This window comes from Larimichthys crocea, chromosome IV, assembly GCF_000972845.2.
Source record: "Larimichthys crocea isolate SSNF chromosome IV, L_crocea_2.0, whole genome shotgun sequence".
NCBI lineage: Eukaryota > Metazoa > Chordata > Actinopteri > Sciaenidae > Larimichthys > Larimichthys crocea.
Window position 1 is genome coordinate 329,103 of NC_040014.1, and position 101,284 is coordinate 430,386.

The window sequence follows — 101,284 nt, forward strand, 5'->3', positions numbered from 1 at the left end:
TCCTCCACTGTATCACGTGGGGTTGAAATATATGGCGTATTTCGTGACGTTGCTGTTTATATGTGACCTAAAGACTGAAAAATATTGATATATAAATAACTAATGTGAATTGTGTCAATGGTGTGTCCTAAACAAAGAATTCATTCTTAGTTGTGTTGGTACAAAAACAGCAAAGAGCATCACCTACATGTGGTAAATGTGTAAAAAACACATCTTTAACTTTTTATTTTTCATTTTTTTACAATGTATACAAAAGTTAGATAGGCAAGAAATTATTATTATAGGATATTAAGTCAATGTTGTTTTATTAAATAAGTCTTAAATGTAAAATGTAAATGTAATCCCAGAAAACCTGGGCGGAAGTTTGGCTCTCCTGGACAGGAAATTGTCGGCAGTGTTTTTGTTGCTAGTGGGGACTGTTGTGAAAATGGCGACGCCTCGTCGCAGCTCTCAGCAGCAGCAGCAGCCAAACTCCCTGCTGTCCTCTCTGCCCGGCACACCGCCTGCCTCTCCGCCGGCACCCACCGACGATGCCACCCCGCTCCCCCACAGAGGTGCGATGGAAAACGCGGCTGACGGTGAGGTAGCCCCTGCCTCTCCCACCATTACCACCAACAACACCACCACGACCACCACCTCCACCACCACCTCCCCGGCTCTGGCCCTCACCGCCAGCAGCAGCAGCAGCAGCACCACCAGCAGCACTAGCAGTAGCGCTAGCTCCCCGACCACCACCGAGGGTAGCGGTACCAGCCCCGGCTCTACCCCGGAGTCGGACAACGGTAACCCGGGCAGCAGCGGCAGCTGCAGTAGCAGCGGCAGCAGCGGCGGAGGCGGGGGCGGCGCAAACGGGGCTTTCAGGGAGCTGTTTGAAGCCTGTCGAAACGGGGATGTGTCGAGGGTGAAGAAACTCGTGGATGCGGTGAATGTGAACGCTAAAGACATGGCAGGACGAAAATCGACACCCCTGCATTTCGCTGCAGGTAAACACAACGAAGATCACCTTGTAAACACATTTACAGACTGCTGCATGTGGGGAGTGGGAGTGACTAAAATGATAATAAACACTGGCTGTATCAGAATGACATTGGCAGACAATATGCCAGTATCATGTTAACATAATGTTTATGTCAATAAGCAATTCTCCATTCTCCACTATAGAGAAGTCAAGATAACCACACAGAGTACCTTTGGAAAGTCCTGCTTCTTGTAGTTGTCTCATTTTCAGCAGTGCGGACAAACAATATTCTGTATTGTTGTCATAATACTTTCAGTACTTTTAATGAGTATGCACATCACACTGGTGGATGGAAAGATGATGGATAGAAACATACCTAAAAATAACCTTGAATCAGATCAGGGTAGAGCTGACGTTTCAGTTTGTTTGTTTGTTGAGTCAAACATTACAGCCGCACAGTTATTGGATGGCTTCTTTGTGTGTTAAGATGATGCAGCGCCAACAGACCTGACAAAACAAAGTAATGTAGTCGATGGTATTCTCTTTTTAATAAGGTACTTGGCTTAATCCCTCGGACATATTGCAAAATGCAATAGTAATGCTCAGGTTATGTGAAAAAACACAAACCAGGTGCATATAGATGTATATTCAGTGAGCTCTACATCTGTGTTGACGCAAGGCAGTATTGACAGTTCAGTCTGCGGCGGATGAAGCGTACCATTAAGAGTAATTAGGTTTGCAAACGCCTGCGGCAAAATAATCAAGGTGGTTTCATAACCGAATGTGTCATAACAAATGTCGTAATGAAACATCACAAACTAAACATAAAGACGACCTAGTCATCTCAACAATAGATATCATTTGTTTCGTTTTAACCTTCAGTACTACTACTTCACACTGTTTTTAATTAATTCATCAGTTCAGATTAAAAAGGAAAAACAACCTGCACAGCTGTTTCACATCTCAGGCCTTCCTAATCCTCAGTCACCTGAACGAGTCTCCTGAGTCTCACTGCAGATTGCGGTGAAGACATAGCAAGCTTCACTTTCCTATACAGCTGTGTCTTATGGAATAAACTGTATCAGTACAAAAAATACAATTTAGAATGAATTATTAACCTAAAGTAGGACTCAAACTGGAAATAAACTCTGAAATCTTCCGTCAAAGCTTCAGATTTGATCCAGTCCTGCACTAAAAAACATATGCAAGACCTTCCGCTGTTGTTTCAATTGTTCTAACACAGACCTCCTTGTTCCTACGTCCTTCTGTCCTCTCTCTGTTTGTCCACTTTGAACTGATCTTTTGTCAGGTTTTGGGCGGAAAGATGTGGTGGACCACCTGCTTCAGACGGGCGCTAATGTGCACGCACGGGATGACGGGGGTCTGATCCCACTTCACAACGCCTGCTCATTTGGTCACTCCGAGGTGAGACTTGAGACATATTGATGCACCACTCGTATGTTGATTTTGTCAAAACCGAAATCAGTTGGTGATTTAATTTTTTTTTCTTTCTGATAAACTGAAAGTGCTCCTTCATGTGTTGAGATCATTCTCCTACTTCTTAAACTAAAAAAAACTTTCTAAGATTAGCTGGAAAATACATTGTCATTGCCTTTTTTATAGTAGTTAAAATGAGCTCAACCTCCAACATCTACAGCGCTAAAATGCAACATGCACATTAATGCAGCAAAGATCAGATATAAAAGTAAAAGGATGACAGAAGCAGTTTACGAAATACTGAGCACTTGACTTGTAGTGGAATATTTTCACATTGTGATGAGACAATTTTCACTCAAGTAAAGGACCTGGCTGCTTCTTCCACCGTTGACTATACAGAGTAGAGCCTGGTAAAAAAATCGGATGTGTTAACTGAGCTTTTTTTTGTTTTCGAAAAATTCTGTCTGAACATCTCCAATCAGCTCTGTTTGCCTGTAAACCATAAAGCGCACAGTCAGCCTTAAAGATCACATAGAGGAAACATGAATATTCACCCTGATTGCTACTTGGATATTCATGCCTATGCATGATGATGTTGTGGATTATCGGTGACGGATGTGCTTTTTTTTTGTTTTCCAGTGGTGTGCTAATGCAACGGCATGATTGCAGTAATCATTAGCATTGTGATGAGAGTAAACACTGTCCAAACTGAAACCAATTACTCAGCCGATGAACTGCTGAACCTGTGAAAGTGGTCATTTGCGTTCCTTTCATGTTTTTTTTTTTTGTGTGTGATTTGCACACTTAAACTAAAAGTGTATCATGTGGCAGTATATTATTTGTGCTGGAAAATGGAGGATTATACCCTTCAAGATGAGGACGAATCGCTGCCTCAAGTACAGAAGTGACATCTTTCACATGTGAGTGTAATGTGGGAGTGTGAGATCGACAGGCACATTGGTGTGGAATCAGTGCAGGCATTGTGCCAGACTGATGTCATTAGGCCACCGCATTGAATCTAAATGCTTTTAGAGCATTTGATTAAGGTGCACAAGCTCTAATAAAGGATCTGACAGGGTTTGGGGTTTTTTTGCCAAATAAAGTGTAAATGCAGCATTCTGTGTGTTGTTTTCAGGTGGTGTCCTTGTTGCTGTGTCAGGGAGCTGACCCTAATGCTCGAGACAACTGGAACTACACACCGCTCCATGAAGCTGCCATCAAGGGCAAGATAGACGTCTGTATAGGTAAGCACGCAAACACAAGGTGCAGCTATTGTATCCTAAGTAAACAAGGATGTTTGATTACACAGTAATTTTTTTGATAACTTATCTGGAGTTTTTTTCTTTGTGTCAGCTGTCCCAGTGAGCCTGAATAAGTCATGTGAGCATAACCGCAAAGTAACATTGGTCGTCTTACCTTTAGGTACAATAAAGTCAGTGATCATCATGTGCAGTGGTGATGCTGTGGCAAAGTCTTAGATAATAAATCACATTTGAAAAGTTTTGTTAGTGCCCCTCGAAAGTCACAACCTGGAGTTCTGTCTAATCACACAGTGACTTTAAAACTATAATAAACCACCCACAGACACTATTTTCCATTAAGCACAAAGCAGCAAATAACCAGTAAATTGCAATTACTCCGTTACAGCGTCTTCTTCAGCCCACATAGAGGGACAAAAGAGCATTGATTTCTTTGTCTTAAAATATATGAGCTCCCTATAACGTAGTTTTCGTTTAAAAAGTGAAACGGCACCACAGGCTCGGTTCAGAAAGGACATCCGCAGCAGCAGTTGATCTTTTAAAGGTGAATTGAATAATACAGAGGCTGTGTTACTGATCCCCGGGGAAAATCTGGAGTAGACAAGATACGCCACAGCATGAAAAGCACCTGAGCAGTAAGTCTGTAGGATAATCTTCATGATCTTAATGGGAAAGCATCGCTCAGCGTGAGTTGTAATAAGAAATGACTGCGCTGATGGTCGGCGTCAGTCTGGAGTGCTGAGAGCAACAAGGGGGGGGTAAAGTTGCTCCAGTTGTTTTTATTTCTCCAAAAGCTGCAGCAGAGTGTCTGCACTCTGAATGACTGCATAGCAGCAGAGGGCTTTGTGTCGCTCTGATGATCACTGCTCACTAATCCAAAAACTTGTTGTCAGGGCTGAGACCAGGTGTTCAACGATTATGTGTGGCACAGGAATTGAGAATGTATCTTTGTCGTCAGACCTCATTCCAACATGCTTGCTGCAGATCTTCAATTGCAGCAGTGCTGAAAAAAGCAACTGAAAAGAAGATTTTAGAAAGTAGACCAGAACATCTAGACACACCAGAACACAAGAAGAAATCAAGAAAGCTTGTAATACGGTCTGTATATAATGTCACGCTGTGTTACTGTGCGACCAACTCCATTTCCAAGTTCATAAATTCATTCAGGATACCTGATTTAACTGCCTGACTGCTGTGTGCAAAAATGAATCTCTCAGTCACTTTGTTTTTGGCTTCGTACCAGCTAGTTGTAACCTCTCAATGGGCAAGAATGGCAAGAATTTATATTTTGCTCATAAGTAGAATTTTCTCTCTGGAAACCTGGTTGCTGTAACCTGTAACACCACCCATCTGTCAATCAAAGCCATGCTTTTTTATTATGTATAATTTTAAGCCTTAATATAATTTGAACGGGTGAGTTCACTTGAAATGTATCCCCAGTACAGTTGTTTTGAATGGGGAAATTAGCTATAGAAACCCAAACTGTTTTTTGTACCAGGATGTAAACATGTTTATTTCTGCTGTGACGTTGGACATTTTAATATAGGAGCTCATGGAGATTGATCCATATTGTAGCCAGCCTCATGTGGCTGTTCAAGGAACTGCAGTTTTTGGCACTTCCGCGTTGGCTTCACTTCACAGTCATGGAGGTTGCTGCTTAGTAATGCAAAAAGAACATGTTAATTTTTTTCCTTTCCGTTTTCTAAATTGTATTATTTATTGTCATATTGGCATGGCATCTAAAGTTCAGTGAGCAAATTCTCACAGCTGTCACAGTGTCAAATTCTACAGCTGACACTGTACCATCACCTACTGTATAATTTTGTCCACCACCGTGACTATCTTTGTCATGCTTTGCTTCAGCAAGATGTGTTTTAGCAGCACCTCTGTAATGACACACTGTTAGCAGCATGAATATGTTCTAATTGTTTCACATGTGTCACATTTTCATCTGATAGCAGAGCAGACCTCGTCAGCTACTTTTTTATTTCCATGAATAAAACCTGCACTTATGTGGAGATCTAGGAGTGTTGATTCTTATGATCAAGTGTCATTTGCACTTCATGCACAGATGGCTTTCATCAGATTGCAATCAGGTTTGTGCAGTTAGGAGACTTTAGCGAATCCCACTTGGAAAATATGGATGTTCGAACATTACAGGAAACAAAGTATGAAGGATAGAGAGGGAAAATCTTGGAGTTAAAATCACCAGGCTCTGGAGGGAGCAGTTTATGTAAAGGATGTTGTCGTGTCTTAGTCTGCACCTGAAATCAATGGATATGAGAAAAGTGCCAAAATTTACAGTGTGCTACAGAGAATAGTCTGAAATCACATTGAGCAAACATGACTGATTTTTGACTAGAAAAACCGCGGTGTCTCAGTGTGGTAATGCAGTTTTTTTTCTTGAAATATATATTTTGAATCAGGTCCTCACAAATCAAATCATAGCACAGGAAATATAGATTTAATTCCATCGAAGAATGCGGTTATCATTTTCCCTTTTCAGTGCTGAGAATCAGTTCTCAGGTGTAACTGAAGCTTTTAAACAAATGCCTGATAAGTTCAGCGCCTGAGCAATTTTGGTTCAAGGTTAAACCACTCAGGTGGACCGTCGCAATCGCAGTTAGCACGCCAAGGCATGTAAACAAAAAATCCCATGACCTCTAGCAGCTTGTGTGTTGGACAGAGTTTTGGTAGCCTGTCATTCTTTCACATCAGAGATTTGGCAGTAGAATTAGAAAAAAACCAAATCTGATTCGCCTGTAACTTCAGCTCAGCATGATGGATGCCCCTGGTGTTCAGACAACTTGAGCAAGAAATTAATCTTTCATTACCAGACCCCACATCTCTTCAAGCTCAAGGTCTTTCATTAATAAACTCATAATTATTTTTATTTATTGAAACACAAGGAATCACACATATATGTCTGTCTGCTTACATGGCACAGAGTGCAAAGGATGCCAAAACAAATTAAGCAACATACTAACATGTTGCTTAATGTATGAGGAAAGTAAAAAGGACAATAACTTTAGATCATTTAAAGGTTTAGTGGACGTTTGAGACACAGCGTCATTGCCCAGAGATTGTTCCTGACACAGCGTGTCCAGTGTTAACTGTTCATCAGAGTGATGGCCTGTGGGAAAAACTGTTCTTGTGTCTGTTTCTTTTGATGTACTCTCTCTGCCTGCTTCTGACAGCTGGAGGCTCGTACAGTGTGCTGGGTGAGTTTGGTGTTAAGGATATCTGGGATGATAGTGTTGATCGCAGTACTGAAATCCACAAACACCTCCTTTGTATGTGTCCTTGTGTCCTTGGGGAGTCGAGGTGTTGCAGAATGTAGTTTAGTCCTATGATGACTGCATTATCCGCTGACCTGCATGGGGTCTGTGACCAACACCAGTGACTACAGACATCAGGGCGACAAGGTTTTTTTTTTGGGAGATTAGGATGATTGTTTAGTGTTTGAAGCATGAGGAAACTTCACACAGCTCCAGTGATTTGTTGAAGATCTGTGTGATGATGGCGGCCATCTGGTCATCACAGGCTCAGGCACTGTGGCAAAAATGCAGGTTTTCCCAGTTCTTGGCTGTGGCAGTGCAGGCCGCAGGGTCTGCTGGGACATAAAACAAAAAAACGCTGCAGAGAAGTTGAGCTACATTCAACTTTTGGGGAAACTCAACAAAGTGGTCAATCCCATGATCAGAACCTGAAATGTCACTGAAGTTGAGTGCTGTTCAGATTGAGTTCATGGATTAAACTATGATACTCTCTCACAAAATGTGGAAGTTTCCTTTGGTTTGTGTCTGATGGTTTGGAGAGAGAAGTGGTGAAGCGACATAGAGAGTGAATGAGCAAGATGGAGTGCTAAATAATAGAATAAAAAGTTATTTTTTGATTGTTTTATTGTGGATACATTCATCACAAATAAACACCCAGCTCTCTGCTCCCCCCTGCGCACTGCCGCACAACACTACAGCGGTTTGCTGCAACGCCTGGTCTGAATATGGCCTAAAATACATACAGATTGTCAGCCAGTAGATGATTCTCCACAGTGTGGGGGTTGGTCTTCTGCAGCTGGTGATGTCTGCAAGTTTCTCCTCACTGACTTTTCAGAGTAGCTCCTCTTCGCTTCTTTGATCTCATTTGTCAGTGTATTTCTGGCCTGTTTGTACAGGATTCTATCCCCCACTTCTGTAGGCCTCCTCCTCGGCCGGACGAAGCTGCCTGAGATTTGCTGTAAACCGGGGGGTTTGTTGTTTGTTGTATGCGCAGAAGGTTTTAATCGGCGCACATGTCCTCACCAAAGATGATATAAGATGTCACAGTTTTGGTGAGTCTGTCCAGGTCTGTGGCTTTGGCCTCAAAAAAAAAAACTAAAATCAGTGCAATCAAAGCAGGCTTGTAATCCCAGCTTTGCCTCGTTGGTCCATCTCCTCACAGTCTTGACCACAGGCGTAGCAGATTTTAGTTTCTGCCTGTGGGCATGGATAAGATGAACCGTGATCAGAGAGTCCTACAGCTGCACGGGGAACAGCAATAGGAGTATAACAATGACAGTATAACAATAGTCCAGAATGTTTCTATCCCTGATGGGACATTTAATATGCTGTCTGTATTTTGAGAGAAGTATTTTGGGATATTTAAGAAGATCTTAGAAATCCTAAGGCCATACGAGGCTCTGTTGTCAAACACAACCTCTTCTGTATATGACAGTTCGGTACGCAGTTTAACTGTCATCCCTCCACCTCAATGTCAGTTTACTGGTTATTTTTGCATACATTTGTTTTTGAATTCCTCCACATGTCAAACAAGCACTTTATAGTCACTGATTTTGACATAATAATAACAATATTAATGGTAATAATATAGTGTTTTGTTTAGGGATTTGAAGGTGAGTAGGTATGGAGTAAGGCTCTGTCACCCCCGGTTTGGTGTTTGGGTCCAGTGTGTTGAATTCAGGAGGTGTGCATCAGAGGAGCAGAGACATCTGCAATTTAAATAGACTCCAGTCAATTGTTCATTATTCGGTTGATGCGAATTGCAAGATGCCTTGTCCACGGGTCTGAAGGGAGCTGCAAAGCAAAGCAGTTTAAGGCATCACCGTTTGTCAGTGCTTCAGCTGAGGTCTTTTAAATGTTTTGTTTTGTACAAGCAGCAGCCCAGAACCAAAAGATATCGAATTTACAATGATGTCAAACAGAGAAAAGCAGTGTAATCCTCAGAGGCTGAAAGCAGTAAATGTTTGATGTTTTTTTTTCCTGGATAAATGACTGTATAAATGAAGCTATTATCAAAGTCATTGATCATTTTCTTTTTTCTATTAAGCAAGCTTATTAATACCCTGTCCATTTTCAGAAGTTTCATGCATTTGGTTGTTGCTCTGCAGCTCTGCTTTCTTTCTTTTCTTTTTTTTTCTAACATAGCATAGCACAGGAGAGTTCCTTGTCTTTAGCATGTAGGGTGGAGGTTTTAGTTTTTCCAAAAAAAAAAAAGCCTGCAGTGACACTTTGCCCCAGACATTCACTTTTTAAAACTTTTTAAAAAAAGCCACAAATACAAATTTGGCCAATTATAAGCTTGCAGCCTTCTCAGAGAAATGCTTTTACAGTGAAGCAGCTGCAGGAAGACTGCAAAACAATTCACCCATTTGCTATTTGACTGTCAGCTGCGTTTATTCTTTAGCAGAGCTTTGTCTCCATGACGGGACCAGTTATTTCTCCAAATTCAGCTCTCTGATTTGAACACCAAACCTCAGTTATATCTCTGAGTTTATCACAATTTTTCACTTTACGGATTGGCGTTGAGACAGGCATAAGATAACCCTTCTAAATCTGACGTTGTCCTGAAAATTAATCCTGTCCAACAAAAAGGGGATTTAGGTTGTCCAGAGAGGGCTTTTGCAGGTATTATAGGCAAGCCATGCCCATTAGAGACAGAACTGACAGCACAAAATTGGATAATTGGAAATGGATCAGAAACTGCGGTCCAGACTGGGTGTGTGAGATGTGTGAGCCGTCCCAACCTGTACATGTGTTGCCGTGCGGCTCTGTAGCTCCCTCACTGTGGGCATATCTTTATTCTCTCACTGCTGGGTATCGGTATCAGCGTGTGTGTGTGTGCGTGTGTGTGTGTGTGTGTGTGTGTGTGTGTGTGTGTGTGTGTTCGCTCATGTGAATGTGTGTGGGAGTGGTGCAGAGCTAAATCATATTTTTGTTGAGGGGTGAGTGGGTGACTAAGGTCTGCGTCAGAGCTGAGACAAACACACACACACACACATAAACACACACACGTGCATATACGTGCACAAACAAACACACACACACACACACACACACACACACACACACACACACGACAGAGGCAGAGGTGATGTCCTCTCCTCTTCTACCCTCCTCTCTTTGCCGGGGGTTGAGCAGGCTAGTTTGAAGTGTACATGAGTCAAAGGGCATGTGCACCGGGGACTGCTCGGCGGTCACATGGGAAGCGAGATAGAGAGGAAGGCGGTGAGTGTATTGACATTAGCGCCCTCAAAAGAGCTTATTTCCAACAAAAACACAAACAACGAACTGAGTGCACGCAGTTTGTTATTCAGCTCATACCTGTTTGGTAGTCGCATGACTCTGCCCTCTCCTCTCCTCTCTTCTCCTCTCCTCTCCTCTCCTCTCCTCTCCTCGTTTTTACTACTTCCTGCTCTTTCTCCTTTTCTGTCAGGCAAACGCTCTTGTTTCGTTTTGCTCTCCCTCCCTTCTTTTTGTCCTCTACCCCCCTCATCCTCCCCTCTCTCCTCTCTCCTCTCATCTCGCTCTCCGCTGCATCGCTCAGTCAGTTGGAGAGGCGAGAGTCTCTCCACTCGCGCTGCCTGCCCGCCTCGTCTCTGCTGCTGCTGCTGCTGCTGCTGTTGCTGCCGCCTCGAATAGCTCTAGCCCCTCGTCTCTCTCTCTCTCCCCACTTCACTCATTTTCATTTATTTCCTCTGCTTAAGCGTAGCCTCCCCCACCTCCTCCATGGAAGTGTGATGTGTTTTGTAGCCGATCACGTCGCCGCTTTGTAAGATCCACTGTTCCTCTGGCGGCGCGCTGTAGCGAAGCTTTCGCCTCTCTTGTTGTGGCATGTCTGTTTACATCGGCAGCATGGCTCGCAGGGCAGGGGCAGCCAGGGGCAGCCGAGGGAGCAGCGCTAGCAACAGAGGAGGGGCAGCTGGAGTAAGAGGAGGCGGAGAAGCAGAGAAATGTGAAGCAGGACATGCAGAAGGGCTGCCAGGAGAGCCAGGAGACACAACCAGAGAAGGAGGGATAGCCGAGGAGCAAGGGGGAGAGAAAGGAGGAGGTCCAGGAAGAGCAGTTTATGGAGCAGGATGTGGTTCAGGAGCAGGGGGAAGAGGTGGAGGAGGAGGAGGAGGAGGAGGAGGACTAGGTGGAGGTGTGTGTCGGGGAGTTTGCATGTCAGTCCAGGAGCTCAGCTACTGTCTGTGTCTGCCCTGTTGTTGTACAGTGTTACTGCAGCATGGAGCCGACCCCAACATCCGCAACACTGATGGCAAGTCCGCTCTGGACCTGGCTGAACCCTCCGCCAAGGCCGTGCTCACAGGTCAGTTCCATATCTGTCTAAATATCTGTCAGCTAAATGTCACACACACACACACACACACACACACACACACACACACACAGGTCACTACATGTCTGTGTTTCTGTGTCTTACTCTCTGTGGCTTGCGTTCTCTGACAGATTCCTGTGTGTCTGTTCACATCTTTCCTGTTCTTAGTTTCTTGTTTGCTCTGTGTTTCTCTCTAAGCAGGCACATTTCCATTTCTATTTAATGTTAACATTTTTCCCACAACTTTCAAGCAACATTCATTTCATCATTTTGTCCAAGGCTGCAGGCAGTGATTTTTATAACCCTGTAAATCTATCGCCTTCTTATTTTGCAAGGCTTCAACAGCTCATAGCCTTACTACGCTTGTTATTCAGTTTTCGCGTCCAAGGCTGTACGCACATCGGTCATCACATTTTCTCCATTCAGCTCTCTGCCTCGTTCCAGGGGTCAGGAGCGTGTTCGTGCTTTTTTTTTTCTGTTTTCATTTTTCTTCTTTGATTCCCCTTCTGGTTGATGTTGCACTCATTGATCAGCTACTCAATAAACTCGCTCTCTATGTTGGATTTTGGTTTGTTTGCCATTCTTTCCCCTTCATTGCCCTTTAGTTTTTTTTCTGTAATGCCTTTCTAGAAAATAAAGGAATAACCAAAAATGGTGACAGCTGTCCTGTACTGAGAAGTGTCTCTTTAATACACCACAATGCTGCAAACAATGAGGAATTAAAAATATATTTAAATCCCCCCCCTCCGATCATCCATTACGCACCACTGTGGCCTTATCACCACCACCACCATTATCGTTGTTCCACTTGGGTTACGGTCAGTTTTCATGGCAAAATATTCAATGTAAGCTGCAGAAAGAGGCTTTTACGCCCCTTAATAGCAAAACAATCGATAAACTAATTGGAGAGTGGCCGATACGGGACTCTAAAACTTTGCAGTGAAACTCAGATTAATTACTGGCTCTTTCATCGTTACAAGCTTTTAAAGGCAGCAGGACTCATTACGCTTGCTCTGTGGTAGAGGAGCCACTGTGGCACAGTTACAGCCTTTAAAATGAGGAGCTATTTAAAAATATATGTCTTTGCATAAATAATTTTTTCCCCCAATTTCTCCTTAGTTTAGACAGCTAAAATACAGACAGAAAAACAGGTTCTCAGGTCTGATTTCGTCACACTATATTGCATGTGTGTGTGTTGGTGTTATATGTCAGTTGTCGAGCTGTGAGTCCTTTGACTCTTTGTTCAGATGGGGGAAGGTTGAAGATGGTTCTCATCAAACTAAATTAGTTTTTTGTTTGCAGTCGTGGATGAGTAAAGAGAATTAAAAATTGAGAATCTCTTCCTGTGCTCCCAGTGTGTCTCTGGTTATTGACGTAGGCTCTAAATCAGTTTCCACAGCACCACTTCTGTGTTTACATCATCAATTCCCCTCGTTAGGCTCTGTGGTAAATGAGATAAACCTCGAGATACCGCTGCGACGAGCTGTGCGGCGTCAAAATGTAAAGAGGTGGTGCGATTTCACCGCAGACGCCATGTGAAAAATTATTATTGGCAACTACACTTGAAATGAGGTAATTCTTTGTTGCCAGAATTATTGAACATTGCTGCATATGTTGCAGTTAGCCCCTTCACCTCCTCTCACTATCACCCATGATACAAGTTTTACAATGGAAATATGATTTATAAGCATTAAGATTAAAAGATTTAACAGAGGAGCAATTTAATTTATCATATTCTATATGTGATAGAAATTGTTTACCAAACATTCCTAACTCAATTAAGTGGGTGTAATATATAAGGACTCACAGCAGCTCATAATGTAAACAACAAACTGACTGATACAGACACACAGTGCAGCAGTTTATCGCACCTATGTTCTAGTGAACTGTCAGTGAGAAGCACAATCTTTTAATCAATAGAGAGAGAGAGATAATTATTTCACTGACATAACCGCCGTTGTCATGGAGTTAAACTGTGAGACATGGGGGAAGAGACATGAGGCAAAGGTGTTGTGTGAAGTCAACAGGTGTATGCTGGTGCTCGTTTCCAAAAAATCCACACTTGCAGCAGTACTGGCTTTGACACACAATTCAAGTTAAGGCGCTAAAGCTGCTTCTTGTCCCTCAATCGTCTCAGACAAATCAGATTGTACAGACATGATACACATATTTTAAGATTCAGCGTGACTTTCCAGGGTATTATTGTCTGTGATGTCCAAATGTCCATGTCTGGATTAACGTCTACAAAAAAGTCTCCAGAACCTGCCTGAGAATAATAGATTTCCGTCAGTATCAAAGTAATTGGCTTCAGTGTGAATTATTGAATTATGAAACCCCCAAAAAAGGCTCAAAGTAAAGGTAAGGGTCGAACCTCACCAGTGACCTACTGAACCATGATACATTTTCAAAATGTTAATTCATTTAAAGCAGATGTATGACGCCCCATCTGTCTATTCTACACCTCCAATAATGGAAAAAAAACAGCTTGATTTGGTACTGAAACATCCCCTTATTTACATACCAGATCAATAACATTAATGATGGCTTTGTTCCATTCAGATAATTAATTAAGCTATGCCAACGACCCTGCATGTACAATACACGCATGTACGCTGGTTCACCTTAATTAAGGTGCTTTCATAAGATACGTCAAAAGGCAGATTAGCAGGTCGTCAAAAGTTATCGTGTTTGGAACACATAAATGTGACTGATAACTCTGGTCGAAGCCTCCAAAAAAGAGCAGATGGGTGCATTTTGAAATTTTAATGAAAAAGGCAACAATGAGACATTTACAAGGACAGCTAAATGTTATCTTCTGTTTCCAACATCTGCTGTTTCCACAGGCATCTAGCGATGCATTCAGGTGAAAATCCACAGCCTAACAAAGAAACTAGTTCATCCATAACACCGGAGCTCTTCCCTCCATCATTGGCCCTTTCCTCCAGCAGTGGTTATTTCGTGTTCTGTCTGAACTGTTCAGATCGGACAAATTTACCGCATCTTGTTAGTAAGGTGAATTATGCTTTTAATGCCTGACACTAATTACCAAAACTACCGTCCTGTTACATTTTCTGTTCACCCATTGCCACCCTGGAGTCATTCGACTGCTGTAATCACTGTTGGCAGCTATAAACGCAATGCTCTCAAAGACAGTTTTATTATTGCCGGCTTTTGGTAAAAGGCTTTTAAATCCTTTTTCCTGGAGAAGCCTTCCAAAAGTGTAAATGTGAACATGTATGATTGTGTTTGTATATTCGTGGCCTCTGTATAATTGTCTACAGTGACACCCTGCAGGAGCATTTTTCCTCCCTGTCCTATATGTTCTGTGTCTACGATATGGAGGTTCCGCTCTATTCCTCATCCATGCCGCAGGCCAGCACGACTTTCAGCTCCGGACTGCGGTGATGGAAGTTTATATTGACCCATAAATTAGCCCTACTGCCCTGCCACATCCAACAAACTGCTCTCAGAAAATGATAGACTCTGCTCCCTGTTAGCTGGGAGATGTGAAACGGAAAGACAGAGAAAATTAGTTTTTTTTTAAGCAGCTTCACGCCACATTTTAATTAAATTTTCCTCAGTTTGTTTCCTGATCAGGGTGGACAGGGCAGGGCGGTGTTGACTGTCAGGTCTTTGTTCAGTCCCGGACACGTCACAGATATGCTTTTTTAGACGCTCAAACGGTGAATTCTGCAGTTAAGTATGAGACACCAGTATTCACACCACACCAGGGGGCAGACTGCCATCCTTAGCTCTGCTTCTCACAAAGAGAATTTGATGACAAAGGCCTGGCTGGTGTATTGATGCCGGTAAGAACAGGCTCCTCCAAACTATGTACTGTATAGTATTGTTGGACCTGGCTGTTGCAATGTCGGTAGCACAATAGATAACCAATTAACTCTGATAGAAATGTAATTAAAAAAAAACAAAAAACTTGTCACTCATTATTTGTGCTTTTGTAGTGTGAAAGCTTTGACAGTTTCAAGTGAATTATATTGTTCGTTATCAGGTTACAAAGGAGGGCACGCACAGATTTGTTATGAGATTAGCTTATCGCTAAATGGTCACTTGGCTCACGGAGCTAAATTCCAACGTTCCGCGGTGCACGGCATTTATCAGATGTTTGAGCGGCGCTCGTATGTGTTGACCTGATTTGCGTTAATGTGGAACGAGTTGAGGAATGCTCGACAGATTTGCATTTTATGATCAGATGAAGTCATTTTCAGTACAACCACTGCTCTTTATCACACAAAGAGTAAATGTGAGGATGCGGCTGTGTAATCGATTATGCGCAACACGTTCATTTACTGTTTTGGTGGTAAAGTATTCCATACAGTAGAATTCAGTGGCTTTTGCTTAACAGTGGTGTATAATGGCGAACAATAAGACCTAATCTAAGTGCCGGGTTATGCTAGAAAAGAAGTAGTTGGTGTGTCAGACTGCAGATAAGTAAGTGAGAGAAACACACAGCAGTTACATGAAAATCCCCCGTAGAGATCACCAGGAGGATTTTTCTTTACATCTATCTTTCCTGTCGCTGGTGATTGATCTTCTTCTGGCCGGTGAGCAGTGATTAGGACACTTTCATCACGTTGTTTCTGCCCTTGACGATTCTCTACTCATCTTTCCGTGGCTTTCTTTCTTCACCCATCAATTACGCCGTTGTTTAATGAGCTTGCAAGTACAGCATGTACTCCATCCACCCGTCATCCTTACATCAGCCCCGGCGTCGCTCTCTCTCTCTCACTCTGACACATCATCTATACTTTGTCCTCTTGCCCCCTGCTGTCTCTCACCCGTCTCGAGCTCCGTGCCGAACAGCCCCTTCCATCTTTCCCCCTGTGACATTTGTCATTTATTCTCTTTCTGCGCTTCACTTGGAATGTCTCACTCTGCCTTGTCCTCTCTAAATCCCTGACAGCAACATGATTTCAGTGTTATATGAAGTATACATAGATATGCTGTTGGTGCTTCGAAGATGTCAGCCAAACCCAAAAAAGGCTAAGGCTTTAGTTTGTCCACCACATTTTCAGCCAAATACTCCTTCAAACAAACCGACTGGTGAGACATAAGCTCTGTGTAACTTCAGTGGTAGAGGTAATTAATCCCCCTTTAATTTTTCTCTGCTGTGAAGCACTCATTGTTGATTTTATCGACATCGCTGGTATTAAGCTCTCGTAGCTTTGTTTGTTTTTGTCTCAAGTAGGGAAAAATTGGTGTTAAGACTTGGCTCCCTCTCCAGGGAGAGAGAGAGAGAGAAAGAGAGCTCTTCAAAGACTAACACCTGTAGAAGGAGAAGAAGAAACTTTATAGATGCCGTCATTTCAGCCTCAGGCTAGATGACAGAATGAGTGATAGGTGTGTGGGTTAAACTCTGAGCCACTGATGGAGAGGAGGGCATGACTAACAGTGCACTTACCGCCCAAAAATGAATGTTGAGACTGAAAGTGCTGTTCAAAGCATTCCCAACTTTATCGGAAGAAAGAAACAACATCACATGATCAATGGAAGCAGCCAATAGGAATGTGCTGGATTTTAAGACATTAAAGCTTAACTATAATATAATAACAGGTTTAAAATCTCTTTGATGGTACATTGATGTATATGGGGCGGCTGTGGCTCACAGGCAGAGCGGGTCGTCCACTAATCAGATGATCGGCGGTTCGATCCCCGGCTCCTGCGGTCTGCATGTCGAAGTGTCTTTGGGCTTGGGCAAGACACTGAACCCCAAATTGCTCCCGAAGGCTGTGCCATCGGTGTGTGAATGTGTATGAATGGTTAGAATGGTTAGATCCACAAACTGATGAGCAGTTGGCACCTTGCATGGTAGCCAATGCCATCAGTGTATGAATGTGTGTGAATGGGTGAATGTAGTGTAGAGCGCTTTGAGTGGTCGGAAGACTAGAAAGGCGCTATACAAGTACAGTCCATTTACCATGTATAATTTGGTGAATGGTGTTGAATGAAAGTTTAATAACGTCTTGCTGTTGAACTATTAATTGCCGGCTGCAATTCCCTGTGTTGTTGGACTTGCGTTTAGCAAAGTTGTTGACTCACTAGTTTTTGAAAATGAATAATATATGCATAACAAATACACATGTACAGCTGTCCAGGCTAGCCAAGACACCATGACTTTGGCTCTCCTTCATGGCTGAAATGGTTACAGATGCCTGTCATATTTTCCCAGAGTTGATGTCTTCAAATAGCTTTTTTTGTTTGGCCAGCAGTTGAAAATCCAAAGATAATTGACTTACAGTGACATAAAGCAAAGAAATTTAGTGGCAAAACTGCAGTGAGCAAGTTTTGGGTATGTAGGCATCAGTTTGTAGAATTGTTGGTTAATTTTCTGTTGACTATTGATGGACTAAATATAGTGTTATCCCAATACATGTTGTTTTTTTTTACCTAAATGCCCCAATAAAACATGAATAATAGACAACAAGCTACAGATACTGGGCTACAGCTCTCTGCTACTGGTGTCTGGGTCTTTGGAGTAAGACAATATTGTCTACCAGTTATGATGTATTTGGTCTTGAAATCTGTGAAAGAGACGGGGCCCCTGAGTTGGAACTTTGTGTTCTTTTTGGTGAAAGTGTAGGTGGTGTACGAGGCAGCAAGTATGATGATGAATACTTGTCAGCTGATAATCAAACAGCGTCAGGTGGTGGAGATGCTTTGGTAAATCTTTTATCTTTTCACAGCTTTCAAAAGTTGGCAGAGACACCACCAAACCTTTTTCCGTTTGGATTCAGCCACGACAGGCTATGTGAAATATGTCAGCAAGGATTTTCTTGCGATGCCGTCTTGCGGTGCACATAGTGTTTGCTCATCTACTGAGGTGTCAATTCAGTGATGAATTTAAATGGAGTAGGAAACCACTCAGGGTTTTGTGCAACACGTTATCGAAGACCAACCAATAAGAGAGGGTCAAATATTTACTTTGTTTTAGATAGAGAAGTTTGAAATATATAAGTACTATAAATACTATAAATAAATAAAAAAGTGACTACTCATCCGTGTATTTATTATTGCTGAATAATAAAATGGAGAGAGAGAAACACTAGAGAGGTTAAATAGAGATGGGAACAGAGAAAGAGTGAGAAAGAGTCCATTAGCTGCCATTAATTATGTCTGATTGGTATTCACAGACTTGCTGCTTCTGAGCCTCAGAAAGATCAATTCTCCACTCTGGACCTCAGTCAACACACACACACACACGCACGCACACACGCACGCACACACACACACACACACACACACACACACACACACACACACACACACACACACTTACTTATTCCTTTGGCCTCTCTTGTTTTAACTCCTACTCACATTTTTCCACACAGATTCCTTACTCGATTCCAGACTCTTTGATTTTATTTAATCTATAAGCATACAAAAACGGAGGTTTTCTATATGAACCTTTGTTCCAGCACATCGGCTGTGTTATACTTGATAGAAACATGACGTATGAAAGCAGACCAACATCACGAAAACGTGTTATCTTTTTGAAATTAGCTGAATTATCATATGAAGGAAATTACTGCAGGTAATCTGACAAAGTGTTGACTAATCTGAGCCTTAGTTTCTGACGTTGTGTCTCGTCTTTCATCCTAATACTGCTCATTAAAGACATGAGAGCTGTCTTGACACGTCAGTGCAGGCAGGTAAATCCCAATGAGTACCTTGTACAGCAGGTGGGAATCTCAGGATGTGCTCCAAATTGTGCCTTCAACTTTTTTCTGTTTCAAATTTGATCTGTTCTGAGAAGTTCTTTTTGTTTTGTTTGTCCAATCATCTAGTTAATCGTCGAGTCAATCTGTTGTGGATGGCGCCGTTCTGATTGTAGATCTGTTCTGTTTTTTAATAGCTTTGTTACTTTGAATACTATCGAATGAGTAATTTAAAGGAAACTGATACCAAACTGATATCAAAGTATCTACGCTTTTGACAACTTTACCCTCGATATCCTCAATTGTTTGGGTCTCGTTGGAGAGAATGTCATGGCAGTTTCAGGTGGTGTCATTATGGCGTCCGCTAAGGATTCCCCCCTGTATTCTATCTACTCTCAATACTTGGTACCAAAAATGAGTCGAATTGAGCCGTACCATGCAGTGGGTACAAGAGTTTTCATCCTTCTTTCTATTTTTAATTCTTTTTTATTTAATCGTGTAGTAGCTCACACACACAGTTGCTCAGTTTGGGACAGAGTGCAAGACAATATCCGTGTGACCTTTTACCAGACTGCTGCTGATAAAATGACTCATGAGTGGCAGGTGAGTAAAGGTCCATGGATCACAGGATAAACAGGATGTATGATACAGTCTTTGGATCAGTGGATTAAAGTTGAATCCATAATAGAAAGCAGCTGAGAACAGAAGAAGAAACATTTGTGTCCACTATGACTTCATGATAAATGTGGATTTTTTTTCCTCATTATCTTTCTTTGATGAATGCTATTATTTTTACTAAAGCAATGACCTAGTTGCCAAATGAAAATCAATTGAGTCTTTGCGTTTCATCTTATTATTTCTGTAAAGCACGTTTAAACATTTTCAGCTTTAGAGGATAAACTGAATAAACAAAGCGTTAGTCTCACTTAGACAACGTGAGTAGTCAAAGTTGGCCTCACACTTAGATTCAGAACTAAACACTTGGAACAGAACTTCAGTCTGTTCAAGAGTCTCTGAGGACTGGATATTATCATCACACTCTTTTCACTATTTTCTATATCAGTCAAAAGCACAGTCACTCAGGCTTGGTTCAGATATGACAGATACAGTATGTCTTCCCCATATGGTACAAGTTTTCAGCTCCGTGTCCAGCTGTAAAGTGGATCTTGTTTCGTCTCCAGTCTGTCACGAAAGAGAACTGAGATGCCATGTGAACGAATGCAGAATTAAACAAACTTTGAACAAGCTTTTTCTCAAGAGTCCCTCATCATCTTGTCATAGTTAGCTTTTCATCCACAGGAATGGGTTATAGACAACAGTAATAGGCTGTCAGCGACAAAGAAAGTGCTGCTGCAAGGACATGCTGATATGAGAGGGACGTGAGGGGAAAAAGGAATCTCTAGATAATGAAATTACTTTCAATCGTCCAGCCGTGCTACAGCACAGATACTCCTTTCTCTTGCTTTCTGCTTTGTTTTCATTTGGTTCTTATTTTGCTGGTTTTTAACTACAGGACTTGGAAGGTGATTCCCCATTACAACTAAATCATTGAGAGTTTTCTTTAGTCTGAATGTTAACTGGCAGGGTAATTTATCACAGAAACTCTGGTTCAAGATCATCGACTTGCAACTGCCTTTACATCAAGAAACAGGAACTTACCGGACTATTGACAGCAGTGCCTCGAACACCATTCCTCTAATTTACTACAGGAGAGAGACATCCTTGAAGCAGGAAAATGTCCTGGAGAAGACTTTTGAACTCTCTAACTCTCTCCCCGCCGGCGTGTTAGTCCAGCTGAACTTGGCTCGACACGATTTTAAAAGGGCAGCTAACTCTAAATGACACCATAACTTTCTCACTGAAACTAAAACAGTCAAGTCATGCGCCGTGGCTGTGATTTCTTCCGGGTGCAGAATCAAAAGATAAGTGCAAGACTGTACTCCCACTGAGGCCAGCATTTATGGCTTCTGGCTGGCAGCCAAAGGTGTACATAAACACCACAAAGACCACAGTCACCCACGGCATTAAAACTAGACAACAGGTATGAACCATAAATAAATGTCCATGAGACAGAAGTGAAGATGGGTGCTGATAAGAAGGGACAAGGAAGAATTATGCCGAGTTTAAGCCATCAGTAGAAGGTATAAATGGGAATAAAGTGAAGAGGGGAAAAACCTCTAAGGAAACTGTTCAGCTTTGGTTGTGGGAGATGCTATCAGAGGTATAAGTGGTACAACAATTAAAAACTTACTCCCCCCAGGTACAACGATCTGCGAATTAAAGAAAAAAGGCCAAACTAATATATCAGAGAGCTATCGCTAAACTGTTTAATCCCCAGTTGTTCATTAGAGGACCACTGCCAGAGGTCAACAGAGGGATCAACAGGTTGAGCAGACTTTTAGCATTAAATACACGGCTAAGAAAAGCCTGTGGTCTGAAAAGGATCAGCTACTTTGTTAGCTTTAATCTGTAGTCATCTTTTTTAGTGCAGATGGCCTCCACCCAAACACATCTGAAATCTAAATACTGATACAATGCTGTTTTTTGACTGTGACACCCATCGGTCAGGCTCAAGATTGACGCACCCTGGCGCCAAAAAGACAAAACACCACAGCCTTTGTGTCGGTGTACTGATAACCAGCTCAGTGATCGGTCTTCAGGTTCTTCCGCTTTCCCCATGCCTCACCCCTTTAGGAACACGTTATATGAATATGAAATGTGCTGTACAAATGCACTTGCCTTTTTGTAGAGTATCCTTGTCATAAGTGGAACTGGTACTAATCACATTTGTTTCACTGCCAGACTAGTTTTCATGTCTTGGAATCAATTAGGGGTTCGTGTCCACCCCGTTCTGCTTTACAAGCTAGAAGTGCTGAACAGAAGTGCTGGGAAACATTAGTCCTTTCTCCTTTTGCTGTTTGACGTACAGAAAAAGTGGAAGCTGGTTGTTGAAGGCGTGCTGTCAGCAAGTGCTTGCACTCTATTGTAAATAACGAGAAAAAGAAAATTGTTGCTTTGAAGAGAGGTCTGTTGTGGGCAGGCAGCTTTAACATAGCAGAAAATTAGTCAGTGTGCACTCTCACAAGGGCTGGCGGAAAATGATGAGGGATTTAAGGGGGAGAGAGAGAAAGGGAGAAAAGTTAAGTGGATACACGTAGAAGAAGAGATTAAATTCAGGGTGTGAAAGAGTGAAGGAAGAAAGATGACCATGCGGAGTGGCTTTGATGACAGGCGAACAGAGATGAACTGATGCAACGTCGAGTGAATGCAAAGAAGTCGGAAAAGAAGGCAGGTCTGCCCGGTGTGGGAATCGGTGTTTACGTTAGCAGCCTAATCAGAAAGACGAAGAACCGCTGCAGCTTCTCTGAAGACTTCCAACCTCCTAATGCAGCCGGAGCGAAAGCAATCTTGCACCTGTGTGCACCTTGAAGTTTGTGTGTGTGTACGGCTGAGAGGGGGAAAGTGTAAATTTCCGTGGTTGCAAGGCCAAGTGTGTAGCTTTCTTCCTCTTATCAGTGACATGCTCATTGATTACCAAGATGATTGCTGTTCCCCAGTGATGAATGAGCCCCAGCCCCATTTCCAGACTGATCTAGCAAGAGAAGCAAAAGAAAGTGACTGTTTTTTTTGTTGTTGTTTTTTTTTATTTGTTCGTTTGGTTTGTCGTGTGAATGTGTGTGTGCGTGCAATGGACTTCCAAGGTTCCCTCACCCCATTTGGACCATTTTCCTGCAGCTGAAATTGCCTAGTTTCCCAACACTGAGTGATTTAGGGAGGGTAGTCTGCCATTCTGCAAGGGTACACTAACAGAATTTACTTAATGAACCCAGTAAAAGTCAAGAAAAGAGAAGTACATACTAATCTCTATCTCCCAGATGAGGAAGCTTTCTGGAAAAGTAGAAGGTTTGGATGAATTAAATACACCCTTAAAGACAAGGCTAACTCTTGTTTCAAATGTGTGCATATGAATGTGTGTGCTGGTAGACAGTTTGCTCAATGTTCTTTGAAATCAAACAGATTGTAGTCTGGTTTGCCTTGCAGGAATTGTAAAATACTTTACAGTAAGATTCTTTATTAATTATTGAGTTATTATTATTATTGACTTAAATTAAGCAGGAAACAACCAGGTTCACACTTTGAGGAGTGTTGAGATTATGAGATTACATATCTATTTACCAGGGAGAAAAAACAGTGAAATGTCAAATAACAAACATAAACAAATAATAACAACAATAACAAATATAAAGTATATAAAACGTGAGTCATGAGTAATTTTTTTGGAGCAGCCTGCGAGCTTGGGTGGACTTCCGAGCATCCCATGTAGAGGGATGAGCTGTCGTGTTTCTCCTCAGTTGTTGTGCGACTCCTGTTTGCACGCCACACTCGGGACAGCTGCAATATGATCTCATCGTATTCATATTCATTTGTCCGCTGCGAACTTTGTTGTTTATAGTTTGCTCGTGAGTGGAAGAGTGGGTGTTTCGACCTCCTCCCTGTCCTTTTGTATCTGTTTAATGAACACTGCTGTTGCTGTTGTGTTGTGTTTTTTTTTTCAGCTGCGCTAACTAGTTTCCTGATACCAACACAAATTATTATTTGTAGTTTTCTGTGTGTGTGTGTGTGTGTGTGTGTGTGTGTGTGTGTTAATTTCCTATAATGTGTGTTTGTGTGTGTGCTATATATATTTTTTTAAACTTGTCTTTAAACCTAACCTAAAGATTATAATGTGCTAAATATCAGTCATGACAATGACAACAGTGCTTTTATTTTCTGCACAAACTCAGATAGTGATATAGTTAATGAAAGCAGGACACACACACACACACACACACACACACACACATTTTTGTGGGTTGACATAGTTGCCGAACAGAAACAAACATGAAAAAGAAAACAAGCAAAAAAAACGATTTTAAAAACCCAGTTACATGAAACACACCCTAGCTCACCTCTGGCTTCACCCACAGTAAACTATAATTGTAACAGTTTATAGTGTCATTTGGCTGCACCCACTCAAGGTCACAGACAGACACTGATATTGTATCATGATAAATTGCTAAACAGTCCATTCTCTGGTTTAGACACTGACAGAAACATTCTTACGCTGACATCACTCTGCACAGTGAAAAGTGAGTGGAGTGGGTGGCCAAATAAACATAAAAAATAAACCCACAGTTAATCCAGAGCGGTTCTCTTTGGTGCACTGTGTGAAGCAATTAATCACACAGTGTAAGTGTTTAGTGTATGTGAAGGAAGCTGAGCCAGCCAGCAAACGGCCCAAAACACCATCTTTTATTATTTCTGTTATTTATTTATTTATTTCACCCCACTTTCTGATTGGTCTCAGCACACACAGATCCACTTACAACCTCAGCAGTTGCGACCTTGCAGAGGTTGTAAGTGGATGGCTCAACTCCTGACTCAAAGCCAGTTGTTGTATAACAGAAGATAAACTGCTTCTACAATAAATGATATTTGATCTAAACACACAGACAGACAGACAGCTGGGCACTAAGGCGACTCATGGTCCAGTCAGCATCAGTCAGCATCATCTGTGCTTGTACAACCACTTGATACACACACACACACACACACACACATATACATATACATGAGACAGAACAGAGTATACAGACGGGTACGCCTTTGGGTGCGGGCAGGGGCAGGGAGAGGTAGAGATAGCGAGAGAGAGGAGAGAGGGGGGGGGGACGGTGTTGACAGGACGGCAACGCACCGGGGCAGATAATCGCTGAACGACCAGGGTGGCGGCACACACGGGGAGGAGAGAGAGGAGAGAGAGAGACGAGAGAGAGAAGAGCAGCGCTAATGAGCTAGAAGAAGCGAGAGAGAGAGTAGAGAGAGAGAGAGAGAGCGCAATTGGAATTCAAGCATCGTGAACACTGGTGTCTACTGCACCCTGTGCCAAGGGAGACACACACACACACACACACTCACAAACTCACATAATATCATCATTCAGGAGGCAGCTAGCCTGTCCCGAGCTTTAACCTGTCCTTGTCTCTTCTGTTTGGAGTCAGCAGCATTGTCGACACCACACACACACACGCACACACACACACGCACACGCACACACACACAGACACACACACACACAGACACAGACAGTCAGACTCAGATGTGTTCATACATACTTAAATACATACATCCTTCTCTGTCTTCCACCAGTTAGCTGCATGAAATTTAAATGTGCAGCTGCAGACAAGCACAGGTATCTGTTGCCAGTATAGAAATGAATATTTTATCTATTCTATTAATATATGACATTTGAAGTGATTTGCTGACTTTGTGACTCAGTATCGCTCACCATGAGCAAGCAGTCATGTTCTGACTCCGTCTCACTTAAATAGAAGCTTTTAGGGATAGAGCCAGTTCATCCCTTTTACATCCTCTGTGCTGTTCTCTTCATCCTCGTGTGTGTTATCATCAACAACACTTTAACAAGATAGTCACAGACAGGGTATAGCTTGTGTAAACACACAACTTTATTCTGGTGCCAGCAGGTCCATTGATGTTATACGGACCTACAGTACAGTCACAAGTAAACAATAAAAGGCTTTTCCACCTTGTTTGTTGTTTACCTTCCATTACAGAGCTGTACTCTGGGGTTGCATATATATCAGTGACTTTGGTGACTCCTGGTGGTAGTAAAAAAGTCACACTTAAGCCAGATTTAAATGTCAGTTTAGTGTCAGTTTCAAGTATTGTGATGTGTTTTAGAAGATGGTTTAGCCTCTCTTGTTCCCTTTATTTCTATTTCTCTATATCCTCTACTCCCATTCCTGAAATGTGTGTGTTTATATATCTATGCATATGTTTCTTGATTGCAAGTGTAAGTGGAGAGAGAAGAGAGGGAGAGAGAGAGAGACTAATTAAAACTGCTGAGTCACCAAAGCATGAATACTGCAAACTCTGGCCGAGCAATATATATATATATATATATATATATCTTGCGTTGCCTACAACTCATTTTGCTCGCCTTCATTTGCACCCTGTGCATGAGGTCAGACTCAGCTGAACATAATGATATAGAAAGTGAACTTTTTGTTCAGGTTGAGGTCACACTCTAATTGAATCGGGAGGCTGAGTCACTCCCTTCCCGTCATGAGTGGAAGGAGGCAGAGGCGAACATTTTGATGTAAAATGCACGTTTGAACGGTTTTTGTTGTCGTCTGTTGTTGTTGATTTGAACCACTCTAGCCATACCAGACATCAAGAAGCTTGATTCTGAACCGTAATGTGCCGTAAAGTGCCGTTTCAGAGTTTGCACTGACTTCAAATAGGAGTGTGTTTGAGCGTTCCTTCAACTCTTTCCAATTTGCAATTTTCTAAAATTCACACCGATATTTCCAACCAAAACTTGACGTCCGATGAAAACTATAAAATAATAATAAATATGAAAGATTGTTGTGTGTGATGCACTTCAAAAGTGATGGTAATAATGATTATGATAATAATAATAATGTCAATATAATCCAGACAGCTGTCAAGTGTGTAATTGAAAATGGTTCTGTCTCTGCACATAAATTAGTTTAAAACTACATCGTCTAATTAAGTGTCCTGATCTCCCTCTGTACGTTTCTCTCTCCTCTCTTTGTATTCATATTTTTCTCCCCCCTTTCTACTTTCCCCGACTGTTCCGCCTTAGCCTTCCTAACACCAATTATACTGTGTCAAATCCATGCATGTCAGTTTCCAGATCCCTAATCATCCCTTCTCTCTTTCATCTACAAATCCTTTGTTCCTCCCTCCTCCCCCCTTTTCCCTTCCCTGTAACCTTTCTTCTCCGTTCCTCACCCTACCCCACCCCTCCGACTGCACCGTACCCATCCTCCTCATCCTCTTCCTATTTATCTGTATCACATTTACCTCTCTTCAAATTTCAATTTTATACCTCTCTCTTTCTCTCCAGCCCCTTTCAGAAAAAAAAAATATATATGCAAGCTGGCAGTTTTGCACATTGTTTTTTTTTTTTTTTTTTTAAACCCTCAAGTCACTTTTTTAGTAAAAGTTGCAAAGATATAGTCGGACATGTGGACCACTTTTTTATTAAAGAGTAGCACTGCTAACAAAGTTCAGCTATATAGCTGCGATAGCTATTTCACAATAAAACTCTCCCACTGTTCCGGCATTGGAAAGCTCTTAACGTGAAGTGGCAATAGCCTAAATTTGGCCCGTGGGGAAAAGTGGCGTTTTTGAGAAACATGGAACCTTGAGCCTCAATGTCTGATGATGAACTAGCCTAACAATTAAACATAATTACTCACAAATCATTTATGTAGAGTTGCCATCTAATATTATAGTTGGAACATTCCTTAACATTACAGCACAGAGCAAAACACTGTTCCCAGAGAAAATGCCCCCTAAAACCAGAACTTGTTTTTGCATTTCTGTTTGATTAAACGAATAAGAGGTAACGTGTCAATTATTGATACTTAACAGGGAAACTCCAGCGATTCTCACATAAAGCTCAGTTATTTTGTCACAAGGACTTCTGTGTCTTCTGTGGTTCTGAGGGGAGCTTTTCAAAAAAAACAACTCTGATGTAATTACATCAAACTGAGCTTGAGACTGAGGAGACTGTCTGCATTACAAACCGACGATGCAGAGCATTTAGGAGGCTTAAGCAAGGATTGAAGTTGCATTATGATGAGTGTAGGAGCCTGTTTTTTTTTTGGAGCTTGCATCAATTTTGACTATAATATTTGAAAATCTTCCTTGTGAGTCTCACAACTTTGTGGCAATGAAGGAAGCAAACAAGCGCCATTTCCCAAAATGCTGGACGTTTCCTTTAAGGTCCTGTCACATGGAAATACACTGGACAGAGCAGGTCTCTCAAATCTCAGCTGTTAATCATATTTCAGTGTTAAATGTAGAACACGTTTAAGAAATCACTGGTGGATAATCACAGGATAAGACATTATTGGGTTTTTTTTGTACAGCTCATAATGCATTTTATTTTGAAATGAAAAATTGGTGATCTGGTCTTTCTAATAATCATGATGGTCCCTCAAAGGAAGACCGATGTTTGAATGGCAAAAAGCCATTAATTAAACAGACTGATGAATCCGACAATGTTACAGATTCCATGTCTGAGAAGAGCCTCCATCACCCCCACCCTTCTCTGTTTTCCAGGCAGAAAAGACACATATACATATGGGAAGGTGTGTGTGTTGTGACTGTAGTAGCAGGGGTGGGTGAGTGTGGGGGGTGCAGGACTAAAAGAGGGAGGTAGGGGGAGGGGTTTGTTTATTTCTGTTGTGGGTTTTTTTTTTTTTTTTTTTTGATGGTAACTGCGCCTCCTGAGTCCACTGGGGGAAGGAAAAGCAGGGAGACAGAGAGAGAGGGACAGAGATGATGGAGAACCAGGGAAGATGGTTAGCAATATGAGCAGCAGCCGAGAGACGGGAGACAAACACGGCAAAGGAGGGAGGGATGGACGGGCACACGGACGGATAGAGGCAGAGCGCGTGTCAGTCTGCCGCTCGTCGCCCAAACAATGAACGTGCTGTGGTCGCTGCCGGCAACGCATCGTCACGGCAACCGGAGCCAGAGGGGTGCGCACTGAGCCAGAATGGCAGAGAAAGAGAGAAAGAGAGGAGGAGGGGAGGAAGTAGGAGAGATAGAAAGAGAGATGGTGTCTTCCCCCCAATAGATAGATCCTTCCTCTGTGTATGTCTTCACGCGTGTGTGTGTGTATCGTTGTTCACGATCATGTGCGTCTGTGTGTGGTCTGTGTGTGTTAGCGGCCAGTTGTCTGACACCATGATCTTCTGTAATCATCTAGGTGAATACAAGAAGGATGAGCTGCTGGAGGCGGCGAGGTGAGTACCAGTCTCTGCATGCTCTTTGTTTTTATTTCCTTTTTTCCTCCCCTTATTATGTTGCTGTGTTTTTTCCTCTTCCTCAGTCACCTCTTCATATCTGTGGCTGCCTCTCTTCTTGTTTCCAGGCTTACTTTCTTCTCTGCTCCTCTTCTCTTTATGTTTCCCTTCCCCTCCCCTCTTGTTTCCTCTCTTGACTCTGTTTCTTCTCATTTCCTCTTTTTATGTTTATCATTTTCTCCCGCTCTTCTTTTCTCTTTTATTCCTGTTTCCATCTCCTCTCTTCTTCTTTACCATTGCTGTCTTTCCTTTCTGATCCACTTCAGGTTTTTTTTTTTTCATTTCCGGTCCTTGTTTATTATCCTCCTGTCTCTCATTTCTTGTTTTCTTGCTTCCCTCCCTCAGCTCCTCTCTTGTACCTCTTCTCATCCTTTTCAACAGTTTCTTGATTCTTCCTCTATTCTGTCACTTCCTGTTATTTCTCTCCTCTCCTCTCCTCTCCTCTCCTCTCCTCTCCTCTCCTCCCCTCTCCTCTCCTCCTATCCTACATCGTTTCTGTTTCTTCATCTCTCTGGCTTTCCTCTCACCTTTGTTAGTGTTCTCTCTACTTTGATTTGAATGCCATCATTCCTCCTGCCTTCGATATTCCTTCCAGCTTGCAGTACATGTGGGCAAGGGACACTTGTCACCTGTGCATGTTATGGTTGCAGGCCTTGCATGTGGGCAACGTGTTTGTGTGTGTGTGTGTGTGTGTGTGTGTTTTCGTCTCTTGCATGTTGAAATGGCATAGCTTTCGTTTGGGATTGTGTGTGGGTGGTTGAGCGCTCAATGCCTGAACCGCCTTCCTCCCGCTCTCTCTCCCCCTCTCCCTTTCCCTCTCTCTCTCCCAGGCATACACACACACACACACACACACACACTAGGAAGCAGCTGGCCTAGCATAGCAGTACCCCAGTGTATTATGGGGTCAGCAGGCTGTTTAAGTGTGAACTGTGAACTCAGTGTGTCTTTATCACAGCTGAGCCACTGACTGGCTCAATGTCATTTTTCCGAAGAATTTATTTTTCTTTTATTCAGTGTTTGGTCAAATAACTCCCACACATGGCTTATGGGATATTGTTGTTATTCTGCTTTATTATTTATTTATTTTTTGCTTTGTGGCCCAGATAACATATTTGCAGAGCAGTAAAGAATAATAATATGTATAGCTGGTAAAAATGCTTCTACATAGTCTGAGAATAATGCAGTGACTCAAAAAAACTGAAAACTGAAAAAAAACAAAAAAACAGGAGCTGTCCAGTGAACCAAAATCTGTTCCTTTGCTGATCTGGATCCTCTCTTACGATTTATTAGCTGGTAAATATCAGTTGAAGCTTTGTGATCATTAAAATAGACTTTAGATGTTCAGTCAAAGAGAGTTTTTGCAGATCTCATACAGGTGATGTGACTACAGTAAAATGTTCGCAAACACTTGCTTACTCGCACATCCAGCAGACACAGAGCAACATTCGGAGTTGTGTGTTCTGTCTACCCGATGAATGTAAGTTTAATATTAAATCTCCATGTGGCTCTGTTAGCTGTCAGACCAGCTTGTCTCTAACTTTGTCTCTCTGCTGTTTGGTGCTGGACAGGCAGTGCCAGTGGTGGAAGGAACGCCAACACCACAGTGTAGAAATATAATGCTACAAAAGCATTAGCATAAAGTACTCAAAGTATTATGCTCCATGCAGAATAGCAGATTTCAGAAATATTTATTATATTATATTATATATTATATCATTGGATTATTGATGCATTCTTGTGTATGTCACTTTAATATTGCAGCTGAAAAAGGTGAAGCTGATTTGAATTACTTTACATCCTGCTGGGTAGCTTGTAATTTCACCCTGGCATCAATCAAAGTCTTCTTAGTTTATATGAATTATGATTAATTTATCAAAGTCTTCTCTTAGTTTATCAGCAATCAGCAAAGTAACTAAAGTTGTAGTGGAGTAAAAATACAGAGTACAGAACATGAATAAATGTATTTACTCTCCACCAGTGGGTAGTGCACAGAGGGTTCATTAGAGCTTTTTCACTGAAAAAAGCTCCCCACAACATCTGGAAATGACACGAGTTAACCAAAACAGTAAAACCATTAAAGCAAAAAATGAGCTGAAATATGTTCAAATGCTCCCGAGGTGATTATTTTTGTTTTGCATTTCTATATGAGCAACAACAGCTTTCATATTATGAGTCGTTAATTAATCTACTGATAATATTAAAGTACAGATTAGAGCAGATAAAACCAAACCATATGTAAATAAAGGCTGTGGTTTATGTTTGGTAACTTCCTACCATTAACACGAGATACGATTCAAGTCTAGACATAAGGAGTAGAGTTGCATGATACCCACGGTATACACGGTACCCCGCGGTGCCAAATCATAACCGTCGCTACTATACTAGAAATTTTACACGACGGTACTACCGTGGATTACTATACTACCGGTGCCAGTCTCCGCTACATAGCGGCCGCCTCTGCTCTCCTCCCGGCTTCTCACTGCATGCTACTCCTTTGTAAACAAACCAACATGGAACCGCAACCGAACTACACAGCTGCTGAATGATTGGCTGTTTGCCTGTTACTGGTGACGTCCAGGGATATGATAGGCTGTTTCCACACGCTGGGTCCGCCCGTCTGTTAGCTGATTGGCTGTTCGTGTGTTTCTGCCGGCAAGAACGAACTCCGCGAAGACAGCTCCGCTTCGATAGAAACTCGCTTCAAAACAAACAACAAGCTAAAGTTCTGTCTCGCCCAGACACGAGACAACACACTCACCATGGCAGAAGCACCGGGCCCGAGCAGCGAGTCTGCCGTGGCGTCTTCGTCAGTGGCAACACTAATTTTGCTTAAAAAACAAACGTCGTTGTTTCAAACTAACTTGTACAAATACATTGCAGTTTATAAAAATAATAATAATAAAAAAAGGCCGCAGTATCGCGATAATACCCGGAACCGCGATACTTTGTCTGGTATAGTATCGTGGTTACTCATTTTGGTATCGTGACAACTCTAATAAGGAGCAGCGTAGATCCAGTCACACTTGCAAGTAGAGATCCTCAGAAATGCATTTTTGTTTCTCTCCCTTTGTATAAAAAAAAAAAGGAAGATAAATATTCAGGCCTGGATGTGAGCGCTGTCCCTCGTGGGCCTCTGTAGATTATTTGTTTGAGATCAGATAAAACAATTGTATCAAAAAGATGACAAACTGGTACTGATTGGGACTTTTGAAGTGCTTCAGAGAGACTGATGAGTTAGAATGATTTATGACTGTTCTCTCTGGATTTGTAAACATGGAGCTGGAGCTGCATTATTACAGTCAGAAAGAAATACTTTGAGATTTTGGGAAATATACTTATTTGCTTTCTTTCTTAGAGACAAAGACACAAATACAACACCACATCCTTCGTCCCTGCATCGAAATGAAGGCTATCTTGTGTCTGGGTACCAGCATGAGGAAGGGTGCTGTTGAGCAAAAGACAAAAAAAAAAGAATAAGAGAACTACATGGAAGATGCAGAGCAGTGCAGGTAAAGGTAAAGAAGAAGAAACTTGGGGTGGAGAGGGAGGGAGAAGGTGGACAGGTTTGATTAGAAGAGAGTGAGAGGATGGAGAGAATGTGAAAGATACAGAAACAAAGAGAAGGAAGGAGAGGCCCAACCGAAGAACAAAATTAAAAGGAGAGAGGGGAAAAATAGAGGAATAGAAGAATAATCCCTTTCTTTCCATCTGACAGCTTCCTCCTTTACGGCTGTCACGGCAGTGATGGTTGGACAGGGCCGCTGCCTTGGCAACGCTTTCCTGCTGGTCAGCCAATGCCAGGGCAGTGAGCCTAGGAACCAGGAAACGCAGATCAACAACATAAACAAAATGTTAACTCCTCTGTAGCTAGGCTAAATAGTCTTCTCTAACACATTTTCTGTAGTTTGTTGCAGTCAGGTTCACAAGAAAACACACACACATACCCTGTCTGTTTTCTGCAGATGAAATTTCTCTTTTTCCCTTCAGTCTCAAGCTTCTTATCTCATTCACCCTCATTTTCTCCCCCCACACACTCTCCTGCTGAGGAACAGTGCTAATCCTGTGTGGTGCTGGATGGATAATGTGTGTGTTTGTCGTGTGTGTGTGTGTCTGTACATTTGCAGGAGTGGAAACGAGGAAAAGCTAATGGCCTTGCTTACTCCGCTCAATGTCAACTGCCACGCAAGCGACGGCCGCAAGGTAAGAACAAAGCACGAAACCACACGCGCGCCGTAACGCGGTAACAAGCTCATTGCTGGTATTTTCTGCCCCTCAGCAAAGTTATTAAGGTTACAAAAACCATCAAAGGGGTGCTGAAAAGTTTTATTTTTTATTTTTCCGACTGGAAAAGTGAAACAAATGCTGTTATTGGAGGCTTTAGGCCCCAGTTGTATCGAATAATCTGTTAGCAGCAGTGTTCTTTGGCTGTCAATCGTTAGAATAGATGGAGGCACAAACACATCAGTGAATAAATTAGCACTATCAGAAACGTGATGCCGGCAAATAATATATTCCACGTGTTTTTCAGCTGATTGAGAAAAATACAAAAAGTAAAGATATAGCTGCAGTTTTAGATAAATTAGCTTTGAAGTGTGAGAGGAACTGTATCTCTGCAACTACTTCATGATGAACACTGCACAGAGAATTGAGTCTGGCTTTTACTTTGGTGGGAAGTACAGGAACTCACCAGTCCCTGTGATGAGGTCTTCACTTTGCAGAGGAAGATTTTAACGGAGGTTAGAATTTGGTTTACGTTTTCCTTGTCAGATTCACTGACTTATTTTAGCTAAGAGACGTACTGAAGTCTGGGAGAACCTGAACTTCTAAGACATACAGCTGTTCAGCCAGCCTCATGTTGAGTCCAGTCCCTCCAGGAGTAGCCCTGGGCTGTAATATAATGTAGATGTAATGGCCACAGACTGGAAGTCACATGATGCACACTGGCCCAAAAAAACAGTTCTCCCAAAAGAAGCGTAGTAATGATGTAAGTTTCACAAGCACTCTGACGTTTGTCTTTGTAGTAACGTTATTTAAGGCATTTGGTTGAATAAAAATAACACAAGCCTCGCAGTTAAAACTTAATTGATTGCCACGGGGGAAACTCACATTACAGCAGCACATGAAATACAATACAGAAAGATTAGATAGAAGAAATTGTAGGAAATGAGTTGGAGGAAATTAGTTGACACATTTTGTAGTCCTTGTGCAATAGTCCAGGGTCCAGAGCTGTGGACGATGGCGAAGGGGGAGGTAATTTTGTGGTAGGGCCTGTTTGGTGAGTACAGATAGCTCTTACTCAAACAAATGTGGTGCCACTTGTTCTCCAGCTCTCCTAATACAGCCGTTGTTTAGCCAAGGCTGGTTAATTAAGAGCCACCTGCGTTTGGGTTCATTTCCGGTGCTGCGATGCACAAAGCCGAACATATTGGAACAGGTTCAGTGGACTAGAATGAGCTCGCCCTTTGTGCCGGCCACCTCTTGTGTTCTATAGAGTGCGTAACCTCTTTGTAATTAGCTGCGTGTTTTGCTTGCCTGACAAGTACCAAAAAAAATAGATCAAAGTTTAACAGTCAGCTAATGTCACACTTGGGAGTTAATACTGAGACTTTTAGGGCTTGAAGAAATGCTGGGCTTGCTAAATGAAATGCTAGGTAATACTGACTTGCCAACAGAGGAAAGTGCTGTTGTATCACGTAATAGAAAATATTTTGTGACCACAGCATCTGCCCATGTGTCCTCAGGGAGTCTCGAGCCTCAGCTTGAGCTTTGCTGCGTCACAGCAGTGTGTCTGGCTTGTGACTGATTAGTCCCCTGGATGAATAACTGTGAGACTTCTTTCTAGTTGTGTATTTTCGCGCTTTAGTTAAAGCATTTCCTGTAGTCTACCATATCACTGTTACAGAGCAGAAATGAAGACTGCTGCTGTTTTCTGCTGTTTTTTTTTCTTTAGAGCTGAGTGAGATTGAAACTCCATTCCGCAGTGGCAAACAGGGTTGGGGTACTTTCTTTGTTGACTTCTCTCTCTTGGGGCTTTACTACTAAAGCACTTCCCTTTGTCAGAGAGAAAGCTTCTGTTACAACATTTAGATTATCATGCGAAAGAAACTGAAACTCTCTCTTAAAAAACCCAAACCCCTGATGTTATAGGACGTCTGTGTTGGCATATGCGACGGTAAAATAGTGTCCGCCTGTAGAGACTTGCGAGAGCTTTGGTGTCTCTGTTATATATTCTGAAGGTTGCAAAGATAAGCTAAACTGGGGAATTTTGGAAATATTCTAATGCGGTAACTTTTGGGAATTATGCAATTTTATGGGAATTAATGGGAATTAACAGGAAATTAGGGGTAATTTAGTAATTGGGGGTGAGCTAGCATCATGATAAGAGACTAAATAAATGGTCAATAAAATGATGCTAGCTATAGCTTTTTGCAAGTTAAACATTAATACCATACATCAAATATATTTACCCCATAATATCATCAAAACCTATGTCGCTTTATGTAGTCCACAGGCTCAAATGTGTGGCTTCGATAGTCTTGTACTTGTTCTATAAATCATGTGTGCATGTGATGGAGGAATGCACAGTACATGTAGGGGGTGTGGCTTCAATAGTCCTGCAGTAAGCAGTGTGCTATGTGCATGTGATTGAGGAATAGCTTACATATCAAATGCATGAAATCTAGTTGTTTTGGTCAATACTATAAATATATTTTCCCCAACTATATTTAAGTTCAATTTGGTAAATTCCTGGTTTATTTCCGTTTATTCCCATAAATTCCTTTTAATACCCATGGAAAGTTTTTAACTTTGAAAATTCCCATAATTTTGCAACCCTAATTCTGAGCATGCTATGTAGCAAATTAGGACTGGATTCTCATGTGATCGTGTGATCCAGCTGCCTCACAAGTTAATGTCATTTTGGCAGCAGGACTGCTTACCGCTTTCTCAAATGATGTGAGAGCGACAGTTGATAATGCAGCTCTAAAGTGGTTGCCAACCACAGCAGAAGATGTTAAACTCCAGTTGTTGAGAGGACAATATTCCAATGAAGTATGGTATTGACATTTTTAACCATTTCTTACATTAATTAATATAACAATTACAGTATCATCATACACTACCATTCAAAAGTTGTGAATCAGCTGCCATAAAAGCTTAATTCAGTAGAGTTAGATGGCTGATGGGATGCTCTATTTTTCTTAATGCTCTTCCATCCTTTTAGGTTGTAGAAAGTCCTTTTCACAAATTATTTAGTTTGTAAGGGTTGGCAAAAAAACTGTTGTGCAAGGAGAATAAAACGTTGTTCGCAGGTTCGACTGAACTGACAATAGAAAGGGTAAAAAGACACAAAGAACCTCTGTGTAACAGTTAAATAACAATATTAGGCATCACTGGTCATCAGTAAAAGAAACTGGACTCTGAGCATCAAAATCTGCAGATTTAAATAGGAACAAATTCCTGTTTCAGTGTCAAGTGCACAGCAATGCCTCTCACAAGCTCTAATTGGAAATTGGATCACAGAATTATTGGTGAACATACTGTATGTGTGACTGGCAAAGCACAGTTTGTACCTAATCTAACCGCTGAGTAGACTGCAGAGGGATAATAGATAAAGTGGTTCCCAAAATATTTAGAGCCCAATGTCAAGCACTGTTGTGATTCATTAATGATCTAGTGTCACTGAAGCCTTTCTGGACTGGCAAATAATCCAAACTCAAAGGTTAGTTGGGGGGAGAATATGTAATCTGCACAGTACACACAGTATTCTCCCCTGTCATTCAATGTAATGGAAGTTTTAATTTCTGTTGTACTGTTTGTAATTCTGGTAAACAGCCATTATGGAAGGAAAAAAGAAAAACATCAATATAATAGGTGACCCCAAACCATTGAGCATGATATACAGTTACAGTAATATAAAATTACACATACTGTGTGATGGAAGATTTTGGTCATATCGATCATATCTCAATCTAGATAGGACGCCTCGATCTACCTATTTGATTTCACAGGATGCTGCTCTGAAGTGGGTTTGTAGAGGCACGCTATCATGCAGAGATAGTTTCATTTAAGAGATCTGATTGGTCAGAGACATTTAACAGAAAACAGCGATTTCTGAAGCAGACCCCACTATATTTCATTGGTTACTATGACAACTGCGGGGACAACCGGGGGAGCCAAAGGGAGCTTTTTAGTCTGTGCTCCTGGTAACTGTCATATAAATGCTATAACAGCCTTGAGGAGGCTTTTTCCTGTAATCATGGGTACTTTGGTGTTGTTGATGATGCTCAACTGCAGCTTGTATCCATCACATCACCACCATACCCTTAATTGTGAGAGAGCATCCTCTGGCTATTATCTGTGCAGGTGGCTTGATACCCAGAGGGAAATCTGTGTAATTTGAAATTCTTCGGGGATGCAGCAGACACAGGAGATCACTGAGAAAAGTTGAAATTTAATGGCTCATAAATAGATGAAGCCATCCATGTCCAGAATGTAAAAAAAGGGGGCTCAGACATATTCTGAAATGACCTCTGCTGCACAATCTGTATTTGTAATTCTCTTTAATTGAGCTTACTGCAAGCATTCATGCGCAGTAGATGGAATATGTTTTCACGCCATTGCAGTTTTATCCTCGTTATGGTCTTGATGGGGATTTACATTCCCACTACTAACAGAAATGATAGTCAATTCTGCCTGATTGCTGAAACTGAAGGACAACAAGAAGTTTCCCACTTATCATTTTTGTCTTTTCTGCTGATGGAAATCGAGACACCAGTGCAGAAAATAGATAAATGCACATTAAATAAATACAAAGGCTGTAGCAAAACATGAATACTTTATCTGAATATGAATAATGCGCTCTTAGAAGATTATCCAGATTTATTCATTTAATCACACTAATATACACTAAGAGATCTCAAAAATGTTTGCAAAATGGCCAAGAGAGCTTTCAGATTTTTCTGTAGTAGTAGTCTCTTCCTGTATTTTATACAAAACCTACACCTTATAGAGAAAAATCATGCTATATGGCCCAGTACTGTTAAATCTTCCTGCTACATTTTCTCTGCTACAGTTACACAGCTTTTATGTAATCTTAGTAGAACCTTTTTCAATTTCGCTGCCCCAGTTTCAAAATGCAACACCACATGCAATACGCATGACTTAGTGCCGTAAAATGCTACGCACTTCTTGTGGGTGATCGTACCCAGAGTGTAACAGTACGAGGCACAGATTGGGAATGACAGAGGTGATATTCACCTGATGACTTGAAGCCAGTGTAGCATCAAAATTATTATTTTAAGGAAAAGAAGAAGAAGTTACACGATGTTGCCTGATTCACCTATATATTGTTTTCTAGAAGATGAGGTTCAAATACAAAACATGCTTTATTATGTGATGATTTAATATTATATTACTTCACTATGATGTAACTGGTTATATGTTCTAGCATGACATGGTAGTAAATGGTAGTAGAAAACAATCTAATCTAAATCTTTAGTAAGAGGCAATAATCAGAGACGCGAGCCTTTCATGGCAGCGACAATTAGACTAAAATACTTAAAGTATTCTAAAACTTAATAGGAAAATGGTGTGATGCAAGAACATACACCAACCTTTTGCCAGCACATCGAGTATAACTCAGACAGCACACATACACAGAAAAATCATTATGAGGACAGTAACGATAATCATGGACAAAATTGAGCGTGGCAGAAACCTAATGATTGATAATGATGCCTCCCTTAAAAAGAAGCCTCTCTCTCTCTCTCCTCTTCTCCTCCTCTTTTTCAGATGCCTCTTGGGGAATTAACAAGCTTGGCTTGTACACAGCATACGCACATAAGTAGAGAGGGAACAAGTTATACGATGTGGCCTAATACGTGGACACCTCTGTCTACATACAGTTTCAGCATGTTAATGCCCATGTGCACAAAGCCAGGTTTCATCGAGACTGTTTACTCATTTTGATGTGGAAAAAATTTGAGGGTCCAGTCCTGTGGAGGAGTCCCAGTCCATCCTGTGTGTGTGGTCAATCAGCTTGCCAACCCAGAGAGTCTATAACTTCTAGTTTACTCGTTCGGCAGAATCTGATTTATCAGATTAATATCCCCAAACTTAATTACTGTGTGGACCCAGCATCTAACTGGACAGGCTCCCAGGCTGACAGTCTAGGAGCTGACAGCAGAGCACTGGCCGGGCCACGGGAGGCAAAACTCTGGAGGTGTTTTTAGAATCACTGAGCTTGTCTCTTAGATGCAAGATGCTTCACTTGGGTTTATTTTCATTGGCCAACAGTTGTAGTGAGTATTTTTGTTCACTTCCTGCGTTCCAAGAGATGAGTTTTTTTAAAATGTTAGTTGAAGGCTTCTTGTTGTCTGCTGATGCCTTTAAAAATACATGGTTGTTATTAATTTTGGACCAGACGACATGAGTCATTTTGTAGGGTTGTCATACTTGCACGTTTCCTGCTCCAAACTATCATTATTATATCGGCCTTTAAAAACCCACTATCAGTCGGCCTGTACCATGTAGTGTGCTGTTTCCATCTACAGCACTAATTGTAGTAAGCGCCTTCTTATTACACTGCTCTATAGTATAGGCAACAACAGTACGCAGCCCCCTCTGTGTGTGTATATGTGTGTGTGTGTGCATGCACACTTAAATGATTGAGGGCCCATCAGAGTGGGATATTATTAACACAGCTGAGTGGAGAGCATTATCATGTTGCCTCTGTTGAAACCTACTGCTTACTCCCCCACATATACGCAGACACACAGGAGGCAGACACACACACACACACACACACACTTCTGCAGTCATTGCTTCCTCAAACCTACCCACCAAGCACACAGACGATGCAGATTCATGTGTTTTTTCTCTTTTCCCTTTTCATACACTTCAGCTAGACTGACTATCAGCAGCCATGCTAGAAATTCAGTTCTCTGTTTGTTTTTCAGGGAATAGATATCATGTTTTGGACTCTGTTGAGCTCCGTCTGTTGTGTGTTTGTGAATATTGTGAGTTTCTGGATTTATATCTTACCATTGAAGATCATTGCACCCACTCGTGGCCTAGCTGGCACAAACATCAAAGAAACAGACAGCTGAAGAGCAAGACCAGGATTCAGATTTAGAGAGAGAGAGAAGAGAAAGTACTTCCATTGAAGCCTTGTTTAAATGTTGATTATGTGAACATATCCTGCTGAGAGCACTGTGCTGACTGGGAGTAATCTTAATTATTTCATTTATTTTCATTCTTATGTGATGAAAAACACTTACATTTTCTCAGGAATATTGTGGCTATTGATATTGAACACACACACATCTCAATGTACAAGCGTAAGGAGAAATTGAAATGTAGTTAAGATAAGGTCAAATAACTTAATAATATTAACTGTTTGATCAGAATCAGGTTTTTTTGCCAAGTAGGTTTTCACATATAAGGAATTTAATAAACAGTAAAAAGAATCAAAATCAAAACAAAACAAACCACTCAGGGTCATGAGGAGCTTTTCCCATCAGGTCAGAGGCGGGATATAGAGGCACCCTGGACAAGTCACCAGTTAATCACAGGGCTGACACATAGAGACAAACAACCATTCACACTCACATTTACACCTACGGGCAATTTAGAGTCACCAATTACCCCATTAAGTGTATGTCTTTGGACTGTAAAAAGGAAGTTGGAGATCACAAAAAGAACCAAGATAGTAAGCCAAAATATACGCATTAATGTAGCTGACGTTAATGATGGCAAATGAATCAGGAGGTTAAAAGAAAATCCAAAGCTATATGCTTCTCTGACAGCTTTTTACTACATTTTGTCAAGTCAGGAGTTTATAAGACAGCACAGTTAGAAGGTTAATGTGCAAGCACTCTGTTCTGATATATAAGGTTGGCTGTTTCCTGAGCTTTTACCGAACAACAGAAGAGGTTCTTTTCTTTCCGAGTGCTGATGCCTCTGCATTGAAAAATGTGCCAACTTGGAGGTAAACTCTCCTTCGATTATTAGGCTCTCATTTGTCGGTCTCCTCTGGGGTCGTGATGAGTTCCCAGATCAGAGGCTCTTGTCTTTGGAGGAAGTTTGCTCCTGTTTACAAATCCAGGCAAACATGAACAAGGTCAAAGCAATTCTGCATGACAGGAGATTTTTCACAGCGGACTCGGTGAGTGTGTAAATGTAACCTGATGCCCTGTCTGAGAGGAAGATTAGACTTCAGCTCTTTTGAAACGTAAAAATATCCGGATGACAAATAGGGTAAGGCAAGGTTTTAATAAACTTTTGTCAGTGACAAATTTAACCTCTTGCTTTCATTCAAGCTGAGGATGATGAATGAAGCTGCAGCTCATGGGTACACAGGTAGTTTATCAGGAAGAATCAGTTGTCATTAAAATGACAATTAATTTCAATGAATTGAAACGAAAGAATGTTTGCGGTCAATAGTTGTCATCTCTTAAATCTTTTTTTTCAGACAGCACATTTCCTGTCTAATATAAAATATCGTTCAGTCAGTTTAAGATTTTGGGCTAAAGGGTTTTACTTGACGGTAATAATAATAATGTCTGTTTTTATATATGTATATAATGTATCATAAACTGTAGTTAGATGGCCAAAATAAAGACCAAAACATCTGCACTAAGCTCACTGAATAAAGCTCGATACAGACTCCTACTTTTTTATTCTGCCAAAATGAAACGCAATCAAAATATTCTTTTCATAGCTAGTGTAGATGAACCCTGGCATTTCAGCCCAGGATCCCCAGGATTTCATGTTTATATTAATGCCAATGCCAGAGTTCAGTATCAGTGAATGACGTAGTTTGCGACAGTGAAGGTTCAGGGGTCGGGATTGTGAATGAATATGTAAAGAGTTGTCCAGATGGAAGCCGTTAGTTATTCTATTTTAATTCAGTACAGCTTATACCTTATATCTTTATCGCTATAAAGTCTTTATCTGACTATAACAATGCCATTGTTGGTGTGAAGATATTGAAGCAACAAGTCTTTAAAATAAAATCTCAACATAAGTAATCTGTAATATTTAAGATCTAGTGTGTAGGATTTATTGGTGCCTAGCGGTGAAAAAACGAAAACTCTCCCATGTCTCACCCTCTCCTTCCAAGTATGTAGAAAAAACTCTGTGGCAAAATTCATAGAAAAAGCAAAAGGCCATATCTAGATGAGTATTTGGTTTGTCTTTTGTCTTTGGTTCAGCATAGCAGACTCCGTGGATATAGATATTGTGTAGATATGCAGATATTAAGGGTTTATTTTAAGACAACAAAAACACAATGTTTCTTATATTCAGATTATTCATGACTATTGAATATTGTATTTCATTCCTACAAATAAATACTCCTAAATCTTACACACTAACGTTCTTTTCTGATGAATATGTGATTAAAAGTTAATTTTTCCGAGCACATTCCCAAACCAGCATTACAAATACGACATTTGAAAGGCAATTTGAACTTGTTTTCTGAACAAGCCGATTAAAATGTGTCTTAAATTTTGTAACAACAGAATAAGACAGGTACCAGAATTGACCCTTGAGGAACACCTTGTTAGAATATATACAAAGAAGTTGGAACTATGTCAGATATGACACTTCCCAGCCTGAGACGATCTTCTAAAATATAATATACCATATTATAATGTGATATTGATAGGGTTAGGCAGATACCTAGAAAAATATAAAACCGACCTGTCCCTCTCAGATCCAAAGTGAAAAGGACAGTTTCTGGTGCTTTCACAGAGTCTTTTTCCTGAAGTTACTTTCTGAGCTGCTGAGCTTTAAACTTGCAGCCCCTCAGATCCTCTCAAAAGTCGGTGTTTATAGCTGAGAGGCAGAGCAGATTGACAGGTGATGGCTGAGATATCAGCGTGTGTGTTTCTGTGCGAGTGTGCACGGAGAGCATAAGATGAGAAGAGTAGCTGTAGGTTATTTATCTTCCAAGCTGTTGGCTGGGCTGAACTGTCTGCACCCTATAGTGTGTGTGTGTGTGTCAGAGGAATAGCACACAGATTTGCTAATATGTTTATCGATCCAGTCATCTGACAGTACTCATCTTGTTAGTGCACCCACCTGCTGTGCAGACCTGATCTGAGTACTAAGGCAGCAGAGAGAGTCGAGATGCATTAAAGAGAGGATTCACTATTTATTTTAAGAAACTTTTTTTGATAAACATTGTTGGAAATGTGTTCAAAGACAGCAGCTCCCAATTAACCGCTTTCAGCCGCATCTTCACTTGATGAACAAAGCTTTTCTTAATTTAATGAATCACTATGACCACATGCACTATCTGACAGTTTGACTGAATCCTTCATTTAATCAGTCAAAGAGAGACCTTGAGAGAAATATTTGTAGATTTCCTTTGAGTGACAGCATAGATTTATCTAGATTTAGTTTGGCTTTGACACATTAGAAAGATCTAATGCAATTCTGGACTGAATACCAGCGGAATAAAAAAAAACCTGACATACCGAGGAACACCACTAACTGTATATCCAGCACAGTATTATATCCATCCATACCGGTGTCAGTAATATACAGTGAAATATAACATTTAGATGAATGTGTGTGTCAGCTCCACAGGGTGCATTCTGTATTTCTGTCATCCTGTTGATCGATTGTAAAGAATCTCCACACCACTGACATTTTTTTTCCCGTCCGCGACAGACGATGTTTATTACCCCAAAGTGCATTTTGTGAAAAGGACAGACTCATTTGTTGATTGATGCTCAAAGCGATGCTGTAGATCACATCTTCGCTCCTCTAGTTTAGCGCGCAGAAAAGGTACATATGTATTCAGTTTCAGTTCAGGTACAGACAGCTATTATATTTCACATAGTTTATTCCTTTTTTTCATTGCAGAAATTTAAACTGCAAGTCATTTAATTAACTTTAATAATCTTGATAGTGCAGCAATTTGTGGTACTATGAGACGTTTAAATTGCCCTAAATTACACCGGGAAAACTGAATTATCTGGCAGAGTATTTCCTGTTTTTAACCATTTCTTTGTGAGGACAGTGTCGTGTGTGTGTGTGTGTGTGTGTGTGTGTGTCTGTAGTGAATCTATAGACTTAGGGGATAAATAGGAGACTGGTTGGTCCTGCAGGGCAAAGTTAAAGAATAACATCAGAGCTTCACACACTCATGCAAACGACACCGAACAAAATGGTCCAAATGGGGCCGTTCACCCTCCTAGATAGATCATTTCTTATTGCTATGGCAACTGCTGACAGCTACCAGTCACCGTTGTCATGGGAACAGTTGACAGGCTTGTAAAGAGAATAAGAAGACGGAGAGGGAGAGAGGAGGATGTAAGAGAGGTTAAAGAAAAATGGAAACGCATAACAAAGAAGGAGCTAGCACAGCAGCAGATTACACACCCCATGTGTTTTTAAATGGCGTGTTAAATTTAAATGTGTGTTTGGTGTTTTTGATAGTGGGATTCATTTTCCATGCTGTTTTTGAGACGTTTTGTCTTTGCCAGTAGATAATCAAATAAGCAAAGTCAAATGAATTTTTTTTATGTGAGGAGACTGCACCATTCAGATGCACACCGCTTCTGTTGAGAGGGGAGGTATAAATAAAAAAGAGATAAATGCTCACAGGAGTCAGAAAGAAAGATTAGGATTTTCCATCTTGGCTTGATCGTGCCCTCCGCATCTCTCCTCACTTCCTTCTACCTTCATTTTCCTCCCATGTTTTCCTCCTTCATCTCCTTCCTTCCCTTCCTCCAGTCCAGACTCCGCTCCACCTCACAAAAAAGCTTTTAGGCGATTAAAACGCAACCGAGTGGGTTGTTTTTATTGCCATTGTTCACTTTCAGTCTGCCACTGTGAGTGCTGATTGCATCTGTTTGAAATATAGTCTAGGAGGTTTTTCACTTCAGGGCAATATATTTCATCAATTCTCAGTGGAAAATCAACAGTTGAAGTGCACCAAAAAACACATCTACATCGAACTAATAACTGGGTTTGACAGTAAAAAAACAACAACAAAAAAACAACAACTCTAAATGTTACACAGCATTTAAAAGTAAATGGCATCAGAACACCTTATTGGCTGTTGCTGAGAGGTGATGATTAGATGGGGACAATATGTTTGTATGCTATAAACGTGTAGCTAGATCGGGGAGAGGGTTAGTGTAGCTAAGCACAAATCTGGAAGCAGGGTGGAAACCGCTAACTTGGCTTTGTCCAAAAATAAAAAAAGCAGGCTCGCTGTTTCTGTTTCTCTCTGTTTAAGCTATGCTAACTGTCTCCCAGCTCCAGCTTCATTTAACGGACACGGCTGTTTTTCCCAAAATACCAAACTATTTCTTTAATTTCATCATTCAAATGCAATGTTGCATAAAATTATTATATTTTTTTTTAGCGCTTAGCACCTGAGACAGACCCATTTCTGTCAGAGATTTGCAACCCTTCTTTTTACTGTCAGAAATTATTGCAACCACTTCAAGACCGCTCTGTTAGAATAATGTATCTGTTCCGGTGATGTCAGTTTTTCCAGTGTTGAGGATAAATGTCCAAATATCCATTTAGATTTAAATTTAGATTTGCCTCATAATCAGTACAATTTCTTCAGTATAAAAATAATCCAGATCTCCACATCTCTGGTTATGCATTTCTGACTGTACTAAGGCATTGGGTTTCCTCAACATGTTCTACTTATATCCTGCAACACAGACTCTCTAATCTTTAATATTTCAATACATATATTTGCTGTTTAGACATGCAGCCAACAAGACTCAGAGTCTACAGCCTTGCTAGCTACTTGCCTTGCTGTGTACTTAGGCATAGTAGTTCTTTGAGCTAAATTCTCACATCTGATGCTAAACATTTAGACATAAGCCTGCAAATAAAGAGCGAAAAGCAAACAAAGCCAGCTCGGGGGTTCAACATGTTTTTAGATCACATGTCTACGGATCTTAAATCTGTACTTCATTTGTCATTTTAGTCAATTGTGTCAACATCTTAATACGATCTTCGCCACGCTCGTAGCATTGGGGCCAGAAGAAATATTTAGTGTATATAAGTGTAGGAATATTTAAAGGCCTCATTTTTTGCCCTGTCTGTCTTTAAAGAGTGCTCATTGAAAGCTGAAGGGGTCACTATGTGTCCTTGAAAGTAGTAAAAAAAACAAACAAAAAAAACATCTTTGTTTCATTAATTCAGTGCACTAGAAAAAGAAAAGGCGGAGGATAGTTTGAGATTGTCGGATGTGAGATGTCTCAGATAACAAATGGTGACACTTGATTATTTGCACTGTTGGCTCGTGGCTACTGAGATCACAGAATCATAATAGAAGTTTCAGCTGGGTCTGCTTTTTTGTTACTTAATATGCCCAAATAAGCTTCTGTGTGGAGACCTACTAAGGCAGTGATGCCGTTTATATTTGGCAGTGGGCTCACACACACACACACACACACACAGAAACAAATATGCATGTACCCGCTCCTGTCACAAGGTTGACAGATTGAGGAGGTGGAGCTTAAACTATCCAGTCTGACCCTGGCAACGACATCATGGTGATGCAGCAGTACTCGTGTGTGTGTGTGTGTGTGAAAGGCCTAACTAATCACTTGTAGCTTTAAAGTGTACTGCAGATTTGATTAATACTTAACACATTTTTGTTTTTTCTTTAAGTATAGACACGACAATTAGCAGTAACATGTACACCGGCACAAGCAGGCACGCACACACACACAGAGAAACAGAGCAAGACTGCTTTTAAAATGAGGATGATGACTAACAGTGTACCATGTCCTGCTCCTTCCAAATGCTGCTGTCACATCCTGTAAATACAAGTGTACCATCTGTCCACCCAGCTCTGCTTCCCTGCCTCACTGCTGCTGCCGCATCTCAGCTGAGGGAGCAGCAGAAACCACCAAAGATGATTTATTTTTCAAGATTTCTTCAAGCAGGACAGAAAGTCAAATCGACACGGCACCTGGAGCTAAAGTTTCACTTTTGTCAGACAGAAAAAAAAAAACACTAATGGCATTTTTCTGATCAATGTTAAACTTCTTAGATGGGAGTTTTGAAACTATGCTGCAGATTTTACAAAGTAGGAAAACCAGTGGTGGGAATATATTCTTTCGTTTGGCTCGTAAAAAAAAAAAAAAAACTCTGTCTGAAGGTTATTAGAAGCTCCATTTCGACCACTGCTGTGTAAACAGTTTTTATATTTTTGATGTTGCCAAGCGTTTGCATCATGGCTTATGAAATAATGTTGTAGTCTGACTTCTTAAAGAGAAATTCTCTTTAAGTGATCTGTGAACAACTTTGTTATGGGCTAAGGAAAATATCTAGAACACCAATATCAAAGTTCTCAAGGATAAAGCCAGTGGCTGTTCTCAGGTTGTAGTCTATTAACTGTGTTGTAGCATTTCTGACTGCTGCCACTTTTGTGATGTCTCTGCTGTTTGTGTTGTTTTTCTTTTCTGTTTCGTTGATAGCAGTTGACATCCCCCCAAAAAATATGCTGGTAAGTTGTTTGCTTACAGCTGGCTGGATCAGTTCAGGTTAATGCACTGTTTTAGGGTTGTAAATTGGTTTGTTTGGTTTGAGATCAAGCTGATGTTTCGTCGTAAGATCTAGGTGAAGTGTGCCACCTTGCAGCTGTTTAACCAGCAACATCTGAAACCTGCCGTCGCCAGTCATCACTCCTGGTCTTCTCCTCTAAGCACCTTCCCTTTACTTCCCCACAGGCGTTGTCAGCCTGCTACCGCCGCACAGTCACAACTTACCAGCGTTGTTCTTTCAGAGCATTATGCGCTTGTCAGCAGAATCACTTACATTGCCGTGACATGACCGTATGCATGATGTCAAGGACTCTTTGCTCTTCAGGTCCCAGGGGGTGATGGCACTGAAAAGAGTTGAGAATTGTTACCTCATTGACAATTGCTAGCCAGTCGGTGTAGCTGGCTAATTCTGATGTTGATGCAAGAGCTGTTGAGACAGATGAGGAAGTCGAGAATAATCCAGAAAGGCGTGAAAAGGAAAAATCAAGCACCCCTCCCTACTCACCTCCCTTGGGATTTTTTTAGAAACTTGATCAATTAGACGAAACATTTTCAATGCCAGCACCATGTGGGATCTCGTCATCACCTCACTGAAATCAGGTAGACTATAAATACAGTCGTCACCTGTAGATGTGTTTTTTTTTTACACATAAACCTGTCATACCTTTTCCTTCTTATATATCTGGCTTACTAAAATGGCACGGCTTTCTAAACTCTCCACATAAAACTGTTATTCTTGGATAAAAATACCACCCAATGAACTTTTGCCTTCTTCAATCTCATCCCCTGACAATTCAAAAAAACCCATACACTGTGAAGAAGTATCAATGCTTATACTGACATTATGAAGCAGATCAGGTATTACCCACAAAGTGACCAAATCCACACTGAGTGCAGTTTCTGCCATAAGTTGCATTCATTCAGTCATGGCAAGCTGCTGACTGTTTTTTTTAGTGCCACAGTAATCTCCAGCCTTGTGGGATTGGGTGCCAACTGAACACCGTGATCTCTTTTCTCCTTATTCCCTGTGAACTTTCTGTTGTCAGCTTGTCGCAATTAAAAAAGAAAGAAAGAAACAAACCAGCTACATTTCTTTCCAATAAAAAGCAAATTGAAAAGAAGTTTCTAATTATTGTGTGTTTCCGCCCCCTATTGTCATGCAAAAATTGCATATTTATGCATTTGTTTTTTAATTGATACATAAAGTTTTCTACCTCAGCCAAACATGAAAATGTTATCTGATATTTTGCTCCCGGTTTTTAGTGGAACTATTTGCTATGGAAGAAACAGTCGATAAGGTGTTAGTAGGTAGATCCTTCCTAGCATGGCCCATACAGAAAGGTTTGTGTGAAAAGGATTTTCATTGCTGCACTTGCAACACATTTTCTAGTTTACTCAGCGCATACTATCTAAGAACTTTTATATCTGCCTGCTGCATGTCGAAGCTTTCATCCCGATCCTTTTCACAATGTGATCTCTAGTACATCCGGTGTTACAAAATAGCTTTTATATCCTGATTTAGCAGCAGGTTTTCCATTCCTACCTCCCCGTAAGAAGTTCCATTTGAGTGAATAATGGGAACACTCTCACTGCTGTAACATTTCTCTGCCAGTCTGGATGTCAATCCAGCATTGAGGAAGAATGGCTTTGGCTGAGGGCATATAGAGGAAACTGGGCGGTTAGTTGTAGCCATCTCATCTCAGTCCTATCTTAAAGAATTCAGAAGTGCAGCTTTTCATCAGTTTAATAGAAGAAATAAAGTCGGGTATTATCACTGTGGACTGATTCAGTGGTGGAAAAGCCTGTTTCTCTCTGAAAAGTCTTTACTGAAGAAATGTTCGTACATCTGGCTGCTCAGTGAGAACCAGAATGCATACTACCTTATTTCACTCTTTGTGTACAGGACTGATACATGAAATCATGAAGATAGGCTGTCGTGCAGAAGAACGAACATTTACTTTTATATTTCTCTTTTTTCTCTCTCTCTCTCTATTGTCCCTTTTTTGTCTCTTCCTGTCTCTCTCTCTCTCTCTGCTCCAGTCCACTCCACTCCACCTGGCAGCAGGATACAACAGGGTGAGGATAGTTCAGCTGCTACTACAGCACGGAGCTGATGTCCACGCCAAGGACAAAGGGTACGTACAAATAAACCAAAGTAAAAATAATAAAGAGGGTTTAAAAGGAGGGAGCACATTCTGAGTGTGCCAGAGCTTTGACCCTTTTGAAGAACTAAATTTATTATATTTCAGTGGCAGCGGTGGAAGCATGCAGGCCGGTTAATGTGTGATCAGCTGTGCTTTCCATGACTGAGACAGAAACAGGAACATTGGTTGCATCTGATCCTTGACCTCCTAAGCATTAGCATTTTAGCATTGTCATGCTGAGCCTCACAGTGTACTCTTAATCTTATCACAAAAGAAATAACTGATTTTGTTAATTACAAAGCTGTTTTGTGTTTTGCCCCCTCCAGTGGTCTGGTGCCTCTACATAATGCCTGCTCCTATGGACACTATGAAGTTACCGAGCTCCTGCTAAAGGTACACGCATGCTCACACATGCTATCTCAGTATTAACTTAAGCCGTAATCTCTATTAACAGATATCTGTATATGAATGCAGATATCTGTGGACAAGGGATCAAAATTGGGTTGCAACAGTCCGTGTGGAGAACAAAAAAGACAACGCATTGGACAAAACAAAGATTATAGGTTCCAAGCTTGCTTAGGCAGCAGCATTGAATCTGAATTAATATGATTATATTTTTGCTAATAGCAGAAACTGATAATATGGAAATTGGATCCCAGGAAATTCAGGTTTTCTTATTTCATTACCAACAAGACCGACATGTGCCACGTTTTAATAGTGTTTGGCTGTTTAATTCCCTTTTAGAAATATCCAGAATAAATTCAGAGAAAAGTCTTTCTTCTTTGTTGTCTTCCAGCATGGAGCGTGTGTCAATGCCATGGATCTATGGCAGTTCACCCCTCTCCATGAAGCAGCGTCTAAAAACCGAGTGGAGGTCTGCTCTCTGCTGCTGAGCCACGGGGCTGACCCGACACTGCTCAATTGTCACAGCAAAAGCTCTGTGGACATGGCGCCCACTCCTGAGCTGAAGGAGAGACTTACATGTGAGTGCGGCGCTTCATTTACATAAACCGCAGCTGCAGCGTACAGCACCGCTAACCGTGTCATGGAGCTGAATTAATGAACAGGTTGTTTAGGGAAGGGTGTATTTGTGACAGTCGTGTTTGGAGCTGATGATCTGGACTTATTTCTGAACTGAGTGTTTAAAATGTAAATCTCATTTTTTTTGATAAGAGAGCTGCTGTTTTCTGGAGCTGAAATCAGTGAATTATGGGTTTGAACAGAGACAGATGTTAATATCTGATAGCTAATAGTTCCACAGGCTGCTTTGAATCGACTGGTGCTCATTTCACATTTACTTAACTGGATGAAACACTGCACAAGGAGAGCGCAGACACGTCCATTATTTTCAGAAACCGTTTAGAACGGGAACAACGGTGAATTGTTACTGCCAAATGCACTTTGTGTGCAAGCTTTGCTTAGCGATAAACGATAGAAGAAGAACATAAAACCTTCATAAGACTAATCCTCCTAAGACAGTCCTCATACTGGAAACCCTTTAACATAAAATACTTCCACTGAAGCAAAAAGTGAATCCCACATCGTCAGTCTCATGCTCACACGCTCTCGTGGAAACAGTCGGAATGATTTGCCGTTGATTATCAAACCAAAATGCTAAACATTTGCTGATTGCAGCTTCTAAAATTTTAATTTTTGCTATTATTTTTATTAATATTATATCTGAGTTTTGGACTGTTGGTCAGACAAACCAAGACATTTGATTAAGTAAATTTGGCAACATTTCATAAACCCTAAAACAAAACCACCTTGCACTTTAGATGATCTAATATGTTGATGCACATGTTGGAGAAAACAAGCAATGCATAGGTAAATTCAAATAATCCTAGAAAATGTGAAAATATTCTTGCTTGTATGTGTTAATGAATGCAGTCATGTCCTGGCACAAAAAAAACGACACGTAGAGTTACAGAGGAAACACAAATGTGTTATTTTCCCACTCAGCTGTGAGTTTGTCATATTTATAGCTCACGCCTTTGGATTTCTTTCGTGCAGTAGCTCATTCAGAGAAGTGGTGTACCTTCACCTCAGGACCTGAGGACGACACACTTTTAATAAACCTTTCACTCCAAATAACCTTGAGCAGTTGTGCAACATGTTATGTTTTGATTTCAAGTTGAATCAGAGATGTATTAAGATAACCTTGCCTCAGAATATATTCTTACTCTTCACTACTTGTTGCTTGATTTAGTTTTTTCTGCTGTTAAACGTGTCATTTGTTTTCTTAACTGCGCGTTTGGCTGATGTACGATAAATTAATTACACACAAGAAGGCACCGCTATTCTATAAATCTCTTTATATCTGCAGCTACCACAGAGTCAAAGCAGACAAGCCAAGTCTTTGTCTCTGCCAGAAAGCTCTCCGCAACTCTTTGAAAGTCAATTAGTGAGTGAGCTCCCTCGCTGCCGCACTTTTGTAATGAGGCAGATCAAAACAAAAATCAAATTCTACATGAGTCATAAGCCATCTTAAGTCTGTGTACATCTGCAGGACTATTGCTCCTGCTGTTTGCTCTTTGATGAAGGCGTGTCTTTGAAATTGCGTCTCAGTGGGGCATTTGCTGCAATAACGGTATACCCTTCACAACAATGCACACCTGCAGCCAAACTGAAGATTGTTGTTTTCACCATCAGACTATTCTCTATAGTAAAAATATAGTAAAATATGTATTTTATGTCATATTTGGGTATATATTTTATAGTTCTAATTCGCTTAATTGGACCTAGAGAGTGTGTGTGTGTGTCTTTGTGTTTGGTGTAAGTATAGATGAAATTGAAACTGATGAAATTTTGTGCCAGCCTTTTTCTTTTCCTGGAGGAAATTATTATCTGACCAGTCCAGACTGTGAGAGAATAAAGATTAGTGCAGAGTTAAGGTTTGATTTATTAAGCCTTTGATGCTCCTGTTGTCTTGGATACTGATGTGCAATACAAGCTAAGTTAGATAAATTTAGTAAACCAAGTGTAATATTTTAAAGGAATAGTTTTGAGTTTTTGGAAATAAGCTTGTCACGTCTCGAGTCTTAGCATTGAATGTTATTGGTTGGTTGCTAGGCAACCACAAAGTAACAGCACCCGGCTGAGAAATAGTTCAGCACATAACGCTGAATATAAATTAAAGAAGTGAGTGTGTGTGTGAACAAGCGTTCACACACACCTATGGGCAGTAGCCTGTTAAGTGCATGTCTTTGGACTGTGCAAGGAAGCCGGAGTACCCGGAGAGAAGCCACGCAGACACGGCAAGAACATGCAAACCTCCAAACTCTCCATGCACGTAAACCTACCAAACTACTTTTCTCCTCTTCAGGCCGCTAAAAAATTCTTCAAATTAATCAATCAAAGAAAAAAAAATTAGCACTTTGGCTGAACTGTTCACAGGGCATGTCCACACTAAGGCGGCTAGCTGTGACGAGAGCAGAAAAATAGACATTGCTCCATTTTAAGAGGGTCAAAGTTTCTCTTGAATAAACTGCAGATGCTTCTTCTGCCGTCTCCCTCTTGAACACTTTCCCTTGAAGATGTAACCTCTCCGTGGTGTTCATATCGTTTATCTAAATGTCTGATTAGAAATGCATGAATGCTGCTGCTCGCTTGGTGGATAGGCTCCTTTTATGCAGCCTGAAATACTTTTGGAGCAAAATAGTTTGTTGTTTGTAATTTTCAGTTCTCGGGGGAATAATCACTTGTTTCCACTTCATCTCCAGCATACAGGCTGTTGCATCATAGGTTATTAGCTCGCTGGTAAAAACTTTGAAGTGATCTTTCTCTTTTTTTGGTATGCTGCAAGTGAAAGAATATATTGTTATGGCCGGATGTGCTCGTAACACAAAATCAACTCCAAATGTTGTTCAAAACTAAAGCTAAAGCTGTTTTCTGTCCCTGACATGCCGATATTCTGTGTGTGTGTTCAGATGAGTTTAAAGGCCACTCTCTGCTTCAAGCTGCTCGGGAAGCTGACATGGCCAAAGCTAAGAAGACTCTGGCGTTGGAGATCATCAACTTCAAACACCCTCACACACACGAGACTGCGCTGGTAAGAAAAACACACACACACACACACACAGATTGCCACACTGGTGGACAGATGCAAAGAATTTTTTTGTCTTTGTGTCTGTTAGCACTGCGCAGTAGCGTCGCCCCACCCAAAGAGGAAACAAGTGACGGAGCTGCTGTTAAGGAAAGGCGCCAGCGTGAATGAGAAGAATAAAGAGTGAGTACACACAAAATGAGTGACTCATTATTACGTTTATATACAACTCAGCAAAATGAGTTCAGTAGTTTTGGACTGAAGCTGCCAGTAGGTGGTATGTTGTACTAATAATCAAAAAGTGTAATGATTCACCATCGTCTTGGTTTTGTTTCTTATCATTTATAAAATTTCCAAAACAAAGTCGGACACTAGCTGATCGTGTTTTCCTGAAGGTTTATTGCATCTAAAACGGAAACCACATAAATAATGCAACATTGAACACTCACCTTTATCTCCTCCTTGCCTCTGCCTCTCTCTAGCTTCATGACTCCTCTCCATGTGGCAGCAGAACGTGCTCATAACGACATTATGGAAGTGCTACAGAAACACGGTGCCAAGGTAAACCACTGTACACAAATATGCCGTGTATCACCTCAACCATCAGCATTTCTATATTTTTAACAGAAACCAAAAAATGAATTTTTTAATGTTTGCCACCTCATCACTGTAGAAATGAAACACCTTGTCTTGAGGTCTGTGCTCTCCAGGTGCCCATCTAGCATCTGCTTATCCACACATGCACATAGATTAATATCACGAATGTTTATTTTTTCTGTTTTGTTGTTGTCTCCATGTACAGAGCCTATCCAAAGTAAATGCTTTATAACATTTAATGTGCCTTTTCTGACACAGCTTAAGAGAAAAATACCCTTTTAATGTCAGTGTTTCTGTTATATGAAATATCAACATTAAGCATCAGGTTAATTGTTTGTCAGACCTTCTTTAGTTATAGAGCTGCCATTTCATACTCTGCATACAGGCTGAAATTTATTGTAGAAGGAGCACTGATGTTTACACAGACCAGGATCAACAAGACATTGTGCATTCAGTTAACGTCGTGACTCATCTCATCTCATTACTGACAAAAGTGTGTTACTGTCGCTACTGATACTGACGCATGTACATATTCATATTAATATTATGCGCATAACAAGCATCTAGATATAGATATACAGGAAATATTCAGGACTGCTTTGTCTGGTTTGCAGGCTTTTCATTTGCTGATTCTTTGCAGAATATTTGGCGTATGACAGTTATGTATATCAAAACCATAAAAACACTGTGAGTGAAGAGTTTATACATATTGACCACTCTTACCTATACATGACACCTAGACATTACTATTAAACTACACTATATGTAATGTAATATAAGAATAAAAATCTTCCCGGATCATATTTTACATATATTCTTTTTCTATTAGTTGTAAACAAAGTTTATCACAGTCCACAGAGTCACTTTTATTTACAAATTTAAATATAGAACAGTGTATAGAACGTTTTTTGCCAGCAAAATTCACCCAGGCTTACAATAAACGAAGCTATTTGAGGGTCCATTACATCCATTTTAGCAAAAATAACTCAGGTAGGAGTTCTGAAAGCATCTAAAGGTGGATTTTTTTTTTTTAAAGAAGTCAAGCAGTTTAGGGGGAAAATGTCATACCTGAAGATCCTCTGAAATTTCATAACACAAAGTATTTTTGTTCGCAGGTGAACGCCCTGGACACGCTGGGTCAGACGGCGTTGCACCGTGCGGCGTTGGCGGGCCACCTTCAGACCTGCAGGCTGTTGCTAGGATACGGGGCAGACGCCTCGCTGGTGTCACTGCAGGGCTTTACTGCTGCTCAAATGGGAAATGAAGCCGTTCAACAAATACTCAACGGTAGGCCCGCCTTTGTGTGCGTGGGTTGGGTGGCTGGCTGGGTGTGCAGATGTGTAGGTGCTGTGTTTTGGTTGCTATGCACCAGCTAGCAACAGTGGGATTAAGTGAAAATGTTTTTAAAAGGTCCGTATTGATAGTTTCAGACTGTAGGTGAAGATTCAACCAACCAATCAACAAACAGCCCGGACTTTTTTGACTGGAACTCATACTGTGACAGACATTATTGATAAGTGCAGCGATTTTAACGGGATAATGTGTGAAATGTACATATTGACGTATTTGAGATGAGTTGGATGAAAAAGCTGATCACTTTCACGTCTGTACATTAAATAAATAAAATAATTAATAATTAATTAAATAAATAGCGGCTGGTTGGCTTAGGTTAGCATAAAGTGGAAATAAGGGGGAAACTGCTTTATATTATATATATATCAGTTATTTAGTTGTATGTTCTGCTGTTTGTGGTGACATACATTTGATGAGTCATTCTCTCCTGTCAGTTATTATGAAAGTGCAAATTGCAAAATTAACTGTCATGACCATGTGTTTGTGCAAAGCTTTTAATGAATGCTTCTTCAATGTTCTCCTGTGTGTTCTGCTCTGTAGAGAACATCCCAGTGAGAAACTCAGATGTGGACTACAGACTTCTGGAAGCTGCTAAAGCTGGAGACCTGGACACTGTCAAGGTAGTTTGGTTGTACTTTGTCAGCCTTATTTGAAAGTTATAAGTTACATAAAAATGAAGAAGATATTCATATTCATTGTGGTAAATATACTCCAGATGCACCGCATGGCAGTATACATATGAAACATTAGATACAGTATCTCTCTACCTTCAGTCCAATTAAATAAATCCTAGAGAGATTTCTGTCAAAATCAATTGCATGGGTTTACATTTAAAAGTAATCAAGACCACACCTAAAGTGGTTTGAGTATTAAAGGGTTAAATTATTGAAAAGAAACAATTCATTCCCCTTCAAACAGTCAATATTGCCTTAATTTAAAAAATGGAAATGGCCATAGGGGAAAAAGAACATGACCTCAGCAGCCTTGGTATGTGTAATGACACCAATCCTGGGAAATAATTTGCTCTGAGGGAGCAGAAATCTTTTTTAATTGCCTCATTATGGTTCGGAAATTATGTGGGACCCTGTCCAGAAAGTGTGTGTGAAACTTGACCAGCTGCATGACTGAACACAGGCTGAATTTTATAAACCCTAAAAATGCCTGAACGGATATATATTACTTTATTGTCCTTAAATCTGTAAAAACTCATTGTTTAATCAGTAATAAAGGATTTTCATTCATGACTGTGAAGCAGTGATACGCAGCAGAAGATGATGTTGCATAATGTAAATTTGGCTCATTGAATTTGCTGCCGACACAGAGGTTTTTTTATTTAAGTTGTTTAAATGAAAATGGAACAAAATGTTCTGACCTTTGTGACTGTGCTTGTTGCTCTTATGGAGTCCCGGTCGGAGGCATTTTTTTTTAAATGTCAGGCGGCTATCAAATGTTTTCTGTTCATGTCTTTGTATTGTTGTCCACATTGATTTCAGTAAAACTGCAAACATTTCTTCTTGTTAAAGGCCACAGATTTCCTACCATTACACTCTGTACAATCACAGTCATCGTCTGCGCCTCTCCGTGCTGCCCCTGCCATCAGTTTGATTTGCACCGGAGCCCACTCGTGTTAAAAATGTAGGCGCTCATGATGCACTGTAAAATCCCTCGGATAAAACCACCCACCAAATGTCAGGACCCGGGAAGACCCGCTAAAGTATTTGACAGAAGTATTTGGTGTCAAGTGAAAATGTGTCTTTACCCGTGGAGACAGACAGTAATGGGGTTATCCAGATGAAGAGGGTCTGTCAGTGTCTGAAGTGTGATGCTTTGGCAGGTTGGCAGGGGATTGTAGCAGAACAGACAATGAGCTCTGGTCTGGCTTTCTGTCACTCTCTTTTTACCTGACACACACACACACACACACACGTGGCTGAGCTACTGATTGGTGTTTTAAGAAAAATTACACTTTGCACTGTTCCTGTGCTGATTCCTGTCACCCGCTGAGATGTCGAGGTTCAGACTGTGACTAAGATGCTAAGACAGATTGTGTCATTCAGGAAGATTTTCTACATCATTCAAAGCAGTAAATACAAAATGATGTGCTCCATGATACAGAGGCTACAGCTACATTTTCTGTGTAGGATAACGATGATGTATCGATATTGTTATTATAACAATATATCAAATGAAAGTGTGGTGATGTGAAAGGGGTCGCTCGTAGTGATGAACCTACAAAGAGTGATCACTTCCTTTTAGCTTCACAGAGCTTCATTGTCAGTTTCGGCTCATTGTTCAGCTGTCTGACCTGCAACTTCACTGTTTTTGTTCACTCTCATCGCTTTCATGTCATTGTTTAATGCCGCAGCAGGCGGCTTATTCAGAAGAAAAACTCTGCTAAAGGTAAAAATCCAATGCAGACACAGTAAGAGACTAGCTGGTGAATGTAGTGGAGCATTAAGTAGCTCCAGAGATCAAGAGATCGTTGGAAACACAACAACTGCTGGATGTGTAAAGAGTGTGTCTGCCCATATATCATCTTCAAAGGGGATATGTCATTAGTGCGTTCACAACTTCTTTCCCCGGCCCCCTAGTGGCCAAAACAAAACCAGTTATTGTATGTTTAATTCATGAGTGCAGACTAAGGGGTTGTCTTTATCTAATGCACCTTTAAAAGAGATTCATCTCTTTAATATAATAACGTTTTTGATAGCTGGTGCAAATGGAGTTTTAGTCTCTTGAGGACTATTTTTTATATTCTGTAGGTTAAACTCACGTTGGTTTAGGGCTGCAAGGTTTATTCTTATAATTGACCAATCATTTTGTATAAAATGTGAAATATTACCATACCTGTTAGAATTCCCCACAGCTCAAGGGGAAGTCTCTATATGTCTTGTTTCGTCAGACCAGCAGGCCAAAACCCAAAGATGTTCTGTTTGCTGTCGTGTATGCCAAAAGAAAAGCATCAAATCGTCAGTTTTGAGAAGCAAATATTTTGCATGTTCACCCTACACATTGACTAAAACAATTATTCAATGGTCTAAATAGTAACCTATTCATTTTTTCAGTTGACAAAACGTTGCAGGTCCACATTGGTTATTACCGATATTGCTGCCTGATATGAAGTCCTTTTGACTCTGTGAATGTGAAGATAGACACGCAGATACACAGTGTTCTTGTCATGTCAGCTGAGCAAAAAGACAGAAAATCAACTATTTTTTTTAGCTGCATCCCAATCGTCTCTCATTATTGGTATAAATAACTACGATAAGAAGCGCCAGCACAGACTGGAATCAATCCATAAATGACCCCATGTCATCCATGCCCACACCAGAAAGTCTCTATACACCATCCACAAGTGTCTACAAGTTTAATCGTACCCGCCAGATTCAGTCAAAACTAATTATGTCATTTTTATTGTGTGCAGAATTCAAATGCCACTCACCTCGGTGCAGAAGCGTTCATAAACAGAAACTTTGCTGCAGATGAAGTGTGAAATAATGGCTTCAGAATGAGGAATAAGTCTGCCAGCAGGATGTGTCATTTTATTTCCTGTACAACATCTTCTTAGAAAGTGGTTGAGATGAACTTTAAAGTAAACATCCAACTGTGTCTCATCTCAGTTCTGAACACAGGTGTAATTGGGTCTGAATTAACAGAAAAATAGTGCTATTATTTTATATTTTACAGCGGCAGAGCAGTTATCTGCCTCACTTCACCAGGCATGCAGTTTACTCAGCTTCATTAATAACTCCAGTTCCCTAAAGTTATTTTTCTCATAATTAATTTCACAGACATATTTTTCTCTATTTCTGTTTCTTGCTTCTTACTGTGTCTCAGAAGTACTGGTTGTCATGTTTAACGTCGGTTTCAGTTCGTTGGGTTTATTTTTCAGAGAATAAGAAAGATGCTGTGAACTTTAGAGTCTGGGTGATACATCATTTCCTACAAGACGTATCCTAATTATTTATTTATTTTGTCAGTCGAGTCTACAGTGAAGCTAGCAGCTCAGCCATACATTTCTTCTAAGTAAATTTCATGTAATTATGATCATGAGCAAATAACAGTAATATGAGTTCAGACAAGAAACGAAGACTAAACCTGCAAAATTCTGAATGATTTGATTTTATCAGAAAAAATGTCTGGTTTCCTCACTTTTTGTCTTTTTCAGATCTTGATCATTCATAATGATCGTTTATCTTCAATAAGGAAATGCTGTTATTGCACTGGAACATTAAAAACCAAACTGTTTTTGTGTCTCTGTACGCTCGAAATGATCCTTTCAATCAAATCTTTCTCCAGAGGAACTTTTTAAAGCTAAATAATAGAAACAATTATGGAAATAAATCTTGATTGTAATTACTCCATGATTGGTTATGCACCCGCAGAGAATAGATTTATTTCTTTGTGGCTCTTTGGAAGATCAGCTCTTTAATTTGAAATTCATTTTGATCTTTTGTCTTGGTCTCTTTCCAGTCGTTGTGTACGGCTCAGAATGTGAATTGTAGAGACCTGGAGGGACGACACTCCACTCCCCTGCATTTCGCTGCTGGCTACAACAGAGTGTCAGTGGTGGAGTACCTGCTGCACCATGGGGCAGACGTACACGCCAAGGACAAAGGGTGTGATACTTAAGTTGTGCCAGACATAAGAGTGAACATTTACATTCGAAAGTTATAGCACAGTTCTGAAAAATAATGTATAAATGTGTAAAGCTGTTGTTTTCCCTTTACAGTGGTCTGGTTCCCCTCCATAACGCCTGTTCGTACGGTCACTACGAGGTGGCCGAGCTGCTGGTCAGACACGGAGCCTCGGTCAACGTAGCCGACTTGTGGAAGTTCACGCCACTCCACGAAGCCGCTGCCAAGGGCAAATACGAGATCTGCAAACTGCTGCTCAAGGTTAGACCTGTATTTTCATCTCCTAAGTCTAAGTCTGTTTGATTACTCAGCTTTCGAGCAACTCAGCGGCTGTCACTGCCATAAAAATCAGACATTTAAAGCTGCAAAAGGCAACTCTATACACACCTTTATCAGCCTGAATTAAAGTTGGTCATAGTACAGGAGGCCATCACCTTCACTCTGTCTACTTAGACTGTAAATGGACAGTAAATCAGTAAGTTATATTTGTTTGCTGGAAAAAGCTGGACACAAAAGCTGTGTGACGTGTTTTCCTCAGTTTTCTTTTTGGCTCTCTTAGTATTAAACACCGCACCAGCCACATTTGCAAACATTGGCAAGCTGTTCACAGTTACCATGCAGGACTTCGGGGTGTGTTGAAGTCTGCAGGATTTCAAATATTTAAATTCTCAAGCCATTTTCTTGGTGCAGCGTTAACACTCTGTAAACACACACTTTATGCTTTTCTACATACAGCTTGAAAGGAAAGCATTTACAAGACATCAGACTCCCAAACAGTAATCCATTCTGCCTGAAAGCTGGTCAATATCATCTGTTGCTAATGTAACAAATGACATCAGACGCCATGTGCCCCCTGTGTGTTACTCATCGTATAAATCAACAGTATGGATCTGCAATAACACCTATTAGAGCCCTTTAATTGGCCTGTCACAAGCAGGCAGTCGGGATACCCTGACCAATCAGACTACAAGGCTGAAAATATCTGCTGTGTGGTACCCGATCATCACATCTCGTAGAGTCTAAATAAGTCCTGTGAAATGTTACAGTTTCGCAGCTGAAATGTCTTTTGTTTTTCTACCATAATCACCTCCAGACAAGGCTCCATCACCACTGTGCTGTTGCCATATGGCGGCACATAAATTATTATTAGAATCAACACTGTTGAATTCATGCAGATGAATGCACATGGCAAAGAAAATGCACACCAGCTGCAGGGAAAATGTGTTGCTTCGAGATTTATAATTATAGAATTTCTTCACCGTCATTGCACAGTGAAATTAAGTGTCGGGCAATCTGTGTCAGGTGCATTTAAGGAAATAAAAAAAATAAAAAAAATGTAGTAACATTTTATAACCAACAATGGACAAAGACAGTGTGAAAGGTGTGTATGTGAAGTTGCTGGGATGATAGTTGCAGTTGATGGCAGTGGGCAGTGGGGAAGCAGTGTGTTGGAAGGTGACAGCTCTGGGGGAAAAGCTGTTTTCCTCAGTCTGACTAGTGTGACTGTACAGCTATACAGAGGACATGTACAGGCTGGTGTGGGTGAGCCTGTAGAAATGTTGAGTGACTACATGGGGGGCCAGCATTCTGTGATTTGAAAGGAACTGACAGTATTTCTGGGAATTTATTGTTGAAGTAATTTATCAAGGAAAAATTAGACATTTCTTCTGGCTCCTCAAATGTGAGAACGCCCTGCTGTTCTCTGTTATCCATCCACCTGTTGTTGTGCACATTTGCTATTTGCACAAGACCCAACTGGAAACGCTGAAAATAAATAAAAACTCAGCATTGCAAAAATGTTTTTATGCTTCACCGAGGAGAAGAGTTGATGTTTCGACAAAACAGAAATGAAAACAGACTTGGCAAATAAATCATGACTAAAAATTGCAGCAGATGAAAACAACAAACAACATCCATATAGAGCGATGAGGAGTCTGAGGAGGCGTCTGACTGGAGGATCTTGATATGCTAGATTTCTAATATCCAGACAAAAGATGGCACCACCATAGTATAAAGAATGGACAGCGTATGCGCAACGTCACTCACAGGTTTCTGAAGAGCCGTTTTAAAGCTCAGAAATTGTGGCTCTGGCTGTTGCCATGTTGGTAGTCTTGCCTCTTCCACCTCCTGGCTAATCTAAAAATTGATAGCAGACCCGAGGCAGGCTGAATAACTCCTGGGTACCCAAACAAATACACATCTGTAATAACATCCACCTGTCATTTAGGCCTAACTATAATATGAGCAGGTGAGTTAAATAGATATAATAATTATTCTAATTAATAATTAGTCTGCAATAATAATCCAGACTCCGTACAGTTGTCATGAACAGGGAAATTAGCCATAGAGACCAAAACTGTTTTTTGTACCACGCTGTACTACTAGACAACTCTCTGCAGTCATGTAGTTTCAGTACCGTCCACTGTTTTCAGCATAGATTCAGTGGAATTCATAAGCCTTTACTAGGGGAACGTGCTGTGTTCATTTTCTTCAAGAAATAAAGTCTTTGCTGCGCTTCTTTTATCACCGTTTCCCAGCGTGCAGTTGTGTGTTAATAGTGAAAAGAGGACTCGACCATGTGGCTTCCTCGTGTTTCGGGTTAGTCGGTGCACAGCAGTGCTTTGAGGCACAAATTATGAAGTTTATGAAGGCTACCTCACTAAGAGTAATGGTGTGAAAATGCTGAGGTAAAATCTATTATTTAACATTTCATTATAGAGTATGTGTGAAAGGCAGGTTGACATACTGTTACACATGATTGCCCCAAAGGCTGATATTGATCCAAACTGGGGGAAAGAGGGGCCTTTTTAATATGTATATAGTTGACTACTACAGACAAGTTGCAAAGAAAAACTTGAACAATGAGTAAAGACATTTAGAAAACGCAGATGCTTCCTAAGAGAGCATGAGCAGTCACTGCATGGTTGAATTGAACACCTGTAGTAGATTTTGGACCGACATCTTGGCGCACTCCAGTATAATTATCACAAACTGAGTATCTTTTTATCTGCAATGTTCCAGAGATTCAAACAGTCTATGTTAAAGACAGCTTTATGTTGTTTTTTCCTTTAATTTGCATGGCCTGCAACCTCCAAGGCAATATTTATGATGCTCATGAAGACTGTCCTTGGTCAGAGCGACGCAGTTAGCACATGTCCAGGAACACCATCTGCCCCAGCAGCTTTGTTTGTATTCATTCAACGTAAGGCTCACTTAACTTGGTGTGAGTTTATCACAAGCAATTGTTCATCCTCGTCTTTGTTGTCTTTGTTGTTCCATTCAGCATATCTGTGCAGCTGTCAAGGTCCGTTCCCCTTGTCATTAGCTTTATCGTTACAGTAGCAGCAAACAAAACTTATTTCTCAATGTCGGCGTGTAAAGCCTGCTGGAGCTTCATGTGCAGATAAATCCCATTCAGTGCTCTCCAAACAGTCCTGGAGTTCAGAGATACAGAAGCTCCCTGAGGCCACACTTTTAATAAGAGGTCTGGAGGCAGAGGTTGGAAATGCAGACAGATGATCGATTGTTCTAGGTGGTGGGAAGGTTTGGCATTTTTCCACTCCGGTTTGAAAATCCTCACACTGCCGAATTTTAGTTTGGTTTTTGAGCTTGCGTTTGTGATTCCTGTGCACACATGGCAGCGCCCTCATTTCCCCTTTAACTCACACATGCACACAAGAAACACAGTGTTCCCACATTTTGGTGTTAATCTGCCATGGCCTCAGGATGTAACTGTTCTCTCTTTCTGAATAAACTCTTCCAGAGTTCGACAGTAGGTTTTCTTTTGTCTCCTGTGTTTGTAGTCAACTTTCTATTGTCCCTTTTTTGTGTCAAATTTGTGCTCAGAGTACAACTCTGCTGCATTTGCTTCCAAGGCTGTGATATTCTGTATGAGTCATCCACGCATATTACGCATATTAGCATTTTCTTTGTTAGGAAAGAGGCGAAAAACACAGACTGAATTTCTCTTGATGACAGGAGAATCTGTCTTCTTGGCACTTGGTGTGATCTTGGCTGAATGTATTATCATCTTGCACGTGTCAATTAAGCAGTGCGTCACAATGTGAGCTTCTATATATTTCTTTGTTATCACTGTTCATGATAAATACAGCTCTGTTCGTGTTTGTAGCCATGTTAGCAGCGTGGCTCTAGGGATGGCAATGTCAATCGGTTGCAACTGAAATATCTCAACAATTATTGGATGGCTTGCCATGACATTTGGTGAAGATATCCATGGTGTCCAGATAGCCTGAACTTTGGGTTTACTGCTAACTAGTATATTGTATAATATGAGCATGTTAACATGCTGAACTAAGATGGTGAACATGAAAAATGCTAAATGGGTCACCTCCAATGATCCAGATTATTTTTCACAAGAGAGAACTTACAGGTTCTGTAAATGGAAAATCTTACTGAATCCACTAGAATAGTACCTAAGCCAACATTTCTTTCTATATAAATGTACCAATTATTTCTTCAATGGGTCTCTTTTCTAATTTTCCTGGATAGAGAATAAATAATAGTCAGGGTGTGATTGCATCAGCAGCAAAGAGATAATAGAAATGAAGATGTGGGGCAGACACATGAGCCAACCATGTGAGACGTATAACGGACAGTTTCAAGCCAGCAGTCGATACTCAGGGGAGTGTTCCCGCAACATTTTAATGAGTGGATTTCAAAACTCCCAATGAAATGACAAGTTGAACTCTAACCTAGGAGACAGTTGAGTGATGAAAATGTCTGCTGCCCGCACCCCCCAGTCTCCAGGGTTTGTGATGTTTTCCACTTCACTAGATGTCACCTTTCTCCCTCCCTTTGCCTCTCCCTCTCTTCTTCTCTCTGGTGAATTACCTTCATCCGATTCTCACTCGTCACTCGTCATTGTCTCTTCCTCATCTGAGTGAAACCCTTCCACTGGGGTTTAAGCAGTAAGGGATTTTGAGGAAGAATATTTTGTAAAATTAAGTTTTGTACCAGCCTTTAGTCTGTAATACTTTATGCTCTGCATTTTCATTACAAACACTGTCTGCATTTTTGATGTTCGTATGTATAGACACATGGCAGATCACATCATTTCTTTAACATCATTCTCTCTCCATCTTTCTTTTCCTCCACTATTTCGGCCTCTTCTCTCTCCAGCATGGGGCAGACCCGACCAAGAAGAACCGAGACGGAAACACACCTTTGGACCTGGTGAAGGATGGGGACACCGACATCCAGGACCTGCTAAGAGGAGACGCCGCGCTGCTGGATGCCGCCAAGAAAGGCTGCCTGGCAAGGGTGCAAAAGCTATGTAGCCCCGACAACATTAACTGTCGGGATACACAGGGACGCAACTCAACACCTCTGCACCTCGCAGGTAACATGCATGTGGAAACAAAAATCTGCTCACAGACACACATTCACAGGTCGTTTTATTTACTAAACACCTCTCTGAAGTGGGTGAAGCTCACTGTGCAGACACATTAAAATGAAGGACAAAGTCAGAGGTTTTTAGTTACTGTTTGAAGGATTTAAGCTTCTCTGGACATGGTACATTTGCTGGTGCCAATCATTCTGGCTGCAGCATCTCAGAAACAGCCAACTCCCTGGGATTTTGGCTCAGCGCAGTGCCAAGAACAAGACAATAAACACTTCCAGACAGCTAAGGTCCTGAGGACAAAAATACTTTTTTTAATAGACAGTCAGGCTGGAACTACTTAGCAATTCTTAAATTATTAGTTGTAGCATACATTCAGGTGGCTGGTCACAATCGTTTTATGTGGACACTGAATTGTTAATATCATCATGGAATATGAGCTCCTTAATGTCACCACCAGACCACTATGTCATAATTACAGAGCCATGTGCTTTTATAGGCATGATAGCCAGTTAATAATGGTTTTCAATTCAATTTTACTTATATAGCATTAACTGAAGTTCTGTCAGGACATGTTTCATATAGATTATTTCTAATCATACTCTTTATAATATTATTTACCAAGACCCAACAATTCTGACGATGACCAAGTACTAGACAACAGTGGCACAGTCCATACAAAAAAATCTGTGTAATGGCGATCCGGAGATTCTTTCAAAAGACATTAAATATGTTGGAAAGTAGTTGCTGAAAACGTGTGAAAAGACTTTGAATGATCTATTACTGAAATGTGGAGTTAGAGGTTAAAACAGTTTTTCATCAGTTTTCAGTCCAGGATTTTTTTGGGCGGTCCTAAAGGGTGGCTCGATGACACACTGGGGCCACCCTGAGCATACCCCTGCACCCCTAGCAGAGAGATAGAGATTAATTCATCTCGCTCAGTGTGTTTCAAAGTTATTCCTGTCATTTTTTAAACTCATCTGACACGTTTCAGTCGCTTCAAAATTTCTGCTTGACTGCTCCCACGAGTGGGTGGAGCTGGAGCTGAGAACTCATTTTTACCTGATTTTGACACCTAATTTCATAAACTTGTTGATATTTTTAATCATTCAAATTTGGCTGCATGGTTAATAACACTTTCTTCTTTGGTCTGACAAACTCAGAACATATTTATTCTTACTTTACACAGACTTTAACAAGTGTTTAATAGTAAAAGCAAAGAGAAAAACAGAAATAATACAATTTACTAAAAAAGGAAGAGATACAGGAGATCATTTCTAGAAACTAAATGGGATAAATTACAGTAAAAACTGTCAAGGATATGGCAGAGTAGACATAGTGAGATGATAACTGAACAGCTCAGACTGAAATGGTCCCTGGCAATTTAGCGAGCACTCGGAACAAACGGGAGACCGCTGCCTCAGCGTCTCAGGCTGTGATGTGGCTCATAGGGATCAACATGGTTGAAATATAACTGGGAGAATGGTCATGCAGTGCCTTAATAGTTATCAGCAGGATTTTAAAATTAGTTATGAAATGCACGGAGAGCCAGACGTGTTGCCTTTTCCTGGTGATTGTTAAGGGCCAGGGTTGCAGCGATTTGGAAAAACTGAATAATGAGCATCGCGGTAGATGAATCGCTCCCAAGCTGTGTGCAATTTCTTTTGAATGGTAGATGACTCAGCTGTGATTAGACAGGAGCGGTTAAAGACGGTGTGCCGAATAAAAGGATGTCCAAATTGGATGAAGTGAGTTTTTTTTTTTAAACGTTCGGGGCACCTAGTTCTTAGTGCCTTATTTTTAAAGAAAAGGTTTGATTTTTTGGGAAATACACATTTTCTACTTGTCGGACATGTTCATTTCAGCTCAAAAGACCATATGGTCAAAGTTTACTCTATATATTAAACTAGTAGCTATAGCATCCTGTTATGACCTTGGATCACCTACAAAGATATAGAGATAGAGTGTAGCACCTCACAGGCATAAACCCAGTACATAAATCTCTTCAAACCGTTTATATTTAGATATTTCTTTTTTATCTTTGTGCTAATCATGAGTATTGTTAAATGATGAGCACAAATCTGGCATGAACGATGTGAAGATTACCTTGTAATGACTTCAGTTACTTGCTTGCTTAAAGTCTGTGTAAAGGTAATTATGAGATTTCTTTCAAGCACATTAAATATGTTGGAAAATTGTTGCTGAAAACAAAGATTTTAAATGATATATAACTGAAATGTGGAGTTAGAGGTTAAAACTGTTTTTCACCAGTTTTGTGGGCGGTCCTAAAGGGTGGCTCGATGACACACTGAGGCCACCCTGAGCATACACCTGTACCCCTAGCAGAGACAGATTAATTAATCTCGCTCAGAGCGTTTCAAAGTCAGTCATGTCATTTTCTGAACTCATCTGACACGTTTCAATCGCTTCGTGGCTTCAGCACATTCAGCGCACACGCTTTTTAATCATTCAAATTTGGCTGGGAGGTTAATAACACTTTCTTCTTGGTCAAACTCAGAACACATATTTATTCTTACCTTACAGAGATTTTAAGTTTAGGTAAAAGTGTGGTGTTAAAGATGTCACTCCCCAGTAGTAAATATTTTGCTATGTATTTGGATTTGAAGTGTTTTAAAGTTGTAATCGACTTCTGGTGGGGAAGCTAATTAACCTTTGTCTTCTTATATGCATTTTTATAGAGAATTGACTAGCTTCCATATGATGATAAAGTTGATCTCAATTAGAAAATGTTTCACAGCATGACGGGCTGTTATAAAAAAACACTTTGAAGGCCTGTGATTTTTTTTCAGAGATCTGACCACTTAGACACACACCCACACACCCTCTGCCTTCATGTACTTGCTTGTGAAGGGAAGAGATGATTATACACTGTCACACCGCAGCTGATGTAGGCTGACACATCTTTCTCTCTGTATCCTTCTCTCTCATTACCTGGCTACATTTTTGTTTCTCCTCTTTTTCTCCATTTATGTCTCATCCGTCATCTTTCTTTCTCTCCGTCCCGCTTCCACACAACCTCCCCCCTCCCTGCATCACTCTCTAGCCGGCTATAACAACTTGGAGGTAGCAGAGTATCTGTTGGAGCATGGAGCTGATGTGAATGCACAGGACAAAGGAGGGCTGATACCTTTACACAATGCTGCTTCGTACGGGGTAAGACACACATGCACACACACACACACACACACACACACAGACATGCACATGCACACACGCACACACACACAGACATGCACATGCACACACACAAGCACACACACTACAGACTTGAGTTAAGTTCACAAGCTTTGTTCAGTAATGCTGCAGTATGTTTTAGGATGAAACTCATATCCTATATAAGTGTAAAGAAAATGTGAACCCTTAAACTTAGTGCTGAGACGATCAGCCGAATCAGCTCTTACTTGATCAAGTCACAATTAATCAGCGGCCATTAGGATAAGCGACTAATTGGTTATTAATTTCAAAAGCACAAATGCCAAAGATTCACTGGTTCCAACAGCTGAAATGAAGATTTCATGTTTTTATCTGCATATTATAAATTGACCTGTATCCTTTTAAACTGAATACCTGTACATCACCGTGGGCTCTGGGAATATGTGATGGCCATTTTATGGAATGGAAACATTCAAATGAAGATTTGAATGTTTCCATTTTTTGTCTCGTTGTCTGTGCCTCATTCGTCTTAGGGCAAATTAGTTTGAAAACACATTATCCTGTCAACATAGTTCTTAAACGTTTGAATGAAAATAAACTATGAGATTTCAGGAATGTAACTTAAAATGAGCTTTGCATTTCCTGTAATATTTAGTTTAAATATTAGCCTGATACGTAGTCATGTTCACGCAAGTAGCACAGGAACTATTTGGAAGAGAAACGCTGATGAAGAGTATCTCCATTTCTTGAGCCGGTTCTGTTTAGGATTCTTATTGGAAATAAACCTTCCTCCTGTGTGAGCTGTCTGTAGCTAAAGCTGCGTTTCTGTACTTTAACCGTGAAAAGTTTGAAAACAGTCTTGCTGTGAAGTTTTCTAAACGTTTGGGTGACATATCTAAGTATTATTGGAGGCTTAAAATCTACATCACATGTGAGATTCATACAAGAAAATCTGAATTTGTGTCTTACTACTTGATACTGACAAACTGCTTGTCAATGCTTCAAATTCTGTTTGTAATATTGGACAGTAATTCTCTATTTAAACGAGCATTAGGATCATTATTATATGTATGTATGTAGTTTTCTTTTATCTGGAGTCATTGGTTATATCTCAATCACATTTTCCCTATAGTCAGACAGCATTCTTCTGCTGAAAGAGCCATGAAACACATGTCTGAATGAAAAATTGATGAGCTTTGCGTTTTGGAGACACACACACACACTCCACACGTACAAACTTAAGCATTACCCACTGGTACTCAGAAACAAGCTACATTGTGTTTGATGCTAAGATGTCGATAAGGGAAAAGACCTGGAAAAGAAGTGTGGGAGAGGAAGGACCGGTGGGAAAACAAGAATCATGATGGAGTTAATAATTCACACAATGTCTGTTCCAGAGCATCCCACATATTACATTTTGTCTGATCAGGATTTTTATAGCACTCATTCACCACACTTCGCAATTTTCTCTTGAGATATGGCTTTATTGCTTTTGTCTTTTTTCTCCTCTCACCACCTCCTCTAATTTTTTATCTCTCTCTGCTTTTTCTTCTTCCTCTTTCATCCTTTTTCTCTCTTCGTGTCCGTCACCATCCTTCCTCTTCCTCACTTCTACATCTTTTTCTCTATCTAGCATGTGGACATAGCCGCCCTGCTGATCAAATACAACACGTGCGTCAACGCCACAGATAAGTGGGCATTCACGCCCCTCCACGAAGCGGCCCAGAAGGGTCGGACTCAGCTCTGCGCTCTGCTATTGGCCCATGGTGCCGATCCCACCATGAAGAACCAGGAGGGACAGACGCCTCTGGACTTAGCAACGGTGCGAAAGGCTTTCTTTGTATTTCTTGTGTTTTCTTTATATCCTGGGGTCATGCTCAAGTCTTCCTACAATGGAGCACCATAAAGAAAGTTTGCAGAAATGTGGATGGCAGAACAGGTAGCTTCCAAACACCTCGCACCCTCATGAGGTGACTTATTAAGCCTTGAGTTTCGACTTGTTTGACTGTGGTACCATAGTTTGAGAGAACAATGTGTCACTGCAGCTTGTGATCTTTTTTTATAATAGCCCACGATTCTGCCACATTTTTAGAGAAAACAAAAAATTATGCTGCAAGCACTGTGTACTTAATATGACAATGACAATTTAAATTAAAAATGTTAAATTTGTTTTAAGTACAATCACAGGTTCAACTTAAAGGAGGGATCAGCCCGCCCCTTCATTTAGTTAATGTTATGAAGATGATAATGTTTTGTTGTTGACCTAAATTAGTCTTTTGAGAGGAAAAAAAACACTCATTAGCTAAATGTTAAAAGAATAGTTTAACAATTACCGTATTTGTCATTTGTAGGCACATTGGCCACAGTTTAGTAAAAGTCGCACAGTCTGGAAGCTTCACATTTGTCTTAATTTAACAATCCTCTAACCTGAAATTTGATGGTTTGTTGTTTGGTGTAATTGGTTTCGGGTCGGGGAGCAGAGATAAAGTTTAAAAGATAGAAAAGTATTTATTTCTAACCCGAAGTGCTGTTGTCTCAGAAAGTGCCAGCAAAAGTACCAGGTGTCTTTCACTGAGATAACCACCAGAGAAGAAATAAGTGGTCACTGCAGCCGTGAACTTTATATTTGTGTATTTGTGCAAATATTGTAAAAACAATCAAGCAGACAGTGTTTGTTTTAGGTGGAGAAGCATATGTAGAGTACATAAACAGCACGTCTGTCTACATCTCGTCATGCATCCTGTCTGTTGCAGGCCGATGACATAAGAGCACTGCTGATCGACGCCATGCCGCCAGATGCCCTGCCAAGCTGTTTAAAACCCCAGGCCACTGTGGTGAGTGTCCACACACACACAAGTGCAGACAGAGGGGCTCTCAGCTGAAACATATTACAGCGTTTGCTGTAACATTTTACAGCTAACAGTTTGAGCTGAAGCACATTAAGCTTGAGAGTTGAAGTTGAAGTCAGTTGAAGCGTCATGGCTGAAATCCTTCAAACTTTCGGTATCGAGTTGGAGGCAGTTCTCACTTTACATGTAAGCACTGAAAGCATTTGAACTGTCAGACGAAGTGGGAGAGATGAAAGCAGCTGAAATGTCAGATGACTTATGAGCAATGAAAGCAGTTGAATCATCATTTAAAGCGCGACAGATCAAAGCAGCTGAGCTGCCGTGTGAAAGGTGAGTTGAGAGAGTTGAAGTGTGTGCACTGTGTGAAATGAAATGATGTCCCTCCTCTCTTCCACTCTCAGGTGAGCGCAAGCGTGGTGAGTACAGGTGCGGCAGGGGGCGTGGTCATCTCTCCCTCCCCGTCCCCGTCCTGCCTGTCTGCAGCCAGTAGCATAGACAACCTGACCACGCCCCTCAGTGACATCACTGTGGGCGGGGCCACTGGACCAGCAGATGGAGCGTCTGGGTCTGACAGGAAGGAAGGAGAGAGTACGTACAAACATCCCTAAAGCAGAGGCTGCTTCTTCTGCACGTATAGGTGTAACGGATGTAAAACATGTAGAACAGCTGGCGCTCTGCTGACATCACTGTGTCTCTGCAGCTCTGCTCGACATGACCATCAACCAGTTCTTGAAGAGTCTAGGGCTGGAACACCTCAGAGACATCTTCCAGAGGGAACAGGTACACACACACACACAAACACATGTTTATTTTCTGATGACAAGTAAGAGGGAACAGCAGAAACGTGTGATAAAGTGGAAAGGCACATCGATAGATTCAGGCTTGTTTTAAACTGATTTATTTCATCCATGGTTTTTTTTTCTTTGTTTTTCTTCCATTTTATGTCCGTTTACTCATTCTGGCAGTGTGGCTATAGAGACTTTAATGTCATTTTGTTTGTCCACCACTTTGGTCCAGATTGAAATATCTCAACAACAGATGTATTATCATAAAAACTGGTTTAAAAATCCATGTTCCCCTTAGGATGAACTGTAATAACACAATACAACATTTTATCTAGCACCATCAAGATCTTTGCTTGTCCAACCTTTTATGGATTATTATGGCAAGTTTTACAGTTAAATAGCTGTAAAACTAAAGACCCGGTAGCCTCAACTATATTTGTATTTAATGCTTAGCATGATAACGCGCTACACTTAGATGGTGAACATGGTAAACATCACGTCCGCTTCGTGTCAGTGTTTCGGCGTTGGCATTTAGCTCAAAGCACTACTGCACGTAAGTACAGGCTCACAGAGCGAGCATGGCCGTAGACACTTGCACACGCACAACGCAAAACAATAGTAGGGAGAGACAGCAAAAGCATAATACAGACGGACAGAGTGAGAGAGCGCTAGGAAGAAAAGGAAAAAGACAGAGGCGTGAGGAGAAAGATGGAGAAACAAGGAGGACAGAGGGAGATGAGGAGACAGCTTGGATAACAGAAAGGGGAGAAAAGAGACAGAAATAGAAAGCAAGACTGAAAGGTGACAGCGGGGCAAAAGGCTAAGCTTAGAAGGAAGTGTGGGAGCAACAGAGGATACGTGTGTGTGTGTGTGTGTGTGTGTGTGTGTGTGTGTGTGTGTGTGTGTGTGTGTGTGTGTGTGTGTGTGTGTGTGTGTGTGTGTGTTACATTTATTCTTGGTGCCCCCCCAAAGAGAAACAAGGGTTCATATGAAGAGTGAGAGGCTGGCTTTTAATGGGAAGTTCCATTTTTATTCTAGAAGAACACAAACAAGCACTCAGAGTTATAAAAGAAATATATATTGGTTCAAGTGATTTTACATAATAAGAAAGTCATTGAGTCATGCTTGTGTTAGAGAGCCTGACAGCTGTTGGAATGTGCTCCTTCTTACATGGTGGGAGTAGCAGTCTGTCGCTGATGGAGCTGCTTACCACAGTCTCATGCAGGAGGTGAGTTGAGTTGTTCATGATGGATGTCAGCTTTGCTAACATCCTCCTCTCCCCCCCACTTCCTCTGTGGAGTCCAGGGGGCAGTCCAGGAAAGAGCTGGCCTTCTTGACCAGTTTTGTCTTTTCTCGTCTCTCTCCGTGCTTCACCCTTACCAGTAGATGCCACCACAGTATCATAGAAACTTTTAAACAGAGTCCTGCACACCTCAGTCTTTGACTTTTTTTTTGTACGGGGTGTCTTTGTCGTCAGACCAGTCCAGTTTATTGTTAGGGTGAACAGGCAGGTATTTGTATGCTCCCACCAATCTCAATATCCGATATACACAATATACAGTGTCAGCTGTATGATGAATCACTCGTATCGACTGTGAATCCTTCTTCTGTTCCTTCTGTAAAGCCTCACTTCTGATTTGTTTGTTATTGTAGGAGAGGATTAGTAGAAAACCATTGGCAACATAAAGTTAATGAACAGTGCATGCAAAAAAAACCCGATGAGGATTGGCCCTTATTACTGTCTAGATTTATAGAAAGTATGCAATAGTTTTGCACAGAATTAGTAGAGGTTATTCAGTTGTATGTTCCAGGGGCCAGTTGCTGTGATGCTGCTTTTTCTCTGATGAAATTTTAAGAAGGTTTGAAGCTTCAGCGAGTGATGACAACAAGGCTGATGTGTTACTTTCATTAGTTATTTGGTTGCTCAATCAAATTGGGTGTGACATAAACTGTTTGCTCCGTTAGAGAGATCTGGCATGCTCCAGCGGAGTGTTTAGGCTATGATGATTTCCGCCTGTAGCAGTGATCCCAACCCAGAGGAACATGGGTAAAGGTTTGCATCTGAAAAGCCGAGTTATCTCTGGCTCCAGGATGAATCTCATCTCTGCTCTCCCCGAACATACTTGCACACTTCACCATCTGCAATTTGCATACCAATGGCTTAATTACTGACATTCATTCGTTGACCTTTTCTTCATGCAGCTTCTGTCGTTCGCTCATGAATATTTGTCAGACCGATTGTCTCTGCAATATGTCTTAGATCTTTGAACTCAGAATTGACTGCTGTCACCATTAAACTGTTTGTGCGGAATATAACAGCATAACATCGTTTCATGTAGTTGACAGATGTAAAAAAATGCAAATATAGGTAGAATATTTATTGCCCATTATGATTATAAACCACAGGCAGGACTGACTGACTTGTTTGTCGTTTCCGGGCAGATTTCTCTGGATGTGCTGGCAGACATGGGTCACGAGGAGCTGAAAGAGATTGGCATCAACGCTTACGGTCACAGACACAAGCTCATCAAGGGCATCGAGAGGCTTCTGGGAGGCCAGCAAGGTCAGGAAACACACACACACACACACACACACAAGAAGGTGCTCAACTATTCCAGGCTAAAATATAAAACACGGTTTGTGTTTAGCTGATAATGTTAAGAACCTGCTTTGGATCAGCCTCTTTTTTTATTTCCACATCAAACTGGGTTATATTTGTGAATAATTTATAAGAATTTGTGAATGATCTGTAATCTATAATAAGAAATTGTTGATTAGGCCTGAAATTTTTTTTTTATTCTGTTTATTTATTTGATTCATCCTGTCCCTGATCCACTTTGAAAATGTGGTTGTAGGTGGAAACCCATACCTGACGTTCCACTGCTCCAGCCAGGGCACCGTGCTGATCGACCTGGCACCGGACGACAAGGAGTTCCAGTCAGTGGAGGAGGAAGTACGCAAACACACTTTTATACACATATCTAGGCTCATGGACACATCACTGCACACTTTGAATGTGGTTTTTAATTTTACCACACTACACTTCGGCGTTGCGTTACCTTTTTCTAGGTTGATTTTCAACATTAAATTTGAGCATGCCCGTCATTAGTAATTTCAGCCATCTGACAAGGGACACAACACTCTAGACTCCCTATCAGCGAGCGCTCGACTGACTGTATTTCTGTTCTAAATGAAAGCAGTAATTCAAAGAGACAGCAGTTATCAATCTGAATGGGCTGAAAATTAATGAGGACCATCAGATGTTAAGAGAAATTTAACAGGCAATATAAACTGTAATTTTCACTTAAAACTTGAAAAATGATTGCCGTGACGTCTCTGCAGACTGTTTCTGAGTTTGAATTGTTAATCGAGGTGGACACTCGATGTCACTTGTGAATATGAAAACACTCCAGGGCTACCGAGGTTTTAAAAAATATATGACTCATCAATCTCCTCCTAATGCTAATGCTGTCCAGAGAGCTGTATGAATCACACTTTATGTCACATTCACATGATATATGGAGACTGCATTTCATTAGCATGTTTTATCCCACACGTTTCCCATTTTTAACCTTCGAAAAATGTGCACAGTGTGGGTAGTTTTGATCGTTCGCTGTCTGTTTATTTCCTCCTCAGCTGCAGAGCACCATCAGAGAGCACCGCGATGGAGGCAACGCAGGTGGCGTCTTCAGCCGGTACAACATTATTAAGGTGTGTACTCAACATGCATGCGCAGTTTTTCTTTCTTTGATTTGAATTCACATCATAGGGGACACATGCTTGTCTCTCTTTATTTTACTCTTCATCTCTCTCTCTCTCTGTTCTGCAGATTCAGAAGGTTGTGAATAAGAAGCTACGGGAGAGATACGCACACAGACAAAAAGAAATCGCAGACGAGAACCACAACCATCACAACGAGCGAATGCTCTTTCATGGTAATTTAACACATAGCTCAGCGGGCTGGTTCTTGTTGCTTTACCTTCACTTTTTGTGACTTGTTTTTAATACTTTTCCCCCCATAAATACAAAAACTTTATTGTCCACGATGTGGAAATTTGTCTTCAAGACAAGTCGTAAAAAACATTCCTAAAAAACAACTCACAATACACAAGTCTACAGTATAAACAAAAAACTGCAGCAAAGTCAGGAGCACCACCCTGTATCCCATGTATCAGATCCCAGTTTCATTTATTACCTTGACAGCACTTAGGAGAAAAGATTTCCTGTAGATATTTCTACTAGCTATCGGTGATCTATAACGTCTCACTGATGGTAAAAGTTCCAGTTCACCGTACAGTGGGTAAGAGGGATCATTAATAATTCTGTCAGCTTTGTTCATAAGCGTTCATCATACATTCTTCTTTTACCAACATTCAACTTTTGCATATTCTGAAAAGGTGTTGAGCTGCCGTGAAATATGGTGAAGCAACCAAAAGTCCGTATAGTGATCTCAAGTCATGATAGCTTCTGTAACTCACTGAATATTTATGTCATTGGTCGTTCTGAAAAGCTGAGGGTGTTCCTGGCTTCACTTGGAAGATAAATCAGCGTCTTCTACAGCAAATAGCCTCCACAGTTTAACAAGGATTACCTTGTGTGCACAAAAAACACTACGGCACATACCTACGTCACTGTAACTTTGCTTCGTCCATATCCGTTAAACTCAAAAACGCAATCACATGAAGTAGTTGACCTGTTGAAGGAGACCAAAGGTTGTAGGGTGGCAGCTGTGTATAAATTCAGAAACACTTTCTGACTGTAAATATACACCAAAAATCCTTGGTCTCCAAAAAGTTGAAGTTGCATGAAGCGAGACTAATTAAAATGTGTCCGAACTGGTGACACTTTTCCTCTTTATCGCCGTGAAGTTTTGATCACATTTCCCCAGTGGCTTCAATCACTTTTTCTTCGTTGCTGAGAAGTCAAACACAGCTTGGTTTCATCCATCAAGGTTTTAACGGCTGAGATGAACTCTGCTTTGTACTGCAACGTTTTCATTCCGACCATGAGCTTGTATCTCATTCATCTACCATGTCCCCTTTCAACCACAAGGCTAAATCATGACACAGCCCTCAGGACTGCAGCTGAGTTCCGTTTCTTTAAACACCATAGAGTAGAAAATCCCAGGAAAGTCGTCTGGCTTCTGTGATGCCTGAAACGATCATACCGTGTTCAAAGTCTCTTAGATTGTGAATTCCCCAGGATAAAACTTAGTCAAACAGTAGCTAGTTGCTTTCAGGGACACTTCCAGCAGAGGCTTCAGAGAAAAATATAATACTTCATGTTTTGAAACTAAAACAAAGTCTTTAATATGAATGTGTCCTTCCCCACTTTTCAAAAATTTCTCCTGCCAGGTTCTCCGTTCATCAATGCCATCATCCACAAGGGCTTTGACGAGCGACACGCCTACATCGGCGGCATGTTTGGCGCCGGGATCTATTTTGCTGAGAACTCGTCCAAAAGCAACCAGTACGTGTATGGGATTGGTGGAGGCACAGGATGTCCCACCCACAAAGACCGCTCCTGCTACGTGTGCCACAGGTGAGACGTCTTATTATTTTCAGATAAAAATCTGCATCTTCCTCTCATTTCTGCCATATTTCGTAAACAGAGCCCCCCTAAATCTGACACGCTGGATCTGTGACATATTATAACTGACTAAAACTGTATTAATTAAACGAATATTTGTGTATTTCAGGCAGATGCTGTTCTGCAGGGTAACGCTGGGCAAGTCGTTTCTTCAGTTTAGCGCAATGAAAATGGCCCACGCACCCCCTGGACACCACTCTGTTATAGGACGACCAAGCGTCAACGGACTTGCGTATGCAGAGTACGTCATCTACAGAGGGGAGCAGGTAAGCACACACACACACACACACAGACACACACTTTTTTCGTGCCTGTTAAAGTGTTGGAAAACCCTTATTGTTCTGCATGACAGAAGGAAAGTTGTGCCCAATTTAATTATCTAATTTGTGTATTGATTTTTAAAAAAAATTAAATTATTCATCATTTTATCTATAAAAATGTAAAAAAATTGTTACAAATATTGTCACACAGCCCATGGGGACATTTTAAATGGCCAATTAACAGTCCAAAATCCCCAAATATTTCATTACAAGGATGTAAAACAGAAGAAAGCTTAATCACTGAAATAAGCGTAATGTTTCATTTTACTTTGACATGTTCTTTGTCCACAGGCTTACCCAGAGTACTTGATCACCTACCAGATTGTGAAGCCAGAGAGTCCGGCCACGCCTTCTGCCACCTCCGAGCAGAAATCCTAATACGCAGTCACAGCCGGATCCGAAGAAGGTCAGACCGCAATGGACTAGAGCCACTCTCCAAGAGGGCTAGAACTGAACTAGAAGGTGTTTCAAACCTCACACCCCCATAATTAAGGTCTCCGGAGCTGAACTTGGTGGGTGGGTGAGGTGAAGTGACGATCAGGCCATGGTCAAGACGACTCGGAAAAACAAGAAGACGTGGATGTTTCTAAATGAATGAAGAGGCAGCGTCTTTGATTTTTGGGGGCACGATACATACTCAGCGCAAAGCAGCAGACAGCAAAAATCAATACAATTCGTTTGTTAATTAGGTCTAATTGTGCAACATTAAAAGAAAATGGTTTAACCAACATTTCTGGAAGCGTACCAGTAAGCAGATTTTTTAATTTGCAGGCCTCTGGCTTGATTCTAAAAACAATTAAGGAAATCATTAGAATAGGACACGGTCCAAAGCAAAACAAACATCCCTGATTTTTGCACCTTTGCACTGCTTATGTATTCTACCTCCAGTTTCAATGTGTTGTTTTGTTTTGATATGGTGTCCTCTTTCAGCTTTGTGCGTCATCCGCAACAACAAAACAACACCCTGAGGCCAGATCCAGAAATGGCGATTGGCACGCAGAGAGAACAGAGATTCAGTACATTTTATTACAGCTCGTCACATTTTCACCAGTGAGGCTCATCTAAGTGTATTCTCTCACCTCGTCTGTGCTGTAAGCAAAGAAATGATGAAGCAAGTGTAAGCAAGGACAGGTATAACAGATTACAGCAGGCAAATACCCAGAAGTCAATGAGCAGAAATCCTCTGCTGCTACATGTCGTGTCAGCTGTAGACCCCCTACACTAGACCCCCACTACAGTCCATACCGGAACCATGTCGAAGGACAGCAAATCCATACGGTGAAGCAAAACATGGACGTCATTTAGAGATTTTTATTTATTTTTTTTTAGTATTCTGTGACAAGCAAGCAGCAACCACAACTTCAGAGTGTGACAGGCTGAGACACCTGTCAATCAAGCTTTCCCTAAACAGACTGCTCTTTTTCTTAATTTAGTTTTAATGAAAATTTTTAACAGGATGTGCCTAAAGCATTGACAAGGAACTGTCATTTTGTTTTGATTCTGGTTCCCCCTGTGGACAAAAGAACTTGAATTTCCACTGGCATCTGATTTCAAGGGGGATTTTTAAGAATAATTACTACATAGAGACAGCTAATCTTCCTGCTGATGGTCTTGTTTGTTGATGTAGGTCATATATAGAGGCTTCAGTAAAACTGAGACCGTTCAGTAACCATTTAAAAGCTCCCTGTAGTACATTTCAATACAATTACAAACTGACTTTGTGTTTCTGCAGAGAATCTTGAGGTTTCCTAGTTTGATTTAATACTCTGTTCTGGAGTCTAAGTCCCTCGGACATTACAGGAACTACATCTTCATTGGCCCCTATATTTAAACATGGTGGTTGCTGCCTGTTTCAGCCCAGAACAGATTAAAACTAGTCCAAACTCTTTTACCAGGACCAGGAGGACCACATGACTGTGACTGTAACATGTGCATGCACAAAGAGTCATTACTGACACATCTTATCATGTGATGGCACTAAACCACACACACACACACACACACAAATAGACAGAGAGACAAGATCATGAAGCTGGTGCGAGGAGTGACTGTTACCAACATGAGATTATTTAGGGACGCAGTTTAAGGTTTGATGTTTGACCAGGGGATAAAAATGGATGTTATTCTCTGTGAGGCTCCACATTGTGTTTCATCCTAATTTTGTCAGTTGCAGTTTAACATTTACACCTCTGTGCTGCACACATTGTACATTTATCTTTTTTGTTGTTGTTGTTGTTTTGTGTTTTAACGTCTCTCAGAAGGACCCACATTTTCCCGTGTTGTTTACATGAAACCTGCTGCCTTTCGCCTCTTTCCTCTCTTCGTTAAACTGCCAATGCCCCCTATTGGTGCAAGAGAGGAACTGCTGGCTGCTGGTATTCAGCTGAAGAGTACAAATGCACTGTTTATCAGGAAGGCATTCATGTAGGGATTCCTTTCCACACATTCTTATTTTATTCTCCGAGGCATATTCCAGTTTCTTTATTTCTTTTTCTTTTTTTTTCCACCATCCTTCATCTTTACACTCCTCAAATGTTACAAGCAAAATGTGAGAAGTGAGCCTGTTCACTGTATCTATATAGCGAGCCATTCAGCAGGCTGGGCACAGGCTTTAAATAGATATATTTATATAATCAGAAATATGCAGGTCGATGGAGGTTGAGGACGATGAAGAGGGTGATGGATGTGTCGTTCAGAAAGATGAGCTATCACATAACTGCATTAACCATTTATGGTGACACGCTAACATCATAAGAGCTTAGCAGACTCCTCACACTATGTACTGTAAGCTTGAGCTCTTTTTTTTCTGTTTTTTTACTATTACTAACCATGTTTTTCTGTTCAGTATTTCTGATTATTTTTGATTAATGACACTGTAACCACACAGGACCACACACGAGTATAGTTTCTTTCATATTGTCAAGTTAAGCAGCGCTGAAGAGCTTTGAAATTCCTTGAAACTGTGTAGAATGAGGAGGGAAATGGCCTTAAAAGTTTTTGAGAATGAATGAATAGATTGCCTTTGACAGGTTTACCCAAATCAGCAGCAAACAAGAAATATCTGCTTTACGTCTGTTCGAAAATGAAACTCAGATTTGACAGAGCCGTTCTGGTTCCTATATTTGATTTCTTTTCATCCTGATTTAGTTTGCATTAAAGCGTGAGTGTGACTCAGATTTCAGCTGATTTGCATTTTCAAGGTGAAGATGACGTTGGTCTGAGCCGAGTGCAAACAAGCATTAAATCCGTGTTTGGTGAAAGAACTGACAGCTCAAAATAGCCGCCCCTGATACTACAAAGTCAAACCTTTTTGTCACAATATTTTCATGCTATGAAGTTTTCTCATCAGTATTTTCTTAGTATTTTTGCTGCCTACACAACGGTTCATCCTATGATAACAAAAATGACTCGAGTAGCCGCACATTTCAGCAAATTACAGAGTGATTCAATGCAGGGAAAATGAAATGGAAAAGTATTAAAAGTGAAAAATGAAATAAACGAGTAGACAGGAACAGCAACAGATGACTAAAATAAAATGAGATAAACTAACAAGCTTGAAATGAAATTGAAATGGAAAAAAAAAAGTTTTCAAAGGGAAAGTGAAATGGTTGCAGTACTGGGACACAGTTAACCCGCTACATGGCCCCATGTATGCATTTGTTTTTTAAGACATGACTGTAAGATGCTTATCCATCAAATGATTCATTTTTCCTCAAGATAAAATAATCCGATCAATCCATAATCTGAGTAAAAAATGGATGAATGACAAATAATTCAAGTGAACACCTTCTGTGTTGTCCAACTCTGGGACGTCGGCTCTCTTGGCATAAATGCACCAGGTGGAGTTCATGGTGTTGACCTCATTAGGGGCAACAGCACTGTATGAGTTATTTGCAGAAAGCCGTGGGCTTTGTTTTAAATGAGACTGTAAATATACTAACACCAGATGGGCCTATTAACGGGCTTTTATGGATGATTTTGAGTTTATTTTCTTGCTTTTTTTGTCCCTTTTTTTTTTTTTTAAATGTGATAACTATTTGAACTGTGTTTTAACTGGTCTGTCTCTTACTTATCTGTCTCAAGGGCCAATTATCCATCTTACTGTAAATAGTTTGGAGGAGTGTGTGTGTATGCGCGTGTGTGTGTGTGTGTGTGTGTGTGCGCGTGTGTGTGTGCGCGTGTGCGCGTGTGCGTGCGTGTTCAATCAATTCATGCCTCATCTTACCTGCCTTCTACCAAAAGCCACCAGTTGAATTAACACCTTTCCTCATCAGTAATGTTTGACGACCTGTTGTACAGACAGTTGTACAGAGCTGCTGACCAGCTAACACGTGGAACAAAGAAACTCCTTACTCTTGTACAGAAGAAAATCCTTAATAAAAGAACTTAACAAAGTGTGTTTTGTGTTATAAACTCTGAACAGTTTATTGTACATGTACTTTTTGGCAAGTTGATCAGCAACTAGGGCAACTGGAGGTATTAGTGAAATCTAACAGACCAAGAATGTTTATGTCAACATTAAAAACAATCTAAGGACATTTATTTTCTTGTCTCAGATTAGGGAGGCATTTAACTATCTTAAAAACTCCAATTCATTGTGTTTCCTGGACCGTTTAATTGATTTTCTATGTTTGCTGGGAGATGAATGGCCATGAGGGTAAAATCATTTGGCAGCTCAGCCAATCCAAGAACAGGAGGAAACACTGCAATTCATCAAGTGGAACACTCATTTGGATGGTAAATCAAGATGGTGAGAAAAAGCGAAATCATCAATACCCTCAGAGATAAAGAGACCCAATCACACTTCTTTGTAATCCATCTAACCACTGGAAGTTTGAACATGTCTGAAACCACGGTGGCCAGACTGGAGCCAGCTGTTTCTTTGAGAAAATGAAAAATCCACTTTGTTAGGACATTTCACATTAATTTGATAAACATAATGGCAGTGTTATGATGTATTCATATTCTTATGCAAATAGAAAATACAATTTCAGTTTGATTAAATGATTTCATCTTATTATTGGCATTCCTGGACTTCCATAATATGAACAAACAGGAGGACTCTTGTCTCTTAAACATTAATACATGCATCGCATACTATATATAGACTTATCTATGTGCTTGCCATCCAAAAATACCTTATGGTCAACATGTTTCTTATTTATCCCAATGACAGTATAAATACATATTTAATTGTACACTATGCAGCTCAACAACAAAGCAAAGTGAATAAATGACAGCAGCACTGACATGAACATCTCTGGACTTCTCAGTGTGGATGCTTGATTGGATGGAACTTCTCCAGGTGAGGATTGTATGGTTGCTATGTTTTGTCTCCAGGTGCATCATTTGTACAGGTGCATTGTTCAAACATAGAAAACTTTCTTTCAGTCAGAAAAGTACGACTCTGTGCGACTTTTGGCTGTTACTCTGTGATTTCTGCGAGAAAAAGACACCAACCAGCGATTTATTTGCCCCTGAAGCACTGCTCAAGAGCTCCTGTCACTGATAAAAGGACATTCATCATGGAAGATGTGAGAATTTCAAATTTTTAAATCCATGTTGTTTTTTTAAATGTATTTTTCTGTTAAGACTGAATCACCATTTTGTAATTTTGTGTAAATTAATCTGATATTTGATTGTTAATACCAAGTTTGAACAAGATAACCAAAACAATAGCACTTAATACAAAAACGGATTTAATCATTGCTATTTTAATGGCTGATATGCTCTTAATATACTCAAAATTCACTTTATTTATTTTTATTTTATTTAGGCTGTTTCTTTATTTGAACGTTTGCGATATTTTTTTCATTTATGAGTGTTTTATCGCTCAAAATGTGACACGCTGTGAATTTTCCTAGAACAAGTACCGACTATGATATGATGGCGACCTGACAAACTGTTTTCAATAATTAAGGGTCATCATTGGAATAGAAGATATCAATCAGCAAGATGACTTAAAATTGTTTTTTTTAAATGAAGTCTGGCGGAAATTTCGCTCTGTAAATGTATCTGTATATGTTGACTGTACAGTATGTAGACAATAATTCAAGTCATGTTACACTGTCATAGATTTAGCTGCTGAGACAAAAGTTGTTATTCACAGGGTTTATGATGTGAGGCTTTGACATTTAATCTGACTGACAACATGATGCAGATATCCATCAGAAACTTTAAACAACCTAATCCTTCATACATTCATTTAACTGAAATATGAAAATAGAAGTAACCCTGAAGTGCTGCTTTTCAAACAAATTATTACAGTGTTTGTATAAACTCCTTTGAGACGATAAAACAGCTGTTTGCATATTGCACAGTCATGTCTGGATGTGGCCCACAGTCATCACATTTTTAACACAAAACTGACATTTACATTCAGTGAGCTCAGCAGGTTGAAGGGACTAACACATGTATTTAGTGTTTAGTTAAATAAAGTTGTGTTGAACTGAGTAGAGTCCATTCTTAAACTGTGTGTTCATCATTACAGCAGCGTGGTGTGCCTGCTGCCCTGCGGGACCACGACTACTGGAGAAGAGAGCCTAGCACCAGCCAGGTAACACACATGACTTTTAATGGTTTTTTTTGTTTTTTTTGTTTAAACATTTAATAGCTAATTACTTTAAATGACTATAACTGCAATTGTACATACTATCTGTGAATATATGCAGGCTACATGGTATAAAATGTTTATGTAGGATTGTGTCATATTTGTGACAATCATGACATGGAAAGTTACCGTGTGACACATGCTGAAAGTTTGAAACCATCCGCCTTGTCAAAAAGATGTTTAGTAAGCTACCGAGTGTAGACACTGAAACTGTCTGTCTATGTGTGAGTGTGAAACAGAGCATTCATCCTCAAAATGAAAATGTGGACTGCTTTTGTCCAAGATTCAGACAGTGTGACTGTTGTAATCATCCAGATGTTTGTTAAAGGACTTTGTGTCACTTTAGAGTTCAGATTGTTTGCTGTATGTGTTGTGGTGCATTCAGAGTCATTTCTCTGATCAAACACAATGGATAACAGGGTTGGAATATGTTTATTATGATGTTCATTATATAATTACCACATGGAAGTTGTTTATTAGTTCAATTTGATGAATTTCACTTTATTTAGACTTCATATTTTTGTGCTTTTTTGTATATAATTTGTTTAGTTGGCAGATTGTTTGTTCAGTTTATTTAAAGGTCCAGTGTGTCAGATTTTGGGGTCTCCATTGACAGATTATGGTAGAAAAGGACTATATTATATATAACTATGTTTTTATTAATGTATAATCACCTGGTATCAACCAAAGTTTTACTGTGGAAGTCAGTGGAGATATTAGATAATAGACAGTTCTCCCCCCCGATAAAGACACTCGGATCCTGACACATCTCATCTCGTGATCAATTTAGTCAGTCTTTGATCGCCTAAACGACAGCCGCACTCATTGAGTGTGTTCATTCGGTAATTGTGGGATAGCTGCTGTAGCTCTTGCTGTTGTTGGAGACTAATTCCAAATTTCAAATTATTTCAACCTGGCCCGAAGTGTCCCCCTATTGATTTTGACTCCTTCTATACTCAGTTTAATTTTAGTCAGAGCAGACTGAAGTCATAATGTTGTCTCAATGTTTCATTGAGTTCACTGTGAAATATGAGCTTCATGTTTTCTTTTAAACAGCGTGTAGAATAATTACATTTATGGTACAAGGAAAACATTACGTTAGTCCATTTCTTACAGCTTTCTGCCAGCATATATTTTAATTATAGTATTCCTATTATAATTACATGTAATATTCATTCAATAATTATTCTAATTTCATGGTAGCATTTTGTAGTAAATCAGAGAAGCATGATAACCTGTAGAGCAACAGAAACCATTTTGGATGTACAATATGATGATCAATTCAGTTACACAGGAAACACAGACTGAGGTCACATCAGCAGTCTGGACTAGTTTGACCTGGTCTTTTACCTACTGCCTCTGTCCATCTCTCTAACAGGCTCCTAGAGGCAGGAGGAGACGCAGGGAGCAGGAGCACCGCTCCCTGGGGGAGCGTCCACGGAGAAGACCCCGTCTGGATGCTGCCGTCCAGAGCTCCGGCCCACTGTCCTCCGCCTCTGTATCCTTTTCTGGCCCTCAGGTCTCTTCTGTTCCGCAGCCCTCCGCCTCTGGTCAGGTAAGGGCCACTGGGGAAGGGCAGCGGTACATGGAGCCTGTTGGTCTCTCACCCACTCGTTTTGGCGCAGTGGTGGAGATGTTTATGGGGTGGATTACAGACTCCCCATACAACCCGGAGATGTGAGACTCCTGGGTTGTTAGAATATTTCACTCAAACACACACACACATACACACACACACTTACACATATAGTTTCTGATAAGTTTGAACCTTTTTAGAAAATTCTTAGTTTGTGATAAGTTTTAATATTTAGTAACTTCTTAGTTTGTGATAAGTTGTGATAAGTTTTAATTATTTAGTAACTTCTTAGTTTGTGATAAGTTGTGATAAGTTTTAATTATTTAGTCACTTCTTAGTTTGTGATAAGTTTTAATTATTTAGTGACTTCTTAGTTTGTGATAAGTTGTGATAAGTTTTAATTATTTAGTGACTTCTTAGTTTGTGATAAGTTGTGATAAGTTTTAATTATTTAGTCACTTCTTAGTTTGTGATAAGTTTTAATTATTTAGTGACTTCTTAGTTTGTGATAAGTTGTGATAAGTTTTAATTATTTAGTGACTTCTTAGTTTGTGATAAGTTGTGATAAGTTTTAATTATTTAGTAACTTCTTAGTTTGTGATAAGTTGTGATAAGTTTTAATTATTTAGTAACTTCTTAGTTTGTGATAAGTTGTGATAAGTTTTAATTATTTAGTCACTTCTTAGTTTGTGATAAGTTTTAATTATTTAGTGACTTCTTAGTTTGTGATAAGTTGTGATAAGTTTTAATTATTTAGTAAATTCTTAGTTTGTGATAAGTTGTGATAAGTTTTAATTATTTAGTAACTTCTTAGTTTGTGATAAGTTGTGATAAGTTTTAATTATTTAGTAACTTCTTAGTTTGTGATAAGTTTTAATTATTTAGTAACTTCTTAGTTTGTGATAAGTTGTGATAAGTTTTAATTATTTAGTCACTTCTTAGTTTGTGATAAGTTTTAATTATTTAGTGACTTCTTAGTTTGTGATAAGTTGTGATAAGTTTTAATTATTTAGTAACTTCTTAGTTTGTGATAAGTTGTGATAAGTTTTAATTATTTAGTAACTTCTTAGTTTGTGATAAGTTTTAATTATTTAGTGACTTCTTAGTTTGTGATAAGTTGTGATAAGTTTGAATTATTTAGTGACTTCTTAGTTTGTGATAAGTTGTGATAAGTTTTAATTATTTAGTAACTTCTTAGTTTGTGATAAGTTTTAATTATTTAGTGACTTCTTAGTTTGTGATAAGTTGTGATAAATTTGAATTATTTAGTAACTTCTTAGTTTGTGGTAAGTTGTGATAAGTTTTAATTATTTAGTCACTTCTTAGTTTGTGATAAGTTTTAATTATTTAGTGACTTCTTAGTTTGTGATAAGTTGTGATAAGTTTTAATTATTTAGTGACTTCTTAGTTTGTGATAAGTTGTGATAAGTTTTAATTATTTAGTAACTTCTTAGTTTGTGATAAGTTTTAACTCTTTAGTAAAGTTTTAGTTTGTGGTAAGTTTTAACTCTTTAGTAAAGTTTTAGTTTGTGGTAAGTTTGAACTCTTTAGTAAAGTTTTAGTTTGTATTAAGTTTGAACTCTTTAGTAAAGTTTTAGTTTGTGGTAAGTTTGAACTCTTTAGTAAAGTTTTAGTTTGTGGTAAGTTTGAACTCTTTTGTGTCTTCCCCCTGCAGGTATCCCCCAACCGGTCGTGGTAGATGGCCGTCCACCCTGGGCCCGGTTCTGCTCGAGGTTTTTTCTTCCTGTTAAAAGGGAGTTTTTCCTCGCCCTGTCAAGTGCTTGCTCATGGTGGAAATTGTTGGGTCTCTGTAAATTATTAAGGAGTATGGTCTAGACCTTCTCAATATGAAATATGATGATGATGATTTATGATTTTGCACTTTATAAATAAATTTTAATTTAATTGGAATTCCATGCCTACAGTTTTGTCCATTATATGGACAAATAGTCCATATAATGACTATTTGTTTTTTATTTGTCCATATTATTTATGTTGATGTGTTTGTTTCTTAAGATGCATTATTGATAGCATTTCAAAATATTATTATTCATTATTTAAGATAGCGATTAGTAGTGAAGGATCTAATCTGGATTTTGAGTCAGAGGCTAAACTAGCAGTCCTAAAAGTTTTCAACAGCAGTCTTTAGTGTGAATGGTCTGCTGAGCTCTTGTTCCTGAAACTACAAGCTGTCTGGCTTCTGACCTTATTCACTGGTTCATTAGTGTTAACCTTAAAGAAACAAACAGAATAATGCAACAGTAGTCCTAAACCAGTTCTGAAGTCTTAATGTTGCAACTTGAACAATATGAAACATACACTGCATGGTGATGGGAGATTATCAAAGAGACACTATTAAAACTGTTCCCTATGTTTTAAGTTCAACTCTGATGAACTAACAGACAACATTTAAATGGATGATATAATTCATGAATGAACAGCAGTATTGGTAAATGTGTATTTGTAGATCACAATCCGATGCATAACCAATCCAAAATAACAGTGCAGAGTAAATAATGATAACTAAATATAAATTATTATATAGTATTAAATAAATATACAGTTGCAACATGGATATGGGCAGACAATATACAGTATATACACAAAGACAAACCAAATGAAAATCTGGTCAGACAAAAATGTCTTGAGTTTATTCAGGTAAAATAAAGACAGATACACTGAAAACAAAACAGATATACAATATAATAATAATAATAATTATATATAATTTTTTGGTAGTATCAGTAATATCACAATAGTTTAATATAATAAAACAAAGCTAAAACAATACACAACCAACTTAATATCATGATCATTTATTCATGAGTAGCAGTACTATTGATTTGGTCGTAGCAAACAAGGAAACTATTTCTAAAGCACTTTTAAATACAAGTTACACAAGTCTTTACAGGAAAAAGAAAAGGTAAAGGGAGACAGTGTACAAGACAGTGTTAAACCTAGATGCAAAGTATAAGTTATAAAACCAAGACAAAGTGGTCTGCTGGTTATAAGATGTTGAGGAATAGAGAGTAAGGGGGAAGGAAAAAACAGTAAACCAGTTTGTGGCTGGAACATTGTCATCTGGAATATCATGCAATTACAAAACCTTCTGGATTCTGCCTCACTCACTCAGGCACAATTTATAATATAAATGTTCATATGTAAATTGCAGTCTAACTTACAGTCACTTCAAATTGGGTTCAGTTTTGAACATGAATTTAACAGTTTTTGCAATCATGTTTCAAAAGGACTGTGAATACGCCGAGATTTGATTATCGTTGAGTTCATAAAATCACTCAGGAACTTCTACTCATTGAATGCACTTTGTGTGAAAGAAAACCAAATTGATCCACAGTTCAATCTGCATTAACTTCTGTTCTGACTGTGTGAAGAAAGACCAACAAAAAACTGGAATTCCCTCAAAAACAATTTCAATCAATACGCACTTTACCTCCAAGTTATAATGACATCATAACAATGCTAAAGGTTTTTAGAAAGGATCTATTAATCCTTTCCACTTGGTTTTTACAACAGTTCATATATTAAATGTGCATTTATTCAAGTAAATGAAGTAAGGAAATAAGAAATCACACCTCTATCCGTGGCTTCATTTGTGCTTTACTTATTTTGTGGCTGTCATCATCTGAAATAGGCTGAATGAGGACAATTCTCACCACTAGATGGCACTCCAAGCTAACATTGCTTCCTTTAACGCCTGTGATTGACCACACAAAGAGACTCTTTATGCTATAAATGGCAAAGAATATACGCTGTCCATAAATTTCCCATTTTATGATTAAACATCAGTTTGAGAATGTCTTATTTGATATAATAGGAGGAGGAGTAGAGAGATGGCTGCATATGTTTGTAGAGATGAGACAAACACAACAGTTATAGTGCTGTGGAATGTGGATTTTAAATTTCCCATGCTAAATTTGTTAAATGGACTCTAGCAATGCTGGAACCATGGCACTTCACCTATTTACCTTTATATATAATTCATCTGTTATTTTCCCCTAACCTTTTTCACATAAGATCTGATCTTAATCAATGAAGATATCAAACATTATGAGCTGTGGATTATTCTTCATTTATAATTAATTAGTAGAAAAGTGACATGGCTTTGCTTTGACAATTTTATGTCATTGGTCTGAGATTAGATTAAACCATCCATGTTTTTTAACCATCTAATCATCATTATACTGGGGTTCAGATGTTTTATTTATATAGTGTTTGTGTATCCTGTCTTTTGCATGTCTCGTGCACGTCCCTTATTTAGCCTGTGTTTTACTGAGGCTGGCAGGGAGAGATAATTATAAATCAATAGTACAAGGACAGGAGAGACAGGTTAGGGAAGTATCATTTGGACAAGGAACATAATGTTCATTACTGAGCAAATAACCAAAAAAAGGACGTTATGATAATATCTGCATCAGCGGGGAGGTGTCCGAGACAGCCCATTAAAAAAAAAATATAAGAACTAACTGTTAGAGCTCCACAGGGAGCCTTTTGTCTATAACCCCTTTTTGTGTGTTGCACTGTAAAGCACTCCTTCTTGTACAAGAATAATAAATTCAACTTAAACTCTGATACTTTGAATCCAGTCCTACTTATGAAAGGGTTTTTCTTAAAAAAAATTCCCATAACAGGAATTACACATTTACTGTGTTAATTTCCATATGAAAGCCTTTGTTTAATCACTTTGTATCCTTACTGTGTATATATATATATATATTATACAAAGAAAGCACATAGAACTTAATTAAGAACATTGTTTATTCAACAGTGGATCTTCAGTAATAAATAAATGCACAGATCATTCATTCCACAATAGAGGGACTGAGGGAAAGTTTTTTTTTTTCCTATATAAATGTCCAAGTGGAGGATTGATATTGCCATGATGGATCAACAGCTTTGACCAGACAGAGAGACAGTCAAGATAGATGGACTAACACAGAGAGGCAGACAGGCTGACAGACAGACAGGTTCCATACATGTGTACAAAGTATTGCGTTTTTCACTGATTGGCTCTCTTTTCTCTCTCGCTCTCTCTCTCTCTCTACATGGACAAAATGTCTCTATGCAAAGTCAGTATCCCATCATCATGATGTATTAATCAATCATAAATTATAAATACAGTATTGCATCACTTCAAAGTGCTACAGAGATAGGTGCCAACAATCTTCAAAAACAGAGAAAGGTTTGTTTTCTTTGAAAGTGTGTGTGTGTGTGTGTGTTTGTTTGTTTTTGTGTCTACATCAGGACCCGGGTAAAAAAGCAACCAAGTTTGGACTTTGTGCCTTTGGATGTCTAGCACAGGGTGTAGAGCTTAGTCTGGTCAAAAGCAAAAGCAATACAAACATTGTCTGAAATTGTGGTATGATGAAGGTTTGACATTAAGTACAGTATTGCATGACTTCAAAGTGCTACAGAGAGAACTGTGGACAACCTTCAAAAAAACAGAGAAGAGTTTTACTTGTGTTGAACATGTGTTCAGATGTACATTGAATGGAGCATAAGCTTTCTTATTTTTCCGCCATCATTTCTTGTTTCGAGATGGATTTATAAACTGAAATCAATAAGTGATTGTGTTTTATTTTAACCTGGATTTCCTTCACAAGGAACAACACTGATGGTCCCTGATGTTTGGTAAGCAGAGTTTAAAAACACCCACATTTGGATGTCCTGGTTTTGAAAATCCAGCTACAGCAGGTGGATCTGTGAAAAGATCATGAAAATATTGCCCCCTAAAATTCCTCCAATTCGCTTAAATTCAAGATATCAAATTTTCAGTATTTCATTTGTATGTTTAAAAGTCCATATTTATGGTTTTGTCAGCCTGAAGAAATCCCGTTTCAAAAAGGCGGAATTCACTGTGAGCCTGACACCAAATATGGAGTCGCACCTACTTGAATACAGCATATTATGTGTTTGTGTCCATCTGTGAATGTGCGTGAGCGGTGATGAGGAGAGGAGCTTGCCCAGCTGAAATGCTGAGATTGTTTTTTTTTTTAAAGTCTGACCAACATTCAGCAATCTGCTTTCTAGCAGCTAAAAGTATTTTGTCCACTGGCAAATCCAGGAAGGCCTAAATCCATGGGATACCTTTATGAACAAGGCACAAACATCTTAAAGGACCATTTGATGGTGATGTTCAATTTTAGCCCACCGACTAAAACAAACCAACCATTTTGCAAAACATCCTATTGAGACCAGTGTCTTCAGTTTTTCTTTTAAGTTCGCTATTTAAAAAAAACTTGCAGAAAAGAACAGAAATAATTTGTTAAGAGTTATGTACATTTTGGAAAATAATTAACAGATAACAATGAAGTATCAATAGTGGATTAAAACATACCAAACCACCAGCATGGTCCTTTAAGTGACTGTCTTTCAGAGCCACTGTGCTCCAAAGTTTCCCTCTGATCTAAAACTACTTTTTTTTTAAATGAACGGCAGCAGAAGGGATTTCCTACAGTGTGTATGAGGGGCCTGCAACTGGGTTTTCCCCAGGTTGTTTAAGAGGGCCCTGGCCTTTATTTGGCATCTTATTTTATTTATTTAGCCTCTCTTCAGTGAGGAGATGAGGAGCAGAGGAGATGGGGTGGATGAGATTAGAGGCAGAGAGGAGGAGGAGGAGGAGGAGACAAGGAATATAAAAGGATGAAAAGGAGATGAGAGGAAGGTGTGTGGGGGAGAGACAGAGAGAGGAAGAGGACGTATGAAAGACAGGAAGCTCCGGTCGGAACGCCGGCAGAGCACCTGTCACTGAAGAGGCTCCTGCTTTCTATCACCGTCTCCTCTCCTCTTTTTTCCATCCATCTCTTTTGTCCGGCAACAGGAGGGACACCCAAAGGGGAAAGAGTGGGTGCTTAAAATTCCTCCTTCCTTCCTGTGTCCATCTCCTCTCCTAAAGACCTGTTGTCTCCATAGCAACAGACCCTGTCTTCATACTGAGCTTATTCAGTTGGTAGTCATGAACGTGTGTGTGTGTGTGTGTGTGAGGCAGAGAGAGAGAGAGAGAGTGTGTTTGTTGCTGCTCGTGCCTCTCTGTGTCAGTGTTTGTGTGTCAGTGTGTCTCTGTGCATGTTGTTTCGAGGAAGAAGGTGTATCTTGGGTAAACATCAGTCCAACACTCCGTCTGAACTGAAACAAGTTTTGAAAGCCAGTTCATTTTTGGTCAGTTTCAATAAATCTTAAAATGGAAGGAGCGTTGGCTGGTTTCTGAACTTTAAAAACATTTTTTTTTTTTTTACCAGTCCTTTGAGTTTTGAATCAGGCACCATGACGCATCTCACCACCCCACCCTGGAAGCATGTGCAGCGGTCAGTGAGACTGACAGCTCTTCCAGCCAATGACAGCCCAGTCTGTGCTCAGTTAGTTTGTTGGGTTAAAGCTGCAAGGGGCTATCCATCAGCAGCCCGGAGAGGTCGTTATCGGGCTGTGGTGAAGGTAGGCCGAGTTCACCACAGAAACTGGGAAGTTGAAAATGAACGGAGAGGTGGGTGTGGTTGAAGTCGATGTGGTGCTCGTGGAGGATTTGGGTCCGAGCAGTGGGCTGGCTGTGGCGGCAGCTTCGGCAGCGCACGAGGTGGCGAGGAGCTGTGACTCGAACTGCAGAAGCTGGCCCATGAAGCTGAAGTTGGGGGAGATGATGCTGCGACGCCGGCGCACAAACTCAAAGGCTTCATCCAGTCGAACCCGCTTCCTCTTCATCAGGTAGGCCAGGCATATGGTGGCGGAGCGGGAGATGCCCGCTTGACAGTGGACCAGCACTCGCCCACTAGAGTCCCGTACTGAATCTGAGGAGAGAGGGTGTCAGAGGTCAGAGGTTTCCATGGACAACAAATAAAAGTTATTATGACCCACTATAAAAATCCTCAGACATATTACTATGAGATGGATTTGGTAACCGTGATTGGTAACCATTTATGATTCCGAATGAAAAATCTTGACAACTGGATAGATTTTTGGGAAAATTCACATCCCCACATCAGGATGCTCCAAGCAGTTTTATGAGGATGAGCTTCTCATCCTTGCATTCATTTCATTTTTTTTAAAGATTAAGTCAAAATGATTGGCAATGAGACACCTTAAAAACATTTCAGTTTGCTTTAAGAGCAAGAGAAAGAGGAAGCTGATGGCTAATTTCCTGCAGTTTCTCATGCCTGCAAAGCCGACAAGAACAAATTGAATTCTGGACTAAAGCTGAGCTCTTGCTTCACCCTTAACAAATAAACGGTCGCTTTAAATGTATTTTCTTTTCTTCTTTTTACAGCCACAAAGTATTTTAAATACAGCAGATGTACAGTGACGCTTTGCCTCGAGCTCTTTTCATCATCTCTCCTCCACACTTTCATCCCTTCCCCCCTCTGTGCAGTCAAACTGGTAACCAACCTCAAAGTGAGAAAGCAGCAAATCACATTTAACTGAAACACGCAAGTGCAAAAAAAAAATTTGAGTCATCAGCCTCTTTCACACTTCCTCCCCTGTGCTATTTATGTCTCTGCTACTTTCAGTATGTTTAGATGCATGCTATTACTTCATTACTGGGAATAACCGGATTTAGGTAATTGTTTGATTAAAGTCCTTACAGTAACTCAATTTCCACAACCTATGTTTGTCAGTCTTGTTGTCCTGGAGCATGTATGGCTGCAGAAGCAGAGAATATGAGGAAGATAATAAAGGGACATTTACTTAGTTTAATTAGTTTAATCAAATGTTCCATTACTGCTGGCTGTACTGCAGTTTAAATATAAAGTTACTACTTTGAATCCAGTTCACTTCATGACCTTTCTAAAGTATTTACTGGCATTCATGTATGTCTACTTTTTCCCCCCCCCTCAAATTGTGTTTGATTTCAGGTAACTCCACCGTAGCGTCTGTTCACCCGGTAACAGTGGATGAGTCAGACACTGGTCCCACAGCAGCTAACTATGACGCATACCAGCACCTACACACACACACTAAACTCACAAGGGTGCACTCACAGCACGAAACAATGTCTACACACAGCATGGACATGCAAAGTGAAAGCAAGTCACGCACTTTCCCGTATTATATCCGCAAACACAAATCCTACTACAGAGAAATTATTGATTGGAATATTTGTTTCATTACAGACGCTCTGCTCTGTCTTCTTCTCGATTACATTACATCATTTTGTTCTGCAAAGGGTCCATTTGAGTTTGGCAGGTATTTTCTTTTTCTTTTTTTTTTGCTTCTGCTGAAATACGTGTGCTAATGGGCTGCTTGAAAATAATTTGTGACAGATTCCAATCAATAAATATCTGATTTCTCATGATCTGCCTGATCTACATGCACTATATGTTCTCTGAAAGCTCTTCTTTTCTGGGAAAAGACAAGATGTGATGTACTTTACATTGTTGTTTAGTTAGCATGAGCAGTGACAAGCCATCATTCAACATCATCATCAACTGCCAAGGAATACATATCTCGGCTATGACAAAGATATTCCATGCATTAGATTTGGTGTAAAGCAACATGTCTAGACCTGCCATAATTAGTTGAACCAAAGAAAATGTATTTTCTAGGAACAATGCCAAATATTTGATGGCTTCTGCTCTGCAAATATTAGAATCTGCTGCTTGTCCTTGTGTTACATGATACAAGAGTAAATTGTTGTATATCTTTGGGTTTTAGACTGTTTGCTGGACAAAATAAACATGTGATATCATCACTGTGGGATCTAGGAAATTGTGATTACCGTTTTTCTGCATTTTCAAGATTTTCAAGCAAAACTAATTAAGATTATCACGTTAAATATGACCTAAAAATTAACCACCTAAAGCACAAGCATGGTGTAATATGAAGGAAGCTCAGTTTATTTGTGGTTATCTACCATGGGGATGCATTTGTTCTGCTAAGATACCAGACACACACACACACACACTGACCTATAAACTCAATAGCCTCAAGGAACCAGCAGCTGATGTCTTCTTTATGGTTGTCCTCCACAGGAATACATTTGTACTGGTATGTCCCCTCAAAGTGGTTGGGACAGTCAGCGGACACATTCAGCAAAGCAGAGATTCCTATGCCGTCCAAAACATCTTTCTTTGAGGCGTGGAGGGCGCTGCCAAGGTAAAGGAACGGGAGGATCTCGACCGGGCCGCCCTGGATGAAAGACAGATAGGAGGAGGATGAATTATTTCTGTATAAAATCAGCAGTGTAGAGGCATAATTCTGTTCTTGTTCATAATTTATTCATCCGTTCAGTTAGTTCACTGAGTCATTACATCACATCTCCTGACCCAACCCAACTTAGAAAGCCACATTGGACATAATTTACTTAAATGAAAAACAGCTTCTGTGATAAGACAAAGAATTCACTGTCGCAGTGAGCAGCAGGGGCCACATACCAGATGACTTGAGTATATGCGTGACCTCGCTTAAATATTTCATTAATCACATCAGCCACGCTTATCATCAGACAGGAGTAGCTTATTATCTGTGTGATTAATGCAGGGTCATTCAATACAAGCCATTTAGTTTGTTTCATGCCAAGTTATTTCCCCTTTATGGAAACTAATCTCACTACAGGAGCTGTGTGTCTGGAGAACTGACTAATGTTACATGTTTAAAAGCACCGAATTCAGTGGAAAGTTTAGTGTGTTTTTGATTCATCGGTAAGTACAACAGATGAATCTTTGGTGATCTATATTTGCCACTCTCTCGTGCTTTGTTGTGGACACCTTGTACTTTTTGTGAGCACACTTGATCAGTGGATGGAAATAACATGTTTGCGGCTGCTTACGATGTGCTGCCACATAAAGCACAGTATGTACTGTCAGTTAGTTAACATCACACTGACTAAGCACATGATGGTTTGTTACATTTCCTGGAAAAAGGAAGTATCTCACCGAACATAAATGTGTGAATACCCCTTTCCGGTTTTGTTATGTCTTGATAGTTACAACCCATTTAAGGCAATGTATTTGTTTATTTTCAAGCATATCTCAAAGGACATTCTAATGTAAAAGTGCAAGTATTGTTTTCCCTTTCACTGGATCTGAGGGGTCAGCTGGTTGGCAGTCTATACCGGTAGTGAGACTTATTGACGAGAGCTCTGTCTGTTTATGTCACTGCCGCTGACGACCTCAGTACTGACACAGCGTCAGGAAATGATCAATACTGCTAAAAGATGTAATGTGAGGAGGGGGGGCGGAGGGGTGAGAGGAAAAAAAAGCGAGTGAGACACCCAACTAGCTCTACCCAGTCCATTATTTCTATGCTGAAACAGGAAGCTACAGTATTCCTAGAGTATAAAAACTCCACCTGATAATGTGGCAGAGAATATCAAGCATTTTTCATAGACACAGGCTGGATTGTCTCTTTCCTCATGCGTTCCAGGGGAATTAAACCTGCACCACATGTGACTGTGGACATTGCGTAAAATCCGCAGGTGGATTACTGGTGAACTATGACCTCAAATGCACCCATATCATAGAGCAAGTAACTGATTTAAGGTTTTTCCGTTTGCTTTCTCTAGCATGGCCTAGTTCTCCTCCATGGAAAAATGTGGCTGAACAAACACGGGACAGTGAACAACGTTTAGGTTGCAGAGCAAATAACTTCCTGTTTTCGCACATGGCAGCTCTGTGTGTTAATGTATAAAAGTGAAGTTGACTTTAACAGAATAAAAAGAAAAAAAGTAGTTGATCCATTTCCTCACTGACTGATAATAAATTAATGGTTTTAATGATTTATTTATCAAAAACAAAAACGTTTGATTTCTGGTCTGCATATTTTTACTTTATTTTACTTCTTGTCTGACAAGGCAAGAAAATAAAGATCTTGTTTTTGATCTGTTAAATTTGTGATTGTTACACACACACACACACACACACACACACACACACACACACACACACACACAATGGCAGCTTAAACATGAACTATGTTATTAAAAGGGTGCTTTTCATGCATAAAAAGCTGTGTGAGGTTTGAGTTGGGTTTTGTCTGTCTTTTTTTGTGTTTTACCTGGTCATGGTGTGGTGTCCCACAAGACGAGCATGAAGACTCGATGCTGGACTGGCTGGTGAGGGGTGGTAAGGATTTGGTCTTTAAACAAAACTCTGGGTACTCTGTGAAAAACCTGTCGTAGCCACCTGGAAAAGAGACATCATGATCAAATATGATGTATTGAATGCGGTGCTTTGTTTTATTGGAAAAAGACAGAAACAACCTTATAGTAAAACATGAAAGATTCAATAACTATTATCCTCCAGGAACCGACATTAACGTCCCAGCACAATCAGCACCAGGATTTACTCCTCTGCATTCAGTGAGCCTGAGACAAAGTCTATTTAAACCGACCCCTGACCTACTCTGTCCTGTGTCTACTGCTGAGGATTTGAAAACAATTTCATCATCCCTTTGCTTTTTTTTAATATGTATCTGCAGGCTGACCATTGCTCTCTGCACCTCCGGGATCAAACCAGATTAACTGGGAAAATGTCATCTTTAGAAGCTACATACATACACTCCTGCGCTTCAAGGCGCCTGCGTCATTAAGATGCACAAAAAAAGAATGCGCCACAGCTTGCAGCTTGCAGCAGCTTTGGTTTTTCAGATTTCCTGCGGTCTAAATATAGTCCAGTGAGTAAATCAAGTGTTGATTTTAGATTTTACAGCCTCCCATCGGTGATTTACCAGAAGCGGACTGATTCTAAAAGGATCTTGGGTGTCCTGTAAGTCCCTCTGGTTTGATGTGGCTTTTACACATCAGCATTACCTCATTCACTCAGCTCACAGCCATTGGTCTGTGTGTGAATGTGTGTAGCTGTAAGTGACTGGGTGAGTGTGTATATTGTAAAATAAAGAAATAAAGAAATAAAACGAGAGAGGAAGAACGAAAAATACACTACCGCATAAAAACAGAGCAGGATATTTCATCGTCTGATGAATAGGCTAAGAAGCACAACATTCAGTATATATATATAAATACAATAAAATATTATTGATATACTGGTTGAAAAAAGGGCAATGCCCTAGATAGGCTGATGAAACTAGGTTAATGGAGATATTATCATCATTATTATTGACTATGATGGTTCCATTTAATGGTTCAATATGATCAAAAACATCATCAATAGAAGCATTACAATCTTCCAAATGTGTACTTTTACCATTATTATTTGTACTGCACTGCATCTGTTTTGGACTATTATTATTATTTATTCAAGATGAAGATTCAAGAATATATAACGAATATAAATAGATATAAACAGAAAGGCTGAATTAAACAATGAAATAAACATTATTTATGCTCCAATTGCTATAACAGTATCATGGGCATATTGCAATTTTTCATGCATACATATATATTTTTTATTCCCTACAAGAATAAAATATCATTGAATTGTTCCATGGTGTAATACTGAAGCACGTCTTTACCTTTCAGCAGGTATATGTGTGTGCCGGAGGAGTCCCTGCAAAGCGCGTTGAGCACCACAGTCAGTGTGCTGTCCTCCTTAACCGTGTCCGAGTCAGGCGTCCTCTCATCGTACAGTACAGCGGCAGAGTACATCCCGGAGCGGAGGCGACTCCGGACTTCCTCGTCACCAGCCAGTATCTGGTCCAAGCTCAGCACGGAGCCCTTGGCCCTGCGGCGGACGATTGTGTTACAGCGGGCGTTGACGGCTCCGCGGATGTGGCCCGCGCTGAAGGCGAGGAAGGAGCGGCAGTCCAGCAGCAGGCACTTGGCGCTGTCGTCCTTCAGGAGCCGCTTCAGCACCGGGCAGTCCATCTCTCCCAGGTCCTCCATCGCACGTCGTTTTCAGGCTGCGTGTGTAGGCTTCACTGTCGCTTATCTCCTCTCTGTGTCTCTCTCTGTCTGTGCGCCTCCACCGCCCTCCAAACCTGCGCTCTGCGAGCTCCTCTATCCACGCATCATCACGCACATTGTAACCGCACTACACTCGCTCTGTCCGGTCACTTCTTCTGCCTGTCTCTCCCTCTCTCTCTCTCTTTCAGAGTGCGGGTCCTCGGAGTTGTTTCTCTTTTTTGCTTTTGCTTTTTCTTTTTTTCTTTTTTATGAATGGGTGCATCGCGTCACGGCGGAGGTGACGTCAACCGATATCAGCCTATCACAAGGCGCCCAGTCTCCCGTCCCCTTTCCTCCTCTGCCGTTCATTCATAAAAAAAATAATAATAAAACAGACATCAATGAAAGGAGAGGATGTGGATGGAGATTAGACTCCATGATGCATAGACTTCAGTTGGGTAGTAGTCACTGCCACATGAATGGTCATTTATTATGATAAAATAAAAGGCTTAAAGGGATTTTAAATGAGCAGTCAAGTGTGTTGAATCATTTTAGCTTCTGACCTCTGTTTTATTTATTTGTGGAGGGACATGTTATCGACATAGTAGAGATGTTCCATTGAATTTCTAAATGTTGTTTTATAAAGACGTTATTTGCCTGTGTTAAAACACATTTTTCATAATAAATTCAATCAAGGGACCTCTAGTAGTATCTAGAGTTTATTTTAAAGGTCCAGTGTGTAATTTTTAGGAGTATTTATTGACAGGAATGGAATACAGTATTTATTAGTATGTTTCCATTAGTGTGTAATCATCTAAAAATAAGAATTGTTGTGTTTTCGTTGTCTTAAAATGAGGCCTTTACATCTACAGTGAGAGCGGGTCCTCTTCCATGGAGTCTGCCATGCTGAACCGCCATTTTTGTACAGTATCCCCGAACGGACAAACTAAAGTCTAGATATGGCCTTTTGCTTTCTATGTGAATTTGCCAACCAGAGTTTTTCTAACATGCTTGGAAGGAGAGGGTGAGGCGTGGGAGAGAATAAATTTGTTTGCGATTTGCAACTTTAAGTCAGAATAATACTGTATATTTCGCCTCA

At 40.2% G+C, this 101,284-nt stretch overlaps 2 protein-coding genes across 5 annotated transcripts; one reads left to right on the forward strand and one right to left on the reverse strand.

Moving 5' to 3' along the window:
* Positions 1-371: 371 nt before the first annotated feature.
* On the forward strand, positions 372-82,610 carry tnksa (tankyrase, TRF1-interacting ankyrin-related ADP-ribose polymerase a). 4 transcript variants are annotated; one of them, XM_027278584.1, is made up of 30 exons: positions 372-983; positions 2,268-2,383; positions 3,531-3,639; positions 11,146-11,241; positions 28,729-28,765; positions 32,953-33,028; positions 49,402-49,496; positions 49,832-49,898; positions 50,302-50,488; positions 53,435-53,556; positions 53,642-53,733; positions 54,033-54,111; positions 55,263-55,434; positions 56,041-56,120; positions 59,974-60,119; positions 60,233-60,398; positions 65,277-65,496; positions 68,561-68,670; positions 70,304-70,492; positions 71,424-71,504; positions 71,921-72,107; positions 72,220-72,299; positions 73,488-73,532; positions 74,747-74,867; positions 75,160-75,257; positions 75,941-76,015; positions 76,134-76,239; positions 77,659-77,845; positions 78,003-78,159; positions 78,505-82,610. In XM_027278584.1, exons 1-30 carry the CDS (start codon positions 428-430, stop codon positions 78,589-78,591), a joined length of 3,939 nt encoding a protein of 1,312 aa, XP_027134385.1. In that variant the 5' UTR covers positions 372-427; the 3' UTR covers positions 78,592-82,610. The 4 variants fall into 4 exon arrangements, with proteins under 4 accessions (XP_027134385.1, XP_019115687.2, XP_027134386.1 ...); XM_019260142.2 differs by lacking the exon at positions 73,488-73,532 and having other exon boundaries at positions 78,505-78,644; XM_027278585.1 differs by lacking the exon at positions 11,146-11,241 and having other exon boundaries at positions 78,505-78,644.
* An 8,547-nt stretch (positions 82,611-91,157) lies between these two features.
* Positions 91,158-100,441, reverse strand: dusp4 (dual specificity phosphatase 4). The gene is made up of 4 exons (XM_010733509.3): positions 99,816-100,441; positions 98,400-98,527; positions 96,314-96,533; positions 91,158-94,198 (listed from the first exon to the last, which is right to left on the reverse strand). Exons 1-4 carry the CDS (start codon positions 100,183-100,185, stop codon positions 93,810-93,812), a joined length of 1,107 nt encoding a protein of 368 aa, XP_010731811.1. The 5' UTR covers positions 100,186-100,441; the 3' UTR covers positions 91,158-93,809.
* Between the last annotated feature and the right edge of the window lie 843 nt (positions 100,442-101,284).

What these genes read in the sequence shown, in the direction of transcription:
- dusp4 (XM_010733509.3), bottom strand. Translation starts at nt 100,185, where the DNA reads ATGGAGGACCTGGGAGAGATGGACTGCCCGGTGCTGAAGCGGCTCCTG. An exon ending in GGACACCACACCATGACCAG is followed by an intron (nt 96,534 to 98,399) that starts GTAAAACACAAA and finishes TCTTTCATCCAG; the next exon opens with GGCGGCCCGGTCGAGATCCT. An exon ending in TGAGGCTATTGAGTTTATAG is followed by an intron (nt 94,199 to 96,313) that starts GTCAGTGTGTGT and finishes CTCTCTCCTCAG; the next exon opens with ATTCAGTACGGGACTCTAGT.
- tnksa (XM_027278584.1), top strand. Translation starts at nt 428, where the DNA reads ATGGCGACGCCTCGTCGCAGCTCTCAGCAGCAGCAGCAGCCAAACTCC. An exon ending in GAGCTGCTGGAGGCGGCGAG is followed by an intron (nt 28,766 to 32,952) that starts GTGAGTACCAGT and finishes GTACATTTGCAG; the next exon opens with GAGTGGAAACGAGGAAAAGC. An exon ending in TACAGAAACACGGTGCCAAG is followed by an intron (nt 54,112 to 55,262) that starts GTAAACCACTGT and finishes TTTTGTTCGCAG; the next exon opens with GTGAACGCCCTGGACACGCT.